This window comes from Indicator indicator, chromosome 7, assembly GCF_027791375.1.
Source record: "Indicator indicator isolate 239-I01 chromosome 7, UM_Iind_1.1, whole genome shotgun sequence".
Lineage (NCBI taxonomy): Eukaryota > Metazoa > Chordata > Aves > Piciformes > Indicatoridae > Indicator > Indicator indicator.
In genome coordinates this window covers 39426286-39564948 of record NC_072016.1, presented here as the reverse complement: position 1 = coordinate 39564948, position 138663 = coordinate 39426286, and the positions used below count along the sequence as shown (strand labels likewise).

Below are 138663 nucleotides of genomic sequence, written 5' to 3'. Positions count from 1 at the left end.
GAAAGGCTGCCTGCTCTTGCCAAGCTCCTGCCCTGCCGGAGCTGAAAACTTCCAGAAGCCGCATCCAGGCTGCGTTTCCTATGGCTGCTGGACTTTTCCGGACCTCTTCCTCTGCCCTTTTCCCTGGTGTATCGCTCCTCTGGCACGAACCCCACCTCTCCTCTCTGGCACTGGGGACATCCCGTGCTGTGTCCCGGTTGTTCCCCCCTGCCCTGCCTCCCAAAACGTGCGGTGGTGGTGGTAAGCAGGTTTTGGGGGTGGCTGGGCAGGGAGCAGGCAGGCACTGCCCGAGGAGGCAGCAGGCAGGCGTGCAAGCAGCCGGTGCTGGGACATTTCCTTCCTGGAAGGCAGGAAGTCATTATTGCCTTTGCACAGATGACACCGAGCCTAAAAATATCCGGCAGGTCTCTGTAGTGAGCAGATCCCCCGCTCCCCATCCCGGGATTTGCTTGATTTGGCTTGGATTTAAAGGTGAGGGAAGAAGGGAGAGCCCCTGCAAGAGCCAGCTTGGCTCCCTCAGGCAAAACCAGCCAGGGGGGCACCGTGGGCGAGCGTGCCCGCTGGGTGCCGGCGAGTATAAGGTGCTGCTTGTCTGGCAGAGAAGGTGTGGTCCTGCAGGAGCTTGGCTTTGAGGAGCAGCTCCCCCTTGTAAACGGAGCCGTCCCGCTGCTCCGGCAGCGTTCCCGTCGGGAAGCGAGCCGGCGGTTAGCTATGAATAGCACAAAATCATAGCCCTCGCCTTCCCCAGAGCGCCCTGTCCGGGCTCCTCCTGGCGCTCAGCCTCCCAGGCTTGGCAGCAGGGAGCTGTGGGGTGGCTGCCACCCCAGCATCCCCACCCTTGGGGACACCCCTTGCTGCTGGCTGGTGCGAGGTCATGGCCACCAGGAGGAGATGGAAGCGGCGTGGGGGTGAAATGTGGTGGAGTCAGAGCATAAAACCTGTGTGAGGAGGAGACGGAAACAGTGTGGGGGTGAAATGTGGTGGGGTCAGAGCACAGAACCTGTGTGAGGAGAAGATGGAAGTGGCCCGGGGGGGAGAAATTTGGCAGAGAGGGTTTGGGTGTGGGGCCGCGACGAAGCAGGGAGGATCTGGTGTTGTAGGAAGGTTCTTTTACAGGATGGGCGTCTCTTTGGAGATGACCCCGGCCTTTATCTCCATCCTTTATGGCTTTTCGTTTGTCTCTTTGCACGGCTGAAAGGAAACTCCTCAGTAAGCATGCTCGCAGACCTTGAAACCCGGGCTGCAGTGCAACCCGCAGCGCTGGAGCTTGCAAATTAGGGCTTTGTTCCTCTTCCCCATTGAATGCCATCGATAAAACCCTTCTCTAGGGCAGCCTGAACATCTCCTGCCTGTCCCTCAGCCACCTCTTAGCCCTGCCAAGCGGCACCCAAGGGACTGGCAAGTCTGTGTGGCTTTAAAAAAAACCCTGCTCCTTTCCTGCTTCTTTTTTTTTTTTTTTTTTTTTTTTTTTTTTTTTAGAGGGAGGGGGAGAAGGAGAATGTGGTAGATGCTCAGCCAAAGGGCAACCTCCACCTGGGCTGCTGTTAGCAACTCCAGGTGGGCTCTGGGCAAAGTTGAGGTGGCTCAGCCCGAAGAGCCACCTCCTGTTTTTGTATCTTGCTAATGAGATGCTGGAGTTTGTATCTTACTTCCTGCTGTGCTTCACCCAGGCTTTGCTTAACGAGGAAAGTTTAGCACTGCTGAGGAATGAATTGACTCTGAACCAGGTGTGGCTGCAGCCTGGCACCACTCTGGTAACTCCCACCCAGCGCCAGCATACTCCCTGTTGATGGCTACCTTTGTGGTGGGGTGCAGAGTCACACTCACCTTTTTGGGGTGACATAAAATCACAGAATGGTTTGGGTTGGAAGGGACCTTAAAGATCATCTATTTCCACCCCCACTGCCATGGGCTGGGATGTCTTCTGCTAGCCCAGGTTGCCCAAGGCTGGCCTTGAACACCTCCAGGGAGGGGGCATCCACAACCTCCCTGGGCAACCTTTTCCAGTGTCTCACCACCCTCACTGTAAAGAATTTCTTCCTAATCTCCAGTCTAAATCTGCTCTCCTCAAGCTTCAACCCACTCCCTCCTATCCTATCACTGCAAGCCTTTGTAACAAGTCCCTCCTCAGCTTTCTTGCAGCCCCCTTTCAAGTACTGGAAGGCTGCTCTAAGATCCCCCTGGAGCCTTTTTTTCTCCAGGCTGAATGACCCCAACCCTCTCAGCTTGTCCCCATAGGGGAGGTTCTCCAGTCTAAATCTCCCCTCCTCCAGCTTACGAGTCCAAATGCCTGGATGCTGCCTTTCTCTCCCCCATTCCTTCTCTCCAGCAGCTTTCCCTGGGTTTAAGGACTTTTAAATCAAGTGACTAGAGGCGGGTGGGTCACATGGAGGAGGGGGATGTAGCACTCAGCTCTCTGCCAAAAGGCTGGAGCTTATCAGGAAGGAGATGTGAAATGCCAAGTCTTCCTCTTCCTCCTCCTCCTGGTACTCCAGCTTGGATTTGGGAGAAGACATCCCACTGATGCTTTCCCCTCCTCCCTGGCAGATGCTGGCTGAAGCACAGGGGCTGGGCAGCAGGGAATCTCAGCCGGGTTGGGAAATGCCTCTCTGCTTTCTAGGAAATGCTGCTTGGTTAGTTGTAGTTTTGGCCATCGACACTGAGGAGGGTTTTTTGGTGCCTTTTTTATGCTTTTTGTACCTTTAAAAGTCATAATAAACCAATCAAGGCTCGAAGAATCAAAGCTGCAAAGTTGGTTTCCCGACACCTTTTCCAGGGCCTTTTCTTCCCTGTTGCAAAGTGCTTTAGGGTTGGTTTTAAGGAGGCTGAGAGGAGACCTCAATGCCCTCTACAAATGCCTGAAAGGAAGTTGCAGTGAGGTGGGAGGTGGTCTCTTCTCCCTGCTATCAGGTGATAGAGTGGAAGGAAACGGCCTGAAATTGTGCCAGGGGAGGGTTAAGTTGGAGATTAGGAAAAACTTCTTTCCTGAAAGGGTGGTCAGGCCTTGGAACAGGGCTGCCCAGGGAGGTGGTGCAGTTACCATGCCTGGAGGTGTTCAAGAAATGTGTGGCCATGGCACTGTGGGACATGGTTTAGTGGCCATGGTGGTGTTGGGTTGATAGTTGGACTTGATCTTGGAGGTCTTTCCCAACCAAAGCAATTCTATGACTTTTAAGATATATTTTAAAGTATTATGAAGACAGGCTGGGAAAGTTGAGGTTGTTCATCCTGGAGAAGAGAAGGCTCCACAGAGACCTTATTATGGCCTTCAACATGTGAAGGGGACCTACAGGAAGGCTGGGGAGGGACTGTTTAGAAGGGCTTGGAGTGCTAGGAGGAGGGGCAATGGGTTGAAACTGGAGCAGGGTAGAGTTAGATTGGACATCAGGAGGAAGCTCTTCACAATGAGAGGAGTGAAATCCTGGAACAAGTTGCCCAGGGGTGTGGTGGAGACCCCATCCCTGGATACATTGAAGGTCAGGCTTTATGTGGCCCTGAGCAACCTCACTTAGTTGTAGATGTCCCTGCTTGGTGGAGGTGAGTTGGACAAGACGACCTTTGAGGAGCCCTTCCGATTTGATGCATTCTGTGATTCTGGGTGGCATTGCTCCCTTGCCTTACGTCGTGTTTCAAACCAGCCACAATTTCATACACTTCTTCTCCCCTTTCCTTTTTGTTTTATTATGGAGGTTTGGGGGGTTCATTTATTTATTTATTTGGGGGGGGGGGTGGGTGGTTAAGATGAGCTGCTTCCTTCCAGCATCACCTGGAACAACAGGAGCTTGGTTCCCACACAGCCTCGGCTCTGGGCTATCTCCCAGCACGCTCCCAGCTCTGCTCTTGCTTTTGTGTGATTTTTCTTTTCACTGTTTTTTGGGAAAAAAAAAAAAGAAGGTTAAAGAGCACACTGGGGCAGGGGACTTGGTTCCAGGGCTTCCTCCAGGCTTCCCTGATGCCCCTCTGGCAGCGCTGGGGGCTTCCTGCCAGCTGCTGTGGGGTTTCCTGCCTCCCTGGAGCCTCCTGGATGCATCCATGCTTTTGGCTGGGTGCCAAAAGCTACCCTGCACCCGAGGGAGGGATGTGTTTGGAGAGTGGTGTGACTGCTGCTGCTTCCCCAAGGGCTTTGCATTGCAACTCTCTGCCACTTGTATCTCTACAACTCCCTGGAAGGAGGTTGTAGCCAGATGGGGGTTGGTCTCTTCTCCCAAGTAAGAAGTGACAGGATGAGTGGAGGTGGCCTCACGTTGCACCAGGGGAGGTTTAGGTTGGGATCAGGAAAAATTTCTTCACCCAAAGGGTCACCAGGCACTGGAACAGGCTGCCCAGGGAAGTGGTGGAGTCACCATCCCTGAAGGTGTTTAAAAGATGTTTGGATGAGGTGCTGAGGGACGTGGTCTGACAGCTGTCTGCTGGGAGGTGTTAGGTTATGATTGGACACAAAGATCTTGAGGACTTTTGCAACAAGGTGATTCTATGATTCTTATAAAATGCAACAAAATATCTGGAGCCCCTGTTACAAGAAGGATCTGGAAGTGCTGGAACATGTCCAGAGAAGGACCATGAGGATGATCAGAGGGCTGGAGCACCTCTCCTATAGAGACAGACTGAGAGAGTTGGGGTTGTTCAGTTTGGAGGAGAGAAGGCTCCGAGGAGACCTTCTTGTGGCCTTCCAGTATCTGCAGGGGGCTCCAAGAAAGCTGGAGAGGGACTTTTGAAGGTGTCAGGGAGTGATAGGACTGGGGGGAATGGAGCAAAACTAGAAATGGGTAGATTGAGATTGGATGTTAGGAAGAAATTATTCCCCATGAGGGTGGTGAGACACTGGCAGAGGTTGCCCAGGGAGGTGGTGGAAGCCTCATCCCTGGAGGTTTTTGCAGCCAGGCTGGATGTGGTTGTGAGCAACTTGATGTAGCGTGAGGTGTCCCTGCCCATAGCAGGGTTGGAATTGGCTGATCCTTGAGGTCCCTTCCAACCCTAACAATTCTATGATTCTATATCAAAATATATAAGAATCCCCTCAGATAAAACAACCTGAGGATGCACAGGGGGAGATTTATTGGATTGATTTCCTGCTGACAATGAGGCAGCCAGGCAAGTGCAGGCTTCCTCCTCATCCCAGCAGCTGGGGCAGATGCATCCTGCAGCTGCAGCCCGCCTGCCTCCCACTAAATTTAGTCCATTGTTTGCTCTGGCTTTGAGTCCTTGCCAGGTCCGTGGCCATGGCAGTAACCCCTGTGCTGGGTGGTGGGGGAGAGGAGCAGCTCTGGGAGCTGAGGAGGTGGGGGGCTGAGTGCTGGCTGCCACTGTGATACATGTGGGAGAGGCCACAGAGCTCAAGTGTCTTTTCTTGGGATGCTCCAGCAGCACCCTGATGCAGGTTGTTGTGGCTCTGGAGTTCCCCATCCACCCTGGGCTGGGTGGGTCATAGAATCACACACACAGAATCACAGAGAATGCCAGGGGCTGGAAGGGACCTCGAAAGCTCCTCCAGTCCAACCCCCCTGCCAGAGCAGGGTCACCTAGAGCAGGTCACACAGGAACACAGCCAGGTGGGTCTTGAATATCTCCAGAGAGGGAGACTCCACAACCCCCCTGGGCAGCCTGTTCCAGTGTTGTCATCCTCATAGGGAAATAATTCTTCCTCTTGTTCACATGGAACTTCCTCTGCCTCAACTTCCACCACTGCCCCTTGTGCTGTCATTGGGCATCACCCAGCAGAGCCTGGCTCCAGCCTCTGGGCACTCACCCTACACATCTTGATCAACATCAATGAGGTCACCTTTCAGGCTCCTCCTCTCCAAGCTAAAGAGCCCTCAGCTCCCTCAGTCTCTCCTCCTAAGGAAGATGTTCCACTCCCTTCAGCATCTTTGTGGCTCTGTGCTGGACTCTCTCAAGCAGTTCCCTGAGGTCCTTCTTGACCTGAGGGGCCCAGAACTGGACACAATACTCCAGATGCAGCCTCACCAGGGCAGAGTAGAGGGGGAGGAGAACTTCTCTCAACCTACTGACCATACCCCATAGAATTGTTTTGATTGAAGGAGACCTCTCAGATCATCAAGTCCAACTGCCAGCCTATGGCAATGAAACCATATCCCAAAGTGCTTCTTGGACACCTTCAGGGACCATAACTCCACCACCTCCTGGGGCAGCCTGTTGCAATGCTTAACCAAGGGTGGCCATAGAATCATGGAATTGTCAGGGTTGGAAGGGACCTCAAGGATCAGCCAGTTCCAACCCCCCTGCCATGTGCAGGGACACCTCACACTAGAGCAGGTTGCTCACAGCCACATCCAGCCTGGCTGCAAAAACTTCCAGTGATGAGGCTTCCACCACCTCCCTGGGCAACCTCTTCCAGTGTCTCACCACACTCATGAGGAGGAATTTCTTCCTACATCCAATCTGAATCTACCCATTTCTAGTTTTGCTTCATTCCCCCCAATTCTATCACTGCCTGACACCCTCAAAAGTCCCTCCCCAGCTTTCTTGTAGCCCCCTTCACATACTGGAAGGCCACAAGAAGGTCAGCTCAGAGCCTTCTCTTCTCCAGATTGAACAGCCCCAACTCTCTCAGCCTGTCCTCATAGGAGAGGAGCTCCAGCCCTCTGATCATCCTCATGGCCCTTCTCTGGACATGTTCCAGCACTTCCAGGTCTTTCTTGTACTGAGGGCTCCAGAACTGGACACTCCAGGTGTGGTCTCAGCAGAGTGGAGCAGGGGGGGAGAATCACCTCCCTCACCCTGCTGGCCACACTTCTCTTGCTGCAGCCCAGGCTATGGCTGGCTTTGTGGGCTGCAAGTGCTCACTGCTGGCTCATGTTGAGCTTCTCATCCACCAGTACCCCCAAGTCCCTTTCTTCAGGGCTGCTCTCAAGCCAGTCCCTGCCTGTCTGCACGGGAAGGGAAGCATTCTATCCATTGCATACTCATAGACTCTGCTTCCTCGTTAGGAATCATTAAGCAGCTGGCTGCCGGAGCTTTGAATTTAGGCAAAACACCTGGAGAAGAACAGTGGTGTCTTGTTCTGGTGGGATAAGCCCTTGCAGGGTGTCTCTCCTTTTTGTGGCTTTGGACAAAATGGGCTCTTCGTTAGCTTGAAAATCAAGCAGGCTTGATTTTCTATGTCCTTGAGCTTCGGGCTGCAAGTGCCAGGGAGGGGGTGAGTTGGCTTGGTGAGTGTCTCTGGGGTTGTCTCCTCTCTGGGGAGAAGATGCAGGCAGGGGGCAGGCATGGAACACACTGCAACAGGTTGCCCAGGGAGGTGGTGGAAGCCTCATTCCCTGGAGACATTTGAAGTCAGGCTTGATGTGGGGCTCTGAGCAGCCTGACCTGTTTGGGGATGTCTCTGCTCAGTGCAGGGAGGTTGCACTAGATGACCTTTGGAGGTCCCTTTCAACCCAAACCATTCTATGGTTCTATGCTGCTCAGGGGAGGTTTTCTCTGCATCCATGCAAGGAAACTCCTAAATGTGATATCTTGCAAGGGAAGGACTTTTGGGGGTGTTGGTGGATGAGAAGCTCAACATGAGCCAGCAGTGTGCTCTTGCAGCCCAGAAAGCCAACCAGAGCCTGGGCTGCAGCAAGAGAAGTGTGGCCAGCTGGGTGAGGGAGGTGATTCTCCCCCTCTGCTCCACTCTGCTGAGACCACACCTGGAGTACTGTGTCCAGTTCTGGAGACTCTATTACAGGAAGGATCTGGAGGTGCTGGAAGGTGTCCAGAGAAGGGCCATGAGGATGATCAGAGGGCTGGAGCTGCTCTCCTATGAGGACAGACTGAGAGTTGGGGCTGTTCAATCTGGAGAAGAGAAGGCTGTGAGGAGACCTTTTTGTGACCTTCCAATATCTGAAGGGGGCTACAAGAAGGCTGGGAGGGGACTTTTGAGGGTGTCAGGGAGTGATAGGACTGGGGGGAATGGAGCAAAGCTAGAAGTGGATAGATTCAGAATGGATGTTACTAGAAATCCTTTCCCATGAGGGTGGTGAGAGACTGGAAGAGGTTGCCCAGGGAGGTGGTGGAAGCCTCATCCCTGGAGGTTTTTGCAGCCAGGCTGGATGTGGCTGTGAGCAACCTGCTGTAGTGTGAGGTGTCCCTGCCCATGGCACAGGGGTTGGAACTAGATGATCCTTGAAGTCCCTTCCAATCCTGACAATTCTATGTTTCTATGATTGTAAGGGCTGCTCAAAACTGCCTTGTCATGGAATCGTAGAACCCTAGAATGGCTTGAGCTGGAAAGGACTTTAAAGGTGATGTACTTCCAACCTTCCTGCCATGGTCTGGGACACTTCCCACTAGCCCAGGTTGCTCAAAGCCTCATCCAGCCTGGTTTAAACACTTCCAGGGATGAGGGGTCCATCACTTCTCTGGGCAACCTGTTCCAGTGTCTGACCACCCTCATGGTAAAGCTGTCCCAGCTAACTCCATCATAACATCCACATGGATTGAATGTGAGCCTCCTGACTTCTCTTAGTGGCTCCAAAGCAGAGCCAAACCTCATCAGCCTGGCTGATTTTTGGGGGAATAACTCCAATTTTCACATTCCAGCAAGACATTGGATGCAGAGAGGTTCTTTTAAGTCAAATGAGAAAATTACTGTTCTGTTTTTTTTTTTTTTTTTTTTTTTTAAGTGTAAGTTGTCTGCCCAAGCATTTACTGAAAGTTTCTTAACTGTGTGCAACATTTTTGGGGGAAGAAACATGATCTGGGGGCTAATTCTGAGCCCTTGGACGGGCTGGACCCTGTCAGACTGACTCCTGGGGCTCCTGTCTCACTTGGCTGGGCTCTTCTTGGAGCTGAACACTCTGTTGTGTCTCTTCTCATCCCACCAACACTTGGGAGAGTTTTCAGGCAGGATCGTTTTGTCTGCTTCTTGGGAGACAAGAAGCTTCCCTACCCATCCTGGGGAGACCTAATAGCAGCCTTCCAGTACCTGAAGGGGGGCTACAAGAAAGATGGAGAGAGACTGTTTGCAAGGGCCTGTGGGGATAGGGCCAGGGGCAATGGCTTCAAACTAGAGAAGGGCAGATTTGGATTGGATGTCAGGAAGAAGCTCTTTGCTATGAGGGTGGTGGAACACTGGAACAGGTTGTCCAGGTGCTCATGGCAAAGAAGCTCCATCCCCAAGCAAAGGCTGATCATGGAATCATAGAATGGTTTGGGTTGCAAGGGATCTTTAAAGGTCATCTAGTCCAAGCTCCCTTGAAGCAAGCAGGGACATCCCCAACTGGATCAGGTTGCTCAGAGCCCCATCAAGCCTGACCTTGAATGTCTCCAAAGAGAGGGCCTCTGCCACCTTCATGAGCAACCTCTTCCAGTGTTTGAAAGACAACTTTTGTCACCATGTGGATGGTGAATATCATTTGTTACTGCAAACAATCACAGGTTAACTATGTCTCATGTCTCACCTCTGCTATGAGGAGAGGCTGAGGGAGCTGGGGTTGTGCAGCCTGGAGAAGAGAAGGCTCCAGAGGGACCTGCTGGTGGCCTTCCAGTACTTGAATGGGGCTACAAGAAGGCTGGAAAAGGACTGTTTACAAAGGCCTGTGGGGATAGGACAAGGGGCAATGGCTTCAAATTAGAGAAGAACAGATTTAGATTGGATGTTAGGAACAGGCTCTTTACCATGAGGGTGGTGGAACACTGGAACAGGTTGCCCAGGGAGGTAGTCGAGGTCCCATCCCTGGAGATGTTCAAGGTGAGGCTTGACAGGGCTCTGGGCTGCCTGATCTAGTGGAGGATGTCCCTGCTGACTGCAGAGGGGGTTGGACTGGATGACCTTTGGAGGTCCCTTCCAACCCAGGCCATTCTATGATTCTTTATGTCCCAGCTTGCAGGTCAGATGCAGCTGTACCAGCAAACAGCTGCTCCCATAACTTGGTGACACTGCAGCTCCCCCTCTGCCCCTGGCTTTTCAGAGCCGTTACCATGGTTGCCCAGGGCACCCATTTGGGGGAATTTGGGGATTTTTCTTGCTTTTGCTGCCCAGCCCAGACAGGGAAAGCAGCTGAAAGGCTGTTTCCTCTCTCCATTCATTTTGTGGTTTGAAAGGCCCCTTTCCAAATCTACCCAGCCTCTTTTTATGCCTTGTTGTTTGTTGTGTGGTTTGGGGCAGAGCCTGAGGGGTGCAGGGTGAAGGTTGCTGATGGTGGGGGACAAGGAGGAAGGAAATAACAGAAGGCTGTCTGCAAATGTGGGGTGCATGTGTGAGCCTCCATCTCCCCAGCGTGGGGGATGCTGGAGCAGACCCAGAGGGACCAGTGCAGCTCATGTGGCTTCTTTGGAAGAGATGCACCAATTCTGAGCAAAATAAAGGAGGAAGGAACAAAAAAAAAAAAAGCAGCCTTCTGGCTCCTGCTTGCTGGCAGAGCTCTCCAAAGCCACAAGTGTCTGCTCTGAAACACAAGAAAGCTGGGGAAGGACTACTTACAAGGGCTTGTAGTGATAGGGTGAGGGGCAATGGCTTTCAGCTGGAAGAGGGCAGATTTAGACTGGAGATTGGGAAGAAATTCTTTACACTGAGGGTAGTGAGACACTGGAACAGGTTGCCCAGGGAGGTTGTGGATGTTCCCTCCCTGGAGGTGTTCAAAGCCAGGTTGGATGAGGTCTTGGAGCAACCTGTTCTAGTGGGAGGTGTCCTTGCCCATGGCAGGGGGGTTGAAACTAGGTGAGCTTTAAGCTCCCTCCCAACCCAAACCATTCTGTGATTCTATATATTTCCCACCCCCTCCTTTGCTTTCTTTTTGCCCTGACAGTGTTTAAGTGCAAGAAAAAGCATAAAAGGACTTGGAGGAATGGCAGTGGCAGGAGACAGCTGAGTTGATTTTTATTTCCCTTCCCCCCCACTGCCCCTTTTCTTGCCTCTGAAAGAAACCAGGCTGCCTAATGGTGCAGAAAATTCATGCCAGAGCAACAAGTCTTCTGCAGAGCAGGGAAGGAAGGTGGGGAGGAGGGGAAAGAAGGAGAAAATCAGTGCCTGGGCATGGCTCAGGCTTGAAATAGCACATGTTCCGGAGGCTTTTCCCCCCACCCCGGGGCTGGAAGCATTTGCAGCTGCTGGGGGCATGGCATTCCCTGGAATCATGCTCAGGGACTGCTCCTGAGCTGCTTGTGAGGCAGCAGAAAGAAATTTGGAGGGCTGGGCTCAAGCCACCCTGGGCTTCCCAGCGCTGGGCATCGCCGCCGAGCAAGGTACCGTCTGCCTTTGTGTGCTGCCAGGGTTGTGCCCAGTCCAGCACCAGTACAAAGGAGATTTTACTGGGGACTGTGTTAGGCTGAGAGTGTTTTGGGTTTTTGTTTGTTGTGGTTTTGTTGTTTTGTTTCTTTTCCCTACCCCTTTGGCACCTCTGGCTTTGTTAGGTTACCAGGATCCAGCAGACAGTCAGCACATTGTCCAGGGCCAGTGGAGTGTGGTGGGCTGCTCCTGGCTGCTGCCATTCCTCCTGCCCTGAGCTGACCCCTGCAGCTTTCATCCTCGTTTAGGGATGAGCTCCCTGGGGTCTGCTTTTGGGATCCCCCCCACCTGCACTAGGGTACAGGGGAATTCCAGGATGGGAATATGTAGCTGCTTTAAATCACTTTCTATATTTGCTCATTAGTAGCTGGAGAAGATCCCTCACCCTGCTGATCCCAGGTTCCTGATCTGCAGCTAAGGGAGTTTCTGAGTCCTGCAGGGTTATTTATTGCTGCATGGGGGACCCCTTCCCTCCTTGAACCTCTGAGGCCACAAAATCACCATGGGGGTGCTTCACCCCTCCCCTTCTCCCCAAAATTGTTCCTCCTTGACACATGTGTACAGCCTGGACCTGGGAGCAACCTCCTGGAGCCTCTCTGGCTGCCCCAAGCACACTGGGCAGCTCCTGAATTAATTAGTAAATATTTAGTAATATTTACTCATTGTTCAAGTGTTGTCCACACAGGAAGGGACTCTGGAGTGGTTTATGGGCACTGGGAAAGCAAAGGGTGAGGCCAACAGCGTCCCTCCACAGTGCCACCTGCTGACTCAGCAGATTCGAAGGGGCTGGATCTCTGTCCATTTTTGGCTTCTCCCTCCTGGATGAATCACAGGATGTTAGGGGTTGGAAGGGACCTCCAAAGATCATTGAGTCCAACCCCCCTGCCAGAGCAGAACCATAGAATCCAGTGCAGGTCACACAGGAATGCATCCAGATGGGGCTTGGAAGTTTCCAGAGAATGAGACTCCACAATCTCTCTAGGCAGCCTGTTCCAGTGCTCTGGAGGGTGCCACATGACAGGCAGGCAGGCAGAAAACCCTTTGCAGGAGCAGGAGGGGAAGCACAGAGTTTGGAACCGTAGAATGGTTCGGGTTGGAAGGGACCTCAAAGATCATCCAGTCCAAGCCCTTCTGTTTCTTACCCCAGTGGTGGGGTGGAGGTGTGCCTGGGATTCTTTTTTCCCCCCATTCCTAATCCAGGAGTGGCTGCAAACCCAATTCCTCAAGTCTCTCTCTCCTCCCCTCGTTTCCTGCCCGGTGGTGCCGCAGCTGCCCGCGGATGATGGGTACGACGGCCAGCGCCGCACCGCAGGCGGTCCCAGCATCCCCTCCAGAGAGCGGGGCACCAGCTGACAGCAGCATGGAGGACCAGCACTCCCTCAGCATCCACTCCTTCCAGACCCTGGGGCTCCACAACAGCAAGGCCAAGTCCATCATCACCAACAAAGTGGCGCCCGTGGTCATCACGTAAGGGCCTCAGCAAGCTCTGGGCGGCTCCAGAGCTCTGCTTTCCTGCAGCCTCTTCCCTCAGTGCTGGGGCTTTTGAAGAGTGACCTGAGTGGGTTTTTTTCTGTTCTTTTTTCCTTGCCTGAGTTGTTGTTTTGTTCCTTTTGCAGGTACAACTGCAGAGAGGAGTTTCAGATCCATGATGACCTGCTGAAGGCCAACTACACAGTGGGACGCATTTCTGAGGCCACCTTAGAACACTACCTGGTACAGGTGAGCAGCATCACTGGGGCCAGGTCTAAGGTATTGGCTCCAGTTCTGGGCTCTCCAGGTCAAAAGAGACAGGGAACTGCTGGAGAGAGTCTCAAGGAGGCTACAAAGATGCTGAGGGGACTGGAGAATGTCTGTGAGGAGGAAAAGCCAATCACATCCTGGGCTGCATCAAGAGAAGTGTGGCCAGCAGGGCGAGGGAGGTGATTCTCCCCCTCTGCTCCACTCTGGTGAGACCCCATCTGGAGTACTGTGTCCAGTTCTGGAGCCACTATTACAAGAAGGATCTGGAGGTGCTGGAAGGTGTCCAGAGAAGGGCCACAAGGATGATCAGAGGGCTGGAGGTCCTGTCCTATGAGGACAGACTGAGAGAGTTGGGGTTGTTCATATTGGAGAAGAGAAGACTCAGAAGAGACCTTCTTGTGGCCTTCCAGTATGCGAAGGGGGCTACAAGAAAGCTGGGGAGGGACTTTTGAGGGTGTCAGGGAGTGATAGGACTGGGGGGGATGGAGCAAAACTAGAAATGGGTAGATTCAGATTGGATGTAGGAAGAAATTCTTCCTCATGAGGGTGGTGAGACACTGGCAGAGGTTGCCCATGGAGGTGGTGGAAGCCTCATCCCTGGAGGTTTTTGCAGCCAGGCTGGATGTGGTTGTGAGCAACTTGATGTAGTGTGAGGTGTCCCTGCCCATAGCAGGGTTGGAACTGGCTGATCCTTGAGGTCCCTTCCAACCCTAACAATTCTATGATGCTATGAAATCTGGGGCTGGTTAGCCTGGAGGAGAGCAGCCTGAGAGGGGATCTGATCAATAGCTAAAGAGCAGGGAACAGGAGAACTGGGCCAGACTCTTATCAGTGGTTCCAAATGACAGGACAAGGAGCAATAGGCACAAACTGGAACCCAGGAAGTTTCATCTGACATGGAGGAGAAAATTCTTTGGTGTGAGGGTGCTGGAGCCTTGGAGCAGGCTGCCCAGAGAGGTTGTGGAGTCTCCTTCTCTGGAGATATTCCAAACCCACTTCTGCTGTTCATTGTGGTCCTGCTGTGGGTGATGCTGCTTTAGCAGAGGGTGACGATGGTCTCCAGAGGTCCCTTTCAACCTCCCCCAAGCTGTGATGCTGTGATTGCCACTGCTGACCCTGTTTCACCTTGGGGGGGTCTGGGTACCTTCCATGCCGCTTTTCTTCGTTGGGCTGCATCCAAACCTGCTCACTCGAGTCCACTTCTTCCTTATCTTCTCTCTACTTGTGTCCTGCTTTTGCAGGGGAAGTATTTCATGGTCAGGGATGTGTATGGCAAGTTGGATGTGTTGAACACTACTGGCATCTGTGGGGCTCCCAACTTCCGCCAGGCCAAAGGAGGCTACACTGTGTTCGGCATGGGGCAACCCAGCCTCAACGGCTTCAAGCTCGTCCTGCAGAAGCTGCAGAGAGAAGGCCACAAGGTTGGTGGGACACCAAGATGGGAGCAGGTGTTGACCTCTTGGAGGGTAGGAGGGCTCTGCAGAGGGACCTTGACAGGCTGGATTGAAGGGGCAGAGTCTAAAGGAATGAGGTTTAACACATCTAATCTCCGGGTCCTACGCGTTGGCCGCAACAACCCCATGCAGTGCTACAGGCTGGGGACGGAGTGGCTGGAGGGCAGCCAGGGACCTGGGGGTACTGATTGACAGCAGCTGAACATGAGCCAGCAGTGTGCCCAGGTGGCCAAGAAGGCCAATGGCATCCTGGCCCGCATCAGGAATGGTGCGGCCAGCAGGAGCAGGGAAATCATTCTGCCCCTGGACTCATCACTGGTTAGACCACACCTTGAGTACTGTGTCCGGTTCTGGGCTCCTCAATTCAAGAAAGATGTTGAGATGCTGGAATGTGTCCAGAGGAGGGCAACAAGGCTGGGGAGGAGTCTGGAGCACAGCCCTGTGAGGAGCAGCTGAAGGAGCTGGGGGTGTTTAGCCTGGAGAAGAGGAGGCTCAGGGGAGACCTTATTGCTGTCTACAACTACCTGAAGGGAGGTTGTAGCCAGGTGGGGGTTGGTCTCTTCTGCCAGGCAACCAGCAGCAGAACAAGAGGACACAGTCTCAAGCTGCCCAGGGGGAAGTTTTAGGCTTGATCTTAGAAAGGAATTATTCCCAGAAAGAGAGATTGCAATGCATTGGAATGGGCTGCCCAGGGAGGGGGTGGGGTCAGCATCCCTGGAGGTGTTTAAGAGCAGCCTGGATGAGGCACTTAGTGCCATGGTCTGGTTGATTAGATAGGGTTGGGTGATGGGTTGGACTTGATGATCTTGGAGGTCTCCTCTGACCTGCTTGATGATTCTGTGCTACTGTGAAGGTGGTAGTTGGGATGGGGAAAAGGTAGGAGAGATCTTTGGGGGCAGCCTCTCCCTGTCCTGGCAGGATTGTGTTTTCTTCTGCGTCCGTGAGGAGCCTGTGGTCTTCCTGCGGCTGGAGGGGGACTTTGTGTCCTACACTCCTCGGGGCAAGGAGAACCTGCACGAGAACCTGCAGCACCTGCAGCAGGGAGTGCGGGCAGAGAGCCTGGAGCTGGCCATCCGGAAGGAGGTGAGGTGGGATGGGCTGGGAGGGTGGGGGGTGGGGGGTGGTCATCACCCCAGTGCCAACAAGGTGCATGAGACCCTCTGGGACAAAGATGAGCGGAGGGCTCGCTGGAGGTGGTGAGCATGGCCTGGGTGGTGCTGGAAGTCTCCTGGAGGTGGTGGAAGTTTTCTGAAGGTGGTGGGCATGGCCTGGGTCATGATGGGAGTGTCCTGGAGGTGGTGGGCATGGCCTGGGTGGTGCTTGGAAGTCTCTTGGAGGTGGTGGGAGTCTCCTGGAGGTGGTGGGCATGGCCTGGGTGATGCTTGGGAGTCTCCTGGAGGTGGTGGACATGGCCTGGGTGGTGCTTGGAAGTCTCTTGGAGGTGGTGGGAGTCTGCTGGAGGTGGTGGGCATGTCCTGGGTGGTGCTTGGGAGTCTCCTGGAGGTGGTGGACATGTCCTGGGTGGTGCTGGGAGTCTCCTGGAGATGCTGGGAGTCTCCTGAAAGCGGTGGGCATGGCCTGGGTCATGATGGGAGTGTCCTGGAGGTGGTGGGCATGGCCTGGGTGGTGCTTGGGAGTGTCCTGGAGGTGGTGGGCATGGCCTGGGTGGTGCTGGGAGTCTCCAGGAGGTGGTGGGCATGTCCTGGGTGGTGACAGGAGTCTCCCTCTCCGTCAGATCCGGGACTTCGCACAGCTGAGCGAGAGCCTCTACTACATTTACAACGACCTGGAGCGGCTGCGGGAGGAGCCCCACACCGTGCAGGTGCAGGGCGAGGAGGACATCCAGGTGACCGAGGAGGTCTACCGCAGGCCCATCTTCCTCCTGCCCTCCTACAGGTGCTGCCCTCCCCTTCCCCCTCCCCCTTCCCCCCTCCTCCGTCTCCCCCTCCCTCCCTCCTCCTGTTTGTGCAAGCTGGGCTCTTGATATCCTCTAAGCCATGTGTCCTGCACCATGGTGGGGACAAAGCCCCCCCCTGCCCAGACCCTCCCCCCTGACATGTGCTGTCCCTGTGCCCGGCAGGTACCACCGGCTGCCCCTGCCCGCCGAGGGAGCGCCGCTGGAGGAGCAGTTCGATGCCTTCATCTGCTGCCTCAGGGTGAGCCCAGGAGAAGTGCCCCACTCTGTCCTATGAGGACAGGCTGAGAGAGTTGGGGTTGTTCAGTCTGGAGAAGAGAAGGCTCCCAGGAAACCTCCTTGTGACCTTCCAGTACCTGAAGGGGGCTACAAGAAAGCTGAGGAGGGAATTGAGCAAAACTAGAAATAGGTAGATTCAGATTGGATGTTAGGAAGAAGTTCTTCCCCATGAGGGTGGTGAGACACTGGCACAGGTTGCCCAGGGAGGTGGTGGAAGCCTCATCCCTGGAGGTTTTTGCAGCCAGGCTGGATGTGGCTGTGAGCAACCTGCTGTAGTGTGAGGTGTCCCTGCCCATGGCAGAGGGGTTGGAACTGGATGATCCTTGAGGTCCCTTCCAACCCTGACAATTCTATGATTCTATGATCTGTGAGGCCACGTCAGGGTGGGATTTGCTCCTGTGCCTTAGCAAGTCTGTCAGGTTGGGGAGTGTGGCTTTCCAGGAGCAGCTCCTGCTTTGGCTTGCTGCTGCCAGATGGGGCATGCTTGTGCCTCTGGTAACATCCCATTCCCAGTGAGCAGGAACCCTACAGATCCTGTTAGAGAAGTCTGTGGTGTCCCAACTACTTGTCCCTACTCCTGGAGGTGTCCATTCCTCACCACTTCCCTGTGTGGGTTTCTCTTCCCTAAATGGAGAAATCACAGAGTTGTCAGGGTTGGAAGGGACCTCAAGAATCATCCAGTCCCAAGCCCCCTGCCATGGGCAGGGACACCTCACACCACAGCAGGTTGCTCACAGCCACATCCAGCCTGGCTGCAAAAACCTCCAGGGAGGAGGCTTCTACCACCTCCTTGGACAACCTGTTCCAGTGTCTCACCACCCTCATGGGGAAGAATTTCTTCCTAACATCTAATCTAAAGCTTCCCTCCTCTAGCTTGGATCCATTCCCCCAAGTCCTATCACTACCCAACATCCTTGAAAGTCCCTCCCCAGCTTTCTTGGAGCCCCCTTCACATACTGGAAGGTCACAATAAGGTCTCCTGGGAGCCTTCTCTTCTCCAGACTGAACAACCCCAACTCTTTCAGTCTGTCCTCATAGCAGAGGAGCTCCAGCCCTCTGATCATCCTCATGGCCCTTCTCTGGACACACTCCAGCATGTCTAGCTCCTTCTTGTAATAGGGGTTCCAGAAATGGACACAGTATTCCAGGTGGGATCTCACCAGAGTGGAGTAGAGGGACCTCCCTTGACCTGCTGGCCACACAGATGGTTTGGCTTGGAAGGGACCTTTAAAGGTCATCTAGTCCAACCCCCTTCAGGGAACAGGACCATCTGCACCTAGATCAGATTGCTTAGGATCCAGAAATCCCCTGGCCTTGGTGCAAAGGCTGTTGATGGAAGAGCATCTCTTTATCCATTTAGCCTCGGAGATGAAATCTCAGCAGCTCGGAGACTGGTGGGAAGATCTCTGGTGGGGTGGACAGGCTAACATCTGCTGGCAGCCTGAGTGGGCAAGGGACAGGAGGGTGCAGTGGATGGACTGCCAGTTGTGCTGTCCTGGTTCATCCACTCTGTCGCCTGAGCAGAGGGGAGATGCCACCCTTCTGCCTTGCACCTTGGCAGGGCTATCACCCCACCCTGGCAGTGCAGTGGCAGACCTGGCCCTCCTGGTTATCCCTATGGTCCTCATCCCTCTGTCCTTTCCTCCTAGGAGAGCCCCAGCCTGCTGTTGCGGGACCCCAGCAGCCCCCCTCCGGCTCTGCTCTTTGGCTGCCAGACTGGAGTGGGCAGGACCAACCTGGGCATGGCCATGGGCACCCTTGTCCTCCACCACCACCGAGGAGCCACCCAGAAGCCTGAGTAAGTGAGGCAGCCTCTGGGCTGGGGTGGGATGTCTGTACCTCTGGGACCATTTTGATCTTCTTCATCTTCTCCCTCCATCCCAGCCTCTCCCACCTGCCTAAATCATCTCCCAGGGACAGACTGCGGGTCATCCAGACCTTCATTGAGATGGTCCCCAAAGGCCAGCAGATAGTTGAGGAGGTAAGGGGGTGGGGGGTGAGTGAGATGGGATGAGGTCAGTCCCCTACTCGACCTGGGGTTTGCTGAGTGGCTTTTCACTTGGTCCTCACAAGGTGGACAGTGCCATTGCCTCCTGCTCGGAGATGCACGACATGAAGGAAGCCATCTACGAGTACAAGAAGAAGCTGGAAGGGATTGGGGAGGACTATCAGATCCAGGTAGGTTCTCTGGAGGATTGATTTGGATTCAAGCTTCCTGGTTTGGGTTGGAAGGGACCTTTAAAGGTCATCTGGTCCCTCCCCAGCCCCTCCCCTGCCCTGTGGTGAGCTCATTTACTGAGCTGGTTTTTCTTTTTTTTGCAAGGGGGATGAGAAGAATGTAAATGCTGCAAATCCAAAGCTTCCTGTGAGCTGGAAATTTCCCAGAGATCTGACACCTGGAAGCTTATGGAGCTTTTTTTTTTTTTTTTTTTTTTGGTTTGCCCCTTGAAATTCAGAGCCCTAACATTGAACAGGCTTGAGGTTTGAGGGGGAAACGGGCTGCTCTGGGCTTCACCACTGCTTCTGGTGGTTGACCTCAGGGTAGGGGGGAACAAAAAAAATATCTCATGCCCTGGAAAATCCAGACAAGTCCTTGGGAGCTGGGAGGGATTGGTGCTTGGAGGCTTTCCTTGCAAATATAGTCACTCAAGGTCAAGTTTTTTCTATCTGTGGGATTATTTTTACCCTACCTCTTTGCTTTGAGAAGGCATCAGGGTGGTTTTCTGTGCTGGAAAGATGTAGTGTTTGCTGTCCCAGCTTGAGCAGCTTCTTACCAGATAATGGATGGATAGATAGAGAGCAACCCTGAAGAAAAAAGGACTTGTGGGTGCTGGTGGATAAGCTCAACATGAGCCAGCAGTGTGCACTTGCAGCCCAGAAAGCCAACCAGAGCCTGGACTGCAGCAAGAGAAGTGTGGCTAGCAGGGTGAGGGAGGTGATTCTCCCCCTCTGCTCCACCCTGCTGAGACCCCACCTGGAGTACTGTGTCCAGTTCTGGACCACCTATTACAGGAAAGATCAAGAGGTGCTGGAAGGTGTCCAGAGAAGGGCCATGAGGATGATCAGAGGGCTGGAGCTGCTCTCCTGTGAGGACAGACTGAGAGAGTTGGGGTTGTTCGGTCTGGAGAAGAGAAGGCTGTGAGGAGACCTTCTTGTGGCCTTCCACTATCAAAGGAGGCTCCAAGAAAGCTGGGGAGGGACTTTTGAGGGTGTCAGGGAGTGATAGGACTGGGGGGAATGGAGCAAAGCTAGAAGTGGGGAGATTCTGATGGAATGTTAGGAAGAAGTTCTTCCTCATGAGGGTGGTGAGACACTGGCAGAGGTTGCCCAGGGAGGTGGTGGAAGCCTCATTCCTGGAGGTTTTTGCAGCCAGGCTGGATGTGGCTGTGAGCAACCTGCTGTAGTGTGAGGTGTCCCTGCCCATGGGAGGGGGGTTGGAACTGGCTGATCCTTGAGGTCCCTTCCAATCCTGACAATTCTGTGATTCTGTGGATGGATGGATGCTCAGCTGGAAGTACTCCCCCGATTCCCAGCCTCTTTGGAGAGTCGTTTTCCCCGTTAACTGCTGAATGTGGAGACACTGGGATCCGTGGTAAAGGTACCAAACCAGGTCCTGCATGGCCAAAGGAAATGGGCTGGAGCAGAGAAGGACCATGGAAATGATTCAGTGATGGGAAAACAAAATATTTACTGTTACCTTTTTGGGCCATTTGACCCCAAATTTTACCCCCTCTGCCCCATTTTAGGGTGAATTTGGCTATATTTGGTGCTGCTCATATGCTGGCAGGTATTTTTTTTTTTTTTTTTTGTACAGAGGGGAATGTTTGAGTATGGGGCAGGGGATTTTCCCACTGCCTTGAAGCCTCTCCTTTTTTTTTTTTTTTTCCTGGCTGAGGAAGGCTGCTCTCTGTCATCCTAAACAAAAAGCTGGGGGGATTGCAGTTAATTAGCCAGGGGAAGAGTTTATTTGAAGTCTTTGTGGAGCAAGAGCAGGTTTAAACAATGGCCAGGAGCCAGGAAAATGTGCTGGAGGATGAGGAAGGGAGAGGGGCTGATGCTAAACCATCAAAAAAATAACCTTGGCTTGGTTAGGGCTGGAAGGGGGCTTTAGGTGGTCCTGGGGGGGGGCTTTGCTGGCTTGAGCTGGGGGAGCTCTCCCCATGTTATTTTTTTCTTTTCTGGGGGGAGAGGATGGCTTTTTCTGGGCACAGAGGAATGATGTCATGGTGGAGAGTGGGTTTCTGGCCTGTGTTGAGGGAGGAGAATTGGACACTGAAGTCCTTGAGGGATGGTGATGTGGAGTAAGTGCATCCTGGCATGGGATGCTGAGCTGGAGCCCTGCAGTACCCAGCTCTGCATGGCTCAGATGTCAGCAGATCATTCCCCTCATCATCAAAAACCTACTTCTGGGTGGGGGCTTAGGGCTGGTTTGTACAGCAGGAACTCAAACCCTCAGGGAGAATAGTCCCCAGCACAGCTCTATCTTCTCAGGCTTTGTTTTGAGTTCCCAGAGCAAAGCCTCCTGTCCTGCCTTGTGATAAATGACCACAGGCCAGGTTTCTCTCACAGGGAAGAAGTAAATATTCCTGAGTCAGCCACAGAGTGTCAGAGACATGCAAGCCTCCACCTCTGCCAAGCTCATCCCCACATGTCCACAGCTCCATCAGATTCAGGGCAAACTGAATGGGAAGTGGTGGAGTCACCATCCCTGGAGGTGTTTAAAAGACAAAGGGTGAGGTGCTGAGGGACAGGGTCTAACAGCTGTGCACAGGGAGATGTCCAGGGAGATGTTAGGTTAGGGATGGATTCCATGATCAGAGAATCACAGAAGGTTAGGGGCTCAAAAGCTGATCCAGTCCAACCCCCCCTGCCAGAGCAGGGTCACCTAGAGCAGGTCACACAGGAACACAGCCAGGTGGGTCTTGAATATCTCCAGAGTGGGAGACTCCACAACCCCCCTGGGCAGCCTGTTCCAGTGTTCTGTCACCCTCACAGGGAAATAATTCTTCCTCTTGTTCACATGGAACTTCCTCTGCCTCAACTTCCACCACTGCCCCTTGTGCTGTCATTGGGCATCACCCAGCAGAGCCTGGCTCCAGCCTCTGGGCACTCACCCTACACATCTTGATCAACATCAATGAGGTCACCTCTGAGGCTCCTCCTCTCCAAGCTACAGAGCCCTCAGCTATCTCAGTCTCTCCTCCTAAGGAAGATGTTCCACTCCCTTCAGCATCTTTGTGGCTCTGTGCTGGACTCTCTCAAGCAGTTCCCTGAGGTCCTTCTTGACCTGAGGGGCCCAGAACTGGACACAATACTCCAGATGCAGCCTCACCAGGGCAGAGTAGAGAGGGAGGAGAACCTCTCTTGACCTACTGACCACAGCCCTTCTGATCCACCCCAGAATGGCATTGGCCTTCTTGGCCACAAGAGCACTTTGCTGGCTCATGGTCAACCTCCCATACACCAGGACCCCCAGGTCCTTTTCCCCTTCACTGCTCTCCAGCAGGTCAGTTCCCAACCTATACTGTTCCATGATCTTAAGTTCCTTTCCAACCAGGTGGTTCTCTGGTTCTATGCTCTTGACCATGAGGGTGGTTGAACACTCAGGTTGCCCAAAGAGGTGGTTGAGGCCCCATCCTTGGAGATATTCAAGGTGAGGCTTTGCAGGGTTCTAGGTGACCTGATCTAGTTGAGGATGTCCCTGCTCACTGCAGGGGGGTTGGACTAGATGACCTTTAGGGGTCCCTTCCAAGGTGGGTGATTCTATGTATACAGCCCTATCCTCTAGGATTTTCCCTTGTACCCTAGGGAGGGGTCCTGCTGATCCCTCTGGGGATGCTGATGGATGCTATGGTGGGTGCAGTTGTTGAATGGGATGCTCAGGTGTACAAACCTGTGTCCCAAGGTAGGGTTGGAAGAGGGAAAATCCCAAAGCTTTGAGCTTGCACTCTTGGGAGGAGATAGCTGTGCTGGGGCCCATGCCTGGTTTGGGGAATGATGAGGAAGAGGAGGAGGAGAGCATGTTTGAAGCCAGCTTTGCAGGCATCATGATCATAGAGGCATGGAGTGGTTTGGGTTGGATGGGACCTCTAAAAGTCATCTAGTCACAGAGTGATGGAGGTTGAAAGGGACTGCATCTGGGTTGAGGCTATCCCAAGCACAAATACAGGCTGGGCAGTGACTGGCTGGAGAGCAGCCCTGAGGAGAGGGACTTGGGGGTGCTGGGGGATGAGAAGCTCACCATGAGCCAGCAGTGAGCACTTGCAGCCCAGAAAGCCAACCAGAGCCTGGGCTGCAGCAAGAGAAGTGTGGCCAGCAGGGTGAGGGAGGTGATTCTCCCCCTCTGCTCCACTCTGCTGAGACTCCACCTGGAGTACTGTGTCCAGTTCTGGAGCCCCCAGTACAGGAAAGATCTGGAGGTGCTGGAAGGTGTCCAGAGAAGGGCCATGAGGATGAGCAGAGGGCTGGAGCTGCTCTCCTATGAGGACAGACTGAGAGAGTTTGGGTTGTTCAGTTTGGAGAAGAGAAGGCTCTGAGGAGACCTTCTTGTGGCCTTCCACTATCTGAAGGGGGCTAAAAGAAAGCTGGGGAGGGACATTTTAGGGTGTCAGGGAGTGATAGGCTGGGGGGAATGGAATAAAGCTGGAAGTGGGGAAATTCAGACTGGATGTGAGGAAGAAGTTCTTCCCCATGAGAGTGGTGAGAGCCTGGAATGGGTTGTCCAGGGAGGTGGTTGAGGCCCCATCCCTGGAGGTGTTTAAGGCCAGGCTGGATGAGGCTCTGGCCAGCCTGATCTAGTGTGAGGTGTCCCTGCCCATGGCAGGGAGGTTGGAACTGGCTGATCCTTGAGGTCCCTTCCAACCCTAACTGATTCTATGATTCTATGACTTCTGGAGATCATCCAGTCCAGCCCCCCTCCCAGAGCAGGTTCACCTCGAGCAGGCTGCCCAGGATGGCATCCAGGCACATTCTGAACCCCCCAGGAGTCAGCAGGGACATCTTCAACTAGATCAGGTTGCTCAGAGGCCCACCCAGCCTGACCTAGAATGTTTCCAGGGATCAGGCTTCTACCACCTCTCTGGGCAATTGTTCCAAGGGTCTCACCACCCTCAAACTTCTTCCTAATACCTAATGTGCTTCTGGGGGTGAAGGGAAAAGAGGAGACACTTGGAAATGGAGACTATTACAAGGCATCTGGCTTATGTCTCTGTTCAATAAGCTCATTTTGATCTTTGATCACCAATCATTTCAGGGTCTGCCACCGTCCCTGAGACTCTGACCCTGGAGAGTGGGTCCTGAGGGTCCCCCTGGGCTTGGAAGGCAGATGAGGGAGTTGCTGAGAGGTTCTTGGCCATTCCTTGTGTCACCCAAGAGCATGGAGCTGGGAGGTGATGTATCCAGCCAGCTCCTGTGTTGCTGCCACAGGGACCTCTCTCCCCAGGGTTGCCACCACTGCAGCATCTTGAAGATGGCTGGAGGGAGGGCAGGACCTGCTGCTAACCAACACTTTCCCCTTGGGTTTGAGTCTCCCAGCAGTATCCGGACATTGTATCTCCATGGGACAGCAAGATAAACCCTCCCATGCTCCTTGGGTCTGGTTGGAACTGCTCCCAGTGTGTCCTTGGGCAGGGAAGTTTTTGTTTGAGCTAAAAGGCAAATTTATGTCTTTAAGCATCATTTGATATAGAAAGCTTTCAATGTTGCATTAAAAAAAACAAAACCAAAACAAACCCAGAAGCATCCAAAAATCTCTATTCCAGTTTGGGATTTGGAGGTCTTTCTCCACCTCTTCTCATCTGAAGCGGTTTCTTCTCAATCAAACAACTTGGTGAAGTTAGTATGAAGATGCAGAAAGCTTCTGAAGGACTTAAATGGCATTTCTGACCCTCTTCCTCCCCAGAAATTGTTCTATGAAAAAAGAAAAAAGCCTGTCTCTGTTCTAAGCCAACCCCAAACAAGTGTGTGTAGGACGTTTCTCCAGCATCCTGGGCTGCTGGGGGCTGTAGGATAGGTTTGTGTTGGTCATAGCTGCATCCATGATACGGACAGTGAGATTGAGGGCATCCTCAGCAAGTTTGCTGATGATACCAAACTGGGTGGTGTGGTTGGCAAGGCTGAGGGGCTGGATGCCACCCCAGAGGGACCTGGACAGGCTGGAGAAGTGAGCTAAGGAGAACCTCATGAGGTTCAACAAGGCTAAGTGTAAGGTCCTGCACCTAGGTCTAGGTAATTCTCAATATCAATCCAGGCTGGGGCATGAGGAGATGGAGAGCAGCCCTGCAGAGAAGGGCTTGGGGTACTGGTGGGTGAGAAGCTGCACATGAGGCAGCAAATACAGAATTACACAGAAACATCCAGGTTGGAAAAGACTCTCAGGATCACCAAGTCCAACCCAGAACCCTGCTCTACAAGGCTCACCCCTAAACCATATCCCCAAGCACCACATCCAAACCACCTTGAAACACATCCAGGGCTGGTGAATCCACCACTTCCCTGGGCAGCACATTCCAATGCCTGACCACTCTCTCCATGAAAAAGTTGTTCCTAATGTCCAGTCTGAACCTACCCAGTTGCAGCTTGAGGTCATTCCCTCTTGTTCTCTCTCTAATTACCTGTGAGAAGAGACCAGCAGCAGCCTCTCCACAACCTCCTTTCAGGTAGTTGTAGACAGCAATGAGGCACTTGCAGCCCTGAAAGCCAATTGAATCCTGGGCTGCATCGAAAGAACCATGGCCAGCAGGTTGAGGGAGGTGATTCTGCCTCTCTGCTCTGCTCTGGTGAGACCTCACTGGAGAACTGCATCCAGCTCTGGGGCACCCAACACAAGAGAGACACTGACCTGATGGAGCAGGTCCAGAGGAGGACCACAAAGATGAAGAGAGGGCTGCAGCACCTCTGTTATGAGGACAGGCTGAGAGAGCTGGGGCTCTGAAGAGAAGGCTCCAGGGAGACCTTAGAGCTACATTGCAATATCTGAAGGGGACCTACAAGGAGGGCTGGGGAGGGACTGTTTAGAAGGGCTTGGAGTGATAGGATGAGAGGCAATGGGTTGAAACTGGAGCAGCGCAGGTTTAGGTTGGACATCAGGAGGAAGCTCTTCACAATGAGAGTGGTGAAATACTGGAACAGGCTGCCCAGGGATGTGGTAGAGGCCCCATCCATGAAGATGTTCAAGGTCAAACTTGATGGAGCCCTGAGCAACCTGATTTGGTTGGAGATGTCCCTGCTGACTGCAGGGGGGCATAGACAAGATGACCTTCAAGGGTCCCTTCCAACCCAATGCAATCTGTGGTTCTGCCATCACCATTCCCACCTACCTTTGCTTGCAGGGCAGCAGCACCAAAGAGTATTTCCTGCAGAGGACTTTGCAGAGCCTCCAGCGCTATTTCTACCTGATTGCTTTTAACTACTACCTGCATGAGCAGGTACAAACACCAACCCCCCCAGAGCTCCTCCTTTGCTAATGATGGTGGGATTTGCGCCATGAAGTGAGAGGGAAGGGGGAGGGATGTGTGCGTGGGGGGGGAGTGTGTGCGTGGGGGGTGTGTGTGTGTGGGTGGGTGTGTGAGTGGGTAGGTGAGTGCATGTCTGGGTATGGGGGGGTGTGTGTGTGTGGGTGAGTGCATGTCTGGGTATGGGGGCATGTGTGTGGGTGGGTGAGTGCATGTCTGGGTATGGGGGTGTGTGTGTGGGTGGGTGAGTGCATGTCTGGGTATGGGTGTGTGTGTGTGGGTGGGTGAGTGTGTGTGTGGGGGTGTGTGAGTGGGTGAGTGTGTGTGGGGGGGTGTGTGTGTGAGTGGGTGGGTGAGTGTGTGGGGGGGGTTGTGTGTGTGAGTGGGTGGGTGAGTGTGGGTGGGGTTATGTGTGTGTGGGGGTGTGTGTTTGTGAGTGTGGGTGGGTGAGTGCATGTCTGGGTATGGGGGTGTGTGTGTGTTTGGGTGGGTGAATGGGTGGGTGTGTGGGTGTGTGAGTGGATGGTGTGGTGGGTGGGTTGTGGTGTGGGGTGTGGGTTGTGTGGTGGGTGGTGGTGTGGTGGGGGGTGTGTGTGGGGGTGTGTGTGGTGTGGTGGTGGGTGGTGTGGGTGGTGTGTGTGGGTGGGGGTGTGTGTGTGTGGGGGGTGTGTATGTGTTTGTGTGGGGGGGTGTGTGTGGGGGTGTTTGTGGGTGGGGGTGTGTGAGGGTGGGGGGGTGTGTGTGGGGGGGTGTGTTTGTGTGAGTGGGGGTGAGTGTGGGTGGGTGAGTGCATGTGTGGGTATGGGGTGTGTGTGTGGGTTTGTGTGTGTGTGGGTTGTGTGAGTGGGTGGATGTGTGGGGGTATGTGTGTGTTTGTGTGAGTGGGTGTGAGAGTGGGTGGGTGAGTGCATGTGTGTGTATGTGTGTGTGTATGGGGGGGGGTGTGTCCCAGCTCTGTGCTTCCAAAGGTGCTCTTTGCTGGGGGTGGCTTGTGGCGGGGGCTGGGGCCGTGAGCCCAGGCTGATGGCACATCCCCCCCACCCCGGCCCCCCGCCGGCAGTACCCCCTGGGCTTTGCCCTCAGCTTCAGCAGGTGGATGTGCAGGCGCCCCGAGCTCTATCGGCTGCAGGCGGAGATGAACTCCTCGGAGCTCACCCTCACTGCGGACCTCATCACCAAGGGCACGAGGGTGCTGGTGAGTACCCGGTGTGGGCACAGGGGCAGGGCTCCTCCTTGTCCCCCTTCCTCCCACCCTCAAAAAAGGTTTGGTGGGGTGGGAGGAGTGAGAAGTTTTGTGGTTGTAGGGCAGGGGCAGATCTTAAGAGAAGGGCCATGAGGATGATCAGAGGGCTGGAGCTCCTCTCCTGTGAGGACAGGCTGAGAGAGTTGGGGTTGTTCAGTCTGGAGAAGAGAAGGCTCCTAGGAGACCTTCTTGTGGCCTTCCAGTATCTGAAGGGGGCTACAAGAAATCTGGGGAGGGACTTTTGAGGGTGTCAGGGAGTGATAGGACTGGGGGGAATGGAGCAATACTAGAAGTGAGTAGATTCAGATTGGATGTTAGGAAGATCTTCCCCATGAGGGTGGTGAGACACTGGCACAGGTTGCTCAGGGAGGTGGTAGAAGCCTCATCCCTAGAAGCTTCAAAGGGCAGGCTGAAGGTGACTCTGAGCAACCTGCTCTAGTGTGAGGTGTCCCTGTCCATGGCAGTGGGGTTGGAACTGAATGATCCTTGAGGTCCCTTCCAACCCTAACAATTTTATGATTCTTGGGGTCTCCAGGAACCTGCTGGGGTCTCAGGTCTGTGTCCTGTTGGCAAGGATGGGGGTCTGTAAGGGATATTAAGAAAGCTGGAGACAGTGTCTTGAGCAGGGCCTGTTGTGACAGAGCAAGGGGTGATGGTTTGAAACTGAAAGAGGGAGATTCAGACTGGAGAGAAGGAAGAAATGTTTGACACTGAGGGTGGTGACACCCTGGCCCAGGTTGCCCAGAGAGGTGGTAGAAGCCCCATCCCTGAAACCATTGCAGGTCAGGATGTCTGGGGCTTTGAACAACCTTCTCCAGTTGCAGATGTCCCTGCTGACTGCAGGGGGTTGGACTTGATGACCTTTAAAGGTCCTTTCCAACCCAAACCAGTCAAGGATTCCATATGGCCAGAGACCCCCTGTGCACATGAATGTGTCCAGCCCCATGGAGCCAGGGTGCTGAGATGCTGGAGCACCCCAGGAGGCAAGCCTGAGCTGCTGGCCTAGCAGCAGCTTCATGTTTCTTGGTAGTCTTTGTCTGCGGTGGGGTGAAGGTGGCCAGAGCTGTTGGCAGCTTGCTGCTGCAAGAAGTGTATCTCCCACCCTCAAAATGCAGCTCTGGGGCTTACTGGTGTTGGGAAATGGCTTCGTGGCCATGGTGGTGTTGGGTGGGCAGTTGGACCAGATCATAGAATGGTCCAGGCTGGAAGAGATCTCCAAAGGTCATCCAGTCTTACCTCCCTGCAGACAGCAGGGACATCCCCAACTAGATCAGGTTGCCCAGAGCCTTTTGAGCTTCACCTTGAATATCTCCAGGGATGGGGCCTCAATCCCCTCCCTGAGCAACCTGTTCCAGTGTTCCACCACCCTCATAGTAAAGAGCTTCTTCCTGATATCCAATCTAAATCTGCTCTTCTCTAGTTTGAAGCCATTGTCCCTTGTCCTGTTCCTGCAGGCCTTTGTAAACAGTCTCTCTCCAGCCTTCCTGTAGCCCCCTTCAGGTACTGGCAGGCTGCTATTAGGTCTTCTTGGAGCTTCTTCTTCTCCAGGCTGAACACCCCTAGCTCCCTCAGCCTGTCCTCATAGCAGAGGTGCTCCAACCCCTTGATCATTTCCCTGGCCCTCCTCTGGACCCTCTCCATCAGCTCCATGTCCTTCCTATACTGAGGGCTCCAGACCTGCCCACAGATGGATGTTGCAGGTCTCCTCCAGCCGAAGCGATTCTATCGCTCTTATGTCGGAAGGGCTTGGGGACATCTCACAGAATCAACCAGGTTGGAGAAGACCTCAGAGATCACCAAGTCCAACCTATTACCTAATACCTAACACCTCCTGACAACTAAACCATGGCTCCAAGTGCCACATCTTATCTTTTCTTTTTGAACACCTCCAGGGATGGTGACTCCACCACCTCCCCAGGCAGCACATTCAGCTGGCCAGTTTCTGGGAAGAACTTTCTCCTCACCTCAAGCCTAAACTTCCCCCTGGTGCAGCTTGAGTCTGTGTCCTCTTGTTCTGCCACTGGTTGCCTGGTTTGCCCCCCTGCAGGTGGCAGACGAACGCTTCTGCCCGGACGTGCTGAGCACCGCCAGGGAGATGAACGTGGCCAACTTCCGACGGGTGCCCAAGATGCCAGTCTATGGGACAGCACAACCCAACTCCAAGGTGAGGGACAGCCACCCCCCTGGGGGGACCTGCAGGAGCTCTGCCCTCACCCTGTTGGGGGAGTTTCAGGCTATGCCTTGAAAATTGTTTTTTAAACAGCTCTTGAGCAGCAAGTAGTAGGATGTAAATAAATCACTGCTGGGTGTAAGAGAAATAAGGGAAATAAGGATAAGGAGAATAATGATAAGTTCAATCCCATTGGAAAGATAATGGACTCCAATTAGTTGTGCAAAACATTCCACCTCTCTCTCCTTGCTTCCTCAGGCTGGGAGATGCTAACTGGCTTCTGCTTGACCTCAGCTGCACTGCTTTGTTGTGACTGGTTGGGGTGGTTTTAGGCTATGACTTGAATTTTTTTTCAGAGCTTTTGAGCAGCAAATAGTAGGATGTCAATAAATCACTGTTGGGTGTAAGAAGGAAAATAAGAAGTTCTAACCAATCCCATTGGAAAGATAATGGACTCAAATTGGTTGTGCAAAACGTTCCATCTCTCTCTCCTTGCCTTTTCAGGCTGGGAGATACTAACTGGCTTCTGCTTTACCCCAGCTGCACTGCTTTGTTGTGACTGGTTGGGGTGGTTTTAAGCTATGCTATTAAATTTTTTTTTCCCCCATCTCTTGAACAGAAAGTAGTAAAATGTGAATAAATCACTGTTGGGTGTAAGAAGGAAAATAGTAAGTTCTAACCAATCCCATTGGAAAGATAATGGATTCAAATTAGTTGTGCATAACATTTCACCTCTCTCTCCTTGCTTCCTCAGGCTGGGAGATGCTAACTGGCTTCTGCTTCACTTCAGCTGCACTGCTTTGTTGTGACTGGTTGGGGTAGTTTTAAGCTATGCTATTAAAATTTTTTTCCCCAGCTCTTGAGCAGATAGTAAAATGTGAATAAATCACTATTGGGTGTAAGAAGGAAAATAGTAAGTTCTAACCAATCCCATTGGAAAGATAATGGACTTCAACTGGTTGTACAAAACATTCCACCTCTCTCTGTCTCACTGGGTGATGCTAACTGGCTTCTGCTTGACCTTGGCTGCACTGCTTTGTTGTGACTGGTTGGGGTGGTTTTAGGCTATGCCTTGAAAATTTTTTTCCCAGCTCTTGAACAGCAAGTAGTAGGATGTAAATAAATCACTGTTGGGTGTAAGAAGGAAAATAATGATAGTTCTAAACAACTCTATTGGAGAGTTATCTACCATAAGGCTTAGTTTGCAGAGCAATCTTCTCGCTTCTTCCCTGTGGGAGATACTAACTTTGTGCTTCTTCTGATTGACCTTGGCTGCATTGTTTTGGCAGAGTTCTAATGTCTTTCTCTTGTCCCTTTTTGTGTACAGTGGGGTAAGGGGGAGGCAGGGGGTGGGGAGAAGCTGTTGCAGCTCCCCTGGTCCTTGTGCTGTTCATTAATTGTAAAACCCTGTCGATATTGTGGGTCCTGTCTTATTTTGTGCACACTTGTTGCATTCCATTGTAGACTGCAGTTTTTGCTTGTAGATACAGCTTCCATTTGCTTGCCAACTGAGCTGGTCTGGCAAATTTAATGTTGGAAGGGGTGGTGGGGGTGGAATTTTCATCCTGGCTCTCCCACCCCTTCCCGCAGAGCCTGGGCAGTGTGCTGCGGTACCTGACAGACGCCAAGCGGAAGCACGCCCGCATCGTCTGGGTCAGCCTGAGGGAGGAAGCTGTCCTGGAGGCCAACGACCAGATCTATACCCTGAGGGAGCCTGGGCACCTGGAGGAGCTGATCCCTGTGCCTGCTGCCTCACCCCAGCAGCTGGAGGTGAGCTGCTGCCCGGCGAGGGCTCCTTGCCAGGAGCCTTCGCGAGTGGTGTCCACAGGCTGTGATAGTCACTCACCCCCTGGAGATGCTTTGGGGTTGGTTTTTGTGTTTTCTCTTTCATAGGATGGGTCTGGGTTGAAAGGGACTCCAAAGGTCATCTAGTCCAACCCCCTCTGCTCTCAGCATCGATCAGGTTGCCCAGAGCCCTGTCGAGCCTCACCTTGAATGTCTCCAGGGATGGGGCCTCAAATACCTCCCCGGGCAACCTGTTCCTGTGTTCCACTACCCTTGTGGTAAAGAACCTGTTCCTAACATCCAGTCTGAACCTACTTTTCATAGAATCATAGAATTGTCAGGGTTGGAAAGGACCTCCAGGATCATCCAGTTCCAACCCCTCTGCCATGGACAGGGACACCTCACACTAAAGCAGGTTGCTCGCAGCCACATCCAGCCTGGCTGCAAAAACCTCCAGGGATGAGGCTTCCACCACCTCCCTGGGCAACCTCTTCCAGTCTCTCACCACCCTCATGAGGAAAAACTTCTTCCTAACATCCAAACTGAATCTACCCACTTGTAGTTTTGCTCCATTCCCCCCAGTCCTATCAGTCCCTGACACCCCCAAAAGTCCCTCCCCAGCTTTCTTGTAGCCCCCTCCAGATACTGGAAGGCCACAAGAAGGTCTCCTGGGAGCCTTCTCTTCTCCAGACCGAACAACCCCAACTCTCTCAGTCTGTCCTCATAGGAGAGCAGCTCCAGCCCTCTGATCATCCTCATGGCCCTTCTCTGGAGACATTCCAGCACCCCCGGATCCTTCTTGTACTAGACTGGACACAGTACTCCAGGTGGGGTCTCAGCAGAATGGAGCAGAGGGAGAGAGGGGCAGTGGGATACCATGATTGCCTCAGATACTGTGCTTGGCTCATGCTCTCTGTGTCTGCTGGGGGCAGCCCAGCTGATGCAAACCCAAGTGGCTGACCTCCTCTCTTCCTCACACTGCAAAAATCAAGGAGTCTTCCTCACTTGGCTGTCACTGTGTGAGAGTTTGCAAAGGCAGAGCAAAGAGGACATCCTCCCCTGGAGAACTGATAGCTTCAAAGTGAGGGCAAAAGGCACTTGGGAAAAGGAGAAGAGATGTTTCCAGAGGACACAAGTGGTGGAGGAGCTTGGCTGCCAAGAAATGCATGAAGGAGCTGCCTGGCGTGGTGGGAGATGAATGCTCCTCAGGCTCCCATCAAGCACAGTGGGAACTGGTCAAGATCTAGGGGAGAGGAGATGAATTGGCTGTGAAGTGTTTGGGGTGCTGGAGCATGTCCAAGGAAGGACAATGAAGATGATGAAGGTCTGGAGCACAAATCTTGTGAAGGGCAGCTGTTTAGTCTGGAGAAAAGGAGGCTGAGGGGAGACCTTCTGGCTCTCTACAACTCCCTGACAGAGCAAGGTGGGGATCTGTCTCTTCTCTGAAATAACAAGTGAGAGGACAAGTGGCCTCAAGTTGCAGCAGGGGTGGTTTAGGTTGGAAATGAAGAGCAATTTCTTGCCCAGAGGGGTTGTCAAGCTCTGGACCAGGCTGCCCAGGGCTGTGGTGGAGTCCCCATCCCCAGAGGGATTTCAAAGCTGTGATGCTGAGGGCCATGGTTTAGTGGTGACCTGGCAGTGCTGGGTCAATGGTTGGACTCAGTGATCTGAAAGGCCTTTTCCAACCAAACCAATTCAATGATTCTATGTCTGCCTACATCTAAAGAAAAAGAATTGGAGTCCCTGAAAAAAAGGAAGAGGTGTTGAGTCTTACGGTGAGGGCTTCTCCATCCTCTGCAGAAACTAGAGGCCACCCTGAAGGGTGACCTGCTGAAGTGCCAGAAGTGGCTGGAGGTATACCTGGAGTCAGAGAAGCAGATGAAGATGTTCAAGAGCTGCCTGACCACGCAGGAGATCTTCAGCCAGCAGAAGAGCTCCTACCAGGGCCTGACCTACCGCCGCATCCCCATCCCCGACTTCTGCGCTCCCAAGGAGCAGGTACCCTGGGGATGGGATGCTGCTGCTGCCCCCTTCCCAAGCCATCCCTCCAGTGTGGGTGCTTGGGGTGCCCCCCAGCCCTGGGACTGTGCTGACTTGGGGTGCTGGCTGGGACAAGGAGGGTCCCCAGGGAGATGCTGTGTGGAGGTCCTGGCTACCTTCTTCCTGGTAGGGGTGCAAAGGAAGCTGCTGGGCTGGATCCAGTGACAAGGAACTTTGGGGGTTTAGCCAGGAGGCTGTAGGACAGGGAGGATCCCATGCTGGGGAAGGGAGGTGGGCAGCACCCATGAAAATCTCCTGGCTTGCCCCTTGGCAGGACTTTGACCGGCTGCTGGAGGTGATGAAGAGTGCCTTGGCTGAGGACTCGAGGGCTGCCTTCGTCTTCAACTGCTCCAGTGGTCGGGGCAGGACCACCACGGCCATGGTCATCGCTGTCCTCACCCTCTGGCACTTCAATGTGGGTACCAGGGTCTGCAGCTCTGCCTGAGGATTCGTGGGGAGGGCCAGGGTGGGCTGTGGATGTCTGTTTGTTGGCTTCTTGCTGTGCCTAGCCCTCCACGAGCTCCAGGTGCAGTGTGGGTGCATCCCTGGTGGGTCCTTACCTTGTCCTCAGGAGGTCCCACCCTTAGGACCAAGGGTTAAAGGCATGGAGCTCCATGCAGAGCAAATGGGCACAAAATGTTTGGTTTCTCTGCTTGTTCAGGGAGAAGGTGGAGGATGCTTCAGGTCCTGGTGGGTTGGGGTTGGGGTCTGCATTTCAGCTTAGCTGTAGGGTGGTGGGGACAGGGTTGTGCAGCCCCTGCAGCACCATTCTCTCTGACCATCCCAGGGCTTCCCTGAGATGAGTGAGGAGGAAATTGTCAGTGTGCCTGATGCCAAGTACACCAAAGGGGAGTTTGAGGTGAGTCCATGGGCCTGATTTGGTTCTAGGGGGTCCCCCTCCAAGCCTGCTCCTTGCTCCCTCCAAGCCTGCTCCTTGCTCCCTCCAAGCCTGCTCCTTGCTCCCTCCAAGCCTGCTCCTTGCTCCCTCAGCCACAGATGCTTGTTTGGAGGGGCTGAGTCTGCTCCTGAGCAATGACAGAACAGTGGGGTTGAGGTGTGAGGAGACACCTGGTAAAGCCCCTGCTGCTTTTGCCCGTGCTCCAGGTGGTGATGAAGGTGGTCCAGCTGCTGCCTGAGGGTCACAGGATGAAGAAGGAGGTGGACATGGCCCTGGACACCGTCAGTGAGACCATGACACCCATGCACTACCACCTCCGAGAGATCATCATCTGCACCTTCCGCCAGGTGAGCAGGGCCTCTGCTCACTGCCCTGGGGCCACCAGGCATGCAGCTGCCATCCAGCACAAGCCCTCCTGAAGCTGGGTGGGTCCTCAAGTTGAAGTTTTCTGGCATGCTACCTGAGAGGTGCCAGGGCTCTCTCTTGGTTGTGGTCATCCATTGTTGTCTCGCATCCCGTGCCATCCTGCATCCCACTCGGCATCCTCCATCCCACATCCCATTCTGCATCCCACCTGCCCAGTGCCATCCTCATCCCAGCCACCATCCTGCCTGTCTGGTGCCATCCCACATGCCACCCAGCATCCTGTGTCCCAGATGTCTGATGCCATCCAGCATCTTGCCTGTTTGATGCCATCCCATGTCCCACCGAGCATCCTGCTCACCTGGTGCCATCCTGCACCTCACCCATCTGGCACTGTCCTGTATCCACCCAGTAGTATCCCACCAAGCATCCTGCATCCAACGCAACATCCTGCCCATCTGGTGCCATCCTGCATCTCACCCATCTGGCACTGTCCTGTATCCACCCAGTACCCCCCCCAAGTGTCCTGCATCCCCCCAAGTGTCCTGCATCTCACCTATCTGGCAGTGTCCTGCACCCCATCCAGTATCCCACCAAGCATCCTGCATCCCACCAAGCATCCTGCCCATCTGGTGCCATCCTGCAACTCACCCATCTGGCACTGTCCTGCATCCCACCCAGTATCCCACCAAGCATCCTACATCCCACTGAGCATCCTGCTCATCTGGTACCATCCTGCATCCCACTCAGCCTCCTGTATTCCACCCAGCATCCTGCCCATCTGCTCCCATCCTGCATCCTGCCCAGCACCCCACCTCTCTGGTGCCATCCTGCATCTCACCCCAGCATCCTGCCTATCTGGCAGCGTTCTGCATCCCAAATCCCAATCCCATCTCACATTCCACCGAGCACAGCCAGCAGAGGGCAGGCCTGGTCCATCCTGCTCCACTTCCACATCCCTGAAGACTTCTCTAGCTCCTCTGAGCTTGGGAAGGGGGAACCATCCTCGGGAGGACACCCACCACCCATGCCCACGCAGGAGGCATCCCAAAGCCTGTGGGCTTCAGCTTGATTTTCTGTGGGAGCACCTGTGGAGCCAATGCAGGGAGGCAAGGATAATTTTTATACAATTTGGTTTGGTTTTTTTCAAGCTGTGCAACTTTTTGGTTTGGGCCCTGGAAGGGCTGAGCTTGGGGCTTGGCATCTTCCATGTCCAGGCTGGTGTCTCCCATGTCTCCACCAGTGATGGTCTTGCCCACAGCTGCCATCAACCTCTGTTTCAGTTAGTGGCCACCAACAATTGACCCAAAGCATTGGACCACCTGGTAGCATCCACAGCTCCCTGGGCTTTCCCTCCTGACTTTTTTGGATCCTCAGTCAGGGGTTTTGTGACTGAAATCCATGGGATGAGCTGCTGGGAACTGACTCTTTGCTGCTGTGACATTATTTGGGATAAACCAGGTTATTTTATTTCCCCCCCACACACCCCTTTGTTGTGTGTTGTGGGGAGGTGGCCACATGGCTGGTGGAAAGTTTCACCTCCTTGATTGCATCCTTTGGTGCTTTGGAGCTAAAACCTCCCCTGCTGCCTGCTCCTGGATTTAATTCTGCTCCCACCCTGGTGATGCTCAGCCTTGGGAGTCCCAGGAGGATGATCCTGGTCAAGGAGTCTCAGCAGCTGTGGTTTCCATTGGAGTACAATTCCCATGACCTCCTGGTCCCTCTTCCTGGTGCTTGGTGCTCAGGACCAGCCCATGGTTGTTCCTAGGCCATATCCTGTTTCCAGGCTGGCTGTATCCACCTCACCCTGGCAGGATAAGGAGGGAATTCTCTGCTCCCCCCAACACCTCCTGCCTGAGGAAGAGCTTCTGGTTGCTGCCAGCAGTTTGCATTTCTCTCTTGGCTGCTCCATCCATCCTGTTGGGTTGGGATGGGTGAATTTGATGTAATTCCATGGTGTGATTTTTTTTTTTTTTTCCAGTGATGAGTAGCTGGAAGAAGAGAAACGATGGGAATTATTGTGTAGCCTAGGCACTGTCTTAAGAGGGCTCTTAATGAAGGTGTGGTTGGTGCTTAGAGAACTGGGGGGTGAAGATCAGGAAGGAAAAGGTCCTCTGGTGCTTGCTTGGGGTTGTTCCCACTCCTCCCACCCTTAACTGGTGGATGTGGGACAGGTTGTGGATGCGGTCTATCTGGACTTCAGCAAGGCCTTTGACACCATCCCCCACAGCAAACTCCTGGGCAAGCTGTCAGCCTGTGGCTGGGACAGGAGCACTCTGTGCTGGGTGAGGAACTGGCTGGAGGGCTGAGCTCAGGGAGTGGTGGTGAATGGTGCCCAGGGAGTGGTGGTGAATGGTGCCCAGGGAGTGGTGGTGAATGGTGCCCAGAGAGTGGTGGTGAATAGTGCCCAGGGAGTGGTGGTGAATGGTGCCACATCCAGCTGGCAGCCAGTCACTAGTGGTGTCCCCCAGGGATCAGTGCTGGGCCCCATCCTGTTCAATATCTTTCTTGATGATCTGGATGAGGGGATTGAGTCTATCATCAGTAAGTTTGCAGATGACACCAAGTTGGGAGCAGGAGTTGATCTGTTGGAGGGTAGGAGGGCTCTGCAGAGGGACCTTGACAGGCTGGACAGATGGGCAGAGTCCAACAGGATGGCATTCAACAAGTCCAAGTGCCAGGTGCTGCACTTTGGCCACAACAACCCCATGCAGAGCTACAGGCTGGGGTGGGAGTGGCTGGAGAGCAGCCAGGCTGAAAGGGACCTGGGGGTACTGGTTGACAGCAGCTGAACATGAGCCAGCAGTGTGCCCAGGTGGCCAAGAAGGCCAATGGCATCCTGGCCTGCATCAGGAACAGTGTGGCCAGCAGGATCAGGGAAGTCATTCTGCCCTGTGCTCAGCACTGGTTAGACCACACCTTGGGTCCTGTGTCCAGTTCTGGGCTCCTCAATTTAAGAAGGACATTGAGAGACTTGAATGTGTCCAGAGAAGGGCAATGAGGCTGGGGAGGGGTCTGGAGCACAACCCTGTGAGGAGAGGCTGAGGGAGCTGGGGGTGTTTAGCCTGGAGAAGAGGAGGCTCAGGGGAGACCTTATTGCAGTCTACAACTACCTGAAGGGAGGTTGTAGCCACGTGGGAGTTGGTCTCTTCTCCCAGGCAAGCAGCCCCAGAACAAGAGGACACAGTCTCAAGCTGTGCCAGGGGAAGTTTAGACTCAAGGTGAGGAGAAAGTTCTTCCCAGAAAGAGTAATTGGCCATTGGAATGTGCTGCCCAGGGAGGTGGTGGAGTCACCATCCCTGGAGGTGTTCAAAAAAGGATTGGATGTGGCACTTGGAGCCATGGTTTAGTTGTCAGGAGGTGCTGGGTGATAGGTTGGACTTGATGATCTCTGAGGTCTTTTCCAACCTGGTTGATTCTGTGATTCTATGAAAAAGAGGAAGAATGTAAGAAAAAAATAATAAGAGAAAAACTATAGGAGCATATAATGCTGAACAAAAGGCTGCCCAGGGAGGTGGTGGTGGAGTCACCACCTGGAGGTGTTCAGGAAACCTGTGGGCATGGCACTTGTGGACATGGATTTATGGCCGTAGTGGTGTAAGGTTGCTGGCTGGGCTCACAGGATCACAGGATGTTAGGGGTTGGAAGGGACCTCCAGAGATCTTTGGGTCCAACCCCCCTCCCAGAGCATGACCACAGATTCCAGCACAGGTCACACAGGAACACATCCAGACAGGGCTGGAAAGTCTCCAGAGAAGGAGACTCCCCAACCTCCCTGATCATGATTTTGACTCACTGCCCTTGGAGAGCTTTTCCAGCTGAAAGCGTTGTAGGATTCTCTGCCTGGGTGCAGGAGCTGCCTGCTGTAGGATGCTCTCAGCTGGGGCCTTGCTCTTTGCAGGGGAAGTCGGGCAAGGATGAGCAGGAGAGGCGGACGCTGCGTCTGAGGAGCCTGCAGTACATGGAGCGCTACATCTACCTGATCCTCTTCAATGCCTACCTGCACCTGGAGAAGAAGGACTCCTGGCAGTGCCCCTTCAGCCTCTGGATGCGGGAGGTAAGGCTCTGCCTGCAAGTCCTCCCTTCCAGCTTGTGTGCAAGGTGTTTGGAAGCACAGAAGCATAGAATTGGCAGGGGTTGGAAAGGACCTCTGGATGTCATCCAGTCCCAGTCACCCACAGCAGCTTGCCCAGCATCACAGTGCCCAGGTGGGTTTGGAATCTCTCCAGAGAAGGAGACTCCACAACCTCTCTGGGCAGCCTGCTCCAGGACTCCACCACCCTCACAGCAAAGAAATTTTTCCTGATGCTCACATGGAAGCTCCTGGGTTCCAGTTTGTGCCCACTGCCCCTTGTCCTGTCACTGGGCACCACTGCAAAGGGTCTGGCTCCATCTTCTTGCCCCCCACCCTTTAGCTATTGATCAGCATTGATCAGATCCTCTCTCAGGCTGCTCTTCTCCAGGGCTCTCAGCCTTCCCTCCTCACAGAGATGCTCCAAGCCCCTCAGCATCTTTGTAGAGTCCTCTGGCCACTCTCCAGCAATTCCCTGTGTCCCTTGAACTGGGTACCCCAGGACTGGACTTAGTTCTCCAGATGTGGCCTCTCCAGGGCAGAGTGGAGGGACAGAGAATGGGTAGATTCAGATTGGATGTTAGGAAGTTCTTCCCCATGAGGGTGGTGAGACACTGGAAGAGGTTGCCCAGGGAGGTGGTGGAAGCCTCATCGCTGGAGGTTTTTGCAGCCAGGCTGGATGTGGCTGTGAGCAACCTGCTCTAGTGTGAGGTGTCCCTGCCCTTGGCAGGGGTGTTGGAAGTGGATGATCCTTAGGTCCCTTCCAACCCTGACAATTCCATGATTCTATGACAGGAGAACCTCCCTAGACCTGCTGGCCACACTCTTCTGAATGCAGCCCAGGATCCCGTTGGCCTTCTTGGCCATGAAGGCGCATTGCAGACTCCTGGTGAACTTGTCCACCAGCACTCCAAGGTCCTTTTCTGTGGAGCTGCTCTCATGTGGCTCTCATGGCTCTCATTGGAGATGAGTGGCGTGCCATCCCATGGATGGAGTGCCCTCCCCTCCCTGACCCCAAGCTTGCCCTTTTCTCCTCTCTTGAGTTTCTCAGGGTTTTATTTTGATTTGCTGGTTGTGTTTGTAGCACCAGGGGCTAGGGAGCCACCATCTAACCCCAAGGGGCCTCTTGGTGAGCTTGACTGGCTCTCCTTGCATCCAACCCCACCATCTCTGGTCTCCTTGCAGCATATTAACAATACAATGCCATGGCCAAACAGGTTGCCTTATCCTGCTGGGGTGGGTGGCACAGGGGATGAAGGACTCAGGAGGATGAAGATGCTGGTCCTGGGCATCTGAAAGAATTGGGCACCAGCTTGAAAAATGGAATTGGGGGTTGATGGGAGACCCCAAATTCCCCCAGTTTCCTGCTTTCTATTCTTTCTGTAATTGTTATTATGCAGAGACAATTTTTTTTTTTTCTCCCTGGCTTTTGCCTGTGTGGGAAAATCTTCATCCCTACACTTGCCTCCACCAGCACCACTAATTCATGCTGGCATGCTTGATCTGCTGGGCAGCAGATGAAAGTGGTGGCCACCAGCTCTGCTCCCCATTCCCTCTGCCCCATCATTCTGGGGAGGGGTTGCAGGGAGGGCAAGGGGGTGGCCAGTGGCCATCCTGGCATGGCATCCCAGTTATGTCAGTGTTTACATTGCCCAGCAGCACAGGCAGGGAGCTGCTGGAGATGCGTGGTGCTTGCTGAGGGCTGGATCTGGGGTGTGTGAGCTTAAAGGCTGTGGCTGACATGGAGTCTCCTTAGATACAAGCCCCTTAGAAGGAGCTCCTTTAGATGTAAGCTCCCTTAGAAAGACCTCCCTTAGATGCAAGCCCTATAGAAGGAACTCCCTTAGATGTAAGCTCCCTTAGAAGGAACTCCCTTAAATGGAACTCCCTTAAATATAAGCTCCCTTAGATGCAAGCCTCTTAGAAGGAATTCCTTTAGAGGCAAGCCCCTGTATATGGAGCCTCCATAGATACAAGCCCTTAGAAGGAACTCCCTTAGAACCAACTTCCTTAGATGGAGACCTCCTAGATGCAAGCCCCATGGAAAGAAATCCCTTAGATGCAGACCCCTAGATTGGAGACCCATAGATGCAAGCCCTATAAATGCAAACCCTTTGGATGTGAGCCTCCTTGGATGCAAGCCCCTGCAGATGGAGCCTCCTTGGATGCAAGCCCCTGCAGATGGAGCCTCCTTGGATGCAAGCCCCTGCAGATGGAGCCTCCTTGGATGCAAGCCCCTGCAGATGGAGCCTCCTTGGATGCAAGCCCCTGCAGATGGAGCCTCCTTAGATGCAGTCCCCTGCAGATGGAGCCTCCTTAGATGCAATCCCCTGCAGATGGAGCCTCCTTAGATGCAATCCCCTGCAGATGGAGCCTCCTTAGATGCAAACCCCTCTAGATGGAGCCTCCTTAGATGCAAACCCCTAGATGATAGGAGCTCTGCAGATGGAGCCTCCTTAGATGCAAACCCCTAGATAGGAGCTCTGCAGATGGAGCCTCCTTAGATGCAATCCCCTGCAGATGGAGCCTCCTTAGATGCAATCCCCTGCAGATGGAGCCTCCTTACATGCAATCCCCGGCAGATGGAGCCTCCTTAGATGCAGTCCCCTGCAGATGGAACCTCCTTACATGCAAACCCCTCTAGTTAGAGCCTCCTTAGATGCAATTCCCTGCAGATGGAGCCTCCTTAAATGCAAGCCCCTGCAGATGGAGCCTCCTTAGATGCAGGCCCCTGCAGATGGAGCCTCCTTGGATGCAGTCCCCTGCAGATGGAGCCTCCTTGGATGCAGTCCCCTGCAGATGGAGCCTCCTTAGATGCAGTCCCCTGCAGATGGAGCCTCCTTGGATGCAGTCCCCTGCAGATGGAGCCTCCTTGGATGCAGTCCCCTGCAGATGGAGCCTCCTTAGATGCAAACCCCTATATTAGAGCCCTGTAGATGGAGCCTTTTTAGGTGGAGCTCCCTCTACTCCTGCATCTTTGCTGCTTGGGCTTACCTCCACCCCCTGAGCCCTTCCCTGTCAGCTAGAGCTGGCTGGGGGGGAGGAATGCCCAGCATGTGGATACAAGGAGCCTTTGACCCCTGGAGCTCCCCTTCCTGCTGCATAATCCCTGCGTTTTCAGCTGAAACAAGGCTCCATTGTGGCTTTTCTAGCAGGAGGGTGCCAAAGCCAACAAACCCTGCGCCGCCTGACCCCAGGAGCGAGGAAGCAGCTTTAGAAAGCGAATATAAACCCGGGCTGGAGGGGAGCTGGGGAGGGTTAGGGTGGTGCTGGTGGGTGCCTGGGTGTGGGGAGAAGTTTTGGGGACCTTCCCAGTGTGTCATGTGCTGTTGAATGTCTTTATCAGTGAGCTGGGTGAGGGGATGGAGGCAGCCGTGGTGAGTTTGCAGGTGATGCTGAGTTGGGTGGAAGTCTTGAGGGTCCAGAGGAGGGGCATGAGAATGATCAGGGGGGTTGGAGCACCTCTGCTATGAGGACAGGCTGAGGGAGCTGGGGGTGTTCATTCAGCATGGAGAAGAGGAGGCTCTGGGAAGATTTAATAGCAGCCTGCCAGTACCTGAAGGGGGCTACAAGAAGGATGGGGAGAGACTGTTAACAAAGGCCTGCAGGGACAGGACAAGGGACAATGGCTTCAGATTAGAGAAGAGCAGATTCAGATTGGATATCAAGAAGCAGCTCTTCACTATGAGGGTGGTGGAACACTGGAACAGGTTGCCCAGGGAGGTGGTTGAGGCTCCATCCCTGGAGACATTCAAGGTGAGGCTCAATGAGGCCCTGGGCAACCTGATCTAGCTGGGGATGTCCCTGCTGACGGCAGGGAGGTCAGACTGGGTGCCCTTTGGAGGTGTCTTCCAGCCTGGACCATTCTGTGATTGATCTGTTGGAATGTGGGAAGGCAGTGCAGAGGGATCTGGACCAGGTTGGAGCAATGGGCCAAGGCAAATAGGATGAGGTTCAACAAGGCCAAGTGCTGGGTCCTGCATCCCTATGAACATGCCAGGCTTGGGGCAGAGTGGCTGGAAAATGCCTGGCAGAAAAGGATCTGGGGGTGCTGGTCAACAGCAGCTGAACATGAGCCAGGAGTGTGCCCAGGTGGCCAAGAAGGCCAACAGCATCCTGGCTTGGATGAGCAATAGTGTGGCCAGCAGGAGTATGGCAGTGATTGTCCTCCTTTACTCAGCACTGGTGAGGCTACACCTTGAGTACTGGGTTTAGTTTTGGGCTCCTCACTCCAAGAAGGACATTGAAGTGTTGGAGTGTGTCCAGAGAAGAGCAGTGAAGCTGGTGAAAGGTCTGGAGAAGAGGGCTGGTGAGGAGCAGCTGGGGGAACTGGGGGTGTTCAGCCTGGAGTGAAGGAGGCTGAAGGAAGACTCTCTACAGCTTCTCTCCAGCTACCTGAAAGAAGGTTGCAGCCAGGGGGAGATTGGTCTCTTCTCCCAATGAACAAGTGACAGGGCAAGAGGAAACTGCCTCAAGTTGCAGCAGAGGAGTCTTTGGTTGGACAGTAGGAAAAATTTCATCACTGAAAGAGTGGCCAAACACTGGACCAGGTTGCCCAGGGCAGCAGTGAAGCCCCCAGCCCTGGAGGGATTTCAAAGCTCTGTAGATGTGGTGCTGAGGGAGAGTAGGTTTAGACTCAATCTTACAGAGAAGTTCTTCAGGAGGAGGGTGGTGAGACTCTGGAATAGGTTGTCCAGAGTGCCCGTTGATGCCTCTTCCCTGGAGGTCTCCTTAAGGCCAGATTGGATGAGGCCTTGGGCAACCAAGTCCAGCTGAGAGCTGCCTGTGCCCATGGCAGGGGGGTCAGAGTAGATGATCTCTGAGGTCCCTTCCAAAGTGACATGGAGCCTCCTTAGATGCAAGCCCTTTAGAAGGAACTTGTTTAGATGTAAGCTCCCTTAGAAGGAACTCCTTAAGATGTAAGCCCCCTGAGATATAAGCCCCATAGAAGGATCTCCTTTAGATGTAAGCTCCTTTAGAAGGAACTCCTTTAGATGTAAGCTCCCTTAGAAGCATCTCCTTTAGAGGTAAGCTCCCTTAGAAGGATCTCCTTTAGAGGTAACCTCCCTTAGAAGCATCTCCTTTAGAGGTAAGCTCCCTTGGAAGGATCTCCTTTAGAGGTAAGCTCCCTTGGAAGGATCTCCTTTAGAGGTAAGCTCCCTTGGAAGGATCTCCTTTAGAGGTAAGCTCCCTTGGAAGGATCTCCTTTAGAGGTAAGCTCCCTTGGAAGGATCTCCTTTAGAGGTAAGCTCCCTTGGAAGGATCTCCTTTAGAGGTAAGCTCCCTTGGAAGGATCTCCTTTAGAGGTAAGCTCCCTTGGAAGGATCTCCTTTAGAGGTAAGCTCCCTTGGAAGGATCTCCTTTAGAGGTAAGCTCCCTTGGAAGGATCTCCTTTAGAGGTAAGCTCCCTTAGATGCAATCCCCTTAGAAGGAACCGAGAGGTGTCCGTGCCCATGGCAGGGGGGTCAGAGTAGATGATCCCTTCCAACCTGATCCATCCTCTGATTCTATGTTTGGTGAGCTGGCAGCGCTGGGCTAACAGCTGGACTCAGATGACCTGAGAGGCTCTCTTCCAACCAAAACACTTCTATGACTCCAAGCTCTTCACTCAGGAGGATGACAGAGCTGGGGCTGCGGTGGGGGGGAATGGCATTAAATCTCGTCCCTCTCTTTTTCAGGTGGCTGCAGTGGCTGGCATCTATGAGGTCCTCAACCAGCTGGGCTTCCCAGAACTGGAGAGCTTGGAGGGCAAGGTCCTGAGCACACTGCGGGGCCGCTGGCAAGCACAGGCTGCCACCTCCCGCCCCTTCCGCGGGGACTTTGGGTAGGGCTCGGGGCACCCAGAGACTCCCTGCTGGGGGACTTGAGGGGGGGAGAGAGAGAGACTGTTTGCCTGAAAATGTGAGGGTGTGGGGAGGGAGGGAGTGAGCCCTGGAGCCTGGGAATGTCTGGGGGATCTTTGGGATGCAATAAAAGTCTTGTAAATTACAAATGGATCCTTCGAGGCAGGTGCGGAATCGCGATGGGGGTGGGGATTGGGATTTCGGAAGCTGCTCTGGAATGCTGGGATGCCATCGCCTGGGTTTGGTGGATGCATGGAATTATTGGGCCAGATTTCTTCAGACCAGCCTCCCTCTCTCCCTGAAAGCAGAGCAGATCCACCCCAAAGCAAGCAAGCAAGCAGCGTATTTCTGTACCCCACCTCCCCCAGCAGTCCCTGCACATAGTTATGGCTCTGGGGCTGCTTCTCCCTGCACAGCTGGAGCCGGACCTCTGTGTATCTGAGTGTCCCCTCAACCAGTTGGCTTGGGGATGCCAAACTGGGAGGAGTGGGTGACACCCTGACAGGCTGTGCTGTCACTCAGAGAGACCTGGACAGGCTTGGAAAGTTGGGTGGAGGGGAAACCTCATGAAGTTCAACAGGGACAGCTGTTCTCTGCTCCTGCACCTGGGGAGGAACAACCTCCTGCACCAGGACAGGTGAGGAGGTGACCTGCTGGAAAGCAGCTCTGCAGAGGAGGACCTGGGCCTGTTGGGGGACAAGAAGTTCCCCATGAGCCAGCAATGTGCCCTCATGGCCAAGAAGTGCATTCAGAAGAGCATGGCCAGCAGGTTTAGGGAGGTTCTCCTGTCCCTCTGCTGTGCCCTAGAGAGGCCACATCTGGAGCGCTGGGTCCAGTTCTGCACGGTCCAGTTCTGCACTCTCCAGTTGAAGAGAGACAGGAACTGCTGAATAGAGGCCAGTGGACTCTAGAAAGATGCTGAGGGGCTTGGAGCATCTCTGTGAGGAGGGAAGGCTGAGAGTCTTGGAGAAGAGCAGCCTGAGAGAGGATCTGATCAATGCTGATCAATAGCTAAAGGGTGGAGGGCCAGAGGATGGAGCCAGACCCTTTGCAGTGGTGCCCAGTGACAGGACAAGGGGCAGTGGGCACAAACTGGAACCCAGGAGCTTCCATGTGAGCATCAGGAAAAATTTCTTTGCTGTGAGGGTGGTGGAGCCCTGGAGCAGGCTGCCCAGAGAGGTTGTGGAGTCTCCTTGTCTGGAGAGATTCCAAATCCCACCTGGGCACTGTGATGCTGGGCAAGATGCTGCGGGTGTCTGTGCTTTAGGAAGTCTATGTGTGGGGAGGGTTGGACTTGGCTGATCTCCAGAAGTCCCTTCCAAGCCCCTACCATGCTGGAATTCTAGGACTTATTTAATTTTCATTATTTTTAATTCTTTTATAAAGTTAAATGAAATCAAGATGCAAACAAGGGCTCCCTCATGGTGGTGTGGGCACAGGGTGGGGAGGGGGGGTGACACAGGACCTGGCTGCTGTGGCTGGAGGGATGATAAACAAGGATGGGGGAAGCACAAAAGCAGGAGCACAAGCTCTGGCTGCCCCTGCAGCTGCTTTCATCTGCTGCCAGCAGCGAGAGGCACAGGCAGCAGGAATTCAGCTCTGGAGAGTGGAAAGCAAAAAGAAAACCTCCAACAACACCCCCCCCCCCCCAAAAGTATATATATATTTTTTTTTTTTAAATAGCCAGGCATGCTTTTGGGGGGTGGTTCCTGCAGCAGCTGGAAGATTCCCAAGGCGTCCCCCCACCTCACTCTTTTTTTTTTTTTTTTTTTTTTTTTTTTTTTAACTTGCCCATCAATTTTTTTTTTTTTTGGGTGTGAGATTTTGGCTGCAGCAATCCCTGCCTGGGATGTTTTGGTCCCTGGCTTGGGTATTTCAGAGTTTGGATAATCTGCTGCTTGATGCAGTAGGACAGTTGCTGTAGTTGACTTTAGCCACCTGCAAGAGCCTCTGGATTGTATTTTGGAACTCTTTTTTTTTTTTGTTTGTTTGTTTGGTTTTTTGTCTGCTTCCCATCAGGACATCTTCCATTTCTTCTGCTTTACTGGAGAAATTTGGGTGAAAAAAGAAAAAAAAAAGACCTTTCAGGTTATGGAGTTAACCCAGCACTGCCAGGAAGCTCCCTTGCTTGGGGGGTCCATAGGAGGAGAGGGGTTTTGGGGCTGGGCGTGAAGGCCAGGAGGTTGGGGAGGAGCAGGTTGGTCTCATGGACAGAAGGGTGTGAGAGTTGCTGATTTTTTTTCTTCCCTGAGGTTTGTAGGGGAAGTCAAAACTAGGCAGGGGATAGCAGCACAGAAGAAGATTGGTTGGGTTGGAAAAGACCTCTGAGATCATCAGGTCTGGCCATGAACCCAGCACTGCCAGGTCACCACTGAACCGTGGCCCTCAGCACCACATCTACACTGCTTCTAAATCCATGCAGGGATGGGGACTCCACCACTGCTCTGGGCAGCCTGGTTCAGTGTTTGACAACCCTTGTAGAGAAGATACTGTTCCTAGTGTCCAACTTCAACCTCCCCTGGTGCAGCTTGAGGCCATTTCCTTGCAGGGATGAAGACTCCACCACTGCCCTGGGCAACCTCTTCCAGGTTTTGACCACCCTTTTGTGGAAGCCTTCAGGTTCCTCTGCTTTCAGGCCCATCCCCTTCTCTTGCTCCCCAGCAGCAACCCTTGGAAGCCTTCCTTAATAGCCCTGGCTTAATTAGGCAGGGATTTTTTAATTGCTTAGGAAATCCCAGCTCCTTTAATCTTTGTAATGAAGGCTGGAGCTTTGCATCCCCTGGACCGAGGGGCTCAAAGGCTTCTTTCCACTTTCCCACCATCCTAACAAGTGATTTGCAGCACAGGGCAAAAGCAGTTGCCTGGAAAAAAAACCCAAAACCCCCCCAAAAATCCAAACCAACAAAGCCTTGGAGATGGGAATGTGTTTGAACATGAAAAAAAAAATCAACCAAGCTGTATTTATTTCTTTGTTTCTCTAGGCTGGGAAGGCAGAAACCTCCCTCCCTCTCACACACAAGCAATGAAACCTGCCTCTGAGTGGCTGCTGGAGGGGTTTCCTCCAGCTGGAGTTCTCAGTGCAAGGCAGGAGAGAGCCCAGGGTGGGTCCTAATGTGAGGGGAGCAGCTGGGACACAGGGCACAGCACCCTCAGGGATGCTGAGGGTCTTGGTCCCCAACTCTTCTCCTGCTCCTCTGCAGTTCTTCCCCTGTGACTGCTGCAGTAAATAGATTTTTTTTTTTCCCCCTGCAAATTCAGCTCATGATTTCACTTCTTCCCATCATGAAGCTTTGCTGAGATACTTGGCTGTGCCCTTCCCTCCTGACCTGGGGGATTCATTACTTATACTAGACATAGTATCTTGCACATTGTAGACAGTGTGGAGTATAGATTGTAGCCCAACAAAAGCACAGCCACCCACAGCAGCTTGCCCAGGATCACAATGGCCAGGTGGGTTTGGAATCTCTCCAGAGAAGGAGACTCCATCACATCTCTGGGCAGCCTGCTCTAGGGCTCCAGCAGCCTCACACCAAAGATGCTTTTCCTCCTGTTCAGATGGAAGCTCCTGGGTTCCAGTTTGTGCCGATTGCTTCCTGTCCTCTCACTGAGCACCACCACAAAGAGCCTGGCCCAAGCCTCTCCATCTTTAGCCTTTAGATCCCCAGAGGTTGCTTCCACCCTCTTCCATGCTGTGATTCTGTCTATATACTCCATAGACATGTGAGGGATTTGACTTCCTTTTATTATGTAGCACTAGACAATAATACAAAACAGAGATTTTATGAGCACTCTGTGCACAAGGTAGAAAGCAGATTCATGGAGTCACAGAATGGTGTAGGTTGGAAGGGACCTGTGATAGTTTTAAGGCTATACCTTTAATTTCTTCTCACAGAAGAAGAGGTCATCTACTCCAAGCCCCCTGAGGGACATCTTCCATCAGCTCATGTTGCTTAAGGTCTCATCCAATCTGCCCTTGAACACCTCCAGGGAGGGGGCATCCACAACCTCCCTGGGCAACCTGTTCCAGTGTCTCACCACCCTCACTGCAAAGAATTTCTTCCTCATCTCCAGTCTAGATCTGCCCTCCTCAAGCTTCAATCTGTTCCTCTCATCACTTGGAAAAAGTCACTATGTGGCTTTCTTGTAGCCCCCTTCAGGTGCTGGAAGGCTGCCCTAAGGTCTCCCTGAAACCTTCTTCTCTCGATGCTGGACAGCCCCAACTCTCTCAGCCTGTCCCCATAGTGGAGTTGCTCAAACCCTTTGTTCATCTTTGTGGCTTTCTCAGGACTCACTCCAGCAGCTCCATGTCCCTCATGTTTGGGGGCACCAGAGCTGGACACTGTTGCAGGTGGGGTCTCACCAGAGCACAGCAGAGGGGCAGAATCCCCTCCCTGTCCTGCTGCTCTCAGTGCTTTGGATGCAGCCCAGCACACAGCTGCCTGCTGGGCTGCCATTGACCATTGCTGGCTCCTGGGCAGTTTGTCATCAACTGACACCCCCAAGTCCCTCTCCTCAGGGCTGATCTCCAGCCAGTCCCTGCCCAGCCTGTATGTGTGCTTGGGATTGCCTCAACCCAGCTGCAGGACCTTGCACTTGGTCTTGTTGAACCTCATGAGGTTGTCCTGGGCTCACCTCTCCAGCCTGTCCAGGTCCCTCTGGATGGATCCTTTCCCTCCAGCCTGTCTGCTGCACCACACAGCTTGGTGTCATCAGCAAACCTGCTGAGGGTGCACTCAATGCCTCTGTCCATGGCACTGACAAAGATGTTGAACAAGCCTGGTGCCAGCACTGATCCCTGAGGGATTCTGCTTGTCCCTGGCCTCCACTGGGACATGGAGCCATTGACAGCCACTCTTTGGCTGCAGCCACTAAGCCAGTTCTTTATCTGCTGAATGGTCCATCCATCAAACCCATGTGGCACCAGTTTGGAGACCAGGATGTGGTGTGGGACAGTGTGGAAGGCTTTGCTCAGGTCCGGGTAAATAACAGCAGTTGCTCACCCCTCAGCTATTGCTGTTGTGACCTGTTCCTAGAGGGCCACCAGGTTTGTCAGGCAGGATATAAGGAGATACTTCTAGAATAGACAGTCTGTGTAGAATATAAAGGTAAAGAAAGATAAAGATAGATTTGAAAAGTAGCTATTAGTAAGCCTGGGGTTAATGAGCTGCCCTCCAGCCGCACTGGGGTCTGTTCTCTGCCAGGAGCAGCAGGGGAGGGGATCAACAAGGGGGTCTGTGGCCACAAATGCTGATGGAAAAAGAAACTCAAAGGTGGTTTTATATATATATGTGTGTGTGTGTGTATGTATATATAAAACTATTTTCCATTGCCTGGGTTTGCTAGTTGACCCTTTTCCCTGGAAATCTCTTGGCTTGAGGTTCAGGGAGTGAAACAAGACTTCATTATTTTCACCGCTTGATTGCTTCTATTTAGCTCAGCTTTGCTCCATGGAAGGAACCCCTCAGTGATGGATTCCAGTGATTTTTCATGCCAACTCATTTTCTGCAGGTTTCTGACCCTTGGTTAACCATCTTAGACTCCTGTTTCTCTATTCTTGCTCTCTTGTTCAGGGCTTTGAGCACAGCAGTAGAATCAGAGAATCATTTCTGTTGGAAGAGACCTTTAAGATCATCCAGGCCAACCCTTCTCCAACTCTACCAAGGCTGGTGCTAAACCGTGTCTCTCAGCACCACATCTCTGCAGCACTGAAACACCTCCAGGGGTGGGGAGATTCAACCACCTCCCTGGGGAGCCTCTTCCAGTGCTTGAGAACCCTTGCAGGGAAGGACTTTCTTCTAATACCCAACCTAAACCTCCCCTGGTGCAACTTGAGGCCATTTCTTCTTTTCCTATTCATTGTTACTAAGAAGAGGCTGACCCCCACCTCAATCCAACCTCCTTTCCATGAGCTGTAAAGAGACAGAAGGTCTTCCCTCAGCCTCCTTTTCTCCAGACTGGACAACCCCAGTTCCCTCAGCTGCTCCTCACAAGACTTATGCTCTAGACCCTTGACCAGCTTCATTGCCCATCTCTGGGTCCACTTCAGCACTTCTTGTAATGAGGACCCCCAAACAAACCCAAACACTCGAGGCATGGCCTTCCCAGTGCTGAATACAGAAGGACAATCACTTCCCTGGTCCTTCTGGGCACACTACAGCCAAGGGGATCTGAGTTCATCTGAGGGCAGATAAGTCAATATTGAAATCCCAGCCAGCAGTCCCAAGGGATTGATTTCCAGGCTGGAAATGCGCATCCCTGGCTGGTTTCCTGCTGCACTGATGCCTGATGGTACAGCATCCACCCACACAGCAGATGGTGTAGCATTTCGTGTTCATCCTGGGTCTGTTCCTCACGTCCTCAGGTTATCCCTGTGGAAATGAGGTCTAGGGAGCTTCTTCTCCCCCTCTACTCTGCCCTGCTGAGACCACACCTGCAATACTGTGTCCAGTTTGGGGCTCCCCAGTTCAAGAGAGACAGAGACCTGCTGGAGAGAGTCCAAGGGAGAGCCCTGAGGATGCTTAGGGGACTTGAGCATCTCCTCTGTGAAGAGAGACTGAGAGCCCTGGGGCTGTTTAGTCTGGAGAAGAGAAGGCTGAGAGGGGATCTGATCAATGTCTATCAATAGCTGAGGGGTGGGGGTCAAGATGAAGGTGCCAGGCTCTTTTTCAGGTGGTGCCCAGTGACAGAACAAGGAGCAATGGGTACAAGCTGGAACCCAGGAGGTTCCACCATTCCCTGTTTCACTCAGCTTTGTACACACAGGCTGAGGTGGGTCGTGGAAGCTCTCAACATCACGTGAAAAATGATTCTACCTGTGGAAAAGTTGTTTGTGGTGTTGAAAATGGGCTTTGTGGCACCAGCCTTTTTGGAACTTGAAAGGGATGAGATGTGAGGCTGCAGCACCTCTCTTAGGAGGAGAGGCTGGGGCAGCTGGGGCTGCTGAGCCTGGGGAAGAGCAGCCTGAGAAGGGATCTGATCAATGCTCACCAAGAGCTAAAGGGTGGGGGGCAAGAAGATGGAGCCGGACTCTTTTCAGTGGTGCTCAGCAACAGGACAAGGAGCAGTGCGCACAGAGTGGAGCCCAGGAGGTTCTGTCTGAACAGGAGGAAAAATTTCTTTGCTGAGAGGGTGCTGAAGCCCTGGAGCAGGCTGCCCAGAGAGGTTGTGGAGTCTCCTTGTCTGGAGAGATTCCAAACCTGCCTGGCCATTGTGATCCTGGGCAAGCTGCTGTGGGTGCCCCTGCTTTAGCCAGGGGGTTGGACTGGATGATCTGCAGAGGTCCCTTTCAACCCTCACCATGCTGGGATTGTCTGATTCTGTGGAAAGGGTCCCACAGCTGCCTCCACACCCAGTGCTTACAGGACTCTTACCTGTGCCAGAGCAAATGTATCTCTATTTTACAGCTGTATTGCTGCAGGAGTGAATTCAAAGGCTGCACCAGGCTGGGACACATCATCTTCCCAGGATAAAAATCAGGGTACTCCATCTCCCCACAGTTATTCCCTCCTCACTGGGACCTGCTGCTTTAAGGGCATCAGTGCTGCCTGAGGGCAAATTGTTCCCAGGTGGAATTTGCCTTTCCCTCCCCTCCCTGGGAGCTGAAAACCCAATCCAGGGAGCACCCCAAGTCCCTTGATTTCAGCTTGCAGTGCTGCTCCTGCTTCTCTCTACGCTGCTCAAGGAAGCCTTGAGCGGAGAGGAGGGACTCTGGCTCCTGCATGCCAAAATACTCTGGATTCTCATCAAAGAAGATTTCTTTTTTTTTTTTTTGGCCAGTTTGGGAGTCAAGCTCCATGGTTGTAAAAGCAAGTGAGTGATTTTATGGCTTTTTTTTTTTTTTTTCCCTCCTCCCCTCTCTCTTTCTGGCTGCAGCGTAAGGGTGACGTGGCGACGGTGATTTTCTTTTTTTTATGTGGCTGTGCTCTGCTACTGAGATTTTTTTTTTTTTTCAGGAGATAAATTTGTGTTTGGGTTGTTTTTTTTTTTAATGCTTCTTTTAATGCTTTTTTAATGCCTGCCCCTCCCTGAGGGTTTGGTGGATGCTGCTGTCCTCTTTTTCCCAGTTTTTTTCCCCTGTGGTAGCTGTGCTGCATGGAGGCTCTTTGCTCGTGGCAGAGGTCACTAACAAAGGTTGTAATTAAAAGACTTCAATTAGATATGGTTTGGGTTGAAAGGGACCACCAAAGGTCATCCAGTCCAACCCCCCTGCAGTCAGCAGGGACATCCTCCACTAGATCAGGTTGCTCAGAGCTTTGTCTAGCCTGACCTTGAGTATCTCCCGGGCCAGAGCCTCAGCTCCCTCCTGTTGCAGTGTTCCACCACCCTCACGTTGCAGAGCTTGTTCCTAACATCCACTCTAAATCTGCTCTTCTCTCATTTCAAACCACTGTCCCTCATCCTGTCTCTGCAGGCTGTTGTAAACAGTCCCTCTCCAGCCTTCTTGTAGGTATTGGCAGGCTGCTATTAGGTCCCTCTGGAGCCTTCTCTTCTCCAGGCTGCACAACCCCAGCTCCCTCAGCCTCTCCTCATAGCAGAGGTGAGACATGAGACATAGTTAACCTGTGATTGTTTGCAGTAACAAATGATATTCACCATCCACATGGTGACAAAAGTTGTCTTTCAAACACTGGAAGAGGTTGCTCATGAAGGTGGCAGAGGCCCTCTCTTTGGAGACATTCAAGGTCAGGCTTGATGGGGCTCTGAGCAACCTGATCCAGTTGGGGATGTCCCTGCTTGCTTCAAGGGAGCTTGGACTAGATGACCTTTAAAGATCCCTTGCAACCCAAACCATTCTATGATTCCATGATCAGCCTTTGCTTGGGGATGGAGCTTCTTTGCCATGAGCACCTGGACAACCTGTTCCAGTGTTCCACCACCCTCATAGCAAAGAGCTTCTTCCTGACATCCAATCCAAATCTGCCCTTCTCTAGTTTGAAGCCATTGCCCCTGGCCCTATCCCCACAGGCCCTTGCAAACAGTCTCTCTCCATCTTTCTTGTAGCCCCCCTTCAGGTACTGGAAGGCTGCTATTAGGTCTCCCCAGGATGGGTAGGGAAGCTTCTTGTCTCCCAAGAAGCAGACAAAACGATCCTGCCTGAAAACTCTCCCAAGTGTTGGTGGGATGAGAAGAGACACAACAGAGTGTTCAGCTCCAAGAAGAGCCCAGCCAAGTGAGACAGGAGCCCCAGGAGTCAGTCTGACAGGGTCCAGCCCGTCCAAGGGCTCAGAATTAGCCCCCAGATCATGTTTCTTCCCCCAAAAATGTTGCACACAGTTAAGAAACTTTCAGTAAATGCTTGGGCAGACAACTTACCCTTAAAAAAACCCCAAAACATCTTTCTTGTGTGTGTGAAAAGGTGGTCAAGGACCCCATCCCAGCTCCACTATCCCCTTGGGAAGCTCCCTTTGCACAAGCCAACCTGTGAGACCCCTTTATTTCCTGGCCTAATAGTTGTGTACAGGGAGGTTCATAGTTTCACAGAATGGCTTAGGTTGGAAGGGACCTCAAAGATCCTCTGGTTCCAACCCTCCTGCCATAAGGAGGGGACACCTTCCACTAGAGCAGGGTGCCCAAGGTCTCATCCAACCTGGTCTTGAGTACCTCCAAGGAGAGGGCATCCACAACCTCCCTGGACAACCTGTTGCAGTGTCTCCCCACCCTCACTGTCAAGAATTTCTTCCTAATATCTAGATGTTAGGTTATGGTTGGTCATGATGATCCTAAGGTCTTTTTCCAACCAGGTGTTGGTAAGATTATTGATAGATAGGGGGGAGTGGGTTGACTCAAAATAATGTGCAAAAAAAATTAGAACTGTTCCCAGCCAGATTCTCTATTTCTGCATCTTTCCATCAGATGGAGGCCCTGGCAAAGGGGGGACCTCCCCCCTCCCCATCTTTGGGCTGAGCAGAGGTAAAAGGGAACAGGGCTCCTCTTACTTTGCCAAGGGTTTCTTTCCCTTCCTCCTCTTCTGTGTGAGCAGAAATCCTTGGAAGCTTCACTTCACGTGTCTTTATGGCTTTTCATCCATGGAGAAGGGGAAAACAGGCTGAGGAGCCAATATTCCACTGGCACGTGGGACCTGCCACAGCCCCAGATGATCAAAAAAGTTTCAGGGCTGGGTTTTACGTAAGGGGAAAAAAAAACCAAACCACTCAACCCCCCCCCTTTTCTCCCTTATTTTCTCTACCCAGCTGTGCCAGCTCTGCTTGATAGCAAATGTCAGATGTACCCAGACATCAGGTTTTTCAAAGTGCCAGCTCAGGAGACATTTCCTAACTGTCAGTGAAAAGAGAGAGTTTTGGGGCTGGGGAAGGATGATAGAAGTTATATTTGGTGAAGCAGGAGAAAGGTGCATGGCAAGGAGCTGAGCTCAGGGGTGAAAGCTGGAGGGGGGGGCATGTGCTGGCATGGGACCACCATGAATAGCTCTGACATAATGGCTCTTATAACAATAATATAATAATAATAATAATAATAATAATAATTACAATACAATAATTCCCACATTTTCCTTTTTGGGATGGACCTCTTGAGCAGAACCCACCCCCCTCCAAAACTGTTGGATCTCTGTGCAGAGAGAGCATCTGTGTTTCATTTTTTTAGAGCTGAAGAACAGTAATTAAGATGCTTTTGCAGAGCCAGGGCTTGGAAAACTGAAAATAAAAGCCATGTAGGCTCAGGACCAGACCTCTGAGCACCATAAATTTTCCTTTCCACCCCCCCCCCCCCCCCCACTCCCATCCTGGTTCTTCCCCTCCCAGCCCCATCACACCCTCATGGTGCAAAGCATCTTCACCTCTGCTCCAAAGACAGGCTGAAGGAGCTGGGGTTGTGCAGCTTGGAGAAGAGAAGGCTCCAGGGAGACCTAATAGCAGCCCTCCAGTACCTGAAGGGGGCTACAACAAGGATCACAGAATCATCATGGTTGGAAAAGACCTTTAAGATCCTTTCCCCTGCCCCCCTTTCCCCTGCCCCTCTTCCCCTCTTTTTCCCTCCATCACCTTGAAGTGCTTCTGGCCCTACACAAATGAAAAATTAATTGTCCCCAGCTTGAGCTGAAAGTGCTGGAAAAAAAAGGAGCTGGGGCTCACTGGGATTCACTTTTAAGTGCTTGCAGGCTTTCCAGGGTCATGCCAGGATGATAACCATCAGCTGAGAGGGATGAGCAAGGCCCAGGGGGACTGGGAAATGCTCAGGAGCTCAGCTGAAGTGGCACCAAAAAAAGAATATGTATAGATTTGGAGTTTACACACCAATAAGCTTCATTCTTGCAAGAGGGTGATTAAAAATTAATAAGAAGGTCAATGTGTGGAGAGGGCAAGGCACATCTGGAGGGATGCTGGGCAAAGCTAACCTAGTTTGTACTGGGCTCTCAATAAAGGGAGGGGATGGAGATGGCAAGAGCAGGTAGGACTTGGATGGATGGATGGATCACAGGATCACACGGAGAAACATTCAGACTGGAAAAGACCCTCAGGATCACCAAGTTCAACTAAGGATGTTAGGGGTTGGAAGGGACCTCCAAAGATCATCAAGTCCAACCCCTCTGCCAGAGCAGGACCATAGAATCCAGCACAGCTCACACAGGAACACATCCAGATGGGTCTGGAAAGGCTGCAGAGAAGGAGACTCCACAACCTCTCTGGGCAGCCTGTTCCAGTGCTCTGTGAGCCTCACAGTGCAGAAGTTCCTCCTCATGTTGAGGTGGAACCTCCTGTGCTGGAGTTCTATCCATTGCCCCTTGTCCTGTCCCAGGGTGCACGTGAGCCCCTTCTTCTTGCCCCCCCAGCCCTCAGATATTTATAGACATTGATTAAATCCCCTCTCAGTCTTCTCTCCAGGCTAAACAGCCCCAGGGCTTTCAGCCTCTCCTCACAGGGCAGGGCTCCAGTCCCTCAATCATCCTGGTAGGATTGACTGGATGGATGGTTGGAAGCATGGAAGGATGGAAGCATGGATGGGTGGTTGGAAGCATGAATGGATGCAGTGGGTGTGTATTTGGGCAGGGACAGCTCACCTCCCACACCAAGCCCCAGAGGTGAAGTGATGCTGGTGAGATACAGGTGATGGTGCCAGCAGCATTGTGCCTCCCTGGTGGTGGCTGGTGCAAGCACAGCCACATGTTGGCATGACGAGGATTTAACAGCCAGCAAGGACATGGAATGTGTGTTTCTCATGGAAACATAGCAGTGTTCAAGCAGGCTCTAGCATTTGGGGAGGAGCAGTTCAATAGGTTTCTGCCCATCATGGCGAGGAGCCCCTCTGCCAAGTGTCTGGTGCCACAAAGATGCTGAAGGGAGTGGAACATCTTCCTTATGAGGAGACACTGAGGGAGCTGTGGGTTCTTTAGCTTAGGGAAGAGGAGCCTGAGGGGTGACCTCATTCATGTTTATAAAGATGGAGCCAGGCTCTGCTGGGTGGTGCCCAAGGACAGCACAAGGGGCAGTGGTGGAAGCTGAGGCATAGGAAGTTCCTTGGAAACAGGAGGAAGATTTTTTTTTTTTCCCTGTGAGGGTGACAGAACACTGGAACAGGCTGCCCGGGGCGGGGTGTGGAGTCTGCCTCTCTGGAGATATTCAAAACTTGCCTGGCTGTGTTCCTGTGTGATCTGCTTTAGGTGACCCTGCTCTGGCAGGGGGGTTGGACTGGAGGAGCTTTTGAGGTCCCTTCCAGCCCCTAACATTCTGTGATTCTGTGGGTTGGCTAAGGGGCAGCTGTCTGGTTTAAACTGAGGTGATGCTGAATAGCTGAACTCCTCTGAGGTGCTGCTGACCCAGATTTCAACATCTGCCACAGCTGGGCTCCAGGTTGCACTGCAGGTAGGACAAGGTTTTTATTGGAGGGGGAGGGTAGTTTGTTGCTTTCCCATCGGCAGGACCCAGCCATGCCAGCAGAGCTTTCTCTGCAAGGTTCCTAGAAGGAGAGCAACTTTTTCCCTCCTCTTTTCCAAGGCTCTGCTGCTGACAGTAGGGGCTGGAAGCTGTCCAAGGCTGTCAGTATAAATCTCCCTGACCTTGTTTCACTTTGCAGTTCAGCGTCTCCCATCGGCCCGGCGTCGACTTCCACTTTCTGGCTCATTTAGTCCTTTTTTCTTTTTTTTTTTTCTTTCTTTCAGCTTTACAGTTTCATTTCCCAAGCTTGCCTGTTGAACCCTGGGTGGGCAGAGGGGCTGAGGAGGGGCTCCCAGCCCCTGAAAAACCTCCCAGTCGGGTTGCCAAGGCAAATATCTTGCAGGAATGGGGAGGTGCAGCTGTAAGGGAGTGCTCTGCAAGATGTGCTTCCAGGATGTGCCTGAGGCTGGCTCATGGTAGAAGCAATGCTTGGAGGTGCAAAGCATTGAGGTGGGATGAGTAGGAGATGCTTTCCCCTTGGAACAGGCTGGGTGCAGGGTTCTGAGCACAGGAAAGGCTGCCTGGGTGCCACCAGGAGGACCCATGGGCTGCTAGGACTTGGGTTCCATTCCCATCTTGGTGCAGGGTATGCTTCCATGGGGGAATTTGTTTCTCTCCAGAGGGTTCTTATTGTTGTACTTGATGTAGTATCCTCATCTTCCTGCACTGGCCAGCTGCTTCCAGGCATCCTTGACTGTGGGGGGAATGGCCTCATGCCATGTGCTCAGGGGATGGAGGTCCTGCTAAGGGAGCAAAGAGGTTGTGGCAGTCTTTGAGAAGTGGGCTGAGGAGTGGCTGTTGGTGGGAAGAGAATAGGACCTCATACTGTGGCAGTTCAAAGGATCACAGCTTGGTTTGGGTGGTAAGGGACCCCTGAAGCTCATCTAGTCCAACTCCCCTGCAGTCAGAGCAGGTTGCTCACAGCCCCAAACAACCTTCCAGGAATGGGAGGCATCTACCACCCCTCTGAGCAACCTGGGACAGGGTCTCACTGCCCTCACTGGAAAAAAAATTTCTCCTTTCTCTCTGATTTAATTCTCCCTCTCTCAGTTGAAAGCCACCAACCCTTGTCCTGTCCCCACAGGCCCTCCTCAAAACCCTGTCCCTAGCTCTCTTTTTACCAGCCCCTTCAAGTCCTGAAAGGCAACCAGAAGGTCCCCTTGGAGCCTCCTCTTCTGCAGGCTGAACAACCCCAACACTTTCAGCCTGTCCTTGCAGCAGAGGGCTTCCAGCCCTACCATCCTCGCTGTGGCCTCTGTTGGCCCCACTCTAACAGGTCCATGTCTCTCCTGGGCTGAGGACTCCAGAGCTGGCCCCAGCACTGCAGGTGGAACCCCAAGGGGTGTGGAGGGAACCCCAAGGGGTGTGCAGGAAATCCAAGAGGTGTGTGAGGACCCCAAGGAGTGTGTGAGGGAACCCAAAGGGGTGTGCAAAGCAGACAAGTAGGGCTTTGCTTTCACACTTCTGGAGCCCAGAAGCCTTTAAGTTGTATCCCCAGCCCTTTGTGGTGGATTAGGAGAGCTAATTGGATTTTATTCAGGGTGCACTGGGAGCTCGGCGTCGCAGCTCGAGAAGGGGCTGACCTGAATGGGGAAAGGTCAGGGGAGATCAGAGGAAGCTATGGAGGGGCATGGCAGCTACCTTTGTGTAGGGCAAAAGGCTATAGGAAAGGCAGGGAAAACTCCAGCAAGCAGCACAAAACCTCCTTGGTGTAAGCAGCTGCAAGAAATACTGGGATTAAACAGGAGGGAAAAACTTTCCAGGATAAGAAAAGTCAACAAAAAAAAAAATTAAAAAATCAATGTCCTGAAGGCTTGTGGAGGCCTCCTCCTTCTTTGGAGGTCTTAAAGCTTGGATTAGGGAGAGATCTGGCAGGAATGATCCTGCCTTCCTGCCTTGGGGCAGCCGGAGACCAGATGATGTGCTTGTCAGCTCTCTGCCTGCAGAGCAGGGCTTGTGCTTCTCTTCCTCTTCTCCCGGGTGAGCACAGCATCCTTGGGACCTTCCTTGGTGGTCTTCTAGCAGCAAGGCTAAAAATACACTTGGAAAGAGCTGAAATCCTGGAAAAAAGAGCTGGGGGGTGGGGGATGGTGAGGGTGTCTTTCCCCCTGCTTGGGTGAGGAGTTGAAGCTGAAGCCTGCTGTGGGGAGAGTGGGGAAGATGCCCAGTGGGCTATTCCCTCCCCTTTGCCACAGCTGTGGTGGCAGGAGCTGTGCTCTGGTTTAATCTGATGGCAGCTCTGGATGTCTAAGGGATGAGGTCATCCTGCTCACCCACAGCTGGCTGCTGCCCCTGCTTTGGTCCCTCTGCTTCAGGGAGCTGGAGGTGGGTAGGATTTGCATTCTGCTTGAGAGCAGCCCTGAAGGAAAAAGGCCTTGGGGGTGCTGGTGGATGAGAAGCTCAACAAGAGCCAGCAGTGTGCACTTGCAGCCCAGAAAGCCAACCAGAGCCTGGGCTGCAGCAAGAGAAGTGTGGCCAGCAGGGTGAGGGAGGTGATTCTCCCCCTCTGCTCCACTCTGCTGAGACCACACCTGGAGTTCTGTGTCCAGTTCTGGAGTCCCTAGTACAAGAAGGATCTGGGGGTGCTGGAAGGTGTCCAGAGAAGGGCCACAAGGATGATCAGAGGGCTGGAGCTCATCTGCTATGAAGACAGCCTGAGAGAGTTGGGGCTGTTCAGTCTGGAGAAGAGAAGGCTCTGAGGAGACCTTCTTGTGGCCTTCCAGTATCTGGAAGGGGAGGGACTTTTGAGGGTGTCAGGGAGTGATAGGACTGGGGGGAATGGAGCAAAACTATAAGTGGATAGATTCAGATTGGATGTTAGGAAGAAATTCTTCCCCATGAGGGTGGTGAGACACTGGCACAGGTTGCCCAGGGAGGTGGTAGAAGCCTCATCGCTGGAGGTTTTTGCAGCCAGGCTGGATGTGGCTGTGAGCAACCTGCTGTAGTGTGAGGTGTCCCTGTCCATGGCAGGGGGGTTGGAACTGGCTGATCCTTGAGGTCCCTTCCAACCCTGACAGTTCTATGATTCCCTGCAAGAGGCTTTTCTGCATGGTGGGGGTTTGGATGCCTCTTTAAGCACCAAGTACCACCTTCACGCTTCTCCATGTGTGGATGGGTGTTCCATCTGGGATGGGGATAGGTAGGGGTAGAACCCTGGCCATTCCTCCATGCCCATCCTGTCTGTGCCTGGAATGCTTATCCATCTCCTTCAGGATGCTAGTCCAGCTCTCTCAGAATCACGGAATGGAAGGGCTTGGAAGAGACCTCTGGAGATCATCAAGTCCAACACCTGGGATGCTAGATCAGCTCTCCCAGGATGTTAGCCCATCTCTCCTGGGGCTCCTGCTTGCTTCTTGCAGCTGCTTTTAAATCCACAACCAAAACAAACTAGCTGGGGAAAGGTAGGATTTTTTTTCCTCCCTCCTACTTCTTTCTTTTAAGTATTTTTGCCATTTTTTTAACCACTTCTTGCTAGAACTGAGTGCATCATTAGGATGAGGCTGGTGATGAGGCTCAATCCAAGTGCAGGGGCAGCCTTTTAGATTAACAACCAGAAGATTTAAGAAGGAGAAATGTGCTGACTGATGGCTGGAATCACATCCTCTCTTCTCACTCTGATAGATCCTGAGCTCCTGGCTCCTAAACTCATGATGTTATGGGTAGAAAAAGTCAATTTAGGTAATCGGTGGCAATGGCTATGATTCTATTAGACCTTTCTGCCCTCCTCTCCAGGAGGTTCACAGGGCTGGGCAAAGCCACAGGTGCCCATAAAGACAGGAAAAATAGACCCAATTAAGGATTTTCTATGGAAGAAATCATTCCAGCCTAGTGTGCATGTTTTCCCAGCCTGGTGTGAATGTTTTCCCAGCCTTCAAATTCAGGATCCTGGCTGGGGTGGGTAGAACTTGGTCTCCCCAGATTCAATGTGGGCAGAGCTTGCTTGCCACCAGATAAAAATCATGCTGGAGGAAAACCAATCTGGTTTGGGGGTTTAAAAGCTGCTGGCAGCTTTCTTCTCTAGAAGCTGGAAAGAAAAGCTGCTCCTTCCCAGACCTAGAGGTCACCTCATAAATGGGAAATGGTGACTTGAGGGCTGAAGAAGGCACCTGTTGGATCAGAAAGTGGAATTGCAAAGTACATTATTGGTGAAGGAAATGGGGGCTGGAGATAAAACAGCAGTGAAGGAAGGCAAAGCAGGAGAAAAGGCTCCATTTGAACTCCAAAATGGAAAGGAAGAGGTTAAGCCTAAAGTCAAGGAGAAGGGTCAAGCAGAGTTAAAGACTAGGAGGGGAAAGGAGACAGAGGGGAACAGAGGGGCCAAAGCAAAAGGGAAGGACAGGAGGGAAAGGACAGTAGTGGGGGGCAGAGGGGTTGGAGGTGGCTGCAGGGGTTGTTCTCCTCAGCTGCAGGGGAGAAGGGGTGTTGTGGGGCTCCTGAGTGGCAAGAGTGGATGTGCTGATGGGGAAAAGAAGCTGGGATGTCCAGGTGCTCACCCTGCAGCCTGTGCCAGGGCCCCCTCTGAGCTGAGTGGGAGACCCCCAGGGCTCCTATGTGTAGGTTCTGCCCCACTTGGGGTGATGCTACAGAATCACAGCATCCCCAAAATGCTGTGAGGGTTGGAAAGGACCTCTGGAGATCATCCAGTCCAACCCCCCTGCTAAAGCAGGGGCACCCACAGCAGCTTGCCCAGGATCACAATGGCCAGGCAGGTTTGGCATCTCTCCAGAGAAAGAAACTCCACAACCTCTCTGGGCAGCCTGCTCCAGGGCTCCAGCACCCTCTCAGCAAAGAAGTTTTTCCTCCTGTTCAGACAGAACATCCTGGGCTCCAGTTTGTGCCTGTTGCCCCTTGTCCCTTCATTACCTGTAGAAGGTCCACACGGTGGGGAGTTGCATGTTAGTTCATGGCCATCAGCCTTTAGCCAGACTGACACCTCTGAAGCCAACTCTTTGGCAAGATTAGGGAAGCATTAATGGTCTTAGAGGGTCTGGATGAGTTCATGGACCCTGTGGGTGAAGAAGTAGTCTCTGCCTCAGCAGAAAAGTAATTAAATGATGTTTTGTGAAGCTGTTCTTCACAAGTTGGAGAGAAGTGCAGAGGAGAGGGACCTGGGGGTCCTGGTGGGTAGAAGGATGACCATGAGCCAGCAGTGTGCCCTTGTTGCCCAGAAGGCAGATTGTGTCCTGGGGTGTATTAGAGGGGCTATGGTCAGTAGGTTGAGAAAGGTTCTCCTCCCACTCTACTCTGCCCTGCTGAGGCCACATCTGGAAATTTGTGTCCAGTTCTGGGCCCTTCAGTTCAAGAAGGACCTCAGGAAACTGCTTGGGAGAGTCCAGCACAAAGCCACAAAATGATTAGGGGAGTGGAACATCTTCCTTATGAGGAGAGACTGAGGGAGCTGAGGGCTCTTTAGCTTGGAGAGGAGGAGCCTGAGAGGTGACTTCATTCATGTTTATAAAGCTGTGAAGGGTGAGTGCCAGGAGGATGGAGCCAGGCTCTGCTGGGTGATGCCCAATGACAGGACAAAGGGCACTGGGTGCAGGCTGGAGCAGAGGAGGTTCCACATGAACACAAGGAAAAACTTTTTCACTGTGAGGGTGACAGAGCCCTGCAGCAGGCTGCCTAGATAGGTTGTGGAGTAGTCTTCTCTGGAGACATTCAAAACCCACCTGGATGTGTTCCTGTGTGACATGCCCGTGGTGACCCTGCTCTGGCAGGGAGGTTGGGCTGGATGATCTCTGGAGGTCCCTTCCAACCCCTAACATTCTGTGATTCTGTCAAGTGTGCTCTTTGTTATGCATTCTGTCATAAATCTATCTAGTCATAATAAGGACTTGTTCCAGTGGGTGCCTATCTACCCAAATCACCTGAAATGCTTGGAGCACAAATTCCTCTTCTATCTTCCATGCAAAGAATCTCTTGCAGATCACTTCTTGTGATTAATTACATGTTGCACCAAGCAAACAGAAGCATGCAAAGACTGAAACAGGGAAATCAAAATCTGTTTGTCCAACTTGAAATTCTTCTCCTCTAGTTGAAGTGAATTTTATTCATCTCTTTTTTCTTTCTTTTTTTTTTTTTTTCTGCCTGGAGGCATCTTGTGGCTTTACCTACAGGTGTTTATTTGGTTGGATTGTGATTACCAAGACCTCAGTCTCCCCTTCTCTCTCCAAAACCTAACCCTACCACCCAGTTCTTCATTCTCAGCTGCAGCTCTGGGATGATGCCTTGGCAGCACCCATCCAGAGGAACATGACTGGAGAATGATGAGAACATGAGGAGAAGCTGAGAGCCCCAGGGCTTTTAGGTCTGAAGAAGACTTAAGAGGGGATTTGATAAATGCTTACAAATATCTGAGGGCTGGGGTTCAAGAGGGAGGGGCCAGGCTCTGCTCACTTGCACCCTGGGATAGGACAGGGGGAAATGGATAAAAACTACAGCACAGGAGGTTCCACCTCAGCATGAGGAGGAACTTCTTCACTGGTGAGGCTCACAGATCAATTGGAACAGGCTGCCCAGAGAGGTTGTGGAGTCTCCTTCTCTGGAGACTTTCCAGACCCATCTGCATGCATTCCTGTGTGACCTGTGCTAGATTCTATGGTCCTGCTCTGGCAGGGGGGTTGGACTTGATGATCTTTGGAGGTCCCTTCCAACCCCTAACACCCTGTGATCCTGAGAACACTGAAGAACCTCTTCCCTCAGCTCTTCACCAGCAACAACTGCAGCAGGACCCATCTCCATGGAGTTCCGCATCTCTTTCTGGCAGCCCCACAATTTACCCATGCTCACAGGTAAGCAAAGCCTTTCCAAAGGTGGCTTTTCTCAAATGCTGGTTCTCTCTTGCTGCTCCCAACATCACTGCACTGCTAGGCTGGGACCAAAGCTCCAACTGAGGTCCTACCAAAAAAAAAAAAAAAAAAGATCCCAAATAGTAATGGTAATGGTAGAGCTGCTGTGAGGTTTGCAGCCTGGCATGTTGTTTGCCCTGCTTGCCTTTCCCATCACATGCTGGTGGCTCCTGCAGCAGCTTAGGTGATGAGGTCTCCAAGGCGGGGATTAGCTCCTAGCAAAGGTTTGGGTTGCTCAGTGTAACCCAAACTGCCCCTGAGGCCCCAGCTCAGTAGGATCCACGCAGAACCAGCACAACTGGTATTACCAGTGCCATTGCACAGCTCCTGCTCTGAAACTGGCCTTAGAGTCCTGTCCAGATGGAGATGTAGAAAGAGGAGAAAAATAATAATCTGGACCCAGCAAATGCAAATGGATCAGAAGGTGTTGATTGAGGTGAGGTTTGGGCAAGAGGTGTTGAGAGGTCCTGCTGTGGAGGGCTCTGCTGCACTGGACTTGAAGTGTTCTCATGGTGGATGTCTTCTGCCATGAAAACAAGAGATGAGTGACTCAAGGTGCTGCTTGGTTGTCTCTGTTCTTAAAAACAGAGGAGGAGGAGCAGAAAAAGTCATCATGCTGAGACCCCACCTGCAGTGCTGGGTCTGGTTCTGGGGTCCTCAGCACAGGAGGGGCCAGAGGAGGCTACAGCAATAATGGGAGGTCTAGAAGCTCTCTGCTGTGAGGACTGGCTGAGAGAGTTGGGGTTGTTCAGCCTGGAGAAGAGAAGGCTCCAGGGAGACCTTCTGGTGGCCTTGCAGTACTTAGAGGATCTGATAAGAAAGCTAGGGATAGAGTTTTGAGCAGGGCCTGTTGTGACAGGACAAGAATTGATGGGTTTAAATCTCAAGAGGGAGATTCAGACCAGAGAAAGAGAAGTTTTTTCTGTTTTTTCTTTTTCCTTTTTATGCTGAGGGTGATGAGACCCTGTCCCAGGTTGCTCGGAGTGGTGGCAGATGCTCCATTCCTGGAACCATTCCAGGTCAGGTTATTTGGGGCTGTGAGCAACCTGCAGCTGTTGCAGATGTCCCTGCTGACTGCAGAGGGGGGTTGGTCTCCATGATCTTTAAAGGTCCCTTCCAACCCAACCCATTCAGAGATCACAGGTGGTTCTAAGCAGGCTGCGTTCCTGCACTTCTGGAGGGGAGACACTTTTGATTCTACTTCTGCTCACGATTTTGCTCCAGGGTGGGTTTTTGGGAAGGGAGGGAAGGGGGCAGAGCAGGGAGAGGGGCTCGGGCTCCGGCTCCCGGCGGGCCTCGCCTTTGTTCAGGCAGGACTGAAGGGGAAGAGGGGACGGCAGGGAAGGAGAAGAGGGAGGGCAGGCTGGAGCCGGCTGGCCAAAAAGGCGCTTCCCCCCCACCCCCAATTTTAAATCTCCGGGAAAGAAACCCTCAAAACGCAGCCCGAGAAAGTTTCTTTTGGTTTACTAAGAAAAAAAAGGGAAAAAAAAGAAGGCCCAAAAGAAAGAAGTAAAATAAAATTAAAGAAAACTTGTAAAAAAAAAAAGTAAAGAAAAGTAATTAAAAAAAAAAAAACCGCCCTCACTCCCACCCCTTCCCCCAGACCCAGCCCCCGGCCCGCCCCACGCCCGCTCCCGGGGGGCCACGGGCGCGCAGCGCGGCGCCGCCCGGCTCCCCCCTCACCGGAGGCGGCGGCGGGAGTAGCCCAGGCCCCGGCTCCGGCCCCGGCCCGGGCGGCGGCGGCGGCGGCGGCCCCGGGCGGGGGGAGAGGCGGTGGCCCTCGCACCGCCCGCTCGCCCCCCCCAGCATCCCGCCTGCCTGCCCCGCAGCCCCGCCGCGCCGCGCCGCCGGGCCCCAAATGGATTATCTGCGGCTGGTGCTCTCCTGCCTCGTCCCCCTGCACGGCTGCCTGGCCGCCGGCAGTGCCCCAGGTACGGCCCCCTGGACCCCCGGGGAGAGGTAGAGGATCCCCCGTTGGGGGATGTGCGTGTGTATTGTTTTGACAGGTGGTTTCTACCTCGGGAGGATGGGGAGAAGGGAGAGGGGGGATGGGGTGGTGTTGGTTTTCAGTGGGGAATTGGGGGAGATGGAGGTTGGGCGAGGAAGAGTTGGCGTGTGAGGGGCACGTCAGCCTGAGTTTATTCTGCTAGGCTGGACGCGGCCGGTTAAAACTACAAAGCGGAGCTCCGTCGGGATGGAAAAAACAGTCGCTGGGCTCATGGAGCTCTGCTGAAGGCTCCTCGGCTCGGCTCGGCCGCCGAAATGCCACCCGGTGAGCGGGATGCTCCCTTCCCATCGCCAACTCCTCTCCCTTCCATCTTTCTCTCCGCAGAGCTCCTCCTGGCCGGCAAACTCAGCGAGTATGGTGTGATCGTCCCCTTCAGCGCCGATTGCCGGGGTCGCTTCCTTTCGCACGTGGTGTCCGGTGAGGCGGCGGCGACGGTGGGGATCGGCGAAGCCGCCTGCCCCGCGTCCCCGCCTCCGTCCCGCCGCCGCCGCATCCCGCGCAGCCCTCTCGATGAGTCCCCCCGGGGCCGTGGGGCGGCCGCCGGCCGCTTGCTCTACTTCAATGTCACCGTTTTCGGGACGGAGCTGCACCTCCGGCTAAGGCCCAACCGGCGGCTGGTGCCGCTGGGCGCCGTGGCTGAATGGCAGGAGGATTTTGAGGTGTTGTTCCGGGAACCCCTCCAACAGCGGTGCCTCTTCACCGGCGACATCTCCGGCATGCCTGGAGCCGCCGTGGCCATCAGCAACTGCGACGGACTGGTAAGCTGGAAGCTGAGGGGGTGATTTGTGTGCGCTGCCCACCGTTTTGCCTGGTTGAGGGGTGGGTTCTGGGGGTGTTTTTTTCCTCTTCGAGGTGGATCGTGGACTTTTTAGGGTGTCAGGTAATGATAGGACTAGGGGGAATGAGAAAAAGTAGAAGTGGGTAGATTCAGATTGGATGTTAGGAAGAAGTTTTTCCACCGTGAGGGTGGTGAGAACTGGAACAGGTCGCCCAGGGAGGCGGTGGAAGCCTCATCCCTGGAGGTTTTGAAGGCCAGGCTGGATGTGGCTCTGGGCAACTTGATCCCTTAAGACTGGATGAGGAACTTAGTGCCATAGTTTAGTTGATTAGATGGTGTTGCCTGATAGGTTGGACTTGATGATCTTGAAGGTCTTTTCCAACCTGGTTAATTCTGGGATTCTGTGTCCCTGCCCATGGCAGGGGGGTTGGAAGTAGATGATCCTTGAGGTCCCTTCCAACCCTAACAATTCTATGATTCTGTGACGACCTTTGCCTGCTGTGGGTTCCCTTTCCCCACATAACTCACAAGCAGGGTAGGGCGCTACATACATACAGGAGCACACCATCCTTCCCCTGTATATGCACCTATGTTTATTTAAGGAGGGTGAAAAAATGACCTGGGGTTGCCTTCTGCCTGGAGATGGACCACGTCAGAGGCTGATACTCCAGGCTGGGCGCTCACGCTGCTGTTAACGCTGCTGCATCCTTGCTTACCCATTCTTTCCTTTGGGAATGTGCTTTAGGAACTTTTTCTCCACGTTTCCCACTTCTTAAACGAGGCTGAGCGCACTCAGTGTCTGCAATCCCTGTCAGCAGGTGGTCTTGCTTCTCCTGAGCATCTTTTTGGGGCAGGACCTCTCTCTTTTTTTTTTTTTTTTTTTTTTTGATTAATGAGTGACATGCTCAGAGCCTTTTTACTTTCTGAGAGCAGGGGGAGGAGGGTTCAGCATTGATAACCCTACTGCCACCACCCTTTAATCACTTAAATGGCTCTATTACCTCTTTAGCCCTGGCATCTGCTCAGCCCTTGGGTTCCCACCTTTGATATGCTTGAGGAATCACATTTTTTTTTCTTTTCATACTTCTGGCCCCTTGCCCTCCAGATTTCCTCTGAGCCACTTTAATTCTTGTTCCAGGTGCCAGCATTTGCTGTTTTCTCCTGGTACCACTTATATTACTCCTTAGTTGGGAGTAAATACCTTATTTTGTCCTTGTTATATATATCTATATATCTATATCTATATATATACACACACCTCCTCCTTTTTTTTTTTTCTTTTTTGGTTGCTTTATTCTGGGAGTTCCTGAAGCCAATTTTGGCTGTGAGCACAGTTTGGCATTCCTTTCTTTTTATACAGTGCCTGGTGTTGCTGTAGGAGCAGAAATGATAGAGCAGCACAGCTAGAAATACACACTTCACCTCCCTATAGTAGTTTATTTTGGGGTTTTATTTATTTATTTGGCCACAGTTTTAGCACAAAATCCACCCCCTTTTTGAAGGGTCCTTTTTGGATTCAGCTGTGAGTTCGGGCAGGGATTTCTCTGTGACGTGGATCATCACTCTGGGGCTGGCAAATTTGGGTGGGCTTTGAAAAGCTTTAAAAGGTATTTCCTATTGCTCAAGGCAAGCAACTGGTAGTGCTGTGTCTGGAAGGAGAAGGTGGCTTTTAAGTCTGGAAGTTGCATTGCAGAAGTAATTCCCTTTGGCATTGTGGGAGGGGGGATGCTGGAAGCTGTTGGCAGCTGAATCCGTGTTGTGCAGAAGCCAGGGAGAGTGAGCATGGTGTTAGGAGGTTTCTCTTTCCCAACTCTCTACTCTTAGGCTCCATCTTCAGCAGCCTTGAGTTGAACTTTTCTGGGCTTTTCTTGGCTTTAGCCTCAAGTTCTGTCTCCTAGCCCTCTGCACACGGGAGGTTGTGATTATTTTTTCCATTGTTCCAGCCATCCAGTGGCCCTGTTTGGGATGTAGCTGGTACCACGGGATGCTTCTGCAGGTGTCCAAGACAGCCATAGCTGTCTTGCCATCCCTGGTACTGCCCCCAAGCCCACTCTTCTAAGCTCATGTAAAGGACAAGTGGCTCTTCCTGTGGAATCAGCAGCTCAGGGTGCTTGCTTCATCTCCCCTTTTCCCTTCATTAATCTCTGTGGGGGCTTTGTGGCCTCTGTGCTGGGTGGGATTACCCAAGCCATGTTGTGCTGATGCATAGGGGTTTGCAAAACACCAAGGGCTGCTGCAGGCAGTTTTGGTTGCATCCCCATTTCTGAAGCTTAGCATTGTGGTTGCTGCTGTGTTGCCTTGCAGATGGTTTTATTTCTTCAGGTAGAGCTCCAGCAGCACCAGGGAAGATTAAAAAGAAAACCAACAAAAAGCTATCTATTTTTTTTTTCCCTTCCTGCAATGTCTTTCTGCTCCATGGCCAACAAGTAAATTGCAAGCAATTTCCCATCATCCTATGAAGCACATGTGGTGATTGCAGGCTGGGGGAAGAGGTCAGGAGGACAGAGGGACAGAGCCTGAGCAGAGACTCTGCTCCTCCCTCAGTGAAGAGGATTTTGTGATAGGGCCATTGCAGCAGTTGGTTTCTCTCCTTTCATGCGTTTTCTGGCTGATGTAGTAGATTGTTCGTCCTCTGGTTTAAGTTAGTCTGACAGCTAATATGTCCCCTTTGGAGGAGCTGTGAGACCAAGAAGATTCCAAAACCCAGAATGGCAGGGGTTGGAAGGGACCTCTGGAGATCATCCAGTCCAACCCTGCTCCTAAAGCAGGGTCACCCACAGTAGCTTGTCCAAGATCACAATGTCCAGGTGAGTTTGGAGTCTCTCCAGAGAAGGAGACTCCACAACCTCTCTGGGCAGCCTGCTCCAGGGCTCTGGCAATCTCACAGGAAAGAATTTTGTTCTCCTGCTCAGATGGAAGCCCCTGGACACCAGTTTGTGCCCATTACCCCTTTTCCTATCACTGGGAAACACTGCAAAGAGTCTGGCCCCATCCTCTTGCCCCCCACCCTTTAGCTTTTGATGGGTGTTGATCAGATGCTCTCTCAGGCTGCTCTCCTCCAGACTAAACAAGTCCAAGGTCTCTCAGCGTTTCCTGCTCACAGAGATGCTCCAGGCCCCTCAACATCTTTGTAGCTTCCCCTGGCTTCTCTCTCTGGTAGTTCCCTGTCTCTTGAACTGGGGAGCCCAGAACTGAACCTGGTTTTCCACATGTGTCCTGACTAGGACAAAGTAGAGGGACAGGAGAACCTGCCTTAACCTGCTGGCCATAATCTTCTGAATACCCCCAGGATCCCAGTGACCTTCTTGACCATGAGGGCACATTGCTGGCTCATGGTGAACTTGTCCACCAGCACTCCCAGGTCCTTCTCCACAGAGCTGCTTCCCAGCAGGTCAACCTGTACTGGTGCAGCAGGTAAAACCCCATGCATGGGTAGAACTCCAACAAAGTGATAAAAAGAGCTTGATGTAGCAAATGGAGCAAGAATCACAGAGTCACTGAATACTAGGGGTTGGAAGGGACCTCCAGAGATTGTCCAGTCCAACCCCACTGCCAAAGCAGGAATGCATCTGGGTGGGTTTTGAATGTCTCCAGAAAAGGAGACTCCAGAACCTCTCTGGGCAGCCTGTTCCAGGGCTCTGATGATATTTATGACCATGCAGTACCTCCAGCATGAAGCAGCTGAGCACCTGGGAAGGATGGAGTCTCCATCCTTCTTGTAGGCCTACTTCAGGTGTTGGGAGGCTGCTATTAGGTCTCCCTCGAGCCTCCTATTCTCCAGGCTGGACAACCCCAGCTCCCTCAGCTTGTCCTCATAGCAGAGGTGCTCCAACCCCTTGATCATTTTTGTGGCCCTCCTCTGGACCCTCTCCATCAGGTTCATGTCTTTCCTATATTGAAGGACACTGTACTCCAGGTGAGGTCTCCCCAGAGCAGAGCAAAGTGGCAGAATCACCTCTCTGGCTCTGCTGGCAGTGCTGCTTTTGATGCAGCCCAGGCTGTGATTTGCCTTCTGGGCTGCAAGCTCACACTGCCTGCTCCTGTGGAGCTTCTCATCCATCAGCACCCCTAAATCCTTTTCCACAAGGCTGCTTTCTATCACCTCATTCCCCAGCCTGTATTGATAGTGAGGATGCTGATGGTCAGGCCATGCTAGACAGAAAGGGACTGACTTAGTGCAGGGAGCACCAGTGGTAGGTAGCTTCATTGCTCTTTGGCATGCCTGTACCCTGGGCTTGCTATGAACTTGTGCTGGAAGTTCTCTGTGGGTTTCAAAATGGACTTGTGGCTTTTATGCATCCCAGTATAGAGTGCGTGGGAGCTGCAGGACCACTCTTGGCCAGGGCTTTTCTGGTCAAAGGAAGTGTTCTGGGATGCTGTGGATGAAGGCTGTGTACACAAAGAGATTAGGTTGTGTATAAACAGAGACTGAGATTATAAATAACGAGAGGGGAAAAAAAAAAAAGAAAGAGAAAGCACACATTAAGTTCCCTAAATCCATACTTAGCCCTGTTAAGTGAGCTGGTTTTGGTTTTTTGTTTTTTCTTTTTGCTTTTCCCCTCCTCTCAGATGCCAAAGCCATGGCACCTTCCACATGGGTTATTTGCTGCAGGGGGCATCCACGCGTGCAAAATCCGTCCCTTTTCTTTTTGTCTCTCCTACCAGGGTGGGAACATGCTGCTGGCCAGAACATCCCAGCCACCAAATTCCTCACTGCTAAAGTAGTGTTAGGCAGAAATCTCCCTCCCCCCCACCCCCTGCCTCTGGCCCCAGAGGGACACATCCCACTGCAGTGACAACATCCCATCTTTCCATGCTGGCTTTAGCAGCGGTGTGGTCGAGCTTTGAGCGTTGCTGCTTGCAGAGGTGGGTGAAGACTTGGCATCTGTGGGGCATCAGATTTTCTTTCCCTGGCTTGATTTTGCCCCACTGTTTTCTGCTGCAAATCATAGAGCCAGCATTTCTTTGGTGGTGCCCAGTGATAGAATAAAGGAACAAAGGGTGTAAGATTCAACGCAGGAAGTTCCGACTCAACATGAGGAGAAACTTCTTTCCTGTGAGGGTGACAGAGCACTGGACCAGGCTGCCCAGAGAGGTTGTGGAGTCTTCTTTCCTGGAGACTTTCAAGACTCACCTGGATGCATTCCTGTGTGGCCTGCCCTAAGTGATCCTACCTTGGCAGGGGAGTTTGAATGGATCATCTCTGAAGATCATCCCCTCCAACCCCTACCATTCTGTGATTCTGTGATTTTTCCATCCCTGTCACCTTGGCTCACTTTGGATCTTGAATGGTTTGGGTGGAAGGGATTTTGAAGACCATCTAGTTCTAACCCTCCTACTATGGGCAAGCATCTTAGATGATCTTTGAGGTCTTTCCCAACTGAAACAATTCTCTGATTCTATGGATGGCTGACAGCAGATAAGCAGAGCCCCAAATCCCTCGGGAATAGTAATTAATAGGGAATGAAGAGAGAAACAGGGGGCTGGAGCACCTCTACTGTGAGGGGACAGGCTGAGAGAGTCAGACTTGTTCAGCCTGGAGAAGAGAAGGCTCTAAGGTGGCTTTCCAGTATTTAAAGGGGCTGATAAGAAAGCTGGGGACAGACCTTTGAGCAGGGCCCCTTGTGACAGGACAAGGGCTGATGGTTTAAACTAGAAGAGGGGAATTTAGATCAGGTAGAAGGAGGAAATGTTTTCCACTGAGGGCAGTGAGACACTGATCCAGGTTGCCCACAGAGGTGGTAGAAGCCTCATCCCTGGAACCATTCCAGGTCAGGTTGTTTGGGGCTGTAAGCAGCCTGCTGTAGTTGCAGATGTCCCTGATGACTGCAGGGGGTTGGACTAGGTGACCTTTAAAGGTCCCTTTCCAACCCAAACTGTATTGTGATTCTATGAACCCTCCCAATTGACGGTGCCCTGCAGAAAAAATGTGGATTTGTCTCTCAGGATTTGACTTGCAGCTCCTGAATTCTGGGGTTAATTTAGGGGGAAGAAAGAAGGCGCTGGTTTCAATGGCCAGGGAGGTGACATGTCCCTTTGGGTTACACAGATCCCTCTGTCCTCTGCTGGTTTGGTTTTCATGTGGGCATGAGGGCTTTTCTCCAATGTGATAATCCTTGTTTTTGGCAACCAAGCCCTGTCTGGGCTGAAAACCTAATTAATTAGTTAGTGCCCAGCGTGCCTCCGTGCCCTCACCCTGCCAGGAGCTCCATTTCAATCCTGGCTTGGGTCACCTGGCAAAGCCCAGATGGAGCACAGACATCCCCAAATCTCTTGCCCTTGGCACAAAGAGCAGGAAAGAGCAGTCAGGAAGTGCAGAGGGTTGTGGTAGATGGGTTGCTGCAGACAGAGAGGTCCCAAATAGGGATGGAGCAGGCCTGGACCATACCCTGGTGCCACGCACACCATAGTGCTGCCAGATGTGATCCAGCTCCATGCCAGGCAGCTGCAGCCCTCTGCACATCCTCCTGATGCCCTCTCTGGGTGGAAGAGGGGGAGCTGGCAATGGGGCTTGGTTCACCCAGTCCAACTTTCTGGGACTTTTGGTCCAAATGAAGTGTGAATTGTGTAGGAAAAATACATACCGTGCTCACAGCTGGACTCCCCCCTCCTCAGCGCTCTTTGCCTCTCTGCCTTTATTAATTTTTCCACATTTCTGCTGTGTTGAGGTGTCAGAAATTCCTGAATTCCTGGGGGAGTTGCAGCTTTCAGCCCAGGGTGCTGAGAGCAGGGGTAGGGAGGAGTCCTTTGCTTAGCAAGGGTGGCATGAGGCCAGTTCTTCTCTCCCATAGCCTAGCGAGATGCAGGAGAGCTGGAAAAGAGACTTCCCCCCTGCTGCGAGCTGGCAGTTTGGTGTTTTCCTTAAAATAAAAAAGTCTATTTTTCCCCTCTTTCCAGTGGAATTATCCTCAAAGGGCCATTTTCCGGTTTGGGAATTACCTTCCTCGAGAGCTGCAGACAGCATCTCGTGTCAGAAATGTCAGTAATGGGAGTCGCAGCATGCCAGAGTTCATTTGATGTGGTGTTATTAAACCAAATAAAACGGGGTGGCAGATTGATCGACGAGGACTGGATCAATCTCTTGGCAGGAGCCCAAGGAAAGCTTTATTGGGGCTTTTGGGATGGTGTCTGGTTTCTCTTGCTGCCTCCCTGCACTTACAGCCTTCCCAAAATGCTGGAACACAACCTGAGCTGCTCCTTTTTTTACATCTGAGCAGGTTGATGCATGCCTGTTGTGATGGTGGTGTGGGGTTGGGATTTTTTTTTGTTGTTGTTTTAGTAAGTGCCAAGGTGGCTGCTGTGGTTTCTGTTTCATTTGTCAGGCTGCTCTGATCGTTGAATCACAGACTGATTTGGGTTGGGAGGGATCTTTAAAGGTCATCAAATCCAACCCCCCTGCAGTCAGCAATCTGCAACTAGAGCAGGCTGCTCACAGCCCCAAACAACCTGATCTGGAATGGTTCCAGGGATGGGGCATCTGTCACTTCTCTGGGGAACCTGGGCCAGGCTCTCACTGCCCTCAGTGTCAAATATTTCTTCCTTCTCTCTAGTCTGAATCTCCCTCTTTTAGTTTTAAACCATCACCCCTTGTCCTGTCCCAGCAGGCCCTGCAAAAAAGCCTGTCCCCAGCTTTCTTATTAGCCCTTTGCAGTCCTGAAAGGCCACCAGAAGGTCTCCCTGGAGCCTTCTCTTCTCCAGGCTGAACAACCCCAACTCTCTCAGCCTGGCCTCTCAACAGAGAGCTTCCAGCCCTCAGATCATTGCTGTGGCCTCCTCTGGCTCCTCTCCTCAGTCCTGTCCTGTGCTGAGGACTCCAGAGCTGTGCCCATGACTGCAGGTGGAGTCTCAGCAGAGCGGAGTGATGTGATCACACAGGTCCTTGCCTTAGCCGCTCTGCAGGTTGCTCCCGGAATCAGCAGCATCGTGCATCTTCCTCTGGGAGAAAGCAAGGGGGAGGAGGTCTGGGCTGCTTTATTTCCCATTGTACTCAGCTCTGGTGAGGCCACACCTTGAGTAGTGTCCACTTTTGGGCACCTCAATATAAGAGAGGTGTGGAGGTGCTGGAGCCAGTGCAGAGGAGGGCAAGGGAGCTGGGGAAGGGCCTGGGGAGTAAATCTGATGAAGAGCAACTGAAGGAGCTGGGGATGGTTAGTTTGAAAAAGAGGAGGCTGAGGGGAGACCTCATGGCTCTCCACAACTACCTGAAAGGAGGTGGTACAGAGGTTGGTGCTGGTCTCTTCTCACAGGTGACAGAACAAGAGGGAATGGCCTCAGGCTGCAACTGGGTAGGTTTAGACTGGACATTAGGAAGAATTTTTCCACAGCAAGAGTGGTCAGGGACTGGAATGTGCTGCCCAGGGAGGTGGTGGAGTCCCCAGCCCTGGATGTGTTTCAAAGTGGTTTGGATGTGGTGCTTGGGGCTGTGATTTAGGGGTGACCCTTGGAGAGTAGGGTTCTGGGTTGGACTCGGTGCTCCCCAGGGTTTTTTCCAACCTGGATGTTTCTGTGATTCTGTGATTTCCTGAGCCATGCCTAATCAGTCATGAGCTGCAGGGCGGCACAGACCCAAGTGGGCTGTGGCTGAGGCCCAGGCTCTTTCAGACCCTAATCCAGCCTTGCCCCGGCCTGGCGCTGCGGCTTTCCTCCGGCTGCCTGACTCAGCAGGGCCTGGCTTGCGCCCTAAGCCCCTAAGCCGGCTTTGGGGGTCCCTCACCCTGGCTGGAACGCTCCCTGGCAGGGCTGAGAAGGCCTGCTGGGACACTTCTACCCTCCCTAGCAGCCCTGCAGGGTAGAAGTGTCCCAGCAGGCCTTCTCTGCTCTCCTCAAGAAAGACTTGTCATCAGTTGCCAGGAATCCCTGACTAGGGAAGTCATTCTGCCCTGTGCTCAGCACTGGTTAGACCACACCGTGAGTGCTTGTGTCCAGTTCTGGGCTCCTCAATTCAAGAAAGATGTTGAGATGCTGGAACGTGTCCAGAGAAGGACAACAAAGCTGGGGAGGGGTCTGGAGCACAAGGCTGGGGAGGGGTCTGGAACGCAGGGCTGGGGAAGGGTCTGGAGCGCAGGGCTGGGGAGGGGTCTGGAGCGCAAGGCTGGGGAAGGGTCTGGAGCGCAGGCTGGGGAGGGTCTGGAGCGCAGGCTGGGGAGGGGTCTGGAGCGCAAGGCTGGGGAGGGGTCTGGAGCGCAAGGCTGGGGAGGGGTCTGGAGCGCAAGGCTGGGGAAGGGTCTGGAGCGCAAGGCTGGGGAGGGGTCTGGAGCGCAGGGCTGGGGAGGGGTCTGGAGCACAAGGCTGGGGAGGGGTCTGGAGCGCAGGGCTGGGGAGGGGTCTGGAGCACAAGCCCTGTGAGGAGAGGCTGAGGGAGCTGAGGTTGGTTAGCTTGCCTGATTCAGCAAGGCCTGGCTTTCACCCTAAGCCCTAAGCTGGCTTTGGGGCGCCTCACCCTGGGTGGAATGCTCCCTGGCAGGGCTGCCAGAGAGGGTAGAAGAGTCCCAGCAGACCTTCTCTTGGGGCAGGGGTGGCTTCTGGCTCTGGGATTAAATAGGAATCCAGGCAAGGGGACTGCACTGCTGTCACTCCAGCTGAAATTGGTGCCAGTGTGCAAGCTGGGTGGTCAGAGGGATGGAGAACCTCTCCTGTGATGCCAGGCTGGGAGCTGGGGGTGTTTAGCCTGGAGAAGCTAAGGCTCAGGGGAGACCTTCTTGCTGTCTACAACTACCTGAAAGGAGGTTGTAGCCAGGTGGGGGTTGGTTTCTTCTCCCAGGCAACCAGCAACAGAACAAGAGGACAGAGTCTCAAGGTGCCCAGGGGGAAGTTTAGACTTGATCTTAGAAAGAATTTCTTCCCAAAAAGAGAGACTGCAATCCATTGGAATGGGCTGCCCAGGGAGGTGGTGGGGTCAGCATCCCTGGAGGTGTTTAAGAGCAGCCTGGATGAGGCACTTAGTGCCATAGTCTGGTTGATTAGTTAGGGTTGGGTGATTGGTTGGACTTGATGATCTTGGAGGTCTCTTCCAACCTGCGTGATTCTGCGAATTGGGGTGTTCAGGCTGGAGAAGAGAAGGCTCAAGGAAGACCTTAGAGCTACATCTGAAGGGCATCTACAGGAAGGCTGGGGAGAGACTGTTTAGAAGGGTTTGGAGTGATAGGATGAGGGGCAGTGGTCTGAAACTGGAGCAGGGCAGATTTAGGTTGGACATTAGGAGAAAGTTCTTAATAATAAGAGTGCTGGAGTACTGGCACAGGTTGCCCAGGGATGTGGTCAAGGCCCTGTCCCTGGAGACATTCAAGATCAGTCTCAATGTGGCCCTGGGCAGCCTGATCCAGTTGGAGGTGTCCCTGCTTGACTGCAGGGGGTTTGGACAAGATGACCTTTGAAGGTCCCTTCCAAGCCAATGCAATCTGTCAATCTAGAAGCACATTAGTCAGTGGGAAACCATCAGCATGATGCCTGTGTGTAAAATCCAAATGTGTTTGTGATGCCAGCGTCAGATGCTCTGCACTGTGTCCTTCATTGTCTTGGGCAATGGGTGCCCACCTGCTCTTAGCACATGCATTGAGGGATCTCAAAGCCATGTAGATGTGGTGCTGAGGGTCATGGTTTAGTGGTGACCTGGCAGTGCTGAGTTAATGGTTGGACTGAATAACCTTAAAGGTCAAAATGATTCTATGAAATAAATAGCAGCATCTTGAACTTGCCCTTTTGTCATGGGCTTGCCCAACCATCACTGGACCTGACCTATGGCTTGACTCCCTGATTTGATCTCTCTCTCATCATCACCACCTTGCCTGGTATGCTTGCTGAACCTGGCTGTGATCTTTCCAATCTTAGGTTGCCCAGAGAGGTGGTAGAAGCCCCAGAGAATAATAGAATGGCTTGGTTTGGAAGGCATCTCCAAAGGTGAGCAGAAACATCCTCCACTAGGTCAGGTTGCTCAGAGCCTTGTCAAGCCTCACCTTCAATAGCTCCAGGGATGGGGTCTCAACTACCTCCCTGGGCAACCTGTTGGAGTCTTCCACCACCCTCATGGTAAAGGACTTGTTCCTAACATCCAATCTAAATCTGCTCTAATTTAAAACCACCCCTGGAACTATTCCAGATCAGGTTGTTTGGGGCTGTGAGCAACCTTCTCTAGTTGCAGATGTCCCTGCTCACTGCAGGGGTGTTGGACTAGATGACCTTTAAAGGTCCCTTCCATCCCAAATCAGTCTGTGATTCAGTGCTCTGTCTCCTTGGTCAGAGGTGGTTGGTCAAGCCCTAGCTTCCAGCTAGGTCCTGCCCTCATGGCCTGAGATACATGTGTCAGGCAAGTTGATCCTAGCCCAACTGCCCAGACTTGGATACCTCAGGAAGGAGATGAAGCAAAAGCAGCCAAAACCCTGCTTTCCAGAGAAGTTAAGCAGCTAATAAAACCCAAGTGGAGCAGGAAATTTGATGGAGTCTAAGAGAGCCAGGTTGGCTGATGCCATGATGAACGCAGTGCTACTTGAAGGCTAAAGGGAATCCAATGACCCAGGTGGGCTTGGAAGAGCTCCAGGTTTGCCTGGCCAACCTCTTCCAACCTCTCTGTGCAGTATCTATCTATATTTTATTTTCATTTGATGGGAAGCCTTTCATCACAGGGATTTGGTGGGAGCAGGGCAGGAGCCAGGATGTTTCCAGCCATGTTTGCTGTCTCATTCATTTTCCTGCTGTGTTTGGGAGGTGCAACACTTCCCAGCTTCTCCAAAGGGATAATCCCCAAGCACTTCATGGGTGATGGTTTCTTTTCTCTTCTTCTTTCCTTCTTTCTGTGATTGCAGCTCGTAAAGGTGGTGAAATGCCTGACTTGGCTGTTCAAGATCTGTGGAAAAACATTAAAGGCATAGCCTAAAATTACCACACATCCCCAGCATTGTGGGGATAAGCATAGGGATGAGGATGAAGATGGAGAGGGTACAGGGAGGTGAGGTGGCTTGGAAGTCCAAGGTTCACAGAATCACAGAATTATTGAGGTCATCAAGTCCAGCCTATCACCCAACACCACAACATCAGCTAAACCATGCCACCAAGTGCCACATCCAATCCCCTCTTAAAGACCTCCAGTGATGGTGACTCTACCACCTTCCTGGGTAGTCCATCCCAGTTCCTAATCAGCCTTTCTGTGAAGAAGTGCTTCCTAATATCCAACCTAAACCTCCCCTGGCACAGCTTCATACCATGCCCTCTTGTCCTGTTGCCTGGGAGAAGAGCCTGACCCTCACCTGACTACAACTTCCTTTTAGGTAGTTGTAGAGAGCGATAAAGTCCCCTCTAAGTCTCCTGGACTCTCTTTCTCCTTGTCCTGACAAACTTATCAAGATTCAGCCAGCTTTCTAGCAAACTCCTAGGCAGCTCTAAACATCAGTCAGCTGAACTGCTAGGAGACTCAGAGCATTTTATAATGCCCTCATTTTCTTTGTCAAGTCAAAGTGGTAGTCAAAAAGCCCTTTGGCTTTTGTGGGAAGACAAAATAACTGGGAGAAGGAGAACGAGTGTCAACGACTTGCCATCATCTGGTGGGGACCTGTATCTATTGATACAGCTTTATTATCAAATCTGACAAAAATCCCACCCAGAGATAAATCTGTAGCACTTTGATAGCTGTATCTGTGAGATACCTGTGCTAAGCAGCTCATGCTTTTCCTTCAGGAACACTGAGTGTTGAATAATCCTTTGTGCATTGTGTCATCACTGCCAGACAGAAGAAAGCATCTTAAAACCCCTGGCTTTGTAAGGCTGCAATAGGAGGAATTATAGCAGTATTAGCTAGGTGGTAAAACTCCTCCTTGATGAGAAGGAACCTCTGTTCTTAACCATGTAAAGACATAACTTGAATCATGGCCAGGGGGGTGTGATTTTGGTTTTATTTTGTTGTTGGTGGTGGCTATTTTCCTCCTCTTTTTTTTTTTTTTTCACCTTCCCATTGATAGGATGAAGTTAAGGGTCATCAGCCCCTCCCTGGAGGTGTTTTTTCCCATTGATAGGATGAAATGAAGGGTACCATCAGACCTTCTCTGGAGGTGTTTTTGCTGTTGATAGGATGAAATGAAGGGTACCACCAGACCCTCCCTGGAAGTGTTTTTTCCTATTGATAGGATGAAATGAAGGGTACCATCAGGCCCACTCTAGAGGTGTTTTTTCCCATTGATAGGATGAAATGAAGGGTACCATCAGACCTTCTCTGGAGGTGTTTTTGCTGTTGATAGGATGAAATGAAGGGTACCACCAGACCCTCCCTGGAAGTGTTTTTTCCTATTGATAGGATGAAATGAAGGGTACCATCAGGCCCACTCTAGAGGTGTTTTTTCCCATTGATAGGATGAAATGAAGGGTACCATCAGACCTTCCTTGGAGGTGTTTTTTCCCATTGATAGGATGAAATGAAGGGTACCATCAGACCTTCTCTGGAGGTGTTTTTGCTGTTGATAGGATGAAATGAAGGGTACCACCAGATCCTCTCTGGAGGTGTTTTTGCTGTTGATAGGATGAAATGAAGGATACCATCAGACCCTCCCTGGAAGTGTTTAAGGCCAGGTTGGGTGAGGCCTTGAGCAATCTGGTCTAGAGGGAGGTATCCCTGCCTATGGCAGCGGGGATGGAACTGGATGACCTTTAAGCTCCCTTCTAACCTCAACCATTTGTAAGTCTATGAACATGGCAATGAATCCATCCCAGTGGTGTGGAGTAGCAACAAGCCATCCTGTCTACTTGGGCAGCTTTTTTATCCCCCCGTGTGCTCTCCATTGATCTTCTCTGAATACATTGAATTGAGTGTGCGTGTCCACCTCTGTCTCTACAAAACCACACCTTTTTGTTTTGTTTTTCTTTTCTCCTTTGTCTTTCTTTCTTTCTGGAGTGCAGGCTGGCTTGATAAGGACAGACAGCAATGAGTTCTTCATCGAACCCTTGGAGAGGGGGCAGCAGGAGATGGAGGAGCACGGGAGGGCCCACGTGGTGTACCGGCGGTCAGCCATCCGGCATGACAGCGCCGAGCCCCGCCACGACCTCCACCCTGAAGGTAGGAGCTGCTTGAATCCAGGCTCATCACACACAATCAACCAGGTTGGAAGAGACCTCCAAGATCATCAAGTCCAACCAATCAACCCTATCTAATCAAAGGTCATCTTGTCCAAACCCTCTGCAGTCAGCAGGGACACCTCCAACTGAATCAGGCTGCCCAGGGCCACATTGAGACTGATCTTGAATGTCTCCAGGGACAGGGCCTTGACCACATCCCTGGGCAACCTGTGCCAGTACTCCAGCACTCTTATTATTAAGAACTTTCTCCTAATGTCCAACCTAAATCTGCCCTGCTCCAGTTTCAGACCACTGCCTCTCATCCTATCACTCCAAGCCCTTCTAAACAGTCTCTCCCCAGCCTTCCTGTAGATGCCCTTCAGATGTAGCTCTAAGGTCTCCCTTGAGCCTTCTCTTCTCCAGCCTGAACACCCCAATTCGCAGAATCACGCAGGTTGGAAGAGACCTCCAAGAAGATCATCAAGTCCAACCAATCACCCAACCCTAACTAATCAACCAGACTATGGCACTAAGTGCCTCATCCAGGCTGCTCTTAAACACCTCCAGGGATGTTGACCCTACACCTTCCCTGGGCAGCCCATTCCAATGGATTGCAATCTCTCTTTTTGGGAAGAAATTCTTTCTAAGATCAAGCCTAAACTTCCCCCTGCACAGCTTGAGACTGTGCCCTCTTGTTCTGTTGCTGGTTGCCTGGGAGAAGAGACCAACCCCCACCTGGCTACAACCTCCCTTCAGGTAGTTGTAGACAGCAATGAGGTCTCCCCTGAGCCTCCTCTTCTCCAGGCTAACCAACCCCAGCTCCCTCAGCCTCTCCTCACAGGGCTGTGCTCCAGATCCCTCCCCAGCTTTGTTGCCCTCCTCTGGACACGTTCCAGCATCTCAACATCTTTCTTGGATTGAGAGGCCCAGAACTGGACACAGCACTCAAGGTGTGGTCTAACCAGTGCTGAGTCCAGGGGCAGAATGACTACCCTAGTCAGGGATTCCTGGCAATTGATGACAAGTCTTTCTTGAGGAGGAAATATTTCTTCTCCCACTTGGGAGATCCCTCTAGGATCATAGGTCTAGCCCTATGGCTTTTGGTTGTCAGTTGGTTTATCATCAATAAGAAAGGAAACCACAGAATGATGGAATGGTGAGGGTCGGAAGGGACTTCTGGAGATCATTCAGTACAACCCCTGTCCTAAAGCAGCGTCACCCACAGCAGGATCACAATGTCTGGGTGGGTTTGGAATCTCTCCAGAGAAGGAGACTCCACAAGTACTCTGAGCAGCCTGTTCCAATTGCTCTGCCACCTTCACAAGAAAAAAAAAATGATGGAGTTTTGCTGGGAAATTCTTCTAAATGTTTTTTAAAGTTGGATGAGTTGCATACAAGTTTTTCTTCTGTTTTGACAACAAAGAATCTCCTTGATGGATGTGGTCAGGCCCATGGATGATCATGCCAGCCTTGGGATGGGGAGCAGGGTTGGGACTCCTGAATGAGGGGACCAGAACTGGGCTCCCCAGTTCAAGAGAGGCAGGGAAATACCAGAGAGCCTCCAATGAAGGCTATGAGGATGATGAAGGGACTGTGGAAGATCTGATGAGGAAAGGCTGAGACACCTTGGGCTGCTTAGTCCGGAGGAGAGCAGCCTGAGAGGGGATCTTATTAATGTTTATAGATATCTGAAGGGTGGGTGTCAAGAAGAAGGGGCCAGGTTCTTCTCAGTGGTGCCCTGTGATAGGACAAGGGGCAACTGTCACAAACTGGAACACAGGAAGTTCCACCTGAACATGAGGAAAAAAATTCTTTACTGTGAGTGTGATGGAACCCTTGAACAGGCTGCCTAGAGAAGTTGTGGAATCTCCTTCTCTGGAGGCTCAAAACCCACCTGGACTTGTTCCAGTGTGGCCTGCCCTAGGTGGTCCTGCTTTGGCAGGGGATTGGACTGGATGATCTCTTGAGGTCTCTTCCAACCCTTACAATTCTATGATTCTATGACCAGCATGAGCCAGACTTGGTCTAACTTGACTTACAGCTGCAGCTTGGAAGATGCAGGTGCTGCAGTCTAGTTTTAATCACCTGTATTTTGTGAGCTCTAGGTGAGCAGTTGGACATGATGATCTCAAAGGTCTCTTCCAACCTCAACAGTTCTTTGAGTCTATAAATGTGATGCTGATTTGCCTTTTTAACAGATGATGGAAGCTGTTCCTTTTCCCAGCACTCACAATTCCTTTTGCTTTTCTAGTGCCTTGTCTTTTTTTCCTTTTTCTTTGCCTGTGATTATAGAATCACAGAATGGCTGGAGTTGGAAGGGACCTCTGCAGATCATTTAGTCCAACCACACTGCTTTAGGGTCCAGAGCAGGTTGCAGGTCACTTCTCCAGCTTGCTCTACAGTGGGTGACAGCTCTGAATTGCAAGCACCAGCAGCAAAAGACTGAGCTGTAGTCATCTAGTCATCATGGACACCCTCCACTAGATCAGGTTGCTCGGAGCTTTGTCAAGCCTGGCCTTGAATATCTATAGGGGTAGGGCCTCAACTACCTCCCTGGGCAACCTGTTGCAGTGTTCCCTCACTCTCATGGTGCACAGATTGTTCCTAACATCCAATCCTAATCTCTTCTTGCCTAATTTCAAGCCATTGCCCCTTGTCCTATCACTGCAGGCCTTTGTAAACAATCCCTCTGCAGCCTTCTTATAGGCCCCCTTCAGATACTAGAAGCCTTCTATTAGGTCTCCCTGGAGCCTTCTCTTCTCCAGGCTGCATAACCCCAGCTCCCTCAGCCTGTCCTTGTAGCAGCAGTGCTCCAGCCCTCTGCTCATCTTCATCGCCCTCCCCTGGACATTGATCAGATCCCCTCTCAGCCTTCTCTTCTCCAGACTAAACAGCCCCAGGGCTCTCAGTCTCTCTTCACAGAGGAGATGCTCAAGTCCCCTAAGCATCCTCAGGGCTCTCCCTTGGACTCTCTCCAGCAGGTCTCTGTCTCTCTTGAACTGGAGAGCCCCAAACTGGACACAGTATTCCGGGGTGGTCTCACCAGGGCAGATTAGAGGGGGAGAAGAACCTCCCTAGCCCTGATGGACACACTTTTCTTGATTTCCCTTACTCTGACTCCTCACACTAGATCAGGTTGCTCAGAGCCTCATCCAGCCTGGTCTTAAAAACTTCCAGGGATGAGGCTTCATCAGTCTGGAGAAGAGAAGGCTCTGAGGAGACCTTATTGTGGGCTTCCAGTATCTGAAGGGGGCTACAAGAAATCTGGGGAGGGACTTTTTAGGGTCAGGGAGTAATAAGACTGGGGGGAATGGATGCAAGCTAGAGGAGGGGAGATTTAGATTAGATGTCAGGAAGAAATTCTTCCCCATGAGGGTGGTGAGAGACTGGAAGAGGTTGCCCAGGGAGGTGGTGGAAGCCTCATCCCTGGAGGTTTTTACAGCCAGGCTGGATGTGGCTGTGAGCAACCTGCTGTAGTGTGAGGTGTCCCTGCCCCTGGCAGGGGGGTTGGAACCAGATGATCCTTGAGGTCCCTTCTAACCCTGACAATTCTAAGATTCTATGAAGCCCTTCCCCATGAAGGGAAAGAGTTCAGCCTTTTGGAGGGCTTGGCCCTTCCAGCCCCAAGCAAGAGGTTCTTCTTGTGGTCCCTTCCTCCTGACCTCATTGCAGCATGGTTCTTATCGTGGAAGAGTTGGGCAGAGTCCCTGACATCTCACATTGGGTTCACAGAGAACTGGGGTGCATGGCAGGCAGGTATCCAGTCCCAGAGTGCTCCAGCTCTCTAGCGTGAGGTGTCCCTGCCCATGGCAGGGGGGTTGGAACTGGAGGTCCCTTCCAACCCTAACAATTCTATGATTCTACCACCTCCCTGGGCAACCTGTCCCAGTGTCTGCTCCCCCTGATGGTGCAGGTCACCTCACTGACTGTTTCTTTCTCTGCCCCCATGCCTGGCTCAGTGCCTGGGATGCAGGTGGGGGATCTCCCCAACTCCCTGGAGCCACTGGCGGAGCGGCTGGGCGACGCAGAGCGCAAGAGACGCCATGCCCGGAGGGACGACTACAACATCGAAGTCCTGCTGGCGGTGGATGACTCCGTTGTGCGCTTCCACGGCAAGGAGCACGTCCAGAACTACGTCCTCACCCTCATGAACATAGTAAGGCTTTCCTTTGGTGGGCCATGGCTCCCACCCCACCCTTGGTTTACTGCTCTTCTGGTGTCAAATGTCTGTTATCCTGAGTAAAAAAAAAACAACAAACCCAAACGGGTTTGGACGGGGAAAAGTGCTGCAGAAGTGCTGTTCCTTCTCTGGAGCAGCCAGGTTTGGCATTGAATAGGTGTGGTAGAGCTCTTTTTTCATGCTCATTGAGGCACCCTCAGCAAGTTTGGGGCTGGCACCAAGCTGTGTGGCCCAGCTGACACGCTGGAGGGAAGGGATGGCATCCAGAGTGACTTTGGACAGGCTGCAGAGCTGTGCCCAAGCCAGCCTCATGAAGTTCAACAAGGCCAAGGGCAAGGTCCTGCACCTGGGTCAGGGCAATCCGAAGCACAGATACAGGCTGGGCAAGGAGTGGCTTGAAAGCAGTCTGGAGGAGAAGGACTTGGGGGTGTCAGTTGGTGACAAACTGCCCAGGAGCCAGCAATGGTCACTGGTCCAAAGCAGTGAGAGCAGCAGGACAAGGAGGGGATTCTGCCCCTCTGCTCTGCTGAGACCCGCACCTGGAACAGTGTCCAGCTCTGGTGCCTCCAGCTTAAAAGGGAAAACGTTGAACTGTGGGAGCAGGTCCAGAGGAAGGCCACAAAGATGATCCAAGGGCTGCAGAACTTCCCCTATGGAGACAGGCTGAGAGAGTTGGGGCTGTTCAGCTGGAGACAAGCAGGCTCTAGGGAGACCTTCGAACAGCCTTCCAGTACCTGAAGGGGGTGACAAGAAAGCTGGGAAGGGACTTTTTGCAAGGGCTTGTAGTGATAGGATGAGAGGGAATGGATTGAAGCTTGAGGAGGAGAGATTTAGACTGGAGATTAGGAAGAAATTCATTCCAGTGAGGGTGGTGAGACACTGGAACAGGTTGCCCAGGGAGGTTGTGGATGCCCCCTCCCTGGAGATGTTCAAGACCAGGTTGGATGAGGCCTTGAGCAACCTGGGCTGGTGGAAGGTGTCCCTGCCCAGGGCAGGGGATTTGGAACTAGATGATCTTTAAGGTCACTTCCAACCTAAATCATTCCATGAATCTATGAAGCTCCATCATGTTCTCCCAGTTGATGGCAAAATCAGATATGTTGGTTGCCATAACTGTCTATCACCTGAGTCCAAGAGCATCTTCTGTTTCTCCTGGGCAAGACCACCTCCTCCATGTGGCCAGCAAATGCTAGGAAAGAGAATGGTCATTGATTATGTAGCTTGGAATGATGACATTTATTATTTCTTGTGCACTGAGGATGTTTGGTATTTATTTTGAAGAACGTTTGCTGATGAGGGAGAAGATTGTTATGGATTTTCAGAAGTGGTTTTGTTCACATTCTTGGGAAAAGGATTAGGTCTCCTTGCAGCCTTCTCTTCTCCAGGCTGAACAATCCTAGCTCCTTCAGCCTGTCCTTGTAGGAGTGGAGCTCCAGCCCTCTGGTCATTTTTGAGGCCTTCCTCTGGGCCTGCTCCATTAGGCCCCAGAGCTGAATGCAGTACTCCAAATGAAGTCTCAGCAGAGCAGAGTGGCAAAATCGCCTGACCTGCAGACCACACTTCTTTTGATTCAGTCCAGGATGCCTTTGGCCTTCTGGGCTGCAAGTGCATGCTGTTGGGTCATGTCCAGCTTTTCATCCACCAGAACTCCAAAGTCCTCAGGGATGCTTTCTATCACCTCCTCCCCCTGCCTGTATTGATAATGAAGACTGCTCTGACCCAGGTGCAGGACCTTGCCCTTGGTCTTGTTGAACCTCATGAGGTTCACCTGGGCCTCCTCTCCAGCTTGCCCAGGTCCTTCTGAATGACATCCTGTCCCTCTAACATATCAACAGTCCCACACAGCTTGGTGTCATCTGCAAACTTGCTGGTGGTACACTCCATCCCACTGTGTTATTCATAAAAATACCTTCATTGTAACATTTTACTGTCCCAATGCCCACTGTGAGATGTTCTCAGCATCCCTCTGACAGCTTCTGCCTTTTGCTTATTATTTGTATCTGGGCTGCTCTTAGGAAGAGAAGTGTGGCCTGCAGGGTGAGGGAGGTGATTCTCTTCCTCTACTCCACTCTGCTGAGACCCCACCTGGAGTACTGTGTCCAGTTGTGGAGCCCCTAGTACAAGAAGGATCTGGAGGTGCTGGAAGGTCTCAAGAGAAGGGCCATGAGGATGAGCAGAGGGCTGGAGCTCCTCTCCTATGGAGACAGACTGAGAGAGTTGGGGTTGTGCAGTCTGGAGAAGAGAAGGCTCTGAGGAGACCTTCTTGTGGCCTTCCAGTATCTGAAGGGGGCTACAAGAAAGCTGGGGAGGGACTTTGGAGGGTGTCAGGGAATGATAGGACTGGGGGGAATGGAGCAAAACTAGAAATGGGTAGATTCAGGTTAGATGTTAGGAAGAATTCTTCCCCATGAAGGTGGTGAGACACTGGAAGAGGTTGCCCAGGGAAGTGGTGGAAGCCTTGTCCCTGAAAGTTTTGAAGGCCAGGCTGGATGTGGCTGTGAGCAACCTGGTCTGGTGGAAGGTGTCCCTGCCCATGGCAGGGGGGTTGGAACTGGCTGATCCTTGAGGTCCCTTCCAACCCTGACAGTTCTATGATTTTTCAAGGGAGAAGCCACAGGCTTCCTCCTTCCCCCCGAGGGCCCTTCCCACGTTACAGGGGTTGGAGATGAGGTCATTTTCCCTTTCCCCACCCCGGGGATGGGGAGGGGCTGGATGGTTTTTGAGAGCCTGAGGCTTGTCAGCTCGAATCAAAGGGTCGGTTTGCCTAATCAAAAGGTTGGTTTGTCTAATCAAAAGGTTGGCTTCCAGGCACATTTCATGGTCTAGACCCCACAGGCAGGACTTTTCAGGGAGTGAATGCACAGGATGCTGTGCTGGGGGAGAAGGGAGGACCTCTTGCTCTATTCAATTCCTGGAGACTTCCATCAATTAAATAAAAGGGGGGAGAAAAAAAAAAAAGCAACATCAATAAAAGGGGGGGGGGAGGGGAGAGCAAAACTTCAGGGTAATGCATGCAACAAATATTTCCCCCCAAGTATTATTTCTTCCTATCCCTTCCCCCTCCACTCCCTTCCCCTGCTTTCTGTCTGCTTTCCAGCCTTGCTGTGACCTCCGTCCGCCTCCTCTTCCCTTGGTGTTTCCTTCTCAGCTCGGATTGCCTGAAAATTCTACTCAATTCAGCAGAAAAAAAAAAACAAAACCAAAACCAAAAAGCCCCAACAAACCCAACAAAACTTGCTTTCTGGCCTGGATGGCAGAGAGAGAGAGAGACAGAGAGGAGGGTGCTGGGTTATGGTGGGGAGGAGCGTGCTGGGACCACACAACTGAATGTTTAATCCCATTATTAGCTGGAGGAGAAGCCTGGCCAGCCCCTCTAACGAGGAAAAGACTTAATGAACTGGCCTGGGGAGATGCTACCAGCTGGGAGAGCCTCCAGCAGTATTCCTTGGGGTATGTATTCCTTGGGATGGCAGTGAGCTTGGAAGTTTGCTCATAAACCTCCCTGCTGTTTTCTAGGCTGCCCTTTGGGCGCCGAAGGGAGGGTGGTGGGACACGAATCCCCTTCCCAGGCACTGCTGTAGGTAGGGTCTGGGGGGCTCTCCCTGGGACACAACCCCTTTTATGAGGACCTCTCTGTCAGTTGAAGCTCAGTGATAAATGATTTGTCACGGAAAAGTTGGGTTTTTATTAAACCCAAACCTCCTCCCCCCCACCCCCAGCACTTATTTCGTTGCCAGCAGCATGGTTGCCAAGCTTTTTAACCCAAACTGGCCATCCTGGGAAGCTGACAGGAGGATGACTGCTCCTTTTGTGCACCTAAGAGCTTCCCCACAGGCTGCTGGCCCCACAAGCTCCCAGCCTGCATTCCCATCATGCTGATCCCTTCTTGGCTCGGAGCCTACGCCAGGATTTTTGGGTCAGGTCGAAGCGAGATGGATCACAGGCTTGGGAAACACATCCTGACTTTCAGATGCTCTCAGTTGCTCTATTTGTTCACCCCCTTTCCCCCCCCTTGCAGTCTTGGCAGGGGTGTTGGAGTAGATGATCTCTGAGGTCCCTTCCAACTAAGCCATTCTGTGATGATTTTATGATAGTAGGCCTGATGAGAGCTTGACCTTTTGTGTTTTGAGCTGCTTGTTAGCTTCTGCACCCAAAACTGGAACAGGCTGCCCAGAGAGGTTGGGGAGTCTCCTTCTCTGGAGACTTTCCAGCCCTGTCTGGATGTGTTCCTGTGTGACCTGTTCTAGATTCTGTGGTCCTACTCTGGCAGTGGGGTTGGACTCAAATATCTCCAGAGGTTTCTTCCAACCCCTAAGATCCTGTGAGCCTGTTTCATGGAGATTTGGCTGGCCAGAATGTCTGTGTGGTGAGCACATCTGAGCTAGGTGATCCTGCTTTGGCAGGGGGGTTGCACCCAGTGATCTCTGGAGGTCCCTTCCAAGCTCTAATGTGCTGTGATTCTGTGATACCTCAGAGCTGAGTGTCACTGTGTCTACCCTAGCAAAACCTGGTCCCCTCCCTGACACCAGGCTCCTGGGATGAATATTTGGCAATGTGGTGGCTGGGGAAAGCCGTTCTCCTCCTGCCTTGCTTGCTGGCCATGGCAGGGACTGCCATGCTAAAGAAACAAAATGAGCAGTCCCTAGCCACAGAGATCACTCTGTGCAAGGACTGAAGGATGGGAGCAGGGCTGGAAACCCAGAGGGCATCCAGCATCACCTAAAGGCAAGAGGAGAGGACATGTTTTGTGTCCTGCATTTGTATCATTCCCTTTGGCTCCTTGCTGGGGTGGGAGTGGCTGGAGAGCAGCCAGGCTGAAAGGGACCTGGGGGTACTGGTTGACAGCAGCTGAACATGAGCCAGCAGTGTGCCCAGGTGGCGAAGAGAGCCAATGGCATCCTGGCCTGCATCAGGAATAGTGTGGCCAGCAGGAGCAGGGAAGTCATTCTGCCCTGTGCTCAGCACTGGTTAGACCACACCTTGAGTACTGTGTCCAGTTCTGGACTCCTCAATTTAAGAAGGACATTGAGAGGCTTGAATGTGTCCAGAGAAGGGCAATGAGGCTGGGGAGGGGTCTGGAGCACAGCCCTATGAGGAGAGGCTGAGGGAGCTGGGGGTGGTGTTTAGCCTGGAGAAGAGGAGGCTCAGGGGAGACCTCATTGCTGTCTGCAACTACCTGAAGGGAGGTTGTAGCCAGGTGGGGGTTGGTCTCTTCTCCCAGGCAATCAGCCCCAGAACAAGAGGACACAGTCTCAAGCTGTGCAGGGGGAAGTTTAGGCTTGAGGTGAGGAGAAAGTTCTTCCCAGAAAGAATAATTGGCCATTGGAATGTGCTGCCCAGGGAGGTGGTGGAGTCACCATCCCTGGAGGTGTTCAGTAAAAAGCTTGGATGTGGCACTTGGAGCCATGGTTTAGTTGTCAGGAGGTGTTAGGGATTAGGTAATAGGTTGGACTTGATGATCTCTGAGGTCTTTTCCAAGCTGGTTGATTCTGTGTTTTTCTCCTCTGGGCTTGCCACCATGCTCCTCAAGGCTGGAGCTGGCATCACTTGGAGAAGACAACACAAGCTGTGGACTCAGCTAAGCCTGGCCCTGGTGTCAAATGGGGTTTGGGCAGGATATTGCCCAGGCTTTGGTTAAGGATGCAAAGGTACTTAGTGTTTTCCCATTGTTTCAGGTTACTAGGGAAACCTGGTGAGTCAGAGCCCTTTCCAGGCTGGGACATGCCCAGCTCCCCTTCAGCACGTTGGTGGAATTGTTATTCCCCAGGGCTGAGCAACAAAGAGGAAGACCCCACAGAACACAGGGTCAGGGACAAAAACAGAGAAAAATGCAACCCAACCAACCAAAAAAATATCAAATCAAACCTCTGGGTTTAATTTTAACCCAGGATTATCTGGGAAGCCAAGATGGGAGCCTGGATTGCTGGAGGCATTGATTTTGTTGAGCTTGGTGCTGATTTGGGGTGGGGTGGGGGCAGGCAGCCTAAAATACTGGGGCAATGCTAAGTCCTTCTGGTGAGTGGAGGGGTTTGTAGTGGTTCAGGAGCCATCTCTTGCTAACTGATAATAAGAAACACCTTTGCTCTCTCTCTGGCATAGAATTCCTTTTTTCCACCCCCTGTATAGGCTCACATGGTTGTTGCTATGTTTTTTCTGGGGGGGGGACAACAGAGCCTGTTGCATAGAGAGCTGTGATAAAATCTAATCTTGCCCCTGCGGGGCAAACCTCCCCATTCTCTCCATTCCATATGGGTGACAGAGGGGCAGCCCTTGTAGAGTGGTGACCTACATCACCATGTGCACACACCCTCAACCCCCCTCCCTGTTGTAGAGGCAGCAAGACCAAAAATGGAGCTCAGGAGGATTTATTATTATTGTGTGTTGTTTGTTTGTTTTTTTTTTTTCCTTCAACCCCAGAAAACCCAAGTTTGGGAGTAATTCTAACAGCCTCCTGAGCAGGAGGGGAAAAAAAATCAAGGAGTTTAAAAGATGACTTGGCTGTTCTGGGGGTTTTTGAAATGTCAGCTATTCTGCTGGTTTGGCAAATTCTTCTTGTGCGTGTGTCTCTCTCTCCCCCCTCTTTGTTTTCCGTCCCTGAAGAACAGCGAGGTCTAGACGTTGCCAGTGCGATTTGGTGTGGAGAGCTCACGTCTGGGGCTGCAGACTTGGGCTGGCCACAAGCCTTGTAGGGATTTAGGTAGGCAGCCTTGTTCCCTCCCAGTTGTTCTGGCTGGTTTGCTCTTAATGCACAGCTACCCTTAAGGGCTCCTCTGTTTTAGTTGGGATGGGAAAGGGGCGGGGGGGGGAGGGAACCCAAAACCCAATCAACCAAACCAACAAACCTCTTTTAAGTGAAATAATAGAACATTTCTTGCCAGGTGATGGTGTTGGACAGGCTAGGCAGCTAATCCCAGGGATGAGAGGGATAAAGAAGGTCTCTACCCCATCTGTCTTCAGGGTGGTGGGGTCCCTTCACTTTGCTGAGCAGGTATTTTGGGGTGGGGGTGGATTTCTCTCTGAGGACATCAGCTCACTTAATGGCATCCACAGAAGGACAAAGGGAGTTGTTCCAAACTTGCAAACAGCTCTCTGGGCCACTTTCCAGCCTTGCTGCTGATTTGAACCAGCTCCAGGGCAGGCTGATAGGAGCAGGGTGATGATGCTTGACCTCCCCAGCTGCATCCCCACTGCTTCCACATGCCCTGAGAGGGGGAGTCTGGCTCTGATAGTCCCCACAGGAAACTTGGGTGGACTGTGGTGGGGTTGCAGCCACTGTGGGGCAGCAAGCAATGAGCCCTTTTGATCTTTTAGGCACTTTTTTTCCCCTCAATCAATTATTTATATCAGGCTATTAAGGGCAGTGCATAGCCTTGGGCAGTGTGGTTCCACATCTGCTTTCTGACTTAACCAGAAAGGTCACAGCAGAGCTGGGATCCCTTAGGTACAGATCCCTGCCTAAATGCTGCCCTCCTCCAGACAAAACAGGGGTTGTAGTTTAGGGTTAACCCTTTGGTTCAGAGGCTGGAGAGTTCAGAGGCTTGTCCCTGCTAGCTGGGGGACACTGGGATTTAACACTGCTTTTAAAGGAAGACTTAGGGGGATTCACTCACATCTTGGAGTAATTCAGCTTCTTAGTCTTCTCAATGAGCTGTTTCTAAGCTACTTGTGGTCCTGCTGCTGTCTGTAGCTACTTGTCTAGGAAGGCCCTAAGAGTGGTGGTGAATGGAGCTAAATCCCCAGGGCTCAGCACTGGGACCAGTTCTCTTTGGTATCAATGGTCTGGACAAGGGGATTGAGGCACCCTCAGTGAGTTTGCAGATGACACCAAATTGAGCTGGAGCATTGATCTGCTTGAGGGCAGGAAGGCTCTTAGAGAGGGGTCTGGCCAGGCAGGCTTGATGGGCCAAGGGCAATGGGATGAGGTTCAGCAAGGCCACATCCTGCTCTTGGGACACAACAACCCTGTGAATGCTGCAGGCTTGGGGCAGAGTGGCTGGAAAACTGCCAAGTGGAAAAGGACCTGGGGGGTGCTGGTTGACAGCTGGCTGAAGATGAGCCAGGGTGTGCCCAGGTGGCCAAGAAGGCCACCAGCATGCTGGCCTGGATCAGCAAGAGTGTGGCCAGCAAGAGTAGGGAAGTGATCATGCCCCTGTACTCAGCACTGGTGAAGCCACACCTTGAGTACTGTGTTCAGTTTGGGGCCCCACACTCCCAGAAAGACATTGAGGTGCTGGAGCAGGTCCAGAGAAGGGCAGCCAAGCTGGCAAAGGCTCTGGAGAAGAGAGCTGGTGAGGAGCAGCTGAGGGACCTGTGATTGTTTGATCTGGAGAAAAGAAAGCTGAGGGAAGACCTTCTGGCTCTCTAAAACTACCTGAAAGGAGGTTGGAGCCAGGTGGGTTGGTCTTGTCTCCCAAGGAACAAACAAGTGGACCAGCCTCAAGTTGTGCCAGGGGAGGTTTACGTTGGACTTTAGGAGAAAGCCTGAAAGGGTTGTCAATGCCTAGACCAAACTGCCCTAGGCAATGGTGGAGTCCCAATCCTTGGAGAGATTAAAAAGCCGTCCCTGGAGGCATTACAAAGCCATGTAGGTGTGGTGCCAAGGGACATGGCTTAGAGGTGACCTGGCAGTGCTTGGGGGTGCTGGTGGATGAGAAGCTCAACATGAGCCAGCAGTGTGCTCTTGCAGCCCAGAAAGCCAACCAGAGTCTGGGCTGCAGCAAGAGAAGTGTGGCCAGCAGGGTGAGGGAGGTGATTCTCCCCCTCTGCTCCACTCTGCTGAGACCCCTCCTGGAGTACTGTGTCCAGTTGTGGAGCCCCTAGTACAAGAAGGATCTGGAGGTGCTGGAAGGTGTCCAGAGAAGGGCCATGAGGATGAGCAGAGGGCTGGAGCTCCCCTGCTGTGGAGAGAGACTGAAAGAGTTGGGGCTGTTCAATCTGGAGAAGAGAAGGCTCTGAGGAGACCTTCTTGTGGCCCTCCAGTATCTGAAGGGGGCTACAAGAAAGCTGGGTAGGGACTTTTGAGGGTGTCAGGGAGTGATAGGACTGGGGGGGATGGAGCAAAACTGGAAGTGGGGAGATTCAGATTAGATGTGAGAAAGAAATTCTTCCCCATGAGGGTGGTGAGAGACTGGAAGAGGTTGCCCAGGGAGGTGGTGGAAGCCTCATCCCTGGAAGTTTTTGCAGCCAGGCTGGATGTGGCTGTGAGCAACCTGCTGTAGTGTGAGGTGTCCCTGCCCCTGGCAGGGGGGTTGGCACTGGCTGATCCTTGAGGTCCCTTCCAACCCTGACAGTTCTATGATTCTAATGGTTGGACTTGATGGTCTCCAAGGTCTTTTCCAACCAAAACAATTCTATGATTCTATCCCAACCACAACAAGAAGTTGGGCTGTGCAGCATTGGCCTTCCACACTGATGGAGAAGTGACCCCCCAAGGGCTTGCAGCCTGTTCATCCAGGGGATGGGCTGGCTATTGATTGATTGAATTTTCTTTCTTTTTTTAATCACTTTTGCTGCATTCAAGACCTGGCAGCCCTATAAAGCACAGGGCCACCTCATGGGAGCATTAGTTCTATCATGAGGAAATGTTAGTGCTGGGTCTTTGGGTTTAAGAATGGTCTGAGTGGGGATTTCCAACAGCCTATAAACTGGGCTAGGGGTTTGTAAAGCCCTCCTGTGCTCTGAGAGTTGCAATCAGTGGTTCAGTGCCCAAATGGAGACCAGTGGTGGTGGTGTCCCTCAGGGGTCAGTACTGGAACCAGTGCTGTTCAGTGTCTTTGTCAGCCACATGGACAGTGGGATGGAGGCACCCTCAGCAAGTCTGGGGTTGACACCAAGCTGTGTAGGTCCAGCATTCATGATTCATTTCACTTTTCTACTGCCTTGTCCTTTTTTCCTTTTCCTTTTCCTGGAATCATAGAATGGTTTGGGTTGGAAAGGACCTCCAAAGGTCATCCAGTCCAACCCCCTCTCTGCATCGATCAGGGACATCTTCCACTAGGTCAGGTTGCTCAGAGCCTTGTCCAGCCTGACCTTCAATAGCTCCAGAGATGAGGTCTCAACTACCTCCCTGGGCAACCTGTTGCAGTGTTCCACCACCCTTATGGTGCAGAACTTGTTCCTAACTTCCAGTCCAAATCGTATCTTCTCTTGTTTCAAACCATTGCCCCTCGTTCTATCACTGCAGGCCTTTGGAAACAATCCCTCTGCAACCTTCTTGTAGCCCCCTTCAGGTACTGGCAGGCTGCTATTAGTTCTCCCTGGAGCCTTCTCTTCTCCAGGCTGAACACTCCCAGCTCCCTCAGCCTGTCCTCGTAGGAGAGGTGCTCCAGCTATCCACCCATCTTTTTGGCCTTCCTCTGGCCCTGCTCCCTCAGGTTCATGTCCTTCCTGTGTTGAGGGTTCCAGAGCTGGACACAGCACTCCAGGTGAGGTCTCACCAGAGCAGAGCAGCAGAATCCCCTCTCTGCCTCTGCTGGCAATGCTTCTTTTGATGCAGCCCCAGGATGCCTTTGGCCTTCTGGGCTGCAAGTGCCCATTGCTGGCTCTTATCCAGCTTCCCATCCACCAACACCCCCAAGTCCAAACTCACACTGTTGGCTCATCTGGATGTCTTCTTCTTGGTATCACTTAGGAGTAGAATTTGTTTATTCATCCTAGAAACACCAGAGGAAGAGGTTATAGCTGTTTATTTCCTCTGCAAAGCCATTTTTAATAGCTGACATTGACTGGTATCTTACTGACTCACAAGCCCTCCTTGGTCTTTTCCTTGTCTAGTCCTCTCCTGGGGTTTCTGGAGTGGTAGGTCAAATTTGACTCACTGGTACAGCTGAGTAATGCTTTTGGTCTCTTCTCCCCCAAAAGCCATTTTTAGTTTCCACCAGAGGCAAGGGATGCTGCAGACTGAAGCATTTCCTTCCACATGAGGAATTTGTGCTTCAAAGAGGGGGGTCATAGTGAGATGCTGGTTGGTGGAGGCAGCCCCCCATGGGAAAGGCAGCTCTCCTCTGCTCTCTTGATGGGATGGGTGATGTCATGGACCATCTGAGCCATCCCCATCCTGGGGAAATCAGGCTTAATCCAGCTTGGCTGTTTGACTTTGTGGTTTTTACACAGGGAGAAAGAAAAAGGAGGAGGCAGATGAGATCTTTGCACCTGGGCTTCTGTGGTCTTGGAGAGCAGAGGAGGATGCTGAACGTGGGAGTGTGGAGGACAGGAGGGGCTTGAGAGCTGAGATTGTTTTATCTTGAGGTGCTGGAGCATGCCCAAAGAAGGGCAGTAAAGCTGGTGAAGAGCCTTGAGAACAGGCCTTGTGAGGAGCAGCTGAGGGAACTGAGGTTGTTTTAGCCTGGAGAAAAGGAGGCAGAGGGAAGACCTCCTCACTCTCTACAACTCCCTGAAAAGAGGTTGGGGCCAAGTGGGGGTTGGTCTCTTCTCCCAAGGAACAAACAATTAGAAGGGGCCTTAAGCCCTCACCAGGGGAGGTTTAGATTGGACATTAGGGGAAATTTCTTCCTCAGAAGGGTTGTCAAGGCCTGGACCAGGCTGCCCAGGGCAATAGTGGAGTATTCGAATCATGGAATTGTTAGAGTTGGAAGGGACCTCAAGGATCAGCCAGTTCCAACCCCCCCTGCCATGGGCAGGGACACCTCACACTACAGCAGGTTGCTCACAGCCACATCCAGCCTGGCTGTAAAAACCTCCAGGGATGAGGCTTCCACCACCTCCTTGGGCAACCTCTTCCAGTCTCTCACCACCCTCATGGGGAAGAATTTCTTTCTCACATCTAATCTGAATCAACCCACTTCGAGTTTTGCTCCATCCCCCCCAGTCCTATCACTCCCTGACACCCTCAAAAGTCTCTCCCCAGCTTTCTTGTAGCCCCCTTCAGATACTGGAAGGCCACAAGAAGGTTTCCTCAGAGCCTTCTCTTCTCCAGATTGAACAGCCCCAACTCTTTCACTCTGTCTCCATAGCAGGGGAGCTCTAGCCCTCTGATCATCCTCATGGCCCTTCTCTGGACGCCTTCCAGCACCTCCAGATCCTTTCTTGTACTAGGGGTTGCAGAACTGGAGTCCCCATCCCTGGAGGGATTTCCCAGCCGTGTAGATGTGGTGCTGAGGGACATGGTTCAGTGGTGGACTTGGCAGTGCTGGCTCAGTGGTTGGATTTGATGATCTGCAAGGTTTGGTTTTGTTTTTCCAACCTAAACGATTGTGTGGTGTGGTTTTTTTTTTTTTGTTTGTTTGTTTGTTTGAATTCTATGAACTTCTTCTCTCTTTTTATTTCCCTCCCTTCTCCAGGTGGATGAAATCTACCACGACGAGTCCCTGGGCGTTCACATCAACATTGTGCTGGTCAGGATGATCATGGTGGGGTACCGCCAGGTAAATGCACTGCTTGGACATGGGGAGGAGAAGATGATCCCATTTCAAGCAGGCTTCTGCTTTTCTACTGCCTTCCCAACTTGAGCCTTTTCCTCAGGAGTAAAGGAAGGCTGCCAGAATGCAGCATAGACGCAGCAGGCATCTGCTGCTTCTCCCAAGGCTGGCCAGCATGTAGAGCACCATGGCTTAGTGTCTCATCAGTGTAACTCTGGTGACCAAAGAGGGTCAGAGCAACTTGCCTGCCTCCATTTGTTAGCACTTAGGTAAGTCCCAGCTTGGAAAAAATGTGGCCTTTCAGATCAGCTGTTGAAGTCCAAGAGAGAGCTGTGCTGAGCAGGGATGAATTATCCAATATCTGAAGGGGGCTACAAGAAAGCTGGGAAGAAACTTTTTTAGGGTGTTGGGTACTGACAGGAGTAGGGGGAATGGATCCAAGCTAGAGAAGGAGAGATTTAGATTAGATGTTAGGAAAAGGTTCTTCCCCACAAGGGTGGTCAGACCCTGGAACAGATTGCCCAGGGAGGTAGTGGAAGCCTCATCCCTGGAGGTTTTGAAATCCAGTCTGGATGTGGCTCTGAGCAGCCTGATATAGTGTAAGGTGTCCCTGCCCATGGCAGGGGGATTGGAACTGGCTGATCCTTGAGGTCCCTTCCAACCATGACAATTCTGTGTGAATTTGAACCCTTATCCAGCTGGTTTCTGGAGCCTGGAGGTCTGTAGAGCCCCACAGCTGTTCAGCTGTTCAGATGTCCATGGGGAGCTGGGTGGCTGTGATTGGCCTTTATCTGCTTGCTGTGGGATGTGGGGAGAGCTTTGAGAAGCTTCCTCAGAAGCTCTAGGGTGGCAGTAAGTGAAGGGGCAGAGATGGCTTCCCAAGTTGCTAGGAGCTGGATATCAGTGAAGAGAAGCCAAGCCTTGGATCTCCTCCATCCCAGCCTTGACTCAGCAGCCCTAGAAGGCTCTGCTGTTCATCCCACAGCTCACAGGTGGCTTGGGCATGTACAGAAGAAGCACAGGAAGGTTTCTTGTGGTTTCTCAGGCTGCATTTATTCTTTGAGGGTCATTGGAGCGCAGCAGCCAGAAGGTTTTCTTTGCTGTAGGATAGGCAAGCTCCTATCCTATGTGAAGCCTTCTAGCAAGGCTATTAATGACTCAGCATGGTGATGTCTCTCTGTGTGGTCGACTAATAAGCTCTATTAGGTCTTGGAAAAAGCCCTCCTTGTTACTTGAATCTTCTTGGCCAGCAGAATGCCTCCTAGAGAGCCAGGGATGAGCAGATGCTTTCATAGAATCATACAAAAGCTTAGGTTGGGAGGGACCTCTGCTCCAATCCCCTGCCTCTCAGCTAGGCTTGGTTGCCCAAGGACTCATCCAGTCTGGCCTTAAACACCTCCAGGGAGGTGGCATCCACAGGCACTCTGGGCAACCTATACTAAAGTCTCACCACCCTCATACTGAAGAACTTCATCCTAAGATCCACACAAGATCTACTATCCCTCAGCTTCAAACCATTCCCCTTTGTCTTGTCACTAGACACCCTTAGGAAAAGTCCCTCTCCAGCCTTCCTGTAGGTTCCCTTCAGGTATTGAAAGGCAGCTCTAAGGTCCCCCTGGAGTCTTTTCCAGCCTGAAGAACCTCATGTCCCTCAACCTATTCTCATAACAGAGGTGCTCCCATGTTTGAATCCAGGCAAGAGCTCAGGTCACCACAGTTCAGGTCTGATGCTTCCTGAGCAACTCCTTCCATAGCTTCTTGGCTCCCACCTTCCACTTTGTAGGGTAAAACCTTTGTGGCCTCCACTTAAGGGCCAGGGGAAGGACAGTATTTCTTACCTTCACATTCCCATCCCTGCAGCTCAGTGAGAGAGCTGGAGAAAAGGAGGCTGAGGGGAGACCTCACTCTCTACAACTCCCTGAAAAGAGGCTGGAGCCAAGTGGGGGTTGGGCTCTTCGCCCAAGGAAGAATAAATCAGAAAGGGCCTCGAGTTTCACCAGGGGAGGTTTAGATTGGACATTAGGGGAAATTTCTTTCTCAGGAGGGTTGTCAAGGCCTGGGCCAACCTGGTAGGATAATTATTTTAGAGGGCATCATTCTGCAGAGTGCTAATCTTGAACCAAAAGAGAAAGATGAAGGACAAGGTGACTGCTGTGGAACAGTCCTGGACACCTGCCCCTACTTTCCTCGAGGTGCTTGGTCACTGTGGGTCAAGTTTTGTGGGGGAGCATTGCTCTGCTCATTGCAGCATCCTGTGATGTCTCAACAAGGAGCCCATGAAGGAGCTAAGGATCTGAATCCTCTTCACTTTTCAGCTGATCTCCTCTTTTATCTGCTGCTGCCTCTTTCACATCCTGGTTTGGTCACATTTTTGTGTAACCAAAGAGGGCCATGTTCTGTCCTGCAGGCCCCAGCCCACATCCATTTGTGGGGATGATTTCCTTGCTATTTTCAAATAAAAAAAGGTGCAAGGTGTTTTGCAGGCACCAAGTGGGATGTTTGGCTTCTAAAGATGAAGAAGCCCTGCTTTGGGAGTCAGGGAATCTCAGCATGGTAAGAGTTGGAAGGGACCTTCTGGAGGTCACGTTCTCTCTGGTATCAGGTGGTAGAAGGAGAGGTAATGGCCTGAAATTGCACCAGGGGAGGTTTATGTTGGAGATTAGGAAAAACGTCTTTCCTGTAACAGTGGTCAGGCTGCCCAGGGAGGTGGTGGAGTCACCGTCCCTGAAGGTGTGCAAGAAATATGTGGCCATGGCACTTTGGGCCATGGTTTAATGGCCAGGGTGGTGTGACATGGAAGGTTGGACTCGATGATCTTTTCTAACCAAAACAATTCTGTGATTCTATCCCCTTCACCTCCCTTATCATTTAGATATTGCTAAGCATGGGTAAGTCTTTCCAGCTCCAAAACTCTTCTCCCTCACTAACTTACAGATCAATTCATGGAAAGGTTTAGGTTGGAAGGGACCTTCAAGATCATCCAGTTCTACCCCTGCTGCCATGGGCAGGGACACCTTCCACTAGCTCAGGCTGCTCAAGGCCTCATCCTGGGGTGAGCTTGAACACCTCTGGGGCAGGGCATCCACAACCTCTGTGGGCTACCTGTTCCAGTGTTTCACCACCCTCACTGGAAAGAGTTTCTTCCTCATCTCCAGTCTAAATCTGCCCTCCTCAAGCTTCAATCCATTCCCTCTCATCCTATCTCTGCAAGCCCTTTGGAACAGTCCCTTCCCAGCTTTCTTGCTGATCTAATTGAGGAGGTCCCTGCTTACTGCAGGGGGTTGGACTAGGTGACCTTTGGAGGTCCCTTCTAATCCAGACCGTATTATGTTTCTCTGAATCTTGTAGCCTGTTTCAGGTACTGGAAGGCCACTCTAAGGTCTCCTCAGAGCCTTCTCTTCTTGAGGCCAAACAGCCCTAACTCCCTCAGCCTGTCCCCATAGCAGAGGTTCTCCAGCTTTCTGATCACCTCTGTGGCTTCCTGTGGCCCCACTCCAGCACCTCCACGTCCCTCTTATGCGGGGGGGCCCAGAACTGGATGCAGTGCTCCAAGTGGGATCTCCCTTCCCCATGATTAAGGGATTGGAACATCTTCCTTATGAGGAGAGACTGAGGGAGCTGAGGGCTCTTTAGCTTGGAGAGGAGGAGACTGAGAGGTGACCTCATTGATGTTGATCAAGATGAGCAGGGTGAGTGCCCAGAGGCTGGAGCCAGGCTCTGCTGGGTGATGCCCAATGACAGCACAAGGGGCAGTGGTGGAAGTTGAGGCAGAGGAAGTTCCATGTGAACATGAGGAAGGTTTTATTCCCTGTGAGAGTGACAGAACACTGGAACAGGCTGCCCAGGGGGGTTGTGGAGTCTCCCTCTCTGGAGATATTCAAGACCTGCCTGGATATGTTCCTGTGTGATCTGCTCTAGGAGACCCTGCTCTGGCAGGGGAGTTTGCACTGGATGAGCTTTTGAGGTCCCTTCCAGTCCCTGGCATTCTGTGATTCTGTGATTGATTCTGTGACTGATGCAGCCAAGCCAATTGTATCCTGGGCTGCATCAAGAGAAGTGTGGGCAGCAGTTCAAGGGAGGTGATTCTCCCCCTCTGCTCCACTCTGGTGAGACCCCACCTGGAGTACTGTGTCCAGTTGTGGAGCCCCTAGTACAAGAAGGATTTGGAGGTGCTGGAAGGTGTCCAGAGAAGGGCCACAAGGATGATCAGAGGGCTAGAGCTCCCCTGCTATGGAGACAGAGTGAAAGAGTTGGGGCTGTTCAATCTGGAGAAGAGAAGGCTCTGAGGAAACCTTCTTGTGGCCCTCCAGTATGTGAAGGGGGCTACAAGAAAGCTGGGTAGGGACTTTTGAGGGTGTCAGGGAGTGATAGGACTGGGGGGGATGGAGCAAAACTGGAAGTGGGGAGATTCAGATTAGATGTGAGAAAGAAATTCTTCCCCATGAGGGTGGTGAGAGACTGGAAGAGGTTGCCCAGGGAGGTGGTGGAAGCCTCATCCCTGGAGGTTGTGGCTGTGAGCAACCTGCTGTAGTGTGAGGTGTCCCTGCCCATGGCAGTGGGGTTGGCACTGGCTGATCCTTGAGGTCCCTTCCAACCCTGACAATTCTAAGATTCTGTAACTGAGTAATCCTGTGATTGACTGTGACTCTGTGAGTTGACACTGTGACTGAGTGACTCTGTGACTGACTCTATGACACTGTGACTGTGAGTGACTCTCTGAGTGACTCTGTGACTGTGTGACTCTGAGTAACTGTGAGTGACTCTGACTGCGACTGACTGTGACTCTCTGAGTGACACTGACTGACTCTGTGACTGTGTGACTCTGTGAGTGACTCTATAACACTGACTGTGTGACTGTGATTCTGAGTGACACTGTGACTGACTCTGTGACTGACTCTGACTGTGACTGACTCTATGACACTGTGTGACTGTGACTCTGAGTGACACTGTGACTGACTCTGTGACTGTGTGACTGTGAGTGACTCTGACTGTGACTGACTCTATAACACTGACTGTGTGACTGTGATTCTGAGTGACACTGTGACTGACTCTGTGACTGACTCTGACTGTGTGACTCTCTGACTGACTCTGACTGTGACTGACTCTATGACACTGTGTGACTGTGACTCTGAGTGACACTGTGACTGACTCTGTGACTGTGTGACTCTGTGAGTGACTCTGACTGTGACTGACTCTATAACACTGACTGTGTGACTGTGATTCTGAGTGACACTGTGACTGACTCTGACTGTGTGACTCTGTGAGTGACTCTGTGACTGACTCTATGACACTGTGTGACTGTGACTCTGAGTGACACTGTGACTCTGTGACTGTGTGACTCTGTGAGTGACTCTGACTGTGACTGACTCTATGACACTGTGTGACTGTGACTGAGTGACACTGTGACTGACTCTGACTGTGTGACTCTGTGAGTGACTCTGTGACTGACTCTATGACACTGTGTGACTGTGACTCTGAGTGACACTGTGACTCTGTGACTGTGTGACTCTGTGAGTGACTCTATAACACTGACTGTGTGACTGTGATTCTGAGTGACACTGTGACTGACTCTGTGACTGACTCTGACTGTGACTGACTCTATGACACTGTGTGACTGTGACTGAGTGACACTGTGACTGACTCTGACTGTGTGACTCTGTGAATGACTCTGTGACTGACTCTATGACACTGTGTGACTGTGACTCTGAGTGACACTGTGACTCTGTGACTGTGTGACTCTGTGAGTGACTCTGACTGTGACTGACTCTATGACACTGTGACTGACTCTGTGACTGTGTGACTCTGTGAGTGACTCTGACTGACTGACTCACTGACTCTGACTGTGTGACTCTGTGAGTGACTCTGCGACTGACTCTGACTCTCTGACTGACTCTTATGACTAACTCTATGACACTGTGAGTGACTGACTCTGTGACTGACTCTGTGAGTGACTGACTCTGTGAGTGACTGACTCTGAGAGTGACTGACTCTGAGTGACTGACTCTGAGTGACTGACTCTGTGAGTGACTGACTCTGTGAGTGACTGACTCTGTGAGTGACTGACTCTGTGAATGTGAGTGCCTCTGACTCTGTGACTTTGACTGTGAGTGACCCTGTGAGTGACTGAGTCTGTGACTGACTCTCTGTGACTTTGTGACCATGAGTGCCTCTGTGACCGTGAGTGCCTCTGTGGGTGACTGTGTGTGCATTTGCTCCCCAGTCAGTCAGCCTGATCGAACGAGGGAACCCGTCCCGGAGCCTGGAGCAGGTGTGCCGCTGGGCTCACTCCCAGCAGCGCTCTGACCCCGCGCACGCTGAGCACCACGACCACGCCGTCTTCCTCACCAGGCAAGACTTTGGGCCTGCAGGTATGCAAGGTACTGTATTTATCTCGATCAGGTATGTGCAGTTTGCTGGGGGAAAGCCAGCCCAGGGGAGAGGATTTCCTGTGAGCACAGGCTGGCAAGGTCCAGAGGAAAAAAAAAACCCAAAGGCTTCTGCTCCATTGGTGTTTCTTTTCATGAGGAGTAGAAGAAAGAGAATTCATCCACAGCACAAAACCTGAATGGTAAAAGAAACAAACCAACCAAACAAAAAATCTTGATTCATTCTACCTTTCCTTTGGTTTCCTGCACCAACTCTCTCCCTTGTCTCAGAGTGCCTTAAAAAGCTGTGAATAAGAGAAAAGAGGTGGAATATCACAGGGAGCTTTGTGGGGCCAATCCTTTCTGTTCTCTGGGGGACCTTTACAACCTGGTGTTAAATAGGTTGGTTTCTTGGACCTCTTAGGTCTGGGATGTCAGACTGTAGGAGTGGGTCCAGAGGAGGGCCACAGAGATGATCAGAGGGATGAAGAACCTCCCCTGTAGGGAGGAGAGCCTCCCCTTTAGGGACAGGCTGAGAGAGCTGGGGTTCTTCATACTGGAGAAAAGAAGGCTCTGGGGAGACCTTGTAGCAGCCTTCCAGTACCTGAAGGGGTCTACAAGAAAGCCAGGAGGGACTGTTTACAAGGGCTTGTAGTGATAGGATGAGAGGGAATGGATTGAAACTGGAGGAGGGCAGATTGAGACTGGATTTTGATAGATAGCTCATCACTGAGGTGGTTGATCTGAGGTTATGTGGTGCTCTGCAGACAGAGGTCAACTTGCTTGGCATGTGCTGGGATTCAGATGTTTGTTTAATCTTGGGGTTTTGGCTCAGCAGCTTGGTTTCACCAAACCCTTCAGATAGTCCTGTCTGGGCTTGTTTTGAAAAATGAAGTTTCCTTTAGAAGCACCAAGCGAGTGCTGCAGCTGACATTGCAGAGGGAAGGGATTGCCCTCCTAGAGGGACCTAAACAAGCTTGAGAAGCAGACCCATGTGAACATCATGGGGTTCAACAAGGCCAAGGTCCTGCACCTGGGTTGGAACATCCCCTGATATCAACACAGGCTGGGGGGTGAAGGGCTGGAGAAGCAGCCCTGTGAAGGAGGACTTGGGGATGCTGGTGAGGGAAAAGCTGGAGATGAGCTGGCGCTGTACACTCCCAGCCTGGAGCCAGCAGTGTCCTGGGCTGATCCCCAGCAGTGTGGGCAGCAGGGGGAGGGAGGGGATTCTGCTCCTCTGCTCTGCTGAGACCCCACCTGCAGTGCTGGGGCCCAATCTGGAGTCCTCAGTATAAGAGAAACATGGACCTGTTGGAGCAGGGCCAGAGGAGGCCACAAAGATTGTCTGAGGGCTAGCTGAGAGAGTTGGGGTTGTTCATCCTGGAGAAGAGAGGGGAATGGATTGAGACTAGAGAGAGGGAAGAAATGTTTTACTCTGGCCCAGGTTGCCCAGAGAGGTGGTAGATGCCCCCCATTCCTCCAACCATTCCAGGTGAGGTGGTTTGGGGCTGGTAAGCAACCTGCAGATGTCCCTGCTGACTGCAGGGAGTTGGACTAGATGACCTTTAAAGGTCACTTCCCACCCAAACCAGTCTGTGGTTCTATGATTTAGTGCAGGTGGACACCTTGGAAGATGTTCACTCAGCTGATAAATAGAAATAGTGAGGGAAACCCTCCACCTAACCCCTCTTGGTTTTGCCTTATGCTTGGGACGATGCAGACTTCTGGGTGTCCAGGAGTGACCTGTCCTTTGTCCCATCAGGCACCCAATCTCCTCAGTGTGTCCACTAGGTGTTGACTTCAGAGCTGTAGGGAACCTTTACTTTTGAGCTTTAATCTCTTGTTGCTGGCCAGCTGCATAATCCCATTACCACCTGCTCCTTCATTTTGGGGCTTAAGCTGAGGGCTGTCAAATCCTTTCTTCACCCTCTTCCAGGGTGATTAGTCATGAGCTTGGTGTGCAGCACCATGAGGGTGGTGGCTCCATGGCCACCATGTTTTGGCCAGAGTATGTGCAGGAGGGCAGCTGTAGGGTTATGCATCCATCTTTGAGTCATCAGCAGCCTTCTCCTGCTGCAGCTCAGCCCTTGTCTCCAGGGCAGACTTCTCCCAGCATAGTCCTGCCCTGCTTTTGCCTCTTGGATCCTCAAGTCCTTCCTTCACTAACTTCCTTCCCCTTGTTGCCAAAGTCTTTAAAAAAATTATAGATATAAAAAAAAAGGATTGGAAAATTATTTTTAGGAAGTGCCAAGGAATTTATTGAATTGGGCAGAAATCCTCTGAGAGGAGAAAAAAAAAAAGGGGGGGGTGGAAATCACCACAGAAATGGAGGTGACACATTGCTGACTGGCTTGGGGAGAAGATGGCCTTGCTCAGAGCTGCCCCACTGCACTGGACTGATCGAGGGTTGAGGGCTGGGGAGGTGCATGGTCCTTCCTGCCTCTGCCTGGGGCTGGTGTTGGGTGCATGTGTGGGTGCATGGCAGGGGTCCTCTGAAGCCTCCTGAGCTGGGCTGGGGTTTTGGAGGGCTCTGGAGGACACCTTATGCCTTCCTTTCTCTTTCTTCCTTTCTTCTTTATTTTTGTTAATAAAGAAGAATGCAGGGGGTGGCATTTTGGAGCTGGCAGATGGTGGTCACCAACACTGATAAGGCACCCATGGGTTCCCACCAGCACCATTAAAACACCCATGGGTCTTCACCAACCCCAGTAAAGCACCCATGGGTCCCCACCAACACAAATAAAGCACCTGTGGGTGCCAACCAACACCAATATAGTACCCATGGGCCCCCTGCAACACAGATAAAGCACCCATGTCCCCACCAACACTGATCAAACAGCCTTGGTTCACCACCAGCACTGATAAAGCGCCCATGGGTCCCCATCCCCACCATTAAAGCACCCATGGGTATCCACCAACCCCAATATAGCACCCATGGGTCCCCACCAACACCATGAAAGCACCCATGGGTATCCACCAGCACTGCTAAAGAAGCCTATGGCCACCACTGACACTGATAAAAAGCATCTGTGGGTCCCTTTATGCCCTCACTGGCATGAAGTCAGAGAGATGCTGTTGAGTCTCATCATAACCTCCCCCTACTTTTGGCACTGGTGGCAGAGTGGTTGTACTGGTGAGCCAGTCCTTGGGCTACCATCTGAGCGCCCTGGGCAGCTCCTCTTCTTCAGTGCCTTCCTCTTGGTTTTCTGCTCCTCCTGCACTGAAGGCAGGCTGTGGGTTGTTTGGGGGTGGAGGGAGGGAGTTTCAAGCTATCATTTTTTGCTCCCCTCTCTCAAAGGTTTTCTCTCTCCATCCTTTTCCCTCCTGCCTCAGGCTACGCACCAGTGACGGGGATGTGCCACCCACTGCGCAGCTGCACCCTCAACCACGAGGATGGCTTCTCCTCAGCGTTTGTTGTTGCCCATGAGACTGGCCATGTGTAAGTCCTGGGTGGCCTTTCTGGTGACCTTTCAGTGCTGAAAGGGGCCGATAAGGAAACTGGGGACAAGTTTCCTGAGCAGAGTACACTGAGCAGGGCCTGTTGGGACAGGACAAGGGCTGCTGGTGGTTTGAAACCCTACGCAGCGCTACGGACTGGGGGATGAGCGGCTGGAGAGAGGGACCTGGGAGTGCTGGGTGACAGCTGGGTGAACCTGAGCCAGCAGTGTGCCCAGCTGGCATGGAAGGCCAATGGCATCCTGGCCTGGATCAGGAATAGTGTGGCCAGCAGGACTAGGGATGGAATTCTGCCCTGTACTCGGCACTGTGAGGCCTCACCTCGAGCACTGTGTGCAGCTCTGGGCCCCTCGCTTCAGGAAGGATCTTGAGGTGCTGGAGCAGGTCCAGAGGAGAGCATCCAGGCTGGTGAGGGGGCTGGAGGAAGGGCCGAGGGAGTTGGGGGTGTTCAGCCTGGAGAAGAGGAGGCTTAGAGGGGACTTTATCACTCTCCACAACTATGTAAAAGGAAGTTGTAGTCAGGAGTTAGGCTCTTCTCCCAGGCAACTTGTGACAGGAGACAAGGGCATGGTATGAGGCTGCTCCAGGGGAGGTTTAGGTTGGATATTAGGAAGCATTTCCTCACAGAAAGGCTGATTAGGCACTAGGATGGGCTGCCCAGAGAGGTGGTGGAGTGGCCATACCTGGAGGTCTTTAAGAGGGGACTGGATATAGCACTTGGTGGCAGGGTTTAGCTGATGCCATAGTGTTAGGTTGTAGGCTGGACTTGATGATCTCATAGGTCTTTTCCAGCTTCAGTAATCCTGTAAAAGAGGGAGATTTAGTCCAGACAGAAGCAAGAATTTTTTTCTACTGAGGGTGGTGAGATGCTGGCTCAGGTTGGCCAGAGAGGTGGTAGATGCCCCATCCCTGGATCCATTCAAAATCAGGTTGGATGGGACATTGTTTTAGTTGGAACAGACCTTGAAGGTCATCAAGTCCAGCACTGCCAGGTCACCACTAAACCATGTCCCTCAGAGCCACATCTAGACAGCTTTTTAAAACCTTTCGTGGATGGGGAATCAACCGCTGCCCTGAGCAGCCTGGTCCAGGGCTTGACAACCCTTTCAGGGAAGACATACTCCTAATGTCCAATCTAAACCTCTCCTGGTGCAACTTGAGGCCATTTCCTCTTGTCCTATCGCTTGTTCCTTGGGAGAAGAGACCAATCCCCACCTCACTCCAACCTCCTTTCAGGGAGTTGTAGAGAGCAGTGAGCTCTCCTCTCAGCCTCCTTGTCATCAGGCTAAACACCCCCAGTTCCCTCAGCCTCTCCTCACCAGCCCTGTTCTTCAAACCCTTCACTCCCTTCATTGCCTTTCTCTGGATCTGCTCCAGCACCTCAATGTCCTTCTTGTAGTGAGAGGCCCAAAACTGAACCAGTACTCAAGGTGCAGCCTCTCCAGTGCTGAGTACAGAGGGAGTAGTCCCTCCCTTGGTCCTGCTGTCCTCATTATTTGCTGATTTTGCAACTATATGCTCTAGTTGCAGATGTCTATGCTTACTGCAGGAGGGTTGGGCTAGATGACTTTTAAAGGTTCCTTCCAACCCAACCCATTATCATTAAAGGGGACAGAGAAAGGGAAGCTGTTAGCTCTCCTGGCTTTTTAGCTAGAGGGGGTTCTTGTGCTGTTTATAAATTGTAAATCTCTGCATAAATATTTGTAAGTATTGTCTTATTTTGTACATCTCCATTGCATTCCATTGTAGATTGTGGTTTTGCTTGTAAACACAGCTTTCCAGCAGGGCTAGGGAAGTTCTTCTCCCCTTCTACTCTGCCCTGCTGAGACCACACCTGCAATACTGTGTCCAGTTTGGGGCACCCCAGTTCAAGAGAGACAGAGACCTGCTAGAGAGAGTCCAAGGGAGAGCCCTGAGGATGCTTAGGGGACTTGAGCATCTCCCCTGTGAAGAGAGACTGAGAGCCCTGGGGCTGTTTAGTCTGGAGAAGAGAAGGCTGAGAAGGAATCTCATCAATGTGTATAAATATGTGAGGGGTGGGTGTCAAGAGGATGGGGCCAGGCTCTTTTGGGCGATTCACAGTAATAAGAAAAAGAGCAATGGGTTGAAACTTGAACAGAGAAGGTTTCAGCTCAACATGAGGAGAAACTTCTTTACAGTGAGGGTGACAGAGCCCTGGAACAGGCTCCCGAGGAGGGTTGTGGAGTCTCCTTCTCTGGAGGCTTTCCAAACCCTCCTGGATGCATTCCTGTGCAGACTACCCTTAGGTGATCCTGCTTTGGCAGGGGGGTTGGACTGCATGATGTCTGGAGGTCCCTTCTAGCCTCTGATACCGTGTGAGACTGTGATTTGCTTTTCACCTGAGCTGGTCTGGCTAATTTAACATCTTCGGGGGAGGGAAATTTCCAACCCACCACGACACGCCACAGCGTGGCCTTGCCTACCTCATGTGGCTGCTGGCAAGCCCTTGGGAACCTGCTTTTCCACCTGCCTTTTCCCCCCACCAGGTTAGGGATGGAGCACGATGGGCAGGGAAACCGCTGCGCTGATGAGACCAGCATGGGGAGCATCATGGCGCCGCTGGTCCAGGCTGCCTTCCACCGCTACCACTGGTCCCGCTGCAGCAAGCAGGAGCTCAACCGCTACATCCAGTGAGTGAACTGCAACCAGGAGCAGGTGTTCTCCCTCCAGGTGGTGGCAAGGCCTGCAGCTCCCAGCCAGCAGCTCCTGCAGCAAGAAGAATCACAGAATCACAGAAACATTCAGGTTGGAAGAGAGCCTCAGGATCACCAAGTCCAACCCAGAACCCTACTCTGCAAGGTTCACCCCTAAACCATAGCCCCGAGCACCACATCCAAACCACCTTTAAACACATCCAGGGATGGTGACTTCACCACCTCCCTGGGCAGCACATTCTAATCCCTGACCACTGTTGCTGGGAAAAACCTTTTCCTACTGTCCAATGTAAACCTACCCAGTCACAGCTTGAGGCCATTCCCTCTTGTTCTATCACTACCTGTGAGAAGAGACCAGCAGCAGCCTCTCCCCAGCCTCATTTCAGGTAGTTGTGGAGAGCCATGAGGTCTCCCCTCAGCCTCCTTTTTTCCCACACTAACCATCCCCAGCTCCTTCAGTTGCTCTTCATCAGATTTATTCCCCAGGCCCTTCCCCAGCTCCCTTGCCCTCCTCTGCACTGATTCCAGCACCTCCATATCTCTCTTGTATTGAGGTGCCCAAAAGTGGACACGTTACTTGAGGTGTGGCCTCACTAGAGCTGAGTACAAGGGGACAATCCCCTCCCTACTCTTGTTGGACACAGGATTTCTGATCCAAGCCAGGATGCCATTGGCTTTCTTGGCCATCTGGGCACACTGCTGGCTCCTAGTCAGCTGCTTGTCCATTAGAACCCCCAGGTCCCTTTCTGCCAAAAAAGAAACCAATGTCCAGGTCCTTGTTCAGTTTGGAAAAGAGGAGGCTGAGGGAAGACCTCATTGCTCTCCACAACTTCCTGAAAGGACCTTGTGGAGAGGCTGGTGCTGGTCTCTTCTCACAGGTAGAGATAAAGCAAGAGGGAATGGCCTCAGGCTGCAACTGTGTAGGTTTAGACTGAATATTAGGAAAAATATTTTCCCAGCAGTCGTGGTCAGGGATCGGAATGTGCTGCCCAGGGTGGTGGTGGAGACACCAAGCCTGGATGTGTTTCAAGGTGGTTTAGACGTGGTGCTTGGGGATATGGTTTAGGGGTGAACTTTGTAGAGTAGGGATATTGGTTGGACTTGGTGAACCCGAGAGTCTTTTCCAACCTGAATGTTTCTATGATTGGGAGGACTTGTTTTGGCCAGAATAGCAAAAACAGGTCCACAGGAGGTTATTTTGCCCTTTTTTTTTCTGCTGACAGCTTGCACAAATCTCATTTGGTTTTGAGCTGTGGAGACTGGAGGCAAATAGGAGCCTGATAAAAGCTGGAAATGTCAATGGAGCAATAGTTTGCAGAAGTTCTCTGCTGATGGAGCCCAGATCTGAGAGGCTTTTGTCATTTGCTTTGCCCCTCTGTGGTTTCTGCTTTAGGCTATGAAGTATTTTGTGTTCCATCGTAAGATGGTGTAGGAGCTTTCCATGAAGAGCAGCAGGAATGCAGGTGGTGGTGGTGGTACCCTTTAGAACCAAGGTGCTCTATGGAGCTGCAGTCTTTGGAGGACTCTGAGCAGTTGGTCTCAGCTGGAAACCTGTTTTCCAGCGGTGGGTAGTTGGCATCAGCACCAACTACCATTTAAATTTCTCAACAGCTGGGTTTGGGGAGAAGGCTGGAGGTGAGGGAAAGCGTTGAAGGAGGGAAGAAGTCCTCCATGTCTGACTCTGCTTTGCTTCTGCCCTACATCTCTGCAGCTCCTATGACTGCCTCTTGGATGACCCTTTTGAGCACCAGTGGCCTGCCTTACCGGAGCTGCCGGGCATCAACTACTCCATGGATGAGCAGTGCCGCTTCGACTTCGGCGTGGGCTACAAAACATGCACAGCAGTGAGTGTGTGGTGTATGGCTGAGCTGTGTCCCCACCCTGCCACCCTCAGCCAGCTGCTGCAGGGGCAAGGAGGGGTCCTGGAGCTCCCTGTCCCACCCCAGCTCCTCTCTCCTCCCCAGTTCCGCACCTTTGACCCCTGCAAGCAGCTGTGGTGCAGCCACCCGGACAACCCTTACTTCTGCAAGACCAAGAAGGGGCCACCACTGGATGGGACTGAGTGCTCTCCAGGCAAGGTAGGGGCTGGTCCTGCTTGCCCCCTCTCTGGGAGAGGACAGGGACACCCTTGAGGGCAGTGGGTGGTGGGTGCCTGTTTGGTTTTTTTAGCTGGTGTAACTCCTTATTTTCCCCAGTTTAGGCTCAGAGGAAGACTTTGGTTTTCTTCTGGTGTGCTGCAGAGAAACAGGACTTGCTTGGTCACCTGTCAAAAGAATGATGCCATCATTGCACATCCAACCTCATGATGTCATCAGGCTTTTACCTCAGGCTCCCTTAGCATGCCCATTAACACAGAATGGAAGTGTGAATGTCTTGGAGTAGCTGCTGTCCAGTGCAGGTTTTGGGTGGTCCTTTGCTGGAGAGTTGCTGGTCATGAAGGTATCCAACACCTACTCACATCCAGGGAGACCTAGACAAGCTGGAGAGTTGGGTGGAGGGTAACCTCATGGAGTTCAACAGGCTCAAGTGTAGGATTCTGCATTTGGGGAGGAAGAACTCCCTGCACCAGGACAGCTTAGGAGCTGACCAGCTGAAAAGCAGCTCTGTGGAGAAGGACTTGGCAGTCCAGGTGGACAAAAAGTTCACCAGGAGCCAGCAATGTGCTATCATTTTGGTTGCCCGTAGAGGTGGTAGAAGCCTCATCCCTGGCAGCATTCCAGGTCAGGTCGTTTGGGGCTCTGTGTAACCTGATCTAGTTGCAGATGTCCCTGCTGAGTGCAGGAGAGAAGACACGACCTTTGAAAATTCCTTCCAATCCAAAACGTTCTGTGGTTCTAGGAAATGATTCAGCTTGCTCATCCCCAAACTAGCCTGGAGTGCAGCCCTGCTGTGGTGTACTCAGAGAACACTCCTGGTTCTGCTTCCCACTGAGGGACATAGAATCATAGAATTGTCAGGGTTGCAAGGGACCTCAAAGATCATCCGGTTCCAACCTCCCTGCCATGGGCAGGGACACCTCACACTAGAGCAGGTTGCTCACAGCCACATCCAGCCTGGCTGCAAAAACCTCCAGGAATGAGGCTTCCACCACCTCCCTGGGCAACCTGTTCCAGTGTCTCACCACCCTCATGGGGAAGAATTTCTTCCTAACATCCAATCTGAATCTACTCACTTCTATTTTTGTTCCATTCCCCCCAGTCCTATCACTCCCTGACACCCTAAAAAGTCCCTCCCCAGATTTCTTGTAGCCCCCTTCAGATCCTGGAAGGCCACAAGAAGGTCTCCTGGGAGCCTTCTCTTCTCCAGACTGAACAGCCCCAACTCTCTCAGTCTGTCTACATAGGAGACGAGCTCCAGCCCTCTGATCCTCGAGGGCATGCTGAAGATCATCTTCCTCCTGTGATTTGCACACCGCCAGCCATTTCTGCAGCGCTGTGGGTGCAGGAGGGCTTCTCTTTGCTTTGGAAGGGGCAGGTGTGGAGCTCCTTCTCTTTCTCTTCCCTTCCAGTGGTGCTTCAAGGGTCACTGCATCTGGAAGACCTCAGAGCAGCCTTACAGCCAGGATGGCAGCTGGAGCTCCTGGTCCAAGTTTGGCTCGTGCTCCAGGACCTGTGGGGGCGGCGTGCGCTCGCGCAGCCGGAGCTGCGACCACCCACCGTAGGTTTGGCCTCTGTCCCCCTCCCTCCACCTGGTATAGCTGGAGTAGCTTCCTTTGTCTTGGCTGCTTCCTTGGTTTGTGGGGATGGGGACGGGGACATCTATTCCTGGATGAGGTGTGCTGTGTGTTTGGTCACTGTTGAACAGCCTCCTTCACCCCAAAACCTGCCAGCTCCTTGTGGTGGGTTGAAAAAGTCCCTCCAATGTATAATTGCCAGAGCAGCTCAGTTGGAAAGCAAATGAAGCTGGATTTACAAGCAAAACTACAAGCTAAAACATGGAAGGCAATGAATGTGGACAAAATATACACTATTTACATATATGTATACAAACCAGAGGGTTACTAACAGCTTTCCTCTCTCCCTGCTCTCTTCCCTCCCCCCTGTACACATGGGACAAGAGAAAGAGCAGAGAGTTGCTGTTAGTTACTTAACCATGACAAGAATGCATTCAAAGTCTGCAAAGCCAGCATAAGCCACAAGTTAGTATCTGCCACAGTGAGGAAAGTTAGTTTACCAAAATAACTTTTATATTTGTTATCTGTCCCATGGGATTATTTAGACATTATCATTATTTCCCTTTTTATGTCCAATGGTAATTTATTTACATTCTACAACTTTCTGTTCAAGATCTGTGGAAAATTTTCAAGGCACAGCCTAGGCAGGCTCTACAGAGGGACCTTGACAGGCTGGACAGATGGGCAGAGTCCAGCATGATGGCATTCAACAACAAGTCCAAGTGCTGGGTTCTGCACTTTGGCCACAACAACCCCATGCAGAGCTACAGGCTGGAGTGGGAGTGGCTGGAGAGCAGCCAGGCTGAAAGGGACCTGGGGGTACTGGTTGGCAGCAGCTGAACATGAGCCAGCAGTGTGCCCAGGTGGCCAAGAAGGCCAATGGCATCCTGACCTGCATCAGGAATAGTGTGGCCAGCAGGAGCAGGAAAGTCATTCTGCCCTGTGCTCAGCTCTGGTTAGACCACACCTTGAGTCCTGTGTCCAGTTCTGGACTCCTCAATTTAAGAAGGACATTGAGAGACTTGAATGTGTCCAGAGAAGGGTAACAAGGCTGGTGAGAGGTCTGGAGCACAGCCCTGTGAGGAACAGCTGAGGGAACTGGTGTTGGTTAGCCTGGAGAAGAGGAGGCTCAGGGGAGACCTTATTGCTGTCTACAACTACCTGAAAGGAGGTTGTAGCCAGGTGGGGGTTGGTCTCTTCTCCCAGGCAACCAGTCCCAGAACAAGAGGACAGAGTCTCAAGCTGTGCAGGGGAAGTTTAGGCTTGAGGTGAGGAGAAAGTTCTTCCCAGAAAGAATAATTGGCCATTGGAATGTGCTGCCCAGGGAGGTGGTGGAGTCACCATCCTTGGAGGTGTTCAAAAAAAGCTTGGATGTGGCACTTGGAGCCATGGTTTAGTTGTCAGGAGGTGTTAGGTATTAGGTAATAGGTTGGACTTGATGATCTCTGAGGTCTTTTCCAACCTGGTTGATTGATCCTGTGAAAACTGCCACACTCCTGATGCTCTTTTTGCCTCTCCTGCTGTTTTTCCCAGCCCAGCGTACGGTGGCCGCCGCTGCCCGGGAGCCACCTATGAGCACCAAGTGTGCAACACCGAGGAGTGCCCAGGGCCCTTCCAGGATTTCCGTGCCCAGCAGTGCTCCAAGCGCAACTCCTACTACACCCACCAGAGCAGCAAGCACTCCTGGCTTCCCTATGAGCATCATGATGGTGAGCAGCTCCTAGCAAAGGAGCAGAAGCCCTGTGTGACCTCCAGCTCAGAGGGGGCCCTGCTGGTGGCTGTCCCCATGGGATGGATGGAGGCTGTGCCAGCTGTGTGGGTATTGGAATTTGGAAAGTTTCAGAGCTGCGAACTAGAGTGCAGTAGGCTGGCATCATGTAGCCAGACCTTTAAAATGAATCTCCTGAACTTGGCCTCAGGTGTCATGTGATGAAACTCAGGTGTTGCTGTGGTCCTGCTGTCTCAAAGTGCAGCATGAGAAGAATCAGCCTGTGGTGAAACCTTTCCCTTCTCCTCCTGTGCTAGTAAGAGGAGAGCTCCTTGTAGGCCCAGGTGGCCTAGAAGGCCAAGAGCCTCTTGGCTTGTGTCAGCAATAGTGTGGCCTAGCAGGACTAGGGCAGTGATTGTCCTCCTGTGCTTGGCTCTGGTGGGGCTGCACCTCGAACCTTGGGTTCAGTTTTGGGCCCCTCAATACAGGAAGGACATCGAGCTGCTGGAGTGTGTCCAGAGAAGGGCAATGAAGCTGGTGAAGGGTCTGGAGAAGACAGGGCTGGTGAGGAGCAGCTGTGAGAACTGGGGATGTTTAGCCTGAAGAAGAGGAGGCTGAGGGAAGACCTCATTGCTCTCTACAACTCCCTGAAAGGAGATTGGAGTGAGGTGGGGGTTGGTCTCTTCTCCCAGGCAACAAGTGATGGGACAAGAGGGGAGGTTTAGGTTGGACATGAGAAAAAATGTCTTCCCTGAAAGAGTTGTCAAACACTGAACCAGGCTGCCCAGGGCAGTGGTGGAGTCCCCATCCGTGCAGGGGTTTCAAAGCTGTGTGGATGTGGTTCTGAGGGCCATGGTTCAGTGGTGACCTGGCAGTGCTGGGTTAACAGCTGGATTTGATGATCTTAAAGGCCTTTTCCAACCAACATGATGTTGTAATTCTCATAATGGCAACCAGAAATAAATCAATTTTCAGTACTTCAGAAGCTTTCTCTCCACTTTCTGTGTGCTTTGGCATGCAGAAGACTTGTTTGCCCTGGGGGTGGTGGGGAGACAGCCCTGGCTACTCGCTCCCAGAGCTGCAGTGGGCAGCCTGCCACTCAGGGCTGGGCTGGGAGCCAGCTCCTGGCTTGGTGTTCCTCATGCCCACAGCCAAGTGTCTGGCAGTGCAGGGTCATGCTGTGTGTCCCTAGAGTTGCCTTCTGCTAATTTCCCAAGCGTGCTGGGCAAAAGTGCAACTTCTTGGGCAGCAGAAAGGATGTGGCACAGCGAGGCGCATGAGTAGCCTGGGCCTGGGAAATCTGGCTGCAAGCTGAGATGAGTTTCTGTCTTCAGTCATCTCAGTGTATTCCCATAATCCCCTCCCCCCCTTTTTTTTTCTGCTCCCCTTTTTGGTTTGCTGTAGATGCTCAGAAGTGTGAGCTGATCTGCCAGTCTGAAGGAACAGGGGATGTGGTCTTCATGAATCAAGTTGTCCATGATGGTACTCGCTGCAGCTACCGAGATCCCTACAGCATCTGTGTGCGGGGAGAGTGTGTGGTGAGGAGCTGATGGCTGCTGCACAGCTGTCCCTGTCCTGTGCCTGTCCAGAAGAGAAGAGAGCTTTTTCAGCACTCTGGTGGCCTTTCAGAACTTAGAGGGTGCTAGAAGAAGGTTGGGGACAATCTTTTGAGCAGGACAGGGGGTGATGGTTTGAAACTAAAAGAGGGAGGTTCAGACTGGAGAGAAGGATGAAATGTTTGACACTGAAGGTGATGAGACCCAGGCTCAGGTTGCCCAGAGAGGTGGTAGATGCCCCATCCCTGGAACCATTCCAGCTCAGGTTGTTTGTGTCTGAGCAACCCGCTCTAGTTGGCAGCTGTCCCTGCTGCCTGCAGAGGGGTTGGACTCGATCACCTTTAAAGGTCCCTTCCAACCTAAACCATTCTGCAATGCTCTCTACTCACTGGCCCTTGGGGATGCATGTTATAGCCTCTGTGTGTAGCAGAGGGTCCTGGGGGATGGTGGGCTGATGGGCTGGGCTGCAGGGGTGTAACCCCCTGCTTGTCTGTTCTTCCCACGGGTGACAGCACGTCGGCTGTGACAAGGAGGTTGGCTCCCTGAAGCAGGATGACAAATGTGGGGTCTGCGGGGGGGACAACTCCCACTGCCGGACGGTGAAGGGCACGCTGGCCAAGACCCCCAAGCAGCCAGGTGAGTGAGCTTGGGTGGCTTTGGGGCTGGATTTGGTCAGGGTCATCTGGAGGAGGGCCACAAAAGTGGCAAGAGGGCTGGAGCACCTCTGCTGTGAGGCCAGGCTGAGAGAATTGGGGTTGTTCAGCCTGGAGAACAGAAGGCTCTGGGGAGAGCTTCTGGTGGCCTTTCAGGACTTAAAGGAGCTGAGCAGAAAGCTGGGGACAGGCTTTGGAGCAGGGCCTGTTGTGACAGGACAAGGAGTGATGGTTTGAAACTAAAAGAGGGAGATCCAGACTAGAGAGAAGGAAGAAATATTTGACACTCAAGGTGGTGAGACCCTGGCCCAGATTGTCCAGAGAGGTGGTAGAGAGGTGCCCATCCAGGCACCATTGCAGGTCAGGTTGTTTGGGACTGTGAGCAATCTGCTTTAGTTGCAGCTGTCCCTGCTGACTGCAGGAAGGTTGGACTAGGTGACCTTTAAGAGTCCCTTCCAGCCCAAACCAGTCTGTGATTCTATGATATATATGCATGTCCAGTTGGAGCAAACCTTCTCTTTCTCTTCCCTCCATCCTTCCTCCTTCCTTTTCAGCAGGTGTTTTGAAGATGTTTGAGATTCCAGCTGGGGCAAGGCACCTTCAGATAGAAGAGATGGAGCCAGCACCCCACATCATTGGTGTGTACACCATAGTTCACCTCTCCCTTCAACTGCTGCCTCTATCTTAGCCCTATTCTGGCAATCCCCCCCCAAAAAAGGCCTTCTTACTTGAGTCATTCCAGTCCTCCACAGAGAAGTGACATTGAAATACCTCCTTTCTCCTCCAGCTGTGAAGAATCAAGCCACAGGTAACTTCATCCTTAATGGCAAGGGCAAAGAAGCCAAAAGCCAAGTGTTCATTGAGATGGGCTTGGAGTGGGAATACACAGTTGAACATGGCAAGGAGAGCCTGAAAACCAGTGGTCCTCTGCACGAGGCCATCAGTGTTTTGGTAAGCCTGGCTGACCTGTCCTCTGGGCACATTGGGGACAACCATTACCCAGTGGTGCAGAGAGGGAAGGTGGTCTGAGATGGGATGGAGGAGGTGATGGAAGCACTTTTGTAGAGAAAGGATGTAGGGGAGTTGGGGACTGGGTTTCCAGGGAAGGACAGGTTAGCACTTCTGTCCATCCCCATGGTTGGTGCTGGCTTTGGGTGTAGAGTGTGTTCCTGCAGGACTGTCCAAAGGCTGGGGTTGGGATGTTTGAGCAGCAGCCTTCTCTACAACTGCAGAGGTATGTTCCCAAAGGGTAGGCTCTGTTCAGAGCCCACCTGATCATGTTTGAGGTAGTAATTGGGTTGGTGTCTCCTATTCTTCTCTGTACCTTACCATGTGGTCGCTGTTTTCTTCTTTTTGCTTTGATGGATGGCCTCCTCTTCCCTTTCCCACAGCATCACCCCTTCCCTACCTCCAGCTGTTCTCTCTTTTTTTCCCTGCAGGTCATCCCTCAGGAGGAGGAGGTGAGGAGCAGCCTGATGTACAGGTACATCATCCATGAAGACCTGCTGCCCATGATTGGGAACAACAACGTCCTGCTTGAGGAGATGGATTCCTATGAGTGGGCCCTCAAGAGCTGGTCTCAGTGCTCCAAGGCCTGTGGAGGAGGTAGCTTCCTCTTTTTAGAAGGCTACAGCATGTGCTTGGGATCATGCTTGGGCATATTAGAATCATGGATTTGTTCTGGTTGGAAGAGACCCATCTTCAGCCTGCTGTTGTCCAGCACCCCAAGGCCAGGGAATCACAGAATGGCTTAGGTTGGAAAGGACCTCAGAGATGATTACTCCAACCTCCCTATCTCTCAACTAGACTCAGCTGTTCAAGGCCTCATCCAACCTGGCCTTGAACACCCCCAAGGGAGGAGGTATCCACAACCTCCCATAGCAACCTGTTCCAGTGTCTCATCATCTTGCTGAGATCTAGCCTGACCCCACTCTCCCTCAGCTTAAAACCATTCCCTCTTGTCCTGTCTCTAGACACCCTTATGGAAAGTCACTCTTCAGCCTTCCTGTAAGCTCCCTTCAGGTATTGGAAGGCAGTTCTAAGAGCCCCTTGGAGTTTTCTCTTCTCCAGGCTGCACAACCCCAGCTTCCTCAGCCTATCCTCATAGCAGAGGTCCTTTTTCACTGGACAGTTTCTACCCACTCTGCCCCGAGCCTTGGAGTGCTCATGGGGTTGTTGTGACCCAAGTGCGGGACTCAGCACTTGGCCAGGGTGACAGAACAGTGGAACAGGCTGCCCAGGGGGGTTGTGGAGTCTCCCTCTCTGGAGATGTTCAAGACTCAGCTGGATGCATTCCAGTGTGATTTGCTCTAGGTGACCCTGCTCTGGCAGGGGGTTGGTCTGGATGATCTTTTGAGGTCCCTTCCAGCCCCTAACATTCTGTGATTCTGTGATCTCATACAATTGGCCTCTGCAAGCCTGGCTGAAGCCCTACTTGGTCTCCCCTGTGTGGTGGCATACCAGAGCACACATCCCAGCAGGGATCATAGAATCATAAAATTGTCAGGGTTGGAAAGGACCTCAAGGATCAGCCAGTTCCAACGCCCCTGCCATGAGCAGGGACACCTCACACTAGATCAGGCTGCCCAGAGCCACATCCAGCCTGGCCTTCAACACCTCCAGGGGATGAGGCTTCCACCACCTCCCTGGGCAACTTGTTCCAGTGTCTCACCACCCTCATGGTGAAGAACTTCTTCCTAACATCCAGTCTGAATCTACCCATTTCTAGTTTTGCTCCATTCCCTCCAGTCCTGTCACTACCTGACACCCTAAAAAGTCCCTCCCCAGCTTTCTTGTAGCCCCCTTCAGATACTGGAAGGCCACAATAAGGTCTCTTCAGAGCCTTCTTTTCTCCAGGCTGAACAACCCCAACTCTTTCACTCTGTCTCGATAGGAGAGCAGCTCCAGCCCTCTGATCATCCTCATGGCCCTTCTCTGGAAGCATTGCGTAACCTCCAGATCCTTCTTGTACTAGGGGCTCCAGAACTGGACACTGTACTCCAGGAGGGGTCTCAGCAGAGTAGAGCAGAGGGGGAGAATCACCTCCCTCACCCTGCTGGCCACACTTCTCTTGCTGCAGCCCAGGCTGTGGTTGGCTTTCTGGGCTGCAAGTGCTCACTGCTGGCTCATGTTGAGCTTCTCATCCACCAGCACCCCCAAGTCCCTCTCCTCAGGGCTGCAGAGGAGGGAGCAGATGGTGGGGGAGGGGAGCTGGGTGGGACCTGTGCAGCCATTACCTCCCCACCCATTGCCTGCCTCCGACCCCAGGCATCCAGTACACCAAGTACGGCTGCCGACGGAAGAGCGACAGCCGCATGGTGCACAGGAACTTCTGCGACAACGGCAAGAAGCCGAAGCCCATCCGGCGCCGCTGCAACCTCCAGGAGTGCTCCCAGCCCATGTGAGTCCTCCTCGGCAAGCTTGAGGTGCTCCCAATCCCCTCCTTGCCCTTACTGTGGGGCCTCTTCCCAGCCCTGGTCGGCAGAGAGGGGGTTTCACCCCTTGCACCTTAACCGCGTCCCCACCTTATCTCCCCGCTCCCTCCCCGGCAGGTGGGTGGCGGAGGAGTGGGGCTCCTGCAGCAGGTCCTGCGGCAAGCTGGGGGTGCAGGTGCGGGCGGTGCAGTGCATGCAGCGCCTGCAGGACGGCACCAACCGCACCTTGCACACCAAGAACTGCCCTGGGCAGCGGCCCGAGGCCCGGCGGCCCTGCGCCCGCGCCCCCTGTCCCGCGCAGTGGAGGACTGGCGCCTGGTCGGAGGTGAGCTGGTAGCGGGGAAGGGATCCGCTTGGCTGCATGGGTGGGGGTGTGGGGCTGGGTATGAGGGCCAGGAGGGTGTGGTCTTGTGGGGGTAAGGGTGTGAGAGTTGCTGATGTTTTCCCTGAGGTCTGTTGGGGAAGTCAAAGTTAGGCAGGGGATAGAAGCATAGAGTGGTCCAGGCTGGAAGGGATCTCCAAAGGTCGTCTAGTCCAACCTCTCAACAGTCAGCAGGATATCCCCAACTAGACCTCCAAAGGTCATCCAGTCCAACCTCTCCACACTTAGCAGGATATCCCCAACTAGACCTTCAAAGATCATCCAGTCTGACCTTCCCACAGTCATCAGGGACATTCCCAACTCGACCTCCAAAGGTCATCCAGTCCGACCTCTCCACAGTCAGCAGGGACATCCCAAACTAGACCTCTAAAGGTCATCCAGTCTGACCTCCCTGCAGTCAGCAGGACATCCTCAACTAGGCACAGAAAAGGATTGGTTGGGTTTTAAAAGACCTCTGAGATCATCAGGTCTGGCCATGAGCCCAGCACTGCCAGGTCACCACTGAACTGTGGCCCTCAGCACCACAACTACACTGCTTCTAAATCCCTGCAGGGATGGGGACTCCACCATCGTCCTGGGCAACCTGGTTCAGTGTTTGACAACCCTTGTAGAGAAGATACTGTTCCTAATATCCAGCTTAAACCTCCCCTGGTGCAACTTGAGGCCATTTGCTCTTGTCCCATCACTTGTTACCGGGTAGGAGAGACGAACCCCCACCTCACTCCAACCTCCTTTGAGGGAGCTGTAGAGAGCAATGAGGTCTCCCCTCAGCCTCTTCTCCAGACTAAACACCCCCAGCTTCCCTTGCTGCTCCTCACCAGCCCTGTTCTCCAGACCCTTCACCAGCTTTCTTGCCCTTCTCTGGACTTCCTCCAGCACCTCAATGTCCCTCCTGTAGAGGGGAGCCCAAACCTAAACCCCAGTAGTCAAGCTGCACCCCAGTGAAGAGCAGGATGGGTTTGGTGGAGAGCGAAAGCCTTTACTAGAACCAATATCCACCTGAGGAGCAATCGTCTGCAACTCCCCATTTGGGGGTGGCTGTTGGGAGGTGCCATCCACCCCTACCACATCCCTAAGTGTCTGTCTGTCTGCCTGCCTGTCTGTCTGCAGTGCTCGGCCAGCTGCGGGGAGGGCGTCCAGCAGCGGCAGGTTGTGTGCAAGGGCAGTGAGAGCGGCGGGCGCTGCGAGGGTGACAAGCCGGAGGCCGTCCAGGGCTGCCACCTGGCCCTGTGTCCGGGTGAGAGGATGAGGAGGGGATGCTGGGGGTGGGAGGCATGTGCCAAGGGGGACCAACCTTCATACATTCACAGAATCACAGAAACATTCAGGTTGAACAAGACCCTCAGGATCACCAGCACCATCTGAGAAACCCCTGCAAGGGTCACCCCTAAACCATAGCCCCAAGCACCACATCCAAACCACCTTCAAACACATCCAATATTGGTGACTCCACCACCTCCTTGGGCAGCAGATTCCAATCCCGGACCACTCTTGCTGGGGAACGCTTCTTCCTAATGTCCAGTCTAAACCTACCCAGTCATAGCACCAGCCTCTCTACAACCTCCTTTCAGGTAGTCATAGACAGCAGTGAGGTCTCCCCTCAGCCTCCTCTTCTCCAAACTAACCATCCCCAGCTCCTTCAGTTGCTCTTCATCAGATTTATTCCTCCAGCCTGTCTCTGCTTCAGGGGGGTGCTGACAAAGAAGGTTGGGGTGAATGTCCCTGCTGCTGCCAGCAGAGAAAAGGTTAAACGACAGCCAAAAGTTGTCCCCTTTCTCTTCTTGGCCCTGGTGTTTTCTGGGAGCATGAGGATGCAAATTGCTGAGAGGCCACCTTGGACTTCATCTTGGGTGGCTTAAGTGTTGGGTCACCTGGATGCTCTCCCTGGGATTTTGTTTTTCAGGGTATTCCTTTAAAATCGGGAAAAAAAAAAAAAAGCCCCCTCAAAAGCCCCTCCTGTGGGATTTCGTGTGCCCCCAACCTCCCCTGGCAGCTGCACATCCTGGTGCTCTCTCCACAGGGAAGCTCTCTGGCATCACCACCGGCGCTGACTCGGGTGACCACAGCACATCCAAACAGCAGGTGCCCCAGGAGGGAGCCCCAAACCCTGTCAGCAAGATCTCCTCCAGTAAGTGTCCCTGCTCGGGTAAGGAGCTTCTGCAGCTCCCACTGGGATGGGAAGGAGGACACCCATCTGGCAGTGGTTCTGGCGGGGCTTAACCCTCTGCTGCTGCTGCTGCTCCGTCCTGAATGGCTCTGCCTGCAAGCTCTGCCTCTCAGTTGCCATCTCCTGGAGCCTGGGATAGTGCAGTTCCCACTGCTTTGCACTCCTTTTGCCTCTCACATTTTATGCCCTTCTCCCTTTTACTTTCAACTTCCCTCAGCCTCCTGTGTTTAGCCAAGCCAGGGAGATTGCTTCTGGCTTTTGATCCTTGCTTAGAGCACTGAGGCCAGATGCACCATGATTGGATTTAAGATGCTGGGGTTTTTTTTTTCAGTCCCATGCACAGAAACCTTGAGCTCTTTGGCTTCATTTTCAAGCTCCCTCACCACCTCTTCCTGCACTTGCATTGCCAAATGGGGCACAGAGCAATGGAATGAGTCACAGAATAGTTTGGGGTAGGAGGGGTCTCTAAAGATCATCAAGTCCAACCCCTCTGCAGTCAGCAGGGACATCTGCAACTACAGCAGGTTGCTCACAGCCCCAAACAACCTGACCTGGAATGGTTCCAAGGATGAGGCATCTGCCACCTTTCTGGGCAACCTGGGCCAGGATCCTACCATCTTCACTGTCAAAAATATTTTCTTTCTCTCTAGTCTAAGTCTACCCTCCTTAAGTTCAAACCATCACTCCTTGTCCTGTCATAACAGGCCCTGCTCTGCAGTCTGTCCCCAGCTTTCTTGGAGGACCCCTTTAATTCCTGGAGGGCAGTAAGGGAAGGTTGCCTTTGGGACCATCAGAAAGGTGCAAGGGTAGGAGCCTAATGCCATACTAGATTCAGAGAATCATTTAGGTTGGAGAAGACCTTCAAGATCATCGAGTCCCTGCTCTACCAAGTCCATCACCAAGTGTGATGGTTTGAAACTGTCTTTAATTTTTCCTTGCAAAGTTCAGAACAGAGAAAGTGAAAGAATGTAAATAAGTCACTATTTGGTGTAAGAAAGCAAAATAACGATTGTTCTAAACACTTCCATTGGATAGATAGAAATGTTTAAGAACTATTACCCAAAACAAAGTAGGCACTCGGCACATTCTGCGTTCGGCAGTGGGGGCAGTTGCTGGGCTGTCTGGCTGCTGTTTCTTCTTCTCTTCTGGCTGAAGATAACACGTACTGACCTTGGCAGCTAAGTTAACAACTTTCTGCTTAACTAACTCTGCTTCTCTGTCCAGGGGGGTCTGGGGGGAAGCTCCTGGGAGAGAGAGAGGCCCCTTTGGGAGGGTCCCCTTGGGGGGAAGCAAAGGGAGATCGGTTGTGCTTTTCTGTTGATTGTATATATTTGTAAGTGTTGTGAATTTTGTATATTTGTACATATTCATCGCATTTCATTGTAGATTTTAGACTCTGCTTGTAAATACAGCTTTTCATTTGCTTCCAGACTGAGCTAGCCTGGTTATTGTCGGTGGGGGGGCGGAATTTCAGCTCACACCGACACACCAAGCCATAGCCCCAGGCAGCACCATATCTAAATAGCTTTTAACCACCTCCAGGGATGGTGACCCCACCACCTTCCTGGGCAGCCTGTACCAGGGCTGGGCAACCCTTTCAGGGAAACCTTTTTTCCTAATGTCCAATCTGAATCCTCCCCTGGTGCAACTTGAGGCCATTTCTTCTCGTTCTGTTGCTTGTTATGTTGGAGAAGAGACCAACGCCCACCTCACTCCAGCTTCCTTTCAGGGAGGTGTAGAGAGCCAGAAGGTCTCCCCTCAGCCTCCTTTCTTCAAACTAACTCCATGTCCTTCAGCCACTCCTCACCAGCCCTGTTCTCCACCCCAGCTTCGTTGCTCTTCTCTGAAACCTGTTCCATCACTTCAGTGTCTTTCTTGTATTGAAAGGTCTTTACCTTCCATGCTTGCTGATGCTGCTCTGCCCTTCTTCCAGGGGAGCCTTGCCTGGGGGACAAGTCCATCTTCTGCCAGATGGAGGTCCTGGCTCGCTACTGCTCCATCCCTGGCTACAACAAGCTCTGCTGCGAGTCCTGCGGCAAGAAAACCTCCTCTGCCACCGGCTCGCCGCCCAGCACTGACCCAGCCACCTATGGGCCCAGCCCCACTCTGCCACTCTCCTCTGGCCTCACCATTCCTGCCCAGGCACCCCCTGGGGACCCCACCCCAACACCTGGGGCTGGAGAGGTTCCTGACTCCGGTGCTTTCCCTGGGGTGCTGCCAGCCCCAAGCCAGCCAGCCAGGGGCCAAGCCACCAGGTAACCTGCTGGGGACCACCTCGCCAGGGGGCAGGGGAAGCCTTTCACCTCCTTCCCTCTTCTCCTCCTCCTCCTTCTCTCTCACTCTTCCCTCTCCTCCCCACTTCCGGTGGTGTTTTTCACAGGTGGCACTGCCAGGTTTGGCTCCTCCAGAAACTGACCTTTTTTTCTCACCTTCCCCCCCTACCCTCCCAGCTGTGGGACGGTTGTTGTTGGGTTATTTTTATTTCTGGCAGCATCACAGAAAGAAAAAACAGTGAAAAGCAGCAAAAAACCCAAGCAACAGCAGCTTGGCTGAAGGTAGATAGGCTGCTTCCTCCCAAGGTGCTACAAGGATTTGGGAGGGGAGGGCTTTCATGTTGCTTTTTTTAACTTACCCCTGCCCCTAAGCAGCAACACCAAATGTGCTGGAGAGGAGGTTCTTGGCTCAGTGGTCCAGCCCTGGAACTTGGTGGTAGCAGTGGGAGGTTGTTGGGAACCTGAGTAAGGGCAAGCAGCTGGAGGAAGGTGGTGAGGGGGATGTGATGACCTCAAAGGTCTCTGCCAACCTCGACAGTTCTATGATTCTATGAAGTTTCTTTTTAAAGGTGTGGGGGGAAATGTGGAGCAATGTCCAAACTGCTGCCCTGGGCTTGTCCCTGTTGGGGTGGAGAGTTTGGGAAGCATGTCTGGGGGTAAGATGGAGCAACAAAACGTGGCCCAGCTTCTGTCCGGTGTTGTGGGATGGGCAGAAGATGGTCCAGGCAACTCTACCATGAGCAATAAGAACAAGGTCAAAGACCAAAAACACATCTGAAAGCCACCTGTCACCTGGTGGTGACTTCTGAGCCACCAGCCTTGAGCTGATGCTCATCCTCAACCTCTCCAGCCTCACCAGCCTGATCCCTGCACCCTCATACCCAGTGCCTGTGGGCCATCAACACCTCTTGGAGGCAGATAGGGATGACTGGGAAGCTGGGAGTGGGTTTTAGGGGCAGTTGCAGAGGAAGGAGAGAGGGAGGGAGGTGATTAACAGCATTGAGTAATTCTTGTGCCAAGTACTAAACCTATGCACAGCACTTTAGGAGCCTAGGGCTGCGTGCAGCTTGCTTGGTGTCCAGGCAAAGGGTCTACCTGGAGGAGTCAGAGCCCTCAAAACCTCTCCAAAAGTGGGGTCAGGCAGCCTGCCATGTCCCCACGGGGTGTCCCTGTGGGGGCTGGCATCATTTTGGTGCCTGGAGGAGGGGCTGGGTGCAGCCTTCCAGCTGAGCATATTCAGCACCTCCAGATGTGGTCTAGGGGAAGGTGGAGGTGCTGGGGATGGAGAGGTGGGGTCTGAGGAAGGCAAGGCTTGGCAGGTGGACCAATTTGGCATTGCAACACATGGGCACATGGGCATGGTGTGGGTGCAGCTGCTGGCCCTGCTTCCTTGGCCATCTGATGAGCAGAGTGGGGACATCTCTAGGGACAGTGTTTGGGAAGCTCTAGGTGGCTGGGGCTCACTGGTGAGACCACCCAGGGTCCTTGGCACATACTGAGAGATTTTAGGGCACGGTGCTGGTCCAGCCTGGTGCCTTCAGTGCCATCAGTGCCAGGGCAGAACGCTGCTTTGATGCAGCTGCAAGAAACTTGAGGTTGTGGCATCTTGAAGAGCTGATGTCAGTGTGTTGATTGTCCTCAGCCTTTGCTGGTCTGGAGTGGGCTGCAGCAGGGGAGACATTGAGCTTTAATTGAATGATGGATCTTTCTCTGGAGAGATTCCAAACCCACCTGGATGTGCCCCTGGGCAGCCTCCTGTGGGTTCCAGGTGGCTTGGACCAGATGGTCTCCACAGGTCTCCCTTCCAGCCCTTACCACTCTCTGAGCAGGCAAAAGGAGGAAAGCCTACAAACCTCTGCAGTGCAAGGCATGCAGGTATTGCTGCCCATGGCATCACTGGCATGCTGTGGGTGCACCAAGGGTGGGCTTCATCCCCCCCCAGGTTGCTGACAACCCCTCCCTGCCCCTGGCCAGCCCAGCCCCCAGTGCTGCCCTCCACCAGAGTGCCAGCATTTATTTATTGTGCCAAAGAAAACACTTCGGTTACTCTGGCAAGGAGCAAGTGGTGCTGAGGGCTGTGGGTTAGAGGCAGCAGCCTAGCAGCAGTGGTGGGATGGCGAGCTCTAGCTGAGTGGTTGGACTTGGTGATCTCAGAGGTCTCTTCCAACCTCAACAGATTCTGTGATCTCTCCTTGCCAGGCTGTGCCACAGCCCTCTCCCGCTGCTGGGCCAGCCCTGGGCTGGCTCGGGGCAGGATTTGAGCTTTCCTCCAGTGTTCAGCTCCTTGCCCTGTTGTAGCCTTGGAGGCATTGAATTAAAACCAAAACCTTCTCCTCACCTCAAAAAGGAGCTTTGGTGTCTCCAGGGTGCAGTCTTAGGTGCGTGTGTGGCTCACCCCTTCCTCCCAGTCCCTCAGCTGCAGCTCTCCCTTGGGTGCTGCCCTGGGCATTAGTGCTTTGTTGCAGTAGGAATATTTGCAGTGGTTCCTTGCTATACCTCGCAGGAGAGCTGTGGCTCCCCTTGCACCACCCCCCTAGCCAGGGTCCCCTGGGGGTGGTCTGGGGCAAGGGAGCTGCTTTGCAGATGCTAACCCTCACTCCCAGCCCAGAGAAGGGGGTGAGATTTCCAGCAGGGTGCCACCAACCCCTCTCCCTCTGCCACGGGTGGGTGACACTGCAGGGCTGGCACTCAGCATTCTGGAGAGAGGGGGGGAGGTGGTGGTCATGCCATGGCTCAGCTCCCAGCAGGAATTTGCTCCAGTCTCCAGGAGGGAAAAAGGTGCATCTTAGTGTGTGTCCTCCTCCTCCTTCCTGGGCCAGCTGGATGCACCAAGTCATTCCTGTGCTGTAACCTTGTGTCCAGTGTTACAATGATGTATAAAGTTTTGTACATACCAGATTCAGAGCTTTTTAACTTTTAATATTTATTAATTTGGGTTGGGTTCTCTTTTGGAGTTTTGTTGTTGTTGTTTTTTTTTGTTTGTTTGTTTGTTTGTTTTTTGTTTGTTTGGTTTTTTTTATTTTTTTTTAATTTCTTTTTGAACTCTAACATAATATAAAAAAAATAAAAATCAATCCACATCCAAATCTCTTTCTGATTAATTAGGATTGATTTGGGGGGGGGGGAGGTCTGCTGAGGGGCAGGGAATGAGGACCTATTGTGGAGATGGAGTTCACACAGTCAGCCACCATCCTGCTGTTCTATTTCAACCCCATGGGATTTTTGGGATGACTTTTGTTCCCCCTTTAAATAAGCTCAAGGCCCAGCAAAACTCACAGGTGTCTAAGTTACAAGCACCCTGCAATCCCTGGAACTATTCCAGGCTGGGTTGTTTGAGGCTCTCAGCAACCTGCTCTAGTTGCAGGTGTCCCTGCTTGACTGCAGGGGGGTTGGACTGGATGACCTTTAGAGGTCCTTTCCAACCCAAACCAGTCTGATTCCAACATCCACCTCCTGACACCCAGCTCCTCATTTCTAGCTGCTGTTGGCAATGGCTTTATGGCACCTAGGTGCTTGTTCCCAGGCTGTGGGATGATACTGGGATCACATCCCTGCTTCTGGGATGACAGGTGAGCTCCTGAGGATCCTCCTAGGACCAAACCTTACCAGGGTTTTTATCAGGTCTGCAGTGACAAGCTGCCTTTGGATCCTGGAACTCCAGTTGCTTGGTCCTGGAGGAGGATCCTTGGTCTTGGAGGGCGCAATGCTGCGTTCTGGGATTGTGGAGCTGAATCCCACCCAGCTGCTGCCTGTCTCCATTTGCTGCTGCCTCACTCGTGTTGCAGTACCCTAAATCAGCTGAACTGGTGATGAAAAGCACCTCTCTGGCCCCATGGGACCTGGCCCTGCCCTGCTGCTGTTGGCAGAGCAGGGGAGAAGCCTCTGTGATCCACCTCCCTAGGCACACATCTGCACCTAGGGCAGCAGAAAGAGAGAAGTGGTACTGGTTTGGGCCAAGAAATGCTGCTGAGCTTGCACTCACCAGTTGTCAGGTAGTAGATAAAGAGCAATGAAACCTAGGCAGGGCTGAAGCTGCAGCCTGGGCAGCCATGGCCCAAGGCCAGGGTGTGTTTTGTCACCCACCTCCATCCCTTTGTGCCCAGCAGGGAGGAGCGATGCTGAGCACCAGCTTTGCTTGCTGCTCATCAGTGAGGGCTGGGGCAAGGCTGATCCCTGATGCAGCTGGTGGTGCTGCCTTGGGTTGCTCTGGCTTGCAGCTGCTCTCCTCCATCCTCCAGGTAGGAGGCTGGTGCTGGGTGAAGGGTGTCATCACAGAATCATCAACCAGGTTGGGAAAGACCTCGGAGATCATCAAGTCCAACCTAACACCTCCTGACAGTGAGACCATGGCTCCACACTTGGGGTCAGGGGGTGAACTGTCTTGCCCTATTGCTGGTGGCTGCAGAGGCCATGAGCAGGTCTCCAGCTCAGGATACATCCCTGGTGCTTGGGCACAGTCTGTTGTCCTGCAGCTCAGGGGCACGTGGTGGCAGAGAGGTGCTGGTGGAGGTGCTTGATGAAGTCTACTTGGGCCCACAGCAGGAGGCGGTCAATGACGGATGTGGGGACCCAGCCCTTTGGGAGAAAAACCACCCAGGGTTTGCTTCCTCTGGGACACTCTTCCCAGGGAGCAGGATGCCTCTGCACCCTGGAACCTGTACCCCATGCTGTCCCACCCCACAGCACGTGGTGGCAACTTGCCTTCAGGTCCATGCTGAGGAGCCAGGTGAGATGGGTACGGCCAGGGTCCCCTGCCAGTGGCTGCAGGACGATGCAGCTCAGCCGAGACTCAGCTCTGTGGGTGGGCAAGGGAGAGGGCAGTGGGGGGAGAGAGGGGGATATGGAAAACAGGAATAAGGACATTCTAGAGGCCCTTGCTGGGCCTTCATTGCCATGCCTGGTGAAAACCCATGGTCCCAGTGGTGGTCAACCCCCCACAGGGACACAGAATCACAGAAATGTTCAGGTTAGACCCTCAGGCTCACCAAGTCCAACCCAGAACTCTACTCTGCAAGGGTCACCCCTAAACCATAGCCCCAAGCACCACATCCAAACCACCCTGAAACACATCCAGGCTTGGGGACTCCACCACCTCCCTGGGCAGCACATTCCAGTGCCTGACAACTCTTGCTGTGGAAAAAATTGTTCCTACTGTCCAGTCTAAACCTATCCAGTCACAGCTTGAGGCCATTCCCTCTTGTTCTCTCTCTAATTACCTGTGAGAAGAGACCAGTACCAACCTCTCTATGAGGTCCTTTCAGGTAGAGAGCAATGAAATCTCCCCTCAGCTTCCTCTTTTTCAAGCTAACCATCCCCAGCTCCTTCAGTTGCTCTTCATCAGATTTATTCCTCAGGCCCTTCCCCAGCTTCCTTGCCCTCCTCTGCACTGGTTACAGCACATCCACATCTCTCTTGTATTGAGGTGCCCAAAACTGGACACTACTCAAGGTGTAGCCTCACCAGAGCTGAGTACAAGGGGACAATCCCCTCCCTGCTCCTGCTGGACACAGCATTTCTGATCCAAGCCAGGATGCCTTTGGCTTTCTTGGCCACCTGGGCACTCTGCTGGCTCCTATTCAGCTGCTTGTCCATTAGCACCCCCAGGTCCCTTTCTGCCAGGCAGCTTTGCAGCCACACTGCCCCAAACCTGCAGTGCAGCTTGGGGTTGTTGTGCCCCAAGTGCAGGACCTGGCACTTGGCCTTGTTGAAGCCCATCCCATTAACATGGGAATTGGATCAATGGGTTGATCGATCCAATCCATCCAAGTCCCTCTGCAGAGCTTCCCTACCCTCATGAAGATCACCACTCCCCCCAGCACCACCCTCTCTACAACTCCTCCTTTTCAAACTGAGCAGCCCCAGGTCCTCCAGTGATTCTTCAGCAGACACCCTACGATGGTCACTTGGGGGGGTGAGGGTGGTGGTTTACCTGATGCACCCCTTTGGCAAGGGCAGAGGGTCTCGGTGGGTGGCAGTGCCCACCAGGTAGATGGCTGCGTCCCTCCTCCCGCGGTGCCGCACGCTGACGAAGTCCCTCTGCCCCACCAGGTTGCCTCGGCTGGGAGCAGCGACCTCATGTGTCACCAGCGTGTCCCTCCCGACGTGCTGCAGCACCTACCACAGCAAGGAGAGCCCTGGGGGTGAGGCTCTTTCGGGGTAGCCCTGCTGGGGACATCCCCACCACCCTCTTCTCCTGCCCAGGGGATTTAAGTCGCCTTGGGGATAGAATCACAGAATCAACCAGGTTGGAAAAGACCTCAGAGATCATCAAGTCCAACCTATCACCCAGCACCTCCTGACAACTAAACCATGGCTCCAAGTGCCACATCCAAACCTTTTTTGAACACCTCCAGGGATGGTGACTCCACCACCTCCCGGGGCAGCACATTCCAATGGCCAATTACTCTTTCTGGGAAGAACTTTCTCCTCACCTCAAGCCTAAACTTCCCCTGGCACAGCTTGAGACTGTGTCCTCTTGTTCTGCTGCTGGTTGCCTGGGAGAAGAGACCAACCCCCACGTGGCTACAACCTCCCTTCAGGTAGTTGTAGACTGCAATAAGGTCTCCCCTGAGCCTCCTCTTCTCCAGGCTGAACACCCCCAGCTCCCTCAGCCTCTCCTCACAGGGCTGTGCTCCAGACCCCTCTCCAGCCTCATTGCCCTTCTCTGGACACATTCAAGTCTCTCAATGTCCTTCTTAAATTGAGGAGCCCAGAACTGTACAAAGCACTCAAGGTGTGGTCTAACCAGTGCTGAGCACAGGGCAGAATGACTTCCCTGCTCCTGCTGGCCACACTATTCCTGATCCAGGCCAGGATGCCATTGGCCTTCTTGGCCACCTGGGCACACTGCTGGCTCATGTTCAGCTGCTGTCAACCAGTACCCCCAGGACCCTTTCAGCCTGGCTGCTCTCCAGCCACTCCCACCCCAGCCTGTAGCTCTGCATGGGGTTGTTGTGGCCAAAGTGCAGCACCTGGCACCTGGATTTGTTAAATGCCATCCTGTTGGACTCTGCCCATCTGTCCAGCCTGTCAAGGTCCCTCTGCAGAGCCCTCCTACTCTCTAACAGATCAACACCTGCCCCCATCTTGGTGTCATCTGCAAGCTTACTGATAATGGACTCAATCCCCTCATCCAGATCATCAATAGAGATATTGAACAGGACTGGGCCCAAGGTGGGGGCCTGGGGCTGCAGCAGCAGCAAGCCTGGGGCTTGGGGCTGGCAGCTGTGCCCTGCAGGCTATGAAGGTGGAAATCAAGTGAGAGGTTTGCAGCCTTTTTCACCTGGGGTGGGGCTCTCAGGGTGCTGCTGCTTTTTCTGAAGGGGTAGCAATAAATAAGCAGAAGCTGAGCCAGCCCAGGTGATCCAAGGGAAGCTTTCTGAGGTTGGCAGCTTGCTTAGGGATCCTCTCTGCATTGGGAGCTGAGAAATAAAGCAAATACTCAAAAGAAACTCAAGACAGAACAGCAGCTTCCTGGGGGTGCCCCTGCAGCAGGATACAGAAGCGTGTAATCATTTGGGTTGGAAAAGACCTTTGAGCTCACCAACTCCAACCCTTAACCCCTCACTGCCAACTCCACCACAAGTTCTTTACCATGAGGGTGGTGGAATATTGCAACAGGTTGCCCAGGGAGGTAGTTGAGGCTCCCTCCATGGGGATTTTCAGGGTCAGGCTCTCCAAGGCTCTGAGCAACCTGATCTAGTGGAGGATGTCCCTGCTGACTGCAAAGGGGGTTGGACTCGGTGACCTTTGGCGGTCCCTTCCAAGCCAGACCACCATTCAATGATTCTATATTGGGATTCTATATTGGGGTTTGCCTTTTCTTCTTTCTGAGCTGAATTCCCTGACCAGCTCCTCCCCTGACATTAGAAGCCTGAATCCCCCAGTGTGCAAAAACCTCTGTGAACAGGCACCACATGGAGAAGACAGCTCGGAACCAACACATATCTTGATGCCACCACTCTGGTGAAGCACATCTTCTGTCCCTGAGGTGCCATCCTGCTCTGTCAGGAGCACAGAAGTAGCTTAAATCCTTCAGTGATCTTAAACCCCTCTATAAATAGGAATTTTTGGGGGATGCTAGCACCTGCACCACGCTGGCATCCCTCCCCACCTTACCTTCACCTGGCTGAGGGTTGGGTTCCACCGAGGCATCTGCTCAATCCTCTCAAAGAGCTCCTGGTGTAGCTGTGCCACTGGCACAGCCAGGACCACCTCTGCCCTGAACAATTTGCCCAGCCCGGGGAGGGCAGCGCTGGTCACAGTGGTCCCAGCCTCCTGGGAGAGCAGAAGGTCTGTGTCACACCACGGTGCTGGTTGGAGTTTCTGGCTCAGTTAAAAGAGTTCCTGGACAAACACCACCATGAAGAGGGGTTGGACACCCCCCATCAGGTTGTGCTGCTGTTCAGGGAGACCTGGGTAGAGAGGTGGGCAGAGGGGAACCTCATCGAGTTCAGCAAGGGCAAGTGTAGAGTCCTGCACCTGGGGAGGAACAACTTCCTGCACCAGGACAGGGTAGGAGGGGTTGGCCTGCTGGAAAGCAGCTGCGCACAGAAGGACCTGGCAGTGCTGGTGGACAAGAAGTTTCCCATGAGCCAGCAATGTGTCCTCATGGCCAAGAAGGCCAATGGCATCCTGGGCTGCATTCAGAAGAGTGTGGCCAGCAGGTCAAGGGAGGTTCTCCTTCCCCTCTGCTTTGCCCTGGTGGGGCCACACTTAGAGTATTTCATCCAGTAGTAGGGGGGTTGGACTCTATGATCTCCAGAGGTCCCTTCCAACCCCTAACATTCTGATTCTACAGCAATGCTCCTGGTTTTCCCCAACATGATTATCTGAATTTCCCCTTCAAATTTTTTTCCTGCTGCCAGATTCCTCTGCAGATTTCCTTGCCAACACAGGAGGACTAAGAGAAGCAAATTTCCCCTCTCCAGACTCATCTTAGAATCATAGAACTGTCAGGGTTGGAAGGGACATCAAGGATCAGCCCAGTTCCAACCCCCCTGCCATGGGCAGGGACACCTCACACTACAGCAGGTTGCTCACAGCCACATCCAGCCTGGCTGCAAAAACCTCCAGGGATGAGGCTTCCACCACTTCCCTGGGCAACCTCTTCCAGTGTCTCACCACCCTCATGGGGAAGAACTTCTTCCTAACATCCAATCTGAATCTATCCATTTCTAGTTTTGCTCCATTCCCCCCAGTCCTATCACTACCTGACACCCTCCAAAGTCCCTCCCCAGCTTTCTTGTAGCCCCCTTCAGATCCTGGAAGGCCACAAGAGGTCTCTTCAGAGCCTTCTCTTCTCCAGACTGAACAACCCCAACTGTCTCAGTCTGTCCTCACAGGAGAGGAGCTCCAGCCCTCTGCTCATCCTTGTGGGCCTTCTCTGGATCTTCTCCTCCTGTGAGCTCTTTCAGCATGGAGCAGATAGACTCTCACAGAGTCACAGAATGGGGGATGTTGGAAGGGATCTCTGGAGATCATCTAATGCAGGTATGTCTGGTTGCACAGGAATACATTCAGGTGGGGGTTGGAATCTCTCCACAGAAGGAGACTCCACAACCTCTCTGGGCAGCCTGCTCCAGGGCTCCAGCACCTTCACACCAAAGATCTCCCTTATGTTCAGGTGGAAATCTCTGGGTTTCAGTTTGTGCCTTGTCTTCCCACTGGGCACCACTGAAAAGAGTCTGGGCCCTCCCCCTCCTGACTCCCCCCCCCCCACCCTCTTTAGCTATTGATCAGCATTGATCAGATCCCCTCTCAGGCTTCTCTTCTCCACGTTAAGCAGCCCCAGGTCCCTCAGCCTTTTCTCCTCACAGAGATGCTCCAGGCCACTCAGCATCTTTGTAGCAGCCACTGGACTGTCTCCAGCAGCTCCCTTGAACTGAGGAGCCCAGAACTGGACCCCAGTGCTTTACCATCATCACTTCTGCCTGCCAGCTGGTGTGGCGCTGCAGGATGCTCAGCGCTTGCTGCAGGGCCCTCTCGCCCTGGGTGCTGTAGGAAAGGTCCACACTGGAGGGCTGGCTGGGGTTGAGGTCTCCAGCAGGCTCAGGGGATGTGGCTGCAGGAGCAAGGCAGAGCAATGTGAACCCCTACCCCCTCCCAAGGCTTTGCTGAGGCAGACATGAGAATGGACTTGGAGAAGAGGGGTTGGAGAGCCAAACTCTTGGCTTTTAGTGTGCAGCTGGTCTCCTCTTGGGCTTGGGGACAGCTTGGTGAAGAGAACCTCCCTCTCAGGAGCATCCCAGGAATGCTTTTAAGCTACCAGCAAGACCAGCCCAGCAGTGAGAAGACAACTCTGTCTCCCCCCAACCATGGGTCAGATCATCTGGAGAGGGGAGCATTTCAACATGCATCCCTCTGTCATGTGAGTGCCCTGGTAGCCAAGGTTGACCTTACCTTTCTCCTTCCCCACCAGCCTCTGAATATAATGAGGGATGTTGGAAGGCAGGTGATGGGATCTTCTCTCCACCAGATCTTTCATGTCCTTCTGTATTGCTGCAATTGCTGCTGTCTTCAAGCCTAGGGGAGAGAGATGTGGGGGAAGGAGACCATAGAATGGCATCAGAGGCTGGTTTGGGTTGGAAGGGACCTTAAAAGCTCATCTAATTGGGTAGTGATAGGACTGGGGGGAATGGAGCAAAACTAGAAGTGGGGAGATTCAGACTGGATGTTAGAGGGTGGTGAGACCCTGGAAGAGATTGCCCAGGGAGGTGGTGGAAGCCTCATCCCAGGAGGTTTTTGCAGCCAGGCTGGATGTGGCTGTGAGCAACCTGCTGTAGTGTGAGGTGTCCCTGCCCATGGCGGGGGGCTTGGAACTGGCTGATCTTTGATGTCCCTTCCAACCCTGACCATTCTATGATTCTAAGATGAGATTGGAGAGGGGAAATTTGCTTCTCTTAGTCCTCCTGTGTTGGCAAGGAAATCTGCAGAGGAATCTGGCAGCAGGAAAAAAATTTGAAGGGGAAACTCAGGTAGTCATGTTGGGGAAATCCAGGAGCATTGCTGTAGAATCAGAATGTTAGGGGCTGGAAGGGACCTCTGGAGATCATAGAGTCCAACCCCCCTGCTCCTGGATGTAATACTCTAAGTGTGGCCCCACCAGGCCAGAGTAGAGGGGGAGGAGAACCTCCCTTGACCTGCTGGCCACACTCTTCTGAATGCAGCCCAGGATGCCATTGGTCTTCTTGGCCATGAGGACACATTGCTGGCTCATGGGCAACTTGTCCACCAGCACTGCCAGGTCCTCATGGCAGAGGGGTTGGAACTGGCTGAGCCTTGAGGTCCCTTCCAACCCTGACAATTCTCTGATTTCCAAGGGACCACCTCCCCAGGGGATGCCCACCAAGTGCAGACAGCATCTCCTTGAGGAGCTTCTTTTCTGCCCTGTGTTCCCCAAGCTGAGGGTGGAGCTGAGTGATCCTTAATGAGAGTGGAGCTCAGAGATCCTTACTGAGAGTGGAGCTGAGAGATCCTTACTGAGGGTGGAGCTGAGAGATCCTTACTGAGAGTGGAGTTGAGTGATCCTTACTGAGAGTGGAGCTGAGAGATCCTTACTGAGGGTGGAGCTGAGAGATTGTGGCAGTTTAGGCTGGGTGCCCCCTGCCACTGCCGCATGAGATACACCTCTGGTGTCCTGGGTGCCCACCCACAGGGGTGGACACAGGAAACGACGTATTTCTACCCATAAGTCCTGCACCCTATAAGGCCATCTGCAAAGTCATTCTCTTCCTCTTTCTTCCCTCTCTGCTCCCCTGGGAGATGTCCTCTCTTATCGGGTAATGCCGGGGGAGTATCCTCAAGGCCTCTTAGGACTGTCTAGGCCTAATGCCAGGAGGAGAATGGAGGGGGGGGTAGTCTCAGACCTGGCCAGCCTGAGACTTGCCTAGCAGTGGGAGGGGGAAGAAAGAGCCCTGGGGGGTTTGGGTTTACCCTCAGGTGGGAAGAAGGGAATGATTGGGAAGCCTTTGGGAATTCTGTGAGGGGTTCTGTACGCTTTGGGATACTCTTTGTCACTATGCTTTGTAGTTTGTAGTTTTTTTTGTAGCTTCACCAATTGCTTTTCCATTTAAACTTTCCATCACTCTCCAATCCGTTTGTGTGAGTCTCATTCCTTTCTCCCTTTCGAGGCAAGAGAGGATCTGTCTGGCCCCAAATCAGCACAGGTGTATTTTGAGGAGAGAGACTAAATGGAGCTTGCAATTCTGGCCTAGCTCTTTCCTGTCACCAGTTACAGCCATGTCTAAGCAGGTGGAAAAAAGCTGCTTTACAAGCCGCACAGAGACAAAGAAAAGCATGGGGGCTAACACATCAAGGGAACATCCTAGCACCAAATTTCTTTTGCCAGTTAGTGTATTTTGAGGAGAGAGACTAAATGGAGCTTGCAATTCTGGCCTAGCTCTTTCCTGTCACCAGTTACAGCCATGTCTAAGCAGGTGGAAAAAAGCTGCTTTACAAGCCGCACAGAGACAAAGAAAAGCATGGGGGCTAACACATCAAGGGAACATCCTAGCACCAAATTTCTTGTGCCAATGAGGGTATTGTGAGGAGAGAGACTAAATGGAGCTTGCAATTCTGGCCTAGCTCTTTCCTGTCACCAGTTACAGCCATGTCTAAGCAGGTGGAAAAAAGCTGCTTTACAAGCCGCACAGAGACAAAGAAAAGCATGGGGGCTAACACATCAAGGGAACATCCTAGCACCAAATTTCTTTTGCCAGTTAGTGTAT

At 52.6% G+C, this 138663-nt stretch overlaps 3 protein-coding genes across 3 annotated transcripts in view; 2 read left to right on the top strand and 1 right to left on the bottom strand.

Annotated features, from left to right (window-relative positions):
- The window catches only part of PALD1 (phosphatase domain containing paladin 1), a 45709-nt gene extending 1236 nt beyond the window's left edge, over window positions 1-44473 (top strand). Inside the window, exons 2-20 of the mRNA XM_054382148.1 lie at window positions 12494-12691; window positions 12841-12943; window positions 14206-14385; window positions 15337-15501; window positions 16154-16314; window positions 16499-16574; window positions 18262-18410; window positions 18497-18593; window positions 18686-18790; window positions 25942-26037; window positions 27125-27259; window positions 29355-29471; window positions 31068-31247; window positions 33063-33260; window positions 33577-33717; window positions 34090-34161; window positions 34407-34547; window positions 38465-38620; window positions 44314-44473. Of these exons, the coding sequence (XP_054238123.1) occupies window positions 12504-12691; window positions 12841-12943; window positions 14206-14385; window positions 15337-15501; window positions 16154-16314; window positions 16499-16574; window positions 18262-18410; window positions 18497-18593; window positions 18686-18790; window positions 25942-26037; window positions 27125-27259; window positions 29355-29471; window positions 31068-31247; window positions 33063-33260; window positions 33577-33717; window positions 34090-34161; window positions 34407-34547; window positions 38465-38620; window positions 44314-44463 (2610 nt within the window). The 5' untranslated portion in view covers window positions 12494-12503 and the 3' untranslated portion in view covers window positions 44464-44473. The remainder of the gene's footprint in view (window positions 1-12493; window positions 12692-12840; window positions 12944-14205; window positions 14386-15336; window positions 15502-16153; window positions 16315-16498; window positions 16575-18261; window positions 18411-18496; window positions 18594-18685; window positions 18791-25941; window positions 26038-27124; window positions 27260-29354; window positions 29472-31067; window positions 31248-33062; window positions 33261-33576; window positions 33718-34089; window positions 34162-34406; window positions 34548-38464; window positions 38621-44313) is intronic.
- A 21601-nt stretch (window positions 44474-66074) lies between these two features.
- On the top strand, window positions 66075-125921 carry ADAMTS14 (ADAM metallopeptidase with thrombospondin type 1 motif 14). The gene is made up of 22 exons (XM_054382737.1): window positions 66075-66147; window positions 66549-66982; window positions 80881-81037; window positions 84996-85192; window positions 97516-97599; window positions 103814-103970; window positions 107292-107397; window positions 109922-110065; window positions 111801-111933; window positions 112054-112167; window positions 113598-113746; window positions 115296-115471; window positions 116875-117008; window positions 117539-117662; window positions 118237-118317; window positions 118467-118630; window positions 119119-119284; window positions 120947-121079; window positions 121231-121438; window positions 122606-122732; window positions 123516-123623; window positions 125596-125921. Exons 1-22 carry the CDS (start codon window positions 66075-66077, stop codon window positions 125919-125921), a joined length of 3495 nt encoding a protein of 1164 aa, XP_054238712.1.
- Window positions 125922-130408: 4487 nt separating this feature from the next.
- Window positions 130409-137298, bottom strand: LOC128968325 (steroidogenic acute regulatory protein, mitochondrial-like). Its single transcript, XM_054382736.1, has 7 exons — window positions 137283-137298; window positions 136337-136459; window positions 135853-135998; window positions 134054-134212; window positions 131865-132049; window positions 130637-130730; window positions 130409-130510 (listed from the first exon to the last, which is right to left on the bottom strand). The coding sequence occupies exons 1-7, from the start codon at window positions 137296-137298 to the stop codon at window positions 130409-130411; spliced, it is 825 nt and encodes a 274-aa protein (XP_054238711.1).
- Window positions 137299-138663: the final 1365 nt, after the last annotated feature.

Coding starts and splice junctions, on each gene's coding strand:
- LOC128968325 (XM_054382736.1), bottom strand. Junction 134,213..135,852: donor GGCAGGCAGAAGTGATGATG/GTAAAGCACTGG, acceptor CTGCTCTCCCAG/GAGGCTGGGACCACTGTGAC. Junction 132,050..134,053: donor CAACCCTCAGCCAGGTGAAG/GTAAGGTGGGGA, acceptor TTGCTGTGGTAG/GTGCTGCAGCACGTCGGGAG.
- ADAMTS14 (XM_054382737.1), top strand. CDS start 66,075: ATGGATTATCTGCGGCTGGTGCTCTCCTGCCTCGTCCCCCTGCACGGC. Junction 85,193..97,515: donor TCCTCACCCTCATGAACATA/GTAAGGCTTTCC, acceptor TCCCTTCTCCAG/GTGGATGAAATCTACCACGA. Junction 107,398..109,921: donor GCCCATGAGACTGGCCATGT/GTAAGTCCTGGG, acceptor TCCCCCCACCAG/GTTAGGGATGGAGCACGATG.